Source organism: Dipteris shenzhenensis, chromosome 12, assembly GCF_047967505.1.
Source record: "Dipteris shenzhenensis isolate YYH24624 ecotype China chromosome 12, Dip_SZ_1.0, whole genome shotgun sequence".
NCBI classification, from domain to species: domain Eukaryota; kingdom Viridiplantae; phylum Streptophyta; class Polypodiopsida; order Gleicheniales; family Dipteridaceae; genus Dipteris; species Dipteris shenzhenensis.
In genome coordinates, this window is record NC_141607.1 from 28,049,295 (window position 1) to 28,193,473 (window position 144,179).

General features: G+C 44.8%; 2 protein-coding genes across 3 annotated transcripts; both read left to right on the forward strand.

Annotated features, from left to right (window-relative positions):
- The first annotated feature begins 3,788 nt into the window (after window positions 1–3,788).
- Window positions 3,789–33,382, forward strand: LOC147896058 (uncharacterized). Of its 2 annotated transcripts, none has more exons than XM_087382447.1 (3): window positions 3,789–3,961; window positions 4,228–4,329; window positions 4,427–4,506. In XM_087382447.1, exons 1-3 carry the CDS (start codon window positions 3,814–3,816, stop codon window positions 4,477–4,479), a joined length of 303 nt encoding a protein of 100 aa, XP_087238573.1. In that variant the 5' UTR covers window positions 3,789–3,813; the 3' UTR covers window positions 4,480–4,506. The 2 variants fall into 2 exon arrangements, 1 of the variants encoding a protein (XP_087238573.1); XR_015541879.1 differs by lacking the exons at window positions 3,789–3,961; window positions 4,427–4,506 and adding exons at window positions 4,032–4,116; window positions 33,344–33,382.
- Window positions 33,383–40,015: 6,633 nt separating this feature from the next.
- Window positions 40,016–103,146, forward strand: LOC147896059 (epoxide hydrolase 3-like). The gene is made up of 4 exons (XM_087382446.1): window positions 40,016–40,188; window positions 85,186–85,368; window positions 99,408–99,649; window positions 102,745–103,146. Exons 1-4 carry the CDS (start codon window positions 40,081–40,083, stop codon window positions 102,992–102,994), a joined length of 783 nt encoding a protein of 260 aa, XP_087238572.1. The 5' UTR covers window positions 40,016–40,080; the 3' UTR covers window positions 102,995–103,146.
- The last annotated feature ends 41,033 nt before the right edge of the window (window positions 103,147–144,179 follow it).

The window sequence follows — 144,179 nt, forward strand, 5'->3', positions numbered from 1 at the left end:
ACAACCCCACATCAAATCTTGTCATTGCCCCTGCACAGGCAGAATAAGACAAGAAAGATGAGTATGCATAACATGCTTGGACAACTCAACATGGTCAAGACATCAAAAGAAGCATGGGATTTGTTCTTAGCTATTTATGGTTCCAAGAACACTTCCAAAGTTTTTGATATCAAAAACCTAATTATTATAGTTTTTGTAATAGCAATGAATCTAGCCATACTTATGTACTCAAGGTTAAGGATTACAACAGTCAACTTGCAACAATAGGAGAGACTATGAAGCCCATATAGATGGTTCAATCTCAATGGACTATGTGAGGAATATCAAAACCTAGTCCAAAGTATTGCCTTTAAAGTCAAGCTCCAACACTTAAAGAGATAGAATCAAACTCTGATTGAGCTGGTTTCTGATTGTTAGACTTATGAAATTGTACTTGGACTCACGAAGAGTCAAAAGCATATCCAATGCTTTCATTGATCTCGTGACCGTGTTCAATTGTCCAAGCATGACATCTTGCACATTCTTATTGATCTAATGATGTGCATACTTGTCTCTCTTGTCCCATTCTACTTGTGCTCAAACAATGGCTAGAACTGCTACAGGGCCATTAGAGGTCTAGGTACATAACCATTTACATAGTCTCACTTGTCTTGAAGTACAAGTATGGTCTCTATTCGATACTTCCATATACCGTAATTAGAGTTGTCTAGGTTAACAGATGCCTCTAGATTGAGGTTGCTAGTTATACACATGATGCAAAAAATGTACTCAAAGTTCCTCTAAAAAGACTTGTGTATTGACTACAATATGAAAGTTGGTAAAGATAAAACTGCAATATATCCAATTGTTACGAGTCTTACTATAGGTAAGCAAAACCCGCAAAACTGAATTGAGTGCTATCTGTGCCCATTAGTGTAGAAAGTCATTTGAGCATGATGTAAGTCCACCTCATCGAACTCTAGATGCCCACTACAAGACTAACATTACATGATTTATCCATTGCAAATGCACAGTGAAGAGTCTCCTCCTACAAGCTACACAAATGCAAAATCATAAGTGCTAATTGCAAAGAGAGAGAGAGAGAGAGAGAGAGAGAGAGAGAGACCGACAGTCTATTTCTTTCTTACTCTCTCACTCTATCTCTTACTCCTACTCTCACTCTCTCTTACTCTCTCACACAGTTGGCACCCCAGGGATTTACTCCCTTAATGCTAGCACTGTAGTGCATTTTGCTTACACCGTTTGTTGCAAAATTTTCCCAACCAATTGGAAAGTCACGACCTTGTGGTAGTTCTTGTGCCAAATCATTGGCTTTGAGTTTCATGAGGGCAAGGTCGATGGAATTTTCTGTTAGATTTTCTTGGCATCGCATGTAGATATTCCATGCAGTCTGTGTGCTTTGCACCAAGGAATCCATAATGCGATCATCCATGATGTTGGCTCTCTCGGGTGCCTTGAAAGTCAATGACAACTCCAATATTTACTCTCATTATACTTGCACTATAAATAGCAATAACTATCATTCTCTTTATGTCAAGCTGCACCTTCCCAAGGAAATTTGCCACTACTTGAAACACAACCTCAATATCACTGCTAGTGAGGAACAATAGATGTGCAAATTTTGTAACCTAGTTATTATCTTTCAAATATGTGACATAAAGAATTAGATGTTTCTCCAATTATGATCTGTGCTTTCATTGATCCTAATTGAAAAAAATGGACTAGATGGCATTTTTGTAACCACTTGCTCTCTAGAATAATTCCTAAGTGCCGTCAGAAACTCTCTAGGCATTTACGCGAGAAGCATAATCATTAGCCAAAGGCATGTTTGGCATCCCATGTAACAATGATACACTAAGTATGGATACCTTTCTAGTGGAATATAAATTAAGAACCAAAATAAACACTTCATTAATGTTATGATTTGCTTCTTTGCCTTTTCATGCAATGCATCAACTCCTTATTTGAAGGGACTACTTTCTTGAGCTTGCAAATCTCGATAGTGTCTCTCAATATTCTTATTTTGTTCTAATTTGAAATGTGTTGTTAATATATTTGCATTGCGTCCCTTCCTTAGCAAATACATTTTCTTTTTAAAACATGGTACAATGCTCACATTTAGCTAATATTTCTCTTCTACATCCTCTTTATATGCCTAAGAAAATTGTAAGCGTGATTGACTTCTATACTTGTGGGATACAATTCTCTCTCTCTCTCTCTCTCTCTCTCTCTCTCTCTCTCTCTCTCTCTCTCTCTCTCTCTCTCTCTCTCTCTCTCATCTTCAATGTCACCATCAAATTTTGCTAGCTCATACAGCATTCAAGGGAGTTGGCACTTGCATGATTGTTTTCAAAGCTTGATAACTTGCAAAAACACACATGACCTAAGGCCAGATACACACCAAAATTGGCCAAAGAAGGGTGGCGATGTGGCCTAATCAAAGTTTTTAAAGCCTTGTTGGTTGGCAAAACCTTCTACATATTGCCAAACCTCTTTCCATTTCTTATATTGAGGTGTGCCCAGCTGACTGGTGATGAAGATAACTAATTTCTAGGGGGCCCACAATTGCCTTCCCAAACTTAGGCACCCACTTAACAACCAATCGAATTCAAGTAAGAGTTTTAGTCTACCATTCAAAGTTGTCAACAATGCATTGAATATTGCCTTTTTAAATTGGGCGGTGCATAAACACCTTACCCATCGAAGGCCGCCACATCTTCTCCTTACATTGGGCACATTGGGGGAGATTGGGTGGTGTGTATCCCACCTAAGGCACAAGAGCAAAAAGTGTGCAAATGTAAACTGCCATCGTGACTCGTATTCACAAATGCTACATTCATCACACTACATGCAAACACAACTCTTAACTCCTCGATAAGGACAAACACAATGCTAGGCAAATCCAAGGAAGAAGCACCTTGCAACTTGGTATGAGCTAGCTCTTTACAAATGTGAGTTTTAACACAAGATTGATCGAAATCTAAATGTTGCACATAAATTGTTGTTTGCTAGTAGTGAGTAGGTTCCCTTGCACCGAGTATCCATAATAGATTGGATATTTCGAGCCTATCATCTGGTCCCCATGCAAGAGTTTGGCAAACTGGCCCTACAATTTAGGGGCGATAACTACTACAGAACTCAACTCGTTCGAGGTGGGCAAGGTAGCTAGAGGTTTGGACTAGGTGGGTTGTTTGCCAAAAACTGTTTGCCATTCATTGCAGCGAGGTCTTTGCAATCGCCAATCCAAGCTCGGTTGACCAACTTCCATGGGGACTCTCACATACTAAAATGCACGATGGGAGTCCTCACAAATGTGGACTGACGAAGATTGTAGTTAGTGTGCCTCAATGCCACCATTAAGGGCCTGTTCCGATGCACACGAGGTGCGGTGCTGGTGTGAGCATTCAAGTTGGAGGGGTGGCCTATTGCCCACTCGATATTTGGGCCACACGCACAGAGTGCCGATCCACGTGCAAAGTGCAGAGATGGGTGCTTGAGCATGTTAACATGTGGGTAGAGAAGAGCAGAGCCAAGGGGGCTCAGAGCAGAGCAACATGGACACGTGGCGGGCAGGGTAAGGGCAGAGCAGAGTGGACAAGTGGCTGGCAGAGAAGATGGACACTAAGCGCAAGATAGTTGGGTGAGGCGTACAAGCACATGTGTGCTGACTCCACACTGGGCACCCACGTGTTCAAACCGATCCCTATGGCTCGATCTGGTGCTCACACCGTGGAGCGTGTGAACCGGCAAGGTGGCACAGAGTGCATCGGGATGCACGCGTGGGAATGCTGCCTCGAGACAATCGTTGCCTCGATGCCAACAAGTGGCGTTTGCGAGCATTTTTTAACCATGCACGTTGCTGGCGATCATTTCAAAGGGCCAATCAGCGACAGCATCCCTTACATGGGAAGCAGCTCTACTACGTCGATGCTCTTTGTCTTGTTTGCAACAGAGTATGCACGTTGCTGGCGATCATTTCAAAGGGCCAATCAGCGACAGCATCCCTTACGTGGGAAGCAGCTCTACTACGTCGATGCTCTTTGTCTTGTTTCAACAGAGTAGAAGGCTATCCTCCCTCATTCGCTCATCGTACCCTGGACTGTTTTCGTCTTAGGAGTGAGATTTTTTACTGCTTGAATCTACGTACGCTTCGCTTTCTCGCCACTTCACGTAGATCGCGGTCTTATTACTAATATCTCAAGCAATTATGTTTGGCAATTGCTGCAGGTAGCATTTCCGCACACGAGATGAGCGTAAAAGACGCTGGAATTTGCCATAGATTCATAAAGACAAATGGCATCACCCTGCATATTGCGGAGCAAGGCGAGGGTACTATTCTTCCTGTTTTCCGACTTGTCTTGCTTAATCACTCATTTCTGCAAAAGGATAGTTCATTTGTCTCCTGTCTTGAAGATAGAATTCACAGGCGCAACAATTCACGCTTCAATTGATATGAGCGCATCCAATGTTGAAAGATAAGTTCAACTACGAAACAAAATGTGTTAAGACTTAAAAAATGTAATAGGTATATTTCCAAGTTGTAGCGTTACTTCCCATTTCTCATATCCTGTCTAGCTGACAACATCACTCTGATTCTACGTTGGTTTAATGTTTGTCTAGTCTCTGATGAAACACCATATTAAGTGCATGTGAAGCGCTTGCCGGAGCTTATTAGTGTTTCGGAAGCTATTAACTCAATAATACTTTTATCTACATATATACCTGGTACGCAACGACAGTTCAAACTTTATGGTTTAGAGCAGAGAGACAATCTTTGCTCGGTTTTTCCTGAAGGACCTCACATGAATACAAAGCACGTTCTTGTCATTGGAATACTAACCTAATCTAACCCAGACTTGGTTAGTGCCTCGTCAGGTCAATCTCCAAGGAAGGCGAACATTTCGTTTCAAATGGATGCATGCTCCATGTATTTTAGTTAAAGCATAAAACTTCTACTTGCGTTCATCCTGTAATGTCTTTCACGCTTTCATAATCTAAAAGGTGTTTTCTTTCTTATGGTCTCCTTCTCATGTTCAAACATAAACTTGTCATAGGTGCAAACGTCCCTAAGGAGCAAGGCCTGACCTGCCACCCACACCCACATTGTCCTGTAATGAGGGAACTAATGTTCTATTATCACTTGGTGTGTAGATATCGGTGCATTTCCATGGTATGTGCAAAGTTTGAATTAGACCGAGTGACTACAGGTGTCACAAAACACATCTCCACTTGCTTAGTAAATTCATTTATTGCAAATCTTTATTTTTTGAAAATTCAAGTTCTTATGTTGGCCAAAAGAATGCATATGTTTTCCTATTGTTCATTTAGGTACTAGTTGGCTAGGGGTCTAGCATTTGTGGGTGGACTTCCATTGAAGGGGTCACAAGCAATCCTGTCCCACAAGTTTAGACGTATCTCTTTATGAGAAGCGTAAAGACCATAGCCCACCCGAGTACCCAAATATGGGACCAATCATATGCATAGAAATCAATCTTTGATTCTATATGCTGCTAGCCTAGCAAAATTAAAGGTTGTTGTAGAGTTGCTGGTAGCAAGGAGGTCCTTTAAGATCTCCAAGTAGAGCTGGGAGGCCCTTGGGAGCCTAATACCCGGTTGGAGAGGCTCACATGGCAGCACCCTCGAAACTCACTACTCCTGCATTTGGCTATTGGCGACCCTCTCAATGGGATTTTCCGTTGGGCAATATTGAAGGCAAGGTCAAAGGTTGCCTTATTGTTACTCAAATGTTTTTGGATTGGAAACATATTCTCTCACATCTGGCTTGGCATGGTTGAGATTCCTTCTAGGATAATTCTTTGCGAGCAGAGAACATCCATTGGTCCGAGGTTTTTTCTCAACCGTTGGCTTGACACGAGCCCAAACGCTCGTATTTTCTTAATTCAAAAGGAAATTCCTCTGTGGCAAATGTCATTCATGATGATGGCACTTTTATCTTTCCCTTTGGCTGCTCAAAAATATAGTTTAGGAATGCATTATCATCCTGTATGGCAGATCATTACTCGGATGCTTCAACCATTTCAGCCAGTAGCCCCTTTGGAACTTCAAGAGACAGGCTTCGGGATTAGACTCTTCTTCCTGTACACTCGTCCATTCATCCTTTAAAGATGTCTCATTTAACAATCTGTTGGGGGTTGTTCCATCTGGACAGCTTTTATCATGCAGACATATTGCTCCAGCTATTTGTCATAGGTGTTTAACTCCAAGAGAATCTGTATCTCATATTTTTTGGCACTGCCCCGAGACACGAAGCTTCTTGGGCATCCTTCGACAGAGATAGAGATTGAGATTTTCTCAGACAACTTTTGGCAAGATTTTTTGGTTGTTTGGGATCTATCGTCTACGGCCGGATTTTGAGTTGTTCTTTTCTTGGGTTCACTACTAGGCACTTTGGACTCTCTAGACTCTCTGGAAAGATAGAAATCATAGTCTTTGGTGATCTAGCTCTTTGTACTTTTGTTTTCTTGTTTTCTTCCATCATTCTTTGTAGCAATCGCTCTTCAATTGTCTGCAAACTCACTACATAGATTATGATGTATATTTGTCCTACATGGAGATTTTCTCTTGATGTAATCTTTTGGCTTACCGGTTTTTCTAGGGGGATGAATGCACTGTGGTAGAGAGAATGCTACTTGAGATTCACAATGAAAAGGTGATACCCTTTCATTAATGTCCCTTGAGATCACTCAAGTTCCATCTTCCCATTTACACCTACCCTTAGCCTATGACCCATCTACCATTCAATGCACCTTAATGGACCCTTCCCTTCCTATTGCCCCTAGGACCTAGACACGTGTGTGCACATTTTTATTAATAGAACATGTATCACATGTCCAAATTCGATGCCGTCTGAAGCAGCCTGCTCCAGCTAGTCCTATCTACTCGGATGATCCACCACCATAAAAAATCAGTTGGTGTCCATCATAAATACATATACAGGTTACACCATTGGCGTATAATATATAATAATGTTTTATTGTCTACTAATCACAGATTAGTGATTTCTCTTGTCATGACACTCCCTCCTACTTGAATGGGCAAAAGTCCTCTTTTGGATCCTCTCTTGTCTCTTTCTCTTACGTACGCTTTTCTCTTTACTTCTGCATTTGCATCTCCTCTTCATAATCTGCAAATAATCTTCTCTTGGTAGTACACTCTCTCTTCTGAATCAGAACTTAAATCCCATCTTCAAGTTCTGATTCCTCTTGATGCTGAATATTCAAAATGCAGAAGTACCACTGCAGTGCCTTTTCAGTATCTCTTCATGCTCAGAATCCTCTTCTAAATACTTAGCTGCTGAAATCTCTTTACAATAACCTACTTACAATAAGCACAAACTGGTCAGTATTAAAACGACCCTCTCACCCAAATGTTTCATTGAACTAGGTAGACCTTGGCTATGGATGATTTTGCAATGGAGAGCTACTTAGTCTATAGAAACTATGGACCTTCAATCTCTTTCTCCAACTCTTCTATTTCAGCCCTATTTATCCTATCAAACACTCTACATGGAGGATAAAAATATTTATTCTTTGTCCATACTCTACAATGAATATGCCTACTCTCTATTCAATTCACACATCCATACATCAGTGTTGGCTAAATGGGTAGCATTTACTCTCGGTTCTATGTTCATCGTAGAGTCCTAGAATGAGGAGGTAGAAGCCTCACCCTCCTGCTTGGATGCTTTGCCTTTTCCTTTTACAGAATTTGTTTTGGCAATTTTGGCTAATAGAGTAGGACATTTATGCCATGGATGCCCTGGCTTATGTTTCTTACATCCGAAACATTTACCCTCCTTAATTAGCTTTTTCTTCTCATCGTCAATCATGGAAGGAAATGGTATCCATCCAAGACGTGATTGGCTGTTAACATTTTGTACAATAGCTTTCTCCTTTCCTTTGTTGAAGGGTTTACGAGAATTCAATTTTCTTTCAGCAATCTCAGCCAATTTAGTGAGGTCTTTCAAGGTGATTGGGTTGAACATTTCAACCTCATTCCTCACTTTCGGGGTTAGGCTTGCTAAATACTTCTTCCTTCTATCATCCTCGCTCTTCTCAGGTAACTCTAAAGAGAGTTTTCAGAACCTACCTCTAAATTTAGCGTTACTCTCATTTTCGAATTACCTAAACCTTTCCCAGTGGAAGGTCAATTCTTCTTCATGTCTCGGAGGCACGAAAGTGGCCTTAAGCTACTCTACAAATTTGAACCATTGTAGAATAGGCTCTTTTTCCGTTTGTGATAAAGACCACCACATCAAAGCATCCTTCTGTAGATGTAGTGTGGCAAGAGCAAGCTTCTCGTGGTCGGTCTTATTTTGATGGGCAAAACATAGCTCAAAATGGCAAATCCAATTGAGGATTTTATCTGCCTCTCTTGCTCCATCATACTTTGGGAACTCTATTCTCTCTCAGGGTTGGAATTTAGCTCTCCTTGAGGGGGTACTTAAAACGTCATCCCCAAAATCCAGCACTCTTTTAGTTCCTAATTTTGTCAAATCGACTGTTCAATCATATGGCTAAGCTGAGAAACCAGCTTATCAACAGGAGACTCCTCTCTCCCTCTTGCACTTGGATTATAATCCATGTGTACGGGATTTTGAGTTAAAGGCGTAAACTCAGCGCCTTGCTCTTGGATGAACTCGTTTCTCCCTTCATTTCTAAAGGAAAAACTCCCTATCAAGAGATTCTTAAAGAAGAGATGAAGGTAATTCTATATGTGGGTTATCATACTCAATATGTGTAAAACTCTCATCTACATCATCCTCTTCAGGAGAATGTGTTGGTGTTCTCTCCCTATCTCCTTTTGGTAGTGGAGGAAAATGGACAAGTTCATTATTAAATATGCCTTCCCCTTCCATTCTTTCCTTTTAGTAATACAAGAGAGAAAATGACTTGCTGTAATTTTAAGAAAGGTTTTATTTTATAGCAAAAGTCAACTATTGTAGAGTTGGTGGTACTTATTCGACTCCCGCTTCGTTTGTGTTGAGAAAACACTTGAAATGACCTCTTCTTCCTTCTCTTTTAAGCTTTTCTTCTTGTTTTTCTGCTGTAAACTGGTGCGCTCCATTTGGACTACTTATTTTGAGTGGATTGGAGCTCTAGATACCGTTATAGGGGGTACTTGATGGGTGGATCACCCCCTTAAAATCTTGTTCCAATCCGACTTTCCGTTAGGGAGAAAAGGGGGGGTCTCTTTTCCCCACGATTTAAGGGTTTCAAGGGTCTATTTGCACGGAGGGGGAGTCACCCCATTAGGACACCCCATTCCCCGTTCAAAGACCAAAAAATTCAGAGAAATCCCTTGCCTCGGAGCCTTCGAAATGCATGGTTTGCTCCAAAACTCACGCCTCTCCTTCTAGGCTCGCCCTTTGCAGCCAAGTTCCTTCTAGCCTGTTGCAGCGACTTTCAGTTCGTGCACGCGCCAACCAAGGAATTGTTCACGCAGGAATCTACGGGCCACCGTTCGGTGCCCTGATCCTTTCCTTTCACCTGGCTCTTAGCTCGCACACAGCCTTCCCGCGTAGCACTCCACTCTTCTTGTGCCTTCCTTCTGCGGCTTTCTTCCACGTAGTCTTCTTGTGCCCTCTCGCCTCTGTCCCACGCAGTCTCTTGCTGTCCCGGTGGTGGATCGTCGAAGCTTTGATACCAAATGTGAAGAACCAGCCTTCTCAAGAATGCAAATGTGTGCAATGCATGCAGAATTTGAATGCTGATTGGCCCTCCAATGGGGAAGAGCGCCCTCGTGAGAGTACTTGTTTCTAATTCGACCTACATGCAAGGTGGGAGAGAGATGGCGGATAAATGCAATGTGGTAGAGAGAATGCTACATGAGATTCACAATGAAAAGGTGATACCCTTTCATTAATGTCCCTTGATATCACTCAAGTTCCATCTTTCCATTTACACCTACCCTTAGCCTATGACCCATGCATCTACCATTCAATGCACCTTAATGCACCCTTCCCTTCCTATTTCCCCTAGGACCTAGACACGTGTGTGCACATTTTTATTAATAGAATAAGTATCACATGTCTAAATTCGATGCCATCTGAAGCAGTGGCTCCAGCTCGACTAGTCCTATGTACTCAGACGATCCACCATCGGTCGGTGTCCAATACATATACACGTTACACCATTGGCGTATAATATACAATAATGTTTTAATGTCTACTAATCACAGATTAGTGATTTCTCTTGTCATGACAGCTAACCCGAAAAAGGGCAGCACAATTACATCATGAGAAAATCTCACTATATGATAAGTACATCTCATTAGTCAATATAGTGCGATTGCAAGCAATTAAACAAGGATTGCTGCAAAGAGTTTCGAAAAAAGATAACTTGGAGAAAGCTGGATCACCAAAGACTTTATGTTTATGATCCTTCCATAGAGTCCATAGTGCCCAATAGCAAACCCAAAGAAAACACACACATACACGCACACTCCTCTCTCTCTCTCTCTCTCTCTCTCCCTCTCTCTCTCTCTCTCTCTCTCTCTCTCAGACATTGGGTCCTCTCCTTCTTGTGAAATTTTTTATTTTAAAAACTTGTGAAGGAGATGGATTCTCATAAACATTTGCCTTGAAATGTGAGTGTAGTCGCTGGGAGGAAGTAGCATTTCATAAGGGAGGGTACAAGATTTCACAGGGAGATGTGCAATTGTAGGACTGAGTGGGGAACAAGCTTGTAGGAGAGTTGTTGCAAAAGGTGCTGCTATAAAAGGAGCAGAAAGTTGCAGAGGCTATATGAGAGGTTTGGCTAGGAGGTGATCATTCCAAGAGGCCCCATGATAGGCCGTCTGAAGAGGAAAGATGTCTTAAAAGATGGTACTGCTTAAACATCAATATACATGTTGAGCTGTGAACTAGGTTACTTGATTATTTCAAGCAAGAATGTCTGTTGTCCCATTTCAGCATTGATGGATGGCTCCCTTGGATTTTGGTGGGCTATATGGGGGCTGGAGTTCCTTCAGTGACAAGTGGTGCCATGGTTTATGCATGGCCCTCCACATGTCCCCATAGGCTGCCATGTGCCTTGTGCCACACTCATGGGCTGCCATTTGTCCCATGCCATAGGTCATGGCTGTCACATCAGCATGCCACGCTAGGCTACCACATCAACATGCCACATGTCATAGTGAAATTGTGGGCATTCAAACCACTCTTTATTTTCATGACTAAAAATTCAGCTTGGGTGATCAATATTTCTTTGATTTTACTTCTATTTTAACCCTTAGGTTTTTGTTAGTTAGCTCTACTCAAAGGCTATTCTAGGGTTAGTGGTTGGCCTTCTCACATAACCTATGCGGCCTATCAATTTGTCGTTGTCTTATATCTCTCAACTCTTTCATGTTCATAGGTCCACACCCAAGGCTATTGCAAACATTCTCTTTAATTGTTGCTGTGTTGGTCTGCATTCTATGCGTTTGGTCCCATGTTTGGGTACTTAGGTGGGGTGTGGTCTTTTACGTTTCTCATAAAGAGATATGTCTCACTTGTGGGACACTGACAGGCAACCTTTCAATGAAGGTCCACCCTGAAATGCTAGACCCTCGTCAACAAGTACCCAATTAAACAGTAGGAAAACATATGTATTACTTTGGCAAACATCCTAATTCAAAAGATAGGCAATAAATGAATTACCAAGCAAGTGGATATGTGTCCGTGAAGAGAAGTGACAGAAAGGGTAAAGCTGAAGAGCTGTTCTTTTTTATGATAGTAATGGTATTTCGGACCTGTACTTAGATAAAACACTCAAGTGAGGCAATTGGCCCACCAACTAATTTGTGTGCACCCTCGTGAAATTGTGTTAGGATATGATCTTTCTATCTTCCTTTACAATGAACCCCACTCTAGTTTGATCAGGGTTTAACGTGCATGTGCTGATTCAATGCTTATAAATAGTGTCCGAAGGTTCATTTAGGTTTGTTCTCTTGTAAATTGTCTCAATGTTGCAATAAAGACAATAATTATACCTAATGAAGTAACAGGTGGCATGCCATTGGAATGCTCTATTATTGTATTTGGGGTAGTAGTGAATGGGTGACAAAGTAGGAGATTGGAATGCATCACACATTCACCGTACACTTTAGGCATCAGCCGTGCAAGTCTGCATTGCCCTATTGAGGTTGCCACCACTCGAGGGGAGTTTTGGGTTGACCATAGAGAGTAGGGACTATGGAGGCTAGGATGTAATCTATGGTGGGGATGGTTTGTGTGACTTAACTCGGTGAATGAGTAGCCTACAGCTCAGGTTAGTCTCTCTCAGTAATTACAGTCTTATTAAGATAAGACAAAGGCGGTTAGAGAGTGCTATTCTAGCTTTACACTCCCAAGATTGTCATTGCAGTACTAAAATGAGATTGTGGGCTACTTCTAAATTATCCTTTTTCTCAAGTGCCAACTCTGATAATTACTGAATTTGCCCTCCACATTTGGGTGGATGAAGAGGTATTAGGGCGAATGCCTCCTGGAACAAAATGACAACAAATGCATCTACATCAGGTTAATTTAAAGATTCCCGTTCTTTAAAAGATTAAAAATTTTAAAAATTAAAAGATCCCAGTTCTCTCATAAATAGAACAACAAGGTCATCTTCAGAGAGCTGCAGGGGAGGTGGCTCACGGCATCCATTAAGTGTATTGGCGATCAGAATTCAGAGGCGGGAAGGTAGAAAAATGTTCATGGATTGAAACCCCTTTTTTCTGTCATTGGACTTGGACGGAAATCTGAAATTGACTTCACATGTCTGATTTTTCATCAGATTTCAGCGTACAAGGTCTCTACTAACCTCAATAGAGGTAATCTGTCTGTTTTTGAGTGGCTGTAAGGCCATACACTTGCCTCGCAAGTAGCTCCCATTTGGCTACCCTCTCCTAAAGTGCTAGACTGAGTTTACTCTACTCTTTTGGAGATTCGATAGTTGCATAAATTGATGCTTGTTTGTTTGGATTTCTGGATACGTGTGCATGAGTGATAGCACATGCTTATTAGCATGGTCCGATTGGGCATGGATGATGACGTGGGGATGTCATAGTAGTTTTTGCTATGTATGTTTGATAGCTTTGATGGTTTGTAACTATAAGTCCAACTTACAACGGATGATGAAAATGAAACGAAAATCAAAATGAAGGAGGACTAGAAACACCCGGGCAAGAACTGGAGGGACCTCCAATGGCTCCAATCATGTCCTGTCCTATCCTGTCCTACATCCACCATGAGTAGTCTAAGCTTGGCATGGGCCTGACTAGGGTCCCATCGGGAGCCCTGGAGTCTGTAGAACATATCAGAGATCCATTGCTGATGTCCCCAGCTATACTTGTGGATGGTGTGAGGTAGCATGGCATCAAATTGCTGCAACAATATAGAACGTCAAATGGGGCAGGCTCATAGGGCTTGCATGTAGCATAGTTACACTGAAACGTGTTTTAGGGTCCAGCCTGCCCCAAAATACCGTTTCAGAATCTGAAACGTTGGTTCAGGTCTGAAACTTTTCAGACTTTTGAAACGGTGTCTGAAATTTTTCAGCCTGGTATGAAACGTTTCAGCCTGGTCTGAAACGGACTGTTTCAACAACCGCTGCTTCCTTTTGCTGTTTCTACCTGCCTTTCGGCCTCCACTTCTAGCCTTGCACTCCCTCCACTCCTTCAGCCTCATATTCTTGCGCTCCCCAGCCCTCCTAGCCCCATTCAGTCCTTTGAAGTCATTTCACTCCTCTGCAGGATCTCCATCATCATCCACTACCCTTCTGCCCTCCTTCAAGCTCAGCCTCCACTCCTTCAGCCCTCCTTCAGCCCCCTCTTTCATCCCTCTCTTTCAGGGATCAGCCCTCGCTTCCGTCTTATGTTTATGCATTATGTCTCTTTCAGGTATGTTTATGCATTATGTCTCTTTCAGGTATGTATTATGCACTATATTATAAGTTATAGGTAGGCTGTAGGCTATAGCATTCTAAATGTGTATGTGCTCAGCTCAAAACCCCCTTTTCTAAAACCCCCTTGATGACATGGCATTTCCCCGTTTCATCCCTCTTAAAAATACTCAAACATTTCCGTTTCCGTTTCCACTAACTATGGCATGTAGTCCCCTCTTGGCTTGGTGTACGTGAAATCCTTGTCTCAATCTCGACATCTCCCTATCGCATCTTCTCCTATCACGAAGAGTTATGTAATCTACTGTTGGTGAGGTGCATGATCCATTGTATGTCTCATGAGTCTAGACCTAAATCGGGTGACTTCATGTACAAAGAGCGCAACGTATCTCTAATGCGGTAGTCAATGACTCTGTTTATGTCTGGTGAGAGCCTCTAATCTTATAGTATCTAGGGCACTGTATCAAAACATGCTCCTCTGTCTCTATTTCGTTTGTATCACAAACATTGCAGAGTCACAGATCTATATGATGTTGTGTGACCACAATCTTGGCAATTTGGGATGAGGGCTTCAGTTGTCCCATGGTGATCAATACTGCTTGTGAGAGATGGATCCATAAGTATCCTGGGGAGGAAGTGCTCTCTATAGAAGGCCCTCTGGCTCGCATGTGGATGCAAAAGGGATATCCATGTCCTAGGGAAGTATACTTGCTATCAATCATCTCATATGATCTGATGGATCTTTTGCTGAGTTAGATGTAGACAAGGGGCATGTAGTAAGTATTGGTATGGTGGTAAATGATCAATAGACATACCCTACTATTGAAACCATCTGCATACTTGTGCATACCAGCATTTGCTCATCTCACTCGGCTACAAGGTCCATAGATGATGAGAGTGAAGGTGCATGGTGGAGAGGGAGAGAGAGAGAGGGTAGGCTTAGGAGAGAGATAATGATACTCAAAGAGAGACATAATGAAATGGAAATGAAATAGCATGAGCAATGAACAAAATGAAAGTACTCACATGTAGACCAAAGAGCTTGTAGGCTTGGTACTTGATTGATTTGACACTACACAAGTACAGCCTTATATAGAGCACACACATACATATGAACACCAATTCATATTAGATAACTCCCAATGTGACATGTGGCATCCATAGGACACACTAGACTAGGACACACTAGACTAGAACTCACACTAGAACACACCAAACTGAATCATGTTGACTCCATTTCCTAACACCCCCCCTATGGAGGAAAGGTGAGTGACTACTGGAATGAAACCAAGAACATGACAATGACGGTCATCGAACTGACGGTCTAGAACTAGACATGGCTCCCATGCTAACTCAAGAGGCAAGTGAGCATGGCTTAGAGGCTAGTGAGTATGGTATAGACTCAGAGGCTCAACATGTATGGGTGCATGACCAACTCAGAGGTCTAGGAGACCAATGCACTAGCATCCTAGAACTCACATGCTAGGCCTGATAAATAGACCTATCAAAGCTCCAATACATGGCTCCCATAGTACATCCCTCTCCTAGCTCCAAGGACTAATGAGGGACATGGAGCCACACATGACAAATATAAAATCAACACTGTTGAAGAAGTGAAAGGAAAGCATGAAGCTGAACACGAAATGAGAATGCTTGCTTGCTTATGGAATGAAGAAAGGTGAGGTCCATATGTAGGCACCTCTACCATGAGCCACCAAGGTCCACAATCATCTCCTCAATCAGCTCCTAGAATCTCTCAATCATCCTACGTGGCATCTATAACCACCTAACAGTGCTTATGGGCACCTAACTGTGCCTCTAGCGCACACACATAGAACCCAAGGTGTGCGTGGGGCATACACCTTGAGATATCCCATCAAACCCCCCCTCAAGGGAATGCCTCAGGCTATGTCAAGGATACATCTAGTCTCATAGTTTCTCATGCCATCTCATGGTGGTCAAGGATAAATCTATGGCTAGGATCTCATGCTAGCAAGGGTTCCCAAGGGTGTGAAGTAAACAAAGGGATACATAAGACCTTCCAATGGTTATTTCCCCTGCATGTACATGCACACAATGTCTGCAGGAGGTACCATGGAGCAAAACACATACACATGGCCTACATCATATGGTGACGAGAGGTGTTTACAAAGAACACAATAGTTTATTCCATTCATTTTGGAGGGCTATCCAGGCAGAGTACCTTGACTCAACATAAAAGAGAGATCTGGATCATATATGGAGATGGTTCAAAAAGCATAATCTTCATAGGAGGCCTCATCTTGTGGAGGCACATAAACTGAAAGTAAATTGGCAATTTCTGGCTTTGTAGTTGCTTCCTTTTTGGCCTTACAAAACTTTTCATGGTGATTGTTTTTGCCACAATATTTACAAGGATTGATCTTGAAGCAATCTTTTGAGAGGTGATTAGTCTTCCCACAATGTTTGCAAGGTGAAAACTTGCCCTTTTGAGTTTTTATGGCATAGGCTGTGTCATTGCCTCTCCGGAGTTCCATGTGCCTTTCTTCTTCTTGAAGAGCAGTAATAAGACCTTCAAGAGTAGGATTAGGAAGATTTTTCAATGTGGTAACAACATGATCATAAGTTTCAGGCATGCTTTTGAGCAATATTGCCATTGCATCATCTGTAGTGATCGGAGAGTTGATAGAAGCAAGTTGAGTCATGAGACTCCGCATGTGATTGACATGGGCAGCCAAGGGAGTGCCAGTAGCCATCTTCAATTCAAAGAAAGCAATCTTAAGTGACAATTTTGAGATGTGAGAGCTAGCACCAAAAATAATATCAAGCTTCTGCCAAGCTTCAGAAGGAGACTCCAAATCAGAAATGTGATGAATATAGTCATCTCCTAAGCCAAGAGCAATAATGCCATAGGCTTTCTCGTCTCTAGCAGGATCTCGTGCCGAGCGTGTACGAGCTGAGGATTCTCCAGCATTAGAGTCTGTTGAAGAAGAAGTTGAAGCAGGTTTGACAAGCCCCCAAAGGTTTTCCCGCATCAATGCAAACTTAACTTTCATCTGCCATGTGTGAAAGCCTTTTACCATTGAACTTATCCATATTCAAGAAGGTAGCCATGAGAGGGTCTAACCCAAAATGGGTAGTGTCTACTCTCTTACAAGGCTAGAAAGAGTTGAAAAGCTTCAAAGTGCAAGCATTTAGTATAGCAAAGACTTGTAACCAAACTCCATACTACAAATCATAATGGAAATGATGCTTCAACTTGCATGCTTCATAGAGGTGGCTAAATGAAAGTATTCCAAGCAAATCGAGGTATAGCAACCAAAAGGAAAGTTGTAGCCACAATTGTACTGATGCTATTCAACACTTTAAAACATCAGAAATGCTAAAGTAGCATCTAATGTAGCACCAAACTCACAACGTTGTAAAAACTGTCCAAAACAGAGGCCTGATCTTGGAGGGCTTAGTTCTCCTTCTTCAAAGCAAAGAAAACAGGGCTTTCTGGCTCAAATGAAAGCTCACATATGGGCAAATTTTTGGTGCAGAGGTCAGACGTAATGTTGCGCGGTGTTGCTGGATGGAACATCGTCAAAGTCGACTGGTTTTTGGCTCTGTTCTCCTCGAATATATGGCCATTGCTGCTCAAACTTGAACACAAGAGATTCCAAAGTATGGAGAAGATTTCCCTAAAAGGAATTAGAAAGAGGTGGAGCAGAGAAGGAGAATACGTGACAGAGAGCTTCGACGGAATTCGGGGAATGGCGACCAGCAGCAACAATCATTCTTTAATTCTTTGCAGGTGGAAGTTCGCCCATACAAAGGGTCTCTCCAGCCAGAAGGACTTGGAGAATGGTGAGACGATGAGGGAGAACAAGCTTTCACAAGTTTGGGGAAGAAATGGTGAAGATGAAGAAGAAGATGATGATGACATGGCATAAATGGGCTCAAGGAGGATCATAGTGCTCTGATACCATGTTGAAGAAGTGAAAGGAAAGCATGAAGCTGAACACGAAATGAGAATGCTTGCTTGCTTATGGAATGAAGAAAGGTGAGGTCCATATGTTGGCACCTCTACATGAGCCACCAAGCTCCACAATCATCTCCTCAATCAGCTCCTAGAATCTCTCAATCATCCTATGTGGCATCTACCACCACCTAACAGTGCTTATGGGCACCTAACTATGCCTCTAGCACACACACGTAGAACCCAAGGTGTGCGTGGGGCATACACCTTGAGATATCCCATCAAACACATCATTTTAGGAGGACTATCCAAGGTTGAGAACCTTATTGACTCAACACACACATCATTTATTCCATTCATTTTTGGGAAACAACTCAGGGCAGAGTACCCAAATATTCCTAACCATTATCTATAATTTCAGCAGATAGATCATGCAAAACAATAGATAAAGCTCGTCAGTCAAGTGGAGTAGATGGGGCGTAAAGATTCTCGAACTTGGCTTTGATTTCCGTGGCTGAAGCAGTGGGGTCAAAGTGACGAAGTAATTTGTTATCCCACCTTATACCAATACGAGCCAATGCTTTTTCCCTAGATGATACGACTTCTTCATGAGGACAAGGCTCCATGGTATGAAATCGATCTGAGGTAGTGAAGCGGTGGACTAGTAGCTCCCACAAGTAGATATCCCGCAGGCAGAAGTGACAGATGGAGCAGCAAATCGGGGGCACCAATCGAGGCAGTAGGCAGCTGCAAATAGTACTTCAATCGAGGGCAAAGGGCAGCTGCACATGATGCAGTAGATGGGCAGTCCGTACGGGAATTAGCAGCAAGTTTGGGCACGCATAATGATGCCAATGGTCGATGTAGCAGCAGCTCTCTTTAAGTAGGTCGTTTCTTTAAAAACAGGCTCCAAATGAGGTCGTTATAGGGAGACCAGTAGTAGAAACATCTCCACAACAGTAAGCAAGTATTTCCTTCACAAAAATGCCACGAAAACAGTAAAAAACGACCTGTCTTTTTCCTCTACGAAGATGCCCACTAATGCCCAGAAGAATGGTGACCGAGTTGCTCCTTTTTGGGCAGCAAACCAAGCTCCATAGCTTTCAAAGGTGAGGCTAAGGTAGGAGAAGAGAACAAGATGGGGAGAAAGGAGTGGAAGGGAGCTCAATATGGAGGAGAGGATGGCTTCCATTTGTGGGCTTCCCTCATCCTCTAGATTGAGCATGGAGAAGGGAAAGGTAGGAAAGGAGGCTCTGATACCACATGAAGGTGCATGGTGGAGAGGGAGAGAGAGAGAGAGGGTAGGCTAGGGAGAGAGATAATGATACTCAAAGAGAGACATAATGAAATGGAAATGAAATAGCAAGGGCATTGAACAAAATGAAAGTATTCACATGTAGACCAAAGAGCTTGTAGGCTTGGTACTTGATTGATTTGACACTAGACAAGTACAGCTCTTATATAGAGCACACACACACATATGAACACCAATGCATATGGGATAGCTCCCAATGTGACACGTGGCATCTATAGGACACACTAGACTAAAAGTCACACTAGAACACACCAAAGTGACTCATCTTGACTCCATTTCCTAACAGAGAGGCCCTCTATGGTAGTCTTTGTTAACTTGTGTTGTCCACCCAAACTATTTGATTCAATCAAAAAAAGTAATAATATGAAATGAGGCATTTGTTGTGGAGAGGTCTCATTGGAATTTTTTTAGGAACAATGCCATGAGGGATACATCTTTCCCCCTAAATCATGCGCACTAGAATCATGACTTGTAACCTATGGAATCCGGTCCACTCATCTTCTCGGAGATCCATTGCCCCAAAAGCCCACACATATAGAGCTGTTGGTCGGACTATATAGTCAAAGAGGAGTGACTTTGTGCTAACATGTTGGAAGTATGCCTAGAACATTGTCACTTTAGCCCTTGTTAAAGAAGTGTGCCCTCTGATCAGCCATGCCCGTGCTGCTGGTTTCATGGTTGTGAAAATGCACCTTCAGGTCTTGGATTTCAAAAAAAGCCTACAAAATTGTCAAGTGCATATGTAGCCCCTTAGCGATTTCTGAGATCATCATGACAACACCGACATATAGCAAGATAGTATGAAATCTATCTCCGCCCTCCTCAGAGTGACGGAAGTCCACAAAAAAGTGGTATACTCTCTGCTTCCTTTGTCTAGCCTCCTCTATGTAAGCTTGAGGGTGAAGATGTGATCCAGTGTGGCAATCTCATCTGAGACTTGCATGGTCAATTGCTTGCATGCCCCATGCAAACATCATGTATTCTTCTTTGATATAGGTCATCTCTGTAGCCCATTATAAATAAACAGCTCATGAGTGGTACAAATGTCGAGTAAATATCTCCCATACTACAAGATTGTGGCCCGAACATGTATGTCCTTTGGTCTTTGAACGAACTCTCCTTGTGTGGATGGTAAATTTTTGGCATCCTCTTGAAAGTCTAGGATCTCTGCCTATGTGAGTCCCATCATTGAAGTAACCCGTGAGTAGGACCTCTCATTGTTGCATGTATCTTTGGATGTCTTCATCTAGTGCCAAGCAAAGTGAAAGCTGTCCCCTCCCAGTGCACATCTAGTTTCCCTAACGAAGGTTTTATTTCATGTAGTTCTAGATGTCTCATAGGCCTCTTTAGCCCTTCGTGTTGATCAGTGACCCACATGGATGGAGGGGTGCATCGGTTCGGTGGGCTGGCAGTTCTTCTCCACTCAAGCCTCCAAACACATATCACTATCACCAATATGGATTAGCACGCCATATGTAGATCAAACTCAACAAGATACCATCCATGGATATATAAATCACAGCTTGCCACTTTCCTCCACAACCATTAGACTATGATGTGTGGGGCCAAGAAACATAGTGATGCATTTTTATCGTTCCTCGCTAAGGGACCAAAATAAAGATACATAGAGCTTGCAAACCAACTCGCCCCCCCCCCCCCCCTTCCCTCCCTTCCAGCCAAAACACACACACACACTCACACCCTCTGCCCCTTGTTATCTTACATATTCTCTTGCCACTAGACGGCTCCAAATCTTTATCTTCATAGATGGATAGTTGGTTCCATCCAACATTTCCACTTGACCAAAATTTGGAATTAGGCATGCAGCATGCCATGGTGAAAGGTAGCATGCAGCATGCCATGTGAGAGGTAGATAACTTGAAAAACCTTTCTTACCACTAAGTACATTGCTGTAAAAAGGACAAACGACACATGTGAATGATTTGAAGTCACCTTCCTCTCTTCACGTAAAGGCTTGCTTATGTACTTGCCAGAGTAGATCACTAATGCTGCTCTTATGGGCTTTGGTACCATGTTAGTAATCAAGGCTAGCTGCTTAAGCGCAAACCTCGTAACGGAATGCTCTTGAAATTTCCAACACTCATATCACTCTTTCAGTGATGTGTGCACACATGAAATGAAGGCCAAAAGTTGGCCAAGTTATTGGGGTTAGGACTATTAGTACTGTGGGGTGTTTGCACGATAGAGAGGCCAAAAGAAGATAAGGTACATTTGCATGTATCTTTTGATCTTGCACGCGTTGGGAGCTGCCTTGTGCCCTCCCTAAGTAGATATACTAGATGGCTTCTCGCTATTCCATAGATCTATTTGTCACCTGTGGACATTTCATCCCAAACACTCAACGGTTGATCATATGGTTGCCATAAGGGCTGCAACAAAAGGAGCTAAGCATAAGTGTCTTCTGTTGCTTTGTGGATCTCAAGAAATCTATTGATGCAATTCCACGTAAGAAGCCGTGGGAAATACTGGAAAAGATTCAAGTCCCTCAAGAACTCAAAGAAGCCCCATACTGACTCTATTGGAGAGTTCTAATAGAGTTAGCACATTGCTAGTAGATGGTTTGTGCTCCAAGGGGAAAGCTGTCACAAGCAGTGACACAAGGGTTAAGCAAGGCTTCCCCCTCTCACCAACTCTTTCAAGCCTCTTTATTGATGACTTGGAGGATTGGATGAGAAAACATAGCAAGGAGGATGTTCAGATAGTAGGATATGCTCTGCTAAAGAGCAAAGAGAACTTGCAAGGGCACATGGTTGCACTGAGAGAGTTCTACAAACCCTTAGGAATGCAGTCAATATAGGTAAGGCGATGATTGTGACACGTTATAAATAGGTTGATGTCAACTTTGAAGGCGAGCCTCTGGAAACTGTCAATACATTTAAATATCTAGGACTGGAATTCATGGACAACTACAAAATAGAACGGATGTGTGGAGAGGAGGATTCTCGGAGGATTGAAAGCTTTATATAGCCTCGAAAATAAATGCTAGAAGGCCCATCTGTGGAATTGGGAAATGACAGTTTCTATACACTATGCTTGTGCAAACAACAATCCTTTACAGATCCCCAGCTTGGGCACCTGGGCTCTCTAGGATCTACTGTGAAAGAACGTGAACTTTACATAAGCTTTCCTAATAGGGGAATTAGGGGTTAAGGCAGTCGGCATAGACCCCTACCTAATCCTACTAGCTGAAACATGTATGATACCTCTAGAAGGGGAAGCATTATGTCAATTCATAGCTTACCTAACAAAGGTGAAAAGATAGGATACCATCAGGCAAAGGGCATACCCAAAAAGGGCCGCATCTGTACTTTATGCGACCACTAGGAGATCGAGTCAAAGGAGCACTTCTCTTTCAAATGCCCCATGTAATATGACATTAGAGGTCGCTATCATTGCCTCTACAGAGACAGTTTCAGATCCCTATCCAGCCTCCTCTCCTATCCAGATCAAAGATGCTTATCAGCTTTCATTTATGAGGCCGTCTGACACAAAGAGTCTCTACTCTGGGCACGTAGGCGAGATCAGAGGTACACAACTAGATCCCTCGCAGAGCACACAAAAGAGTTTTACCAACCAGATAGACTAGCAAGACTTATCCAAACAATAGACACGGGGACCTGAGCCAGAGAGATGACAAATTGAGGCACATATCACATTGGGAGACCTCCTCCACATTCAGTAGACCGAAGGCCTAACCCACAAGGGTGACAGTGGCACTTGTCCATCCTAGGGCCATTGCTAGGAGACATAGCGGACCACACATATTGACAGCCGCCAACATCCAATCATAGGTTTTATATCACCACAGTAGCCTCGCCCCCACTCTCAGGACTGATACCTCGCCTCAGAGAGAGATTTTCTACTATGAATTAGTGTCGTCGTGTTCATGATTATGGGTTTTCCGCTCTTTTTTTGTACTCTTCATGGGTGTTGATGCCCGCTTAGCAGCTCCACCCCTCAAATCATTGTATCAAGTTTCTTTTAGTCTCATAGAACCTTTGGTCTGCCGAAGACTTTTAATAAACTTTCTTCCTTCCTTTCTTTCTCTCTCTGTTGTGGAGCCGATGCAATGCATCTTGTTCACCGCACAGAATGTTGCATTGTGTAGTCTCCACAGCCGGAAAGCCCAGGACCATGAGGGGCTGCGGACTGAGTACTTTGCACATGGATAGGAGGTCCTGGCCTCGATCTTAGCACAGATGTTCAATCATGTTGTATGCCACAGCTTTCCCCCCTACTTGGAGTATTACTACCATCATGCCAATACACAAGGTAGGGGATCTTATGGACACGAGGAACTATCACACTATCATGATTGGTCAAACATTGGCTAAGATATGAATCACTATTGGAGAGAGATATCAGCTCCTACATAGAGTCACAAGTAGAATGGGCTTTAGGATAGGCTGGATTTCGGAGGCAACATTCCTCTATTGCTAGTCACTCTATGGGGTGTCATCGAGGAGGCGAGATCAAGATCTCATAAAGTCTATGCTTGCTTTGTAGAATTTCGAAAGGCATTTGTCTTAGTCTCACGATCCCCCATGATTATGCAATTGCAAAAGATGTAGATTCCAGGAGCTATGATCTAGGGGTGATGAGTTTATATGACTCAGTCAGAGGAAGAATACGTGCCCTTGAAGGCCTGCTAGATTGGATTGAGAGCATGATCAGAGTGAAGTAAAGTGGCCCCCTCTCACCGACACTCTTTGGGCTTTACATTGGTGAGATTAGGACCTCTATTGATTGCCCAGGATGCGAGGGATCATTGCTTGCTAATCTTATGATACATATACTGTTGTATGCAAATGACATAGTCCTCATATCCTCTTCAATAGACAAAATGCCTATAGAGATGCCTAGAGGCCCTAGAGATTTTTTGCACAGAGAGAGAGAGAGAGAGAGAGAGAGAGAGAGACTATCAATGTCCACTGGAGATCAAAAGGTCTATGGGACAGCAAGAAACCCTCTAGTACATATGCTTTAGGGAGGACACATGGCAGCTCCCAAGGAGTGCAAAAGCAACCCACATTATTTAAGAGTACCTACATAATAGTCTGAAAGAGTAAACAGCCATACATTAGTTTAAGACTGAGAGTCTTTGGTTTTGATTTGAACTCTCTAATTAGAGCTATGCCTTCACGGTAAACTGCCCATTTTCCAGCCTTTCTGGCAGCCCTGACTTTAGCTAATTCAGTTGCCTTATTCTTGAGCTGAGCTTGTGTAAGCTCCTCTGCTATCCATACGTTGGTACCCTTCAGCTTGTAAGATTGTCGAAGGAGCTTGATCCAAATATCTTTAGACTTCAAAGTAAGGGTTGCAAGACCTTTGTATTGCATAATAAAAGTTGGACTAGAGTCATCATCATCCTGCTCATCATCATCCACCCATTCAATGTTGGGCAAGCTTGCTTTGATCTTTGTCAATATTTCACACACTGTGTCCTCCTCTTTGTATCAATCTTCTGGGAGTCCCCCTATTCTAATCTTCAGCGAATTATCACTTCTAGCTTTGTGCTCTTTAATCTCTACTTGAATATCGAACAAACTTGCTTTGGTGTCCACTTCCATAATAACTTCCTTTTTAGCTGTTTGTACTTCAATGTGAACAAGATCTTTGACTATAGAGACTAGCTGCAGGGTAGGGGGGGAATCCTTACAAGATTTTACAGCCTCGTCAATTACTGCCTGTTTACCAGGCCCTTCCAGAATGTGAAGTTGAGCCTTTACTTCTACTAGTTCCAATTGTAGCTCTCTCACTGCTTGTTGCAAATAAAAAATCTGATCTTGTTGCCCAAGGATGGGTCGTTTTGAGCCTTCTTGTTGGTAATTCTGTGCATAAGGAGAGGGTGTCGTGGTTGCAATTGTGGAGTACCGAGTCCTGATGGAGGTTCAAGGAGTTGAGAGGGATTTGGAGGAGAGGGTAGGCTAGTCCATAATTTGTTGTCTGTCGAACCCCCTAGGTGAATGTAACTCCCAGTTTGGGTTGGGAGTTTAGCCCAACTCGGGGTCAGGGTTAGTGTGTTTGCTGTTGCCTGAGGTAACTGCTATGGTGGCAGAGGCGAAGGGCTGACGAGTGGCGGGACGGGGCGGAGAGAGTAAAAATCTGGAAAGGCCAAGGTTATGATCTTCAACGCTTCATAGGCAGTGCTTCATCGACACAATTTCGCCTACTAAGGGGAGCTAGTGGAGATCGTACAGTCATACACTTACCTAGGAGTAATCTTCATGGGACTAGTTTTCACAATGGTTCATGCAGCCAGGGTGCGGCTTACATGAGGTTAGGGGGGTCTAGCATGGCTAGAGCGATAGGGCTTCTAGGCACACTTCTAGGACTCCTTGACGAAGGGATGGTTGTTTGATACACTAGTGAGGCTGACATCCATTAATGTAGCATCCTTGTAGGATAGTGATCTCTCAACGATTGACCGGAGGACATTTGAGGTTATAGATGATTATGGAATCCCGAAGGATCCTGAGTAAGCCCTTCATTTCTCATCAAGTAGTACAAGCAGAGTTTTTCATGACACCACCCAAAATTGATGCCATCTTTCAGAGAGTAATATACCTTCACAGGGTTTGGGATTTTATTAAAGGTCCACGGAAGGCCATACATGGCCTATGGGACACAAAATCATCCGAAAGGAAAATACATCATCAACGATGCGCCAACTAGGTGGCCTCATTGTAATACAGCTAAGATGCCAAAAATGGCTACAAAAATCCTAGATACAAAATGAAATGAAATAGAGTACCAAAAATGCCTAGATACAAAATGTAAAATATGAAATATGAGGAACATCATCTTCCCTAAGGGGTCTGTGATCCAAAGAAATGATGGAAGTCATGGCCATCGACCATGCCTCCTGCCATGAGAGAGAGAGAGAGAGAAAGAAAGAAAGAAAGAAAGTGTATTATTGTCCACTAAAGGCCAAAATGGGCCCATGGGACATCAAGAACTCTGCGTACAAGATAGCACAAAATCAACGTGCCACAAAGAAGAGGCATCGTCGAATATCATCTAAGTGCTACGCAATACAATGCAAGTGAAAGTACATAATGTCAAATCCGAGCCTAAATACAAAGTAAGCTAGATGCAAGGAAACCGCCCCTGGGTGCAAAATGGGGGGATGAGTACAATATGTCAATGCAAAGATACAAGTCCATGTATCACGGAGTCTGAGAACCAAAATAATACTGGAAATCCTGTCCATCGACTCTGCCTCCTGCTATGAGAGTACAAATCTGAGCAAAAGTGAGGTGAGCGGCTGGTAGGGCGAGATCTCCATGAGTAAGTCTCCTCCGAAAAGCTGCCATCATCCTGGATCGTCTGGAGATGAAGCGGCGAGTACGTCCCCTATGTAACAAGATCCTGCGGCGTCTACAAACCATCTCATATGTACATCCACAGGGTGGAGGCATGTGTCCTGTGTGAGCTCTGACCTCCTCGTGCTCCTCCTGATACCTGTCATTTGGTATAGCGTCTGAGCTCTATCGAGCTGGGCTCTATCACGCTCCGGTCTGTGCTGATGGTCTCTGAGGTAGTGTCGTCGAAGCATAGTGGCCTCCCTGACATAAAGAGCTAGGCAATGCTGATCCTCATAATCCATCACTCGTGAGAGAGGTCCAAAGCCATCCATGAAGAGACAGTGGAATCTCCCTCTGATCTCATAATATAGCGGGCATCTGCAAATGAAGTGCTCCTCTGACTCCACCTCTCCCATGGTGCAACAAGGGCAGATCCTGGTCTCTCGGCCTGGACGCCGTCCATCCTCCATGCGTCGCATCCTACCAGCCTCTATCTCGAGCTGATGCGAAGAGACTCTAAGCTGGCCAAGGGCAATCCTCAGTGAGTGGGACATGTGGATACCTGTGTAGCCTGGTGGAATGACAAATCCATCTTCTGAGATCCGAAGGAAGTGGTCACGATATGTGGCCATCTTCGTCGGAAGCTGCGTGGGATAAATCAAGTGCGGTACGTATGAAGCTGCAGCAAGTCTGCTCTCGTGACCTGACTAAGCTCGTGGCGAGTCAACTCGAGATGAGGGGCATCTATGCTGTATCGGAAGGGAGGCAGTCTATCCATGTCTAGTCCAAGAGATGTGAGCCACCTAGTGAGTCTGAAGTACCAGCAGTATCGGGCCCCAGATCGTGCCAACTCCATAGAAGATGCAAGTGCTAACCATGGCAACCGAGCTCTGCCTGCTGCTGAGTCTCCAAACTCCCTAACCCTGTGCAAATACATGACCGACTGAAACGCTGCATCCAATGCAAGGGGAGTAGCTCCAAACTCTGCTAGCATGATCTCGTGCGGAACTGTAGCCTTGGCCCTAATGAGCCGAGAGAACATGATGATCTGTAACCTCTCTACTCGTCTCCAATCTGCAGCGCCAAGGTCTCCTGCCCAGAAAGGAGCTGCATACATCGCAGCTGGTCTCACCAATGTGTCAAATAGCAGGGATTTCGTATCGGGATGCTGAAAGTGGGACTGAAAACACTGACGCTCAAGATGAGCCAACGAAGCATACCCTTTACTAATCCTATCTCGTGCTGCATATGTCATGGTAAAGATCGGTCCCCTGAAAACTGCCCCCAAATAAGTGTACTCTCTAACAAGCTCAATGGGCTGTCCGTCATAAGTGAAGCAAAACTCATCCGTGCTGTAGATACGATCAGAGGTGTTGAAAACCATAACCTTGGTCTTGCCAAGCTTTACGGTCAATCCCCTGTCCTGGCAAAACCTGTGGAGTGCCTCAATATGTGCCTGGAGGCCCTGAGCAGTAGAGGAAATGAGAACCACATCGTCCGCATACAGGAGGATAGGAATGGAGGATCCTGAGAGAGTAGAGCCCACACCGCCTGTCATCTGTACGAACATCTCTAGCTCATCAATATATAGTCCAAAGAGAGTAGGAGAGAGCGGGCAACCCTGCTTTACCCCAATCGTGATGCATACCTCCTCTGAGAGCCCCTCATGTGTCCGAACCTGACCAGTGACCCTCTCATACAAAGCCATGATAGCCCACTGTGTTTCTCCACTGAAGCCCATCTCGCGAATCCTCTGAAACAATCTGAATCGCGGAACTGTATCAAATGCCTTCCTAAAGTCCACGAAGCAACAATAAAGCCGTTGCCTTCGTGACTTCGCCTCCTCTACTAGTGCCCTGAGTGTGAGAATGTGGTCAAGCGATCCCTGCGAAATCCAGCCTGTCCTCTGGCTCTGAGTCCTGTCGTCTCGGCATGGTCATTTATACGGCTTTCCAAAACTGATGCATAGATCTTGGCCATAACGTGGCCAATCATGATGGTCCTGTAATTCGACGGCTCCATAGGGTCCCCCGACTTGTGGATAGGTACTATGGTATTGCCTAACCAGGACTGTGGTAGGCCTGTACAAACAGACTCATTGAAGAGACGGGAGAGAACAAAAGCTAAGGTATCAATCCCATGGATTACATACTCCGCTTGCAATCCATCATGATCCTTAGCTCTCCCGTTCTTCAATCGGTGGACTGCTGCACGGACACTCTCCGGTGTGAAGAGACTAGATGAAGCTGGCCTAGGGGAGTGGGATAAATCGATATCTGGCTGATCTGGAACATCGTATAGAGCTGAAGTATATGCAGACCAGACACGTGGATCTGTGAGGGGGCTCTGAGACTTCGAGCGGAGGAATTTTCTCCAGAATTCCTTGGAGTCACAGCTGAAAAGCAAGCTTCTCAGCTCCTCCTCATTCCGGGCTAGAAATTGGCGTTTCTTGCGCCTAACCAACCACTTGTAGTCTCTCTTGGTTTCGGCAAGGAGGGGAGACTTCTCCTTGGTCTCAAGGTTAAGTTTCCTGCGGAGTTCCTTACACTCCTCGTCATACCAACCGTTGCAAGGAACAAGACCAACCGGTGGGGGACTAGACGAATGACATGTGGCAGGGAACGACATGTGAGCGGCAGAAACGAGTGAAGTATGTACAAGTTCCCACCGGTCCCGCGTGGATGGTAGAGCATCTAATAGATGAGGACGGAGTAGGCGGCTGAGGTTCTGGCTATATACATCATCGAACTGGTGGTCGAAATGAACCTCGTAGTAGGGTTGGCGGTCGTGATAACGAGGGGGAGGTGGGTCATGGGAGACATGAGTCAAAGTAAAGTGGATGAGTGCATGGTCGGCAGAGGGCATGAAGGGGCTAACAGTAAGGCTATGGATGGAAGGGACTAGAGTCGGGGGACCTATGATGTAGTCGATCACGCTAGTACCACGCCCAGAAGCAGAAGAGAATGTAGGCATGGAAGACTGTGGCCACCTGGACAAGCCGTTATAAATGACCATACTGTGCGAGGTGAGGAGCTCCAGTAGCTGACGTCCCTGATCTGTGGGCTGTACTGTGCAGTCTGATGAAGTCCGACAGAGGCTATCATCGTGAAATGCTGGGAGTATGACCGGATCCTCCATGAAGTCATAAGTGAAGGCCTGTCTGTCTGAGATCCTCGCGTTGAAGTCTCCTAAAAGGATGACTTCTCCGCGACGTGAAAAATCTGCAATGTCCGCTGAGAGATCCTCAAATATGGACTGGCCTGGTCCAGTGGAAGAATAGATCGACTGCGCCGGGGGGAAGTAGCAAACTGCAATAAAAAGATCTCGCTGAGGGGCCCTGCGGCAGATGCGTACCCACAAGAATCGGGCATGTGAATCTGCTCTCTCCACTGTGATGATCCGATCGAGATGCTCTCTGTACAAAATGGCCACTCCTCCAGATCCTCTCACTCCAAATGTCCGGGCGTGCTGCCTGAAGGCAGATCTCCATGTATACCCTGTCACTCGTGGCAAAGGTCTCTCTGGACTCTCGTGTGTCTCCGTGAAAAAGATGATATCTCTCCCAAAGAATGCCCCCCGTAGATTGCCTGGTTGTGCTGTAAAAGAACCATTGCAGTTCCATACAGCGATGCGTAGACTATCTGACGGGTGGTGTGTCCCATGGGCCCTGTCCCGTCAAGCGGACGGGGCAGGAGGTGGAGGTGGAGGTGGGGCTGTATCTGCTGGTCTGCCATCTCTAAGCACTGTGGGAGCACGCCTCAAGGTGCCTGTGATGAGTCTGCCATCCCTAATCACTGCCCACTTGCCCTGAGCTCGGGCTGCATCTCTCTGAGGCATGAGCATCTTGCGCTCCTCAACCTGTATCTGAGTCAGATCCTCGTCCATGGAAATCTGTGGGTGGTCTCTGAGTGTCCCTCTCCTCCTGAGGGCAGCTAGACGTGCCTGGGCATCTCTGAATCTGATAATGAGGGGCTGCTCTCTAGTAGGATCCCTCCCGACTCTATATGCTCCTACTATGCCATGATCCTGTACTCCCAATGTCTGAGAGACAAAGGTCACAGCCTGTGTCATCGTGGACTTTGTCGTCGAGGGCAAGATACCACGAATGCGAATGTTGAGGGCCTTTGTGGCCCTCTGCTGTGACTCGACCAATGTAGCTGATACAGTAGATCTCTGAGGCTGTGATGGCTGACGGCGGACGACATCCACCCACTCTGTGGCTCTCTGGACCTCTGTCTGAAGGGAGGTCAAACGCTCCTCAACCGCTGCTACTGCTGTAGTGGGAGATGTATCCATGTGCTGAACGCGAGTCTCGATCTGCTGCACTCGCTCTGTGTGTCCATGAATCTCTCCAGCAATAGTCCTATGGGTCGCCTGTAAGACCTGAAGATCTGTCCTAATAGATAAGACCTCCCGATCCTGCTGTGTCACTCGATCAGCAAGAGATGCAACCTGAGCTGTAAGTAGAGAAATGGTCTCGTCCTTTCTGTGAAGCATCTGAAGTGCAGCTCGGAGATGGGTCTCAAAGTGCTGAAGCTCTGGCAGGATGTGGCGGCAAGGACAAACAGTGCAAGGCATGGAAGGAGAAAGAGAGGGAGACAGGGGGGAAACCGGTAAGGTGGGTAGCGGGGATGAAGGAGAAGGCTGGAAAGGGGGAGAGAAAACGGGTACCGGGGAAGGAGAGGAGGGGATGGGTAAAGTCTGTAGAGAGGATGAGGAGGAGGTAACCTCTGGCAAAGTAGGTAAAATAGGCAACAAAGGGGAAGAGGTGACAGAGGGCTGTGAGAGGGAGAGAAAAAAGGGTGGAGAAGGGGTAGGAGAAGAAGGAACCTGAGAGGGGAGGGGTGAAAAAAACTGCGGGTACAAAGTAGCTATGGGCGAAAGATGAGATAATGGAGCTGAAACCGGTGAACTTGCGACTGGGAGTGCGGGCACTGCGCTGGGCGGAAGATGGGACAATGGAGCTGAAACCAGTGTACCTGCAACTGGGAGTGCGGCAAGTGCGGGCAGTGCGCTGTCCTTTGTAGAAGATGCGAGTCCTCTTCTACTATAGTGCAGCATCTCGGTCGTGGCGGCCATTGATGTTGCTGCTGTTGCTGCTTCTGTAACATGCTTGACGGTGTCGGCCATTTTTAATTACGGGAAGCCGGCAACATTGAAAAGTGGGAAGAAAAGTTGGGGTTGGGGCTGCCCCCAAAAAAAAAAAAAAAGGTGGGGTTGGGGCTGCCACACACAAAAAAAAAAAAAAAGAAAAGGGGGGGGGGGTCGGGGCTGCAAGTGCGAGGGGGTGAGCGGGGGGGGGGGGGCGGGGGGTGAGCGGAGGGGTGAGCGGGGGGACTGAGCGGAGGGGTGAGCGGGTGGGCTGAGCGGAGGGGTGAGCGAGGGGGGGGGGGCTGAGCGGGGGGGCTGAGCGAGGGGCTGTGAGGGCTGTGGGGGCTGAGCGGGGGGGGTGAGCGGGGGGTGAGCGGGGGGACTGAGCGGAGGGGTGAGCGAGGGGTGAGCGGGGGGGCTGAGCGGAGGGGTGAGCGGGGGGGCTGAGCGGAGGGGTGAGCGGGGGGACTGAGCGGAGGGGTGAGCTGAGGGCAAAGGAGCAGCAAGGAGGGGTGAGCGGGGGGACTGAGCGGAGGGGTGAGCGAGGGGTGAGCGGGGGGGCTGAGCGGAGGGGTGAGCGGAGGGGGTGAGCGAGGGGTGAGCGGGGGGGCTGAGCGGAGGGGTGAGCGGGGGGACTGAGCGGAGGGGTGAGCTGAGGGCAAAGGAGCAGCAAGGAGGGGTGAGCGGGGGGACTGAGCGGAGGGGTGAGCGAGGGCTGAGCGGAGGGCTGAGCGGAGGGGTGAGAGAGAGAGAGAGAGAGAGAGAGAGAGAGAGAGAGAGAGAGAGAGAGAATATGATATGATTTTATTAAAGTTCTCTTGAAACCCTCCAGGATCTATGGGAATGGTGATCACTATTAACAAATAGTGATCTTTTACATCCGGTAAAAGAAAATACTATAGACTTGCTATGTATTTAGTACTTGTTGAGCTAGTTTGTGTGGTAGCCCAAGTAGCTTGTTGCGATGTTCCAAAAATTCTTCCTATCTTTGTAGCTAGCTGCTCTAATAGATTTTTCAGGTTGCCTCTATTGTCATGATATACTTCTCTGATGTGTGTATACACCCGACATCTTAGAAGTACATGCTACTCATTTTGGACCTCCCTCGTGGGGCAGATTTTGCATATTCAGTCTTCTCTTGGAACCCTAGTTCTTGCCCACATTCCCTTCTCCACCTCTAGATCATGTGAGCTGGTTCTCCTTTTGCATATTAAATTCCTTTTAAACGTTGATATGTCTCCCCAAGATATTTTTGCATCCGTTGGATTAATTTCCTGTTTGTATAACTGCAATTTTTCCCTTGAGTCTTGCCATAATTTTTGTAACATCTCCTTTGGTATATCAACAGCTGTTATACCTCATAATTCTATGCATTTCATCCCATCGCAATGCCATCTAGTGGTTTGTGTAGCTTCCAATGCCTTGTGAGGTATCCTGCATCATCTCAACTTTGTTGAGGTAAGCCATTAATTGTCATAATGCATGCTCTTTGAACATGCCAATATATTGCACCTTGAGGTTTTTTGTTTTGTGTACCTATAATCATTTAAGCCTATGCAATGCCTTCATCTTGAACTTAACTTCGTGTGCAAGTTTTGTTTACCTGGTTGGATGTCCGCGAATGCAGAATTTTTTGGATTTATTGAGAATTGGTTGTTTCAACGTTAAGGCAGGACATTTGGATTCCTTGTTGGTAGTGTATACCAATCACAATATGATGCTCTCATTAAGTCAAATCCAATTCAAAATATTTACATTTTTTGGTTCAATGGATGTACAGGCCCTTTAGTATTAATGATCCATGGATTCCCTGAATTTTTTTTTTTTTTGCAAAAAGAGACTTCTATTAAGTATTAAAGAAAAACCGTTAGAGCAAGCTCCATACGGGATACATCATGCAATGCACGAAAAGCTCAAGAGCCAAAAAGAAAGGATTGAGGCTGAAAGTGCCATCTCAATCCGGTAGAAGCCTCCGAGAAAAAGGGAGAACCCCTCCAAACTCGAAGAAAAATAGTCCTTCTAGAAGAGGCTGCCCGTGAAGAACCCTGCATGCTAGCCCATATGGCTATCAAAGTGTGAACCGTGTCAGTCCAAATACCCGTGAACACCTGTAATGGGTGTATCTGGGTGCCATCCAAGGCCTCAGTACATCTGGCTCTCCAAATGTGCCAAGAGGAAATGCTAGCCAAAATCTCCCAAGAGGTGTCCACTGAAACATGAGAAGCTCTGAAAGGAGTAAGTGGTACATCCTGTAGAGAGCAGGGCTCTATCATCTGCCGGCGGACCGAGAGTGCCCAAGAAGAAGGCTCACCCTCATAAAACACCTGGGGCCCGGTAAGAGATAACCATGCGACCGAGCCCCAAGTCATGAAGAAAGGGGATGTGTGAAAGATGCTGAGTATCCGAGCAACCCCTTTCCAAACAGTCCTCGCCTGACTGCAGTCCCAAAGGCAATGTCGCACTGACTCCTCTGCAGAGTGACAACGAGGACAAGTGGGATCAGCCCCAAAACGTGATCTCCACAGGTTCACTGCAATCCCTCCATGAATAGAAAGCCAAAAGAAAAGAGTGATCTTTCTATTTCTGAGGGATTTCCAAAGCCTCCTCCAGAAATTTCTACGCAAGTCTGCGGTGATGAAGAAGCTTTCCCAATGGGGGGCTCTGGAGGGAATCCAACCCCTACTGTTCAGCTGAAACCTCCTGGCATTACCAACCGTGAAACGAAAGAAGGGAATCCCCCTCTCTCGGTGCCCATGATCTATCCATTCCCACTCTCCTGGGTCCCACTGCAAGCACCTGATAGGTGCACCTCCATATAACCACAACCTCCAGGATCCCAAGGCCAAGAGCAGAGGGTCGGGGTCTAAGTACCACTGCAGGCCCGCTCCAACGTCCACAAAACCAGCAATCCTGACAGGCTGAAAGGCAACCTCAAGAAGAATGCCATCCCTGGATGTAGAAAGTAAACCTCCATCCCCAACATCAAATACCAGAGCGTCTTCCCCGAGACCTCGGAGAGCGATCACCTGTAAAGGAACTGATGTCCGCGAAAAAGCTCCCATCCAAGTGGTGGAAGTAATAGGCAGCTCAACTGTCCATTCCACCGGGATGGCTGCATCTATCTGCTGAATCCTGCGTGCTACCCCTCTGAGGTGACTCACGGACTGTAGTCTCTGATCCACAGGTAGCCTGATAAAAGATTTCCAAGTGCCTACTGTGTAGGCGGGGCCTCTCTCCCATTTAGACCACTGCATGTAATGGGAAGTGCCCAATGGTCTGGCATGCTCGTCAAGAATACTATCATTCCAAATGATCGGCTGCCTATCAATCTCTTCGACGGTAGAAGGAGGAATCCTTCGAAGAGTGTTCCTGAAGCTCCCCCAAGCTTTCAGGATGGCAGTCATAAGAGGAGAGGCAGGAGATCTGAGAGGGGCTGATGTGAAAATCCAGCGAGGGCTGTCTACCCAATCATCTCCCAAGGTTGGTGTGCAAGCCTGAATGCGTCCAAAAAAGAAATCCTTCCAAGGTTCCTGCCCAGGCATGAGTCCCCTCACCACCACCTTACAAAGCAATGCCCTGCACTGCAAATCCGGGTCAATGACATTAAGGCCCCCTTCACATGTAGGGAGAATAATGGTCTCCCAGGCCACCCTTGCTGCAACATCTGCTGTGCCATCAAGTCCACTCCATAAAAAATTCCTGACTGGTCTGATGAGCTGAGTGATGCAATCCCTAGACCGGCACCAGCAAGAACACACGAACCAGGAGGTGGCCAAGAGAACCTGATTCACTACCACAACTCTAGATGCAAGGTCGAGTTTGGCAGAGCTCCAGAAAAGGAGCTTTTTCCTTATACTTTCTAGTACTGGGGCAAACTGCTGTGCTGGAGAGATGTCCAATCCTACCTGGCATCCCAAATACCTGATAGGAACACCCCTCTGAATCCAGGAAAAACCAATGTCAACACCCCAGCCTGGAGTGTCCTCATCACTGATCCAAAAGCCAAAGGATTTATGCCAGTTAATGTGTGCCCCTGCAGCTGAGCAAAAAATATCCAAGGCTGTCCGGAAAGAAACAAGTGACTGCAAGGAGGCCTGAATAAAAATAGCAGTGTCATCAGCCAACTCACAGTCAAAAAGCTCCTGCTCCTGTCTCAAGGGCAGTCTCAGCCCAAAAAGCTCAGCCTGAGATCTAAGGAAGATACTCATAGCTTCTGCCACAAAAAGAAAGAGGAAGGGGGCTAAAGGGCATCCCTGACGAACTGATCTGGAAATCTGAAACCTGTCACCCCTTACCCCACCAATCAAAACCTGGCTGTGGGCTGATCTGTAAAGGGAGGCCACACCTCTGATCCAAGCATCTGAAAATCCAAACCGTAGAAGAGTGCCCTCAAGAAAACCCCAATCTACTGTGTCATAGGCTTTCTCGAAGTCCAAGAGTAAAACTGCTAGCCTCTGCCCACTCTGCATAGCCCACTCTGTGGCTTCCCAAAAGGAAAATATATTATCAAAAATGCTCCTGCCATGCACAAAGCCTGTCTGAGTATCATGGATCAGGTCTGGAAGAAGGGGCTGTAGTCGGATGCTGATCGCCTTGGCAAGGATTTTGTAAAGTGTGCCCAAAAGAGTGATGGGTCTCCAATGGGATACAAAATTCCTGTTGCCACCTTTCGGGATAAGGTGAATGAGTCCCTCGGTCAATGAGTCAGGCATCTCACCCGAGTCCCAAATGCCCTGCAGGGCTGAAGTAATATGATCACCTATCATATCCCAAAAGGCTATAAAAAAAGGAGGAGTAAGACCATCAGAACCAGGGCATTTGCCCTTATGAAGGGCAGAAAGAGCAGCCTTGAATTCTGTGTTGGTAAAGCGTGCATCAAGTGAGCATAACATCTCTGGGGTGACCAACACAGGTAAACTCTGCCAAACTTCACCTCTAGCCGCCTCTCTGGCCTGTGAGTTCGGATCTGCGGAAAGAAGGGAGGTATAAAAATCTGTCGCTAAATGCATGACGGTTTCCGGATGGGACTGCAAAACGCCGTCAGAGTCAATAAGCTGCCTGACACTCTCTCTACTATGTCTGGGGCCAAGTGTAGAGAAAAAATGTTTATTGACTCTCCCTCCCATTTGTATCCAAAAGGACTCCCGTGCATGGAAGGCATACTCTGCTCTCTGATCAAGCAAGGTCTGCAAGTGAGCCCTTGCGGCAGCAAGGCGCTCCTGTATCCAAGCATCTGATGGTCGTTTCTGCTCCTCCCTCTGAAGGGCTGCCAACTGCCGGCGGATACCGATCTCTCGCCTGAGTACCTCACCTCGTCGAGCACTAGCAACTGAGTGATAGAAGTCGCTGATACTGTCAAGTGCTGTGGCCACATGTGAAGGACCGGCCACCCCCCCCTGCATATGAGAAACCCAGATCTCCAACACTACCTCTGTGAGAGTCTCATCCATGTATAAGGCGTCTGGGATCCTGATACTGTGAGACCGTCCTCTCAGATGAGGCTCTGAAATGGACAAAATTACCGGAAAATGGTCTGAAGTGGAAACACCGGGTGCAATGCAAACTGTCCCCCCTCTATCAAGAGCCCAGTCATCCACATAGAATCTGTCAATCCGAGCATGGATAGGCATCTGCACCCTATGGTTCGACCATGAAAACAAAAGTGACTGAGACTGAACAAGAAATGCATCATCTGACCAAGCATCTCTGCCACTAAACCTGAACAAGAAGGCATCCCAGGCTGCTCTCTCAAGGGAGTGGATACCACCTTCTCTGCCCCCTTTCTTATCAGAAGGTGCCTCAACCATGTTGAAGTCACCTCCAATAATCCATGAATCCGCAATGTCAGCCCACGAGAGCAACTCTTTCCAAAACAAAACACGGTCCCCTCTGTTGTTTGGAGCATAAAGGTTGAGGAAACCAACCTTACATCCGTCAATCAGAAGTAAAACCCACTGTGCCCTGGAGGGGGTTATGGTACCGTGTCCAATGACCAGAGGGAGAATAGAGTCTGAAACTGAAATGCATGTACCTCCTCTGGTTCCCAAGGCAGGAAGCCAAAAAGTCCGGCCTGAAAGCAGCTTACCTGACTTGGAGCAATCTCTGAAATCCAGTTTGTGTTCCTGAAGAAAAAGAATGTCTAGGGAACCACCTGAAACACCTGGATGGAGCTGATTCCTGATCAGCTGTCTGCGACGGCGATGAGGGATGCCGCCCAATCCCTGTATATTCCAACTGGCTATCCTCATCGGCGGGAGGAAGTGGGTTGGAATATCTTACCCGACCTGGTGGCGGAAACAGAAGCCTCTACCGGAGCAGACCTCCTGCCATATACACGAGGTCCGAGGGGAGGAAAATCCACAGGTGAGAGAGAGAATGATCTCTCAACAGGAATGCCGATAACTGGCTCTCCAAAAGTAGAGGGTACAAAATCATCATCTGGGAGGCTAGAGAGGTCCTCCAAAGCGGAAAAAGAGTTCCGCTGAGCCAATCCTGGGGAGGGGGTACGAAGGATTCCTACCGAAGCAGGAAGAGAATGTAAAACCCCCTTCCCTCTGTCGAAAGAGGGAGGCACCTGTACTGGATCCTGATCAACAAGTGGTGCAGACGAGGTGCCAACTACCTGCGCTGCTGAGGAAGGTACAGCCTGATCCAAGGGTGGAGTCGAACAAGGCTCCTGAACAGTAGTCTCCTCCTGAGGCTCCAAGGGGGTAGCCTCCGAAGAGGTGGAGGAGTGAACTAGAGTAGAGGGCCTAGCCGCGACCGGAACCCACCGTGGGCCAGAGGTGGGGTGGGGTGCTGAAGGGACTCGAGTAGCCCTAGGAGAGGGGGGAGCCCGAGTCTGAGGCCGTATCTGTGGAGCGGTCGGTCCTGCTCCAGCTCTCTGTCGTAAGCGAGTACGAGCTGGTTGCTTTGTGGGCCTCTTTTTCTTCTTTGGGCAATCTTTGGCGAAGTGCCCCGAGGATCTGCAAATCCTGCACTGGTCCTGCCGACCTGCAACCTCAAATCTCTGGCGGAAAAAAGACCCATCAGGTCGCTGTAGCATGATATGATCATCTGAAATACTGGGGTCCTGGACGATGACCCTAACCCTGGGTACCCCGTCCATCCTGACCGCCTCAGCAGCCGAAGAGGGCTCGCCAGGGAGAGGGGGGATCTCTGCCACCACACCAAACCTCTCGCCAATAACTGAAAGAAGCCGGTGATAGACTGAGGGAAGACCAGGGAACCTGATGAAAACAGAAACTCCCTGCTTGTCCTCTTCAACTGGGTCAAATCCCAGTTGAAAAGGAAACAAAAAGATCCTCCTGTAGCCTAGAAGTAGAAACCCGGCCTGTAGCAGGTCTCTCGTGACGTCCGGGGAATCTAGGCACACCTGAAAGAAACCCCGTCCCAACAAACGAACATCCTTGAGGTGGGGGGCGAGGTCCTGAGGAAGCGCTGACAGCATCCAATCTCTAGCTTGTGACCTGGAAGGGTGTGAGCCATGAATGCGTGCGAAGAAAGTCGTGGAACACTCATGTTCGAAATCCTTTTGCAACTGCTGTAGCTCGTCTTTTGAAAAAATTACAGTTCTCGCGGCCGGTGGGAGCGGAGACGGATTGACTGAATGGGAACCCATTCGTCAATCGAGGTGTGTTGGCCGATTCAAACACAAAAATAAAAACTCCGTCCGCTTTCCTGAATCCCAGGAGACCCCTATAAGAAAATAGGGGTAATCCAGAAGAAGGAGAGGAAGAAGGAGAAGGGAGAGAGAAGAAGAAACGAAGCGAGGAGAAGGGAAGGGGAAGGAGAAGGGAGGAGAAGCAGCAGCAGGCTGCAGCCGGGGGGAAGCAGCAGCAAGAGCGGGGGGGGAGCAGCAGCCTGCAGCGGGGGGGGAGCAGCAGCAGGTGCGGGGGGGGAGCAGCAGGCTGCTGCGCAGGGGGAGCAGCAGCAGGCGCGGGGGGGGAGCAGCAGGCTGCTGCGCAGGGGTAGCAGCAGCAGGCGCGGGGGGGGAGGAGCAGCAGGCTGCTGCGCAGGGGGAGCAGCAGCAGGCGCAGGGGGAGGCTGCTGCGCAGGGGGTGCAGCAGCAGGCGCGGGGGGGGGGGGGAGGCTGCAGCGCAGGGGGGGGAGGCTGCAGCGCGGGGGAAGGGGCAGTGTAGGGGAGAGGGCAGGTAGGAAGGGGCAGCGAGGAAGGAGGGGAGGGGGTAGCGAGGAGAAGCAGCAGGGAGCGGGGAGAGAGGCAGCAGGGAGCGGGGAGAGGAGCAGCAGCAGGGAGGAGGAGCAGCAGGAGGGAAGGGAGGGGACAGCGAGGAGGGGAGCAGGAGGAGCAGCAAGGAGCGGGGGAGCAGCAGAGAGCGGGGAGAGCAGCAGCGAGGAGAGCAGCAGTGAGGAGGGGAGCAGGAGGAGCGGGGAGCAGCAGCAGTCACGATTTGGCACTCAGCCGCCCTTTCTGCCACTCTTACGGAATTTTGGTATTCATGGCGTCATCAAATCCCTGCTCTTGCGGAAGCAGGTTATCATGCTGTTGCACCAGATATGCGTGGCTATGGAAAATCTGATGTTCCTAAAGATGTGAAGAAATATACGATATTCCACATAGTGGGAGATTTGATTGGGCTGCTTGATGCTTTGGGAGAGCAGCAGGTAAATATGCTTGTGACGACTTATTCAGGGTTTTTTTTCCCATGTTCTGGCTTCTTTATCTTGCTCAAACAAAATATAATGAACATTGTTCTCCACCTTGTGCCCTTTGTCTTTTTACTTGAAACATACAAAATTAAGTTGATCAAAGGTTGTTTCCCCTTTTTTGTAGATTTTCCTCCCTTTCCGTTAACAGTTTTAAGTCATTGCTTTGTTTGCTTGGCCTAGTTTAACTGTTTGAGGGGAGGGGTTCCTATCCTCCCGGAGGTGTTACCGGAGGCCAAAGGCCACTGGCGTGAGAAGCATGAGTTTTGCAATGCTCTAATGCAATGGATCGCGCAAAGCGCACCGTGCAGTAGTGTGCGAGTGCCGTATGCTATACTACAGTGAACGACGATGTACGAATGCACTATGCTAAATGACAATCACCGGCCAACTCCACAACATAAGCAGAATAATTGGTCAACAATCCCCATATCGGGAAGAGACAAGAGAGATGAGAAAGTGACCAAGTTGGCCAAAGTACCTATCACTGGACTAGTGTCCCCAGGTCACAAGTCGCAAGTCACAAGAATACACAGGTCTATCCCCATAGTAGACAAAGGGTACACACAAGTCTCTAGTAGCTCTAGCCTCTATCTCTCCTCACTCTCCTCTCTTTCGCTCCAGTGCCGAATGCTGAATGAATTTTCCTCTCTGCCCCTTCTCCTTCATCCTCATCCCCCGCCTTGGAGGTTCCCTTCTTCGCTGAGAATCCCCCTCTTTCTTCCCATTGGTCATCCTCTTATCTCCTTAGTTGTTGAGGATAGCCGTTGCGCCGCTGGCTCTCTTGATGGCTACGGCAACTTCGTGACTCCCTGACTCGCTAGCCTGATGGTGTAAATTCTCCATGTGTAGGTGAGCTGGATCACCTGACTTGCCAACGTGATGGTGTAAATTCTCCATGTGCAGGTGAGCTGGATCACCGCACCACTGCACCACTGTATCACTGAACCACTGTGTAAATGTAAATACTCCTGACTGCTCCATGTGCTAAGCTCACTCTCCATGTGCGTAGCTCTTGATGAGATACACTTTGGACATGATACTCCTGGTTGACCTGTGGTTGACATGTGTCGACCTATGGTTGACATGTGTCATTACATGATTGCCTCAGATAGTACTCCTGGATGAACCCGTGTGATCGCGTGGCTAACTTGTGTTGACACATGGTCAACATGTGGTCAATGCCTGTCCACAGGTGGTCGTTGTGTGATAAGGTTACAGTTTCCCCCGCCACGATCATTCACCCATCCCGGTGAATAGAAATGGAGGACGAATCCGTCAAAGAAAAAATAAAAATGAACTTACAAACCATTGATATGGTGATGGAGTAGGAAAAGTAAATGGTATAGACCATGTGGTTGGCGGTGGGAGTAATCCAAGATTTGTATTAAGTTGAAACAAACTACTGCGTGATAAGGGACAGCATGGAAAATTGCAAAACAAAACTGAGTACATCTTGAGGTAAAACACTGATATTTACAGTGAGGGCCAAGCAGCTTGGCAAAATCTAACAGTGCAAAAAAAAGACCCAAACACCCATGTATCAACCCTTGTATGAGATTATTGAGGGTGGTAGTCAGCAGCCTGTTCCTCTGACTTCTCCTCTTCCGCCTTCGTATTTGGCTCTGTGGCCTTTTGCTCATCCCTTTGCTCTGGATCAGTCATATGTATCTTTGGATGGGGTGCTTCCTCCTCACACTCAAGCGTGTCCATCACATTTCTGAGATTTTCATACTTGGCTTTATATCGGTGGTATCACCGGTAATAATGATCCTTTTGCCCTTGCAAGGTGGACTGGGAACTCTGGAGGGTGGCCAACTGCGTCCGAAGATCTGTGAATTCTTCCTCCATGGATGAACGCTTCTTTTCCAATTCAGCCACTCTAGATTCTGAGTTTTCCTTAGCAATCTCGGAGGAAGACAATGACTCTTTTAACTGTGTAATCTCCTGGTGAAATCTGGTCACCTCTGTGACATGCTGGCTTTGCAAAGTTGCCAGAGCTGTTGCATGTTGGCTGCGTAGTGTTTTCATTTCTGCTTCCCATTCCTGCCTGTGATTATGGAAGCGATCCTCAAGGGCAGCCTGCTGAATGTTCCAAGCGATGTCACGCTCATGTATTGCTGAGTCCTCCTCTTTCTGCCACCTTTCCTCCTGTTGTCGAAGTGTCACGTCTGTGGCACGCTACTGGGCTGCCTATGCTCTCTCGAATTCTAACTTCAAATGTTGCTGTTGAGAGAGGAGCTTATGAGCATAACCTGTGGAATTGAAGACCGCTGTCCCAAGCTGCGTGAAGGTGTCATCCATGATACGCTGAGCAAGATGCAGGGACCTTTTCATTCACGCATACCTGTCGCTGTAATTCATCCTATCTTCCAAATTAATCACGTCCCCCAATTCCTCAAACATGTCAGGGAGAGCTCCCTCTTCCTCGGTTGACAGGTTTCCTATAGGTGCCAATTTGTCCAGTGCACAAAACATGTTGGGGCCCTGGAGATCTTTTTGTTCTGTGCGAGGCAGTCCTGCAAGGGAATGGTGAAGATTTGATTGAGATCCTCCTCTTCCCCACATACTGGTGAACGTTTTTTGTGAATGACAGATAGTAGTTGGCTGTAATCTTCATTCTGTTTTTCCACCAGGGAAATATTTGAAAGAGGTGGGCCTGATGAAGCAGCTATGTAAGCTGTGAACATATCATTCTCATGAAGGGGTGGGCAATCCATAGATTGGGGCAAAATCCCTCCCTCAAATACCTCCTCTGATGCTGAAGTGGCCGATGGAGGATCTCCTCGAGAGGGGCTCCCACTCCGGTCTCTGATCCTGTCTCTGCCCTGTGGTGGTCGTGGTGGGGAGGCCGAAATGTGAAGTACTCCCTGGGATGACATCCCCTGAGAAAGCCCATGGGAGTCAGGTCCCATGCTAAGATTCAGGTCCAACACCTGGTCCAACACATGGTCAGAGGTCGGCTGAACTGTGGTGATGACTGCATCGGTGAAAGTGGTCGGGAGTGAAGATGAAACAGCTGCAGTCCTTCGTAACAATACACCTTTCGAGGAAGTCCATGGTACAACAGTCATCGTCACTGGTACAACAGTCGTCGTCACTGGTACAACAGGGGGTGTACCTGGTGCAATCCCTCCCATTGAAAGTGTGGAGATCCCTGGAGAAGCCTAGACAAGTGTGACTGATGGAGAGGCAAGTCTTGGCACAGGCACGGTAGATGGAGATACAAGACATGTCATTGATGGGAAACCTGTGGCACAGGTAACAGAATATACTGAAGAAGCTCCGGTGCAGACTTCATGAGGTGGCACTCGCCGAGGTGTCCTCCTGATCGAAAGAGGAGAGGAGGCAGTTCCGAGGGAAGGAACAGTGGAAGTGACAGTGAAAGAGATGGAAGAGGGGGTGACAGGAGGGGAGAGAGATGATGAAGGGAGGCGACCTGTGACAATGGTAGGAGGGTTGGCCTTCCACTGATGAAGTAAGAAGGTGAGGTGGGGCCCACAAGTACAGGTATATGTGCCCCGACGCTTGTGAACTGTGTTACGGAAGGCAGAGTAGAAGAGTGAGGCGAAATCGTAGGGAGTGACCGAGAGAATGGAGTCTAAGGCAGAATGGATTGCCTTGGTGATGAAGAAGTGACCTGGGGCAGAGTAGAAGTGCGTGAACAAATACCTCGCTAGAAGCGCCTCTCGGCTGTTTCCCTCGAGAACCTTCTTGCACTCATGTCCTCTGCGATGATTTTTACACGTAGACAAGAAGGACAGGAATGTGGGTGAGTCAGTGTGAGGTGGCAAAAAGGAAAGTGTGGGAAGACAGAGATATGTGGATACGAGACTAGGAGTGAATATGTGACGAAAATCCAAGAATCCAAATGTGTCTGTTGCAAAGTTATAAGACTGAATGAACGCAGTACACATTTGGACGTCCACCTGGGGAAGTGTGACATCATCAAACTCCATGAGAGACATGCAGGCTATCTGGGTGGAAGATCACAAGCTGTACTTTGTGGGGCCAAATCACCACTACCGTTACTGTGACCACTGTGCCCACTGGATGCCTTGGATGGTGTTTTGATTGTACCTGTGGGGGGCAGATAGTCAGAGCCTCCATGATCTAAATCAGAGGAACTCGAAAAGGGGGATAGCTCCTCATCTGATATGATAGTGATCCTATTGGAGGGAGGTGAATCTGCAGCTGCTTGAGGTCGTTTGGAAGTGCTCTGTGGTGTAGACCCGGCACCCAGGTCATCAGTGGTGCGTTTGCCAAGTGATGCCATGGAAGATGGTCCTGATCCTGTTTTGTGGCCTGCCCGAGCCCGATGGAAGTCAACGAATAAAGTATTGCGGGGTAATCTGGGTTTGTACTTGTGGCGAGGGGCACGGGTAGGCATGAACGATGGCGTCATATGGAGAGGAAAAGAGTGCGGAGGGGGTGTCGATGTCAAGGTGTGGAGAGGCAAGGAGGGAGGAGGAGGTGTTGATGTCGAGGTTAATAAGAGGAAAAGAGTGTGGAGGGGGTGTTGATGTCAAGGTCTGGAGAGGCAAGGAGGGAGGAGGAGGTGTTGATGTCGAGGTTAATAAGAGAGGAGCCCGGAATCTGCTACGAGAGAATTCCTTAGCAGAGCCACCAATGCAGGCCCATGCTTCGTATGGAGAGGAAAAGAGTGAGGAAGGGGTGTCGGTGGATAGGGAAGGAGGGGTGACGAGGGGGCAGGAGGGGGGCTGGAACAAGGAGGGGAGAGGGGGTGATGCAAAGGGTGTAGGGAGGAGAAGGGGGGAGAGTTGCGCAGGAGAGGGGGACGTAGGCAGGTAGAGGGAGAGGGTAGAGGGGGGGTTGCGCTGGAGAGGGGGGAGGCAGGTAGAGGGAGAGGGGGAAGGGGCTGCGCAGGAGAGAGGGGGAGGGGGAGGGGCAGGGTGGTGGGTCGAGGGAGAGAGGGGAGGGGGCTGTTGCGCAAGAGAGGGGGGAAGGCAGGTAGAGGGAGAGGAGGGAGGGGCTGCGCAGGAGAGAGGGGGAAAGGCAGGGTGGCGGGTAGAGGGAGGGAGGGCGGGGGGGGGGGGGGCTGTTGCGCAAGAGAGGGGGGAGGCAGGTAGAGGGAGAGGGGGGGGAGAGGCTGCACAGGTGAGAGGGGGAGGGGCAAGGTGGCGGGTAGAGGGAGAGAGGGGGGGGCTGTTGCGCAAGAGAGGGGGAGAGGGCCAGGGTGGCGGGTAGAGGGAGAGAGGGGGGGGGCTATTGCGCAGGAGAGGGGGAGAGGGGCAGGGTGGCGGGTAGAGGGAGAGAGGGGGGGGCTGTTGCGCAGGAGAGGAGGGAGGGCAGGTAGAGGGAGAGGGGGGGGATGTTGCGCAGGAGGGAGGGGGAAAGGCAGGGTGGCGGGTAGAGGGAGAGAGGGGGGGGCTGTTGCGCAGGAGAGGGGGGAGGGCAGGTAGAGGGAGAGAGGGGGGGCTGTTGCGCAGGAGGGAGAGGAGGGAGGGGCTGTGCAGGAGAGAGGGGGAGAGGGAGGGTGGCGGGTAGAGGAAGAGAGGGGGGCTGTTGCGCAGGAGGGAGAGGAGGGAGGGGCTGGGTGGCAGGTAGAGGGAGAGAGGGGGGGGCTGTTGTGGAGGAGGGAGGGGGAAAAGGCAGAGTGGCGGGTAGAGGAAGAGAGGGGGGGGCTGTTGCGCAGGAGGGGGGGAGGGCAGGTAGAGGGAGAGGAGGGAGGGGCAGGGTGGCGGGTAGTAGAGGGAGAGAAGGGGAGGAGAGGGAGCTGCGTGGAGAGGGAGAGAGCTGGTTGCCAAGGAGAGGAGAGCTGAGAGGAGGAGCCGGTTGCCAAGGAGGAGGGAGAGAGCTGGTTGCCAAGGAGAGGAGAGTTGGCCGCCAAACTAGCGCGCTCTTTGAGTGTGGTGTGTAAAGGGTGGAGAGAACCGATGGAGGCGAGAGAGAGCCAAAAAGCAAATCCACCAAACTTAACCTTATCCACCAAAAATAGCATATCCACTAAATTTAGCATATTTGTCAAGTTTAGCTTATTTGCCAAATTTAGCATATTCGCCACATTTGGCTAAGTGCCAAAAATAGGTTGGGGACGTGCATCGCCAGGATGATGGAAGATGGAAGAAAAAGAGATGAGTGTGACAAAGGGTGGAGAGAGAAAGTATTGGTAGGAGAGAGGTGGGGGAATGACATAGGGTGGAGAGAGAAGGTGTTTGTAAGAGGGAGGCAGAGGTGGAAAGGGTGGAGAGGGAATGAGTTTGTAAGAGAGAGGTGGGGGTTGGACAAAGGGTGGAAAGAGAAGCGATTTGTAAGAGAGAGGTAGGGGGTTGGACATAGGGTGGAAAGAGAAGGTGTTTGTAAGAGAGAGGTAGGGAGTTGGACAGAGGGTGGAAAGAGAAGGTTTTTGTAAGAGGGAGGTGGAGAGTTGGACATAGGGTGGAAAGAGAAGGTTTTTGTAAGAGGGAGGTGGGGAGTTAGACAAAGGGTGGAAAGAGAAGGGTTTTGTAAGAGAGAGATAGAAGTTGGACAAAGGGTGGAAAGAGAAGGGTTTTATAAGAGAGAGGTAGAACTTGGACAGAGGGTGGAAAGAGAAGGTTTTTGTAAGGGGGAGGTGGGGAGTTGGACAGAGGGTGGAAAGAGAAGGGTTTTGTAAGAGGGAGGTGGAGAGTTGGACATAGGGTGGAAAGAGAAGGGTTTTGTAAGAGAGAGGTAGGGGGTTGGACAGAGGGTGGAAAGAGAAGGTGTTTGTAAGAGAGAGGTAGGGAGTTGGACAGAGGGTGGAAAGAGAAGGTTTTTGTAAGAGGGAGGTGGAGAGTTGGACATAGGGTGGAGAGAGAAGGTTTTTGTAAGAGGGAGGTGGGGAGTTGGACAGAGGGTGGAAAGAGAAGGGTTTTGTAAGAGAGAGATAGAAGTTGGACAGAGGGTGGAAATAGAAGGGTTTTGTAAGAGAGAGGTAGAACTTGGACAGAGGGTGAAAAGAGAAGGGTTTTGTAAGAGGGAGGTGGGGAGTTGGACAGAGGGTGGAAAGAGAAGGGTTTTGTAAGAGCGAGGTGGAGTGTTGGACATAGGGTGGAAAGAGAAGGGTTTTGTAAGAGAGAGGTAGGGGGTTGGACATAGGGTGGAAAGAGAAGGTGTTTGTAAGAGGGAGGTGGGGAGTTGGACAAAGGGTGGAAAGAGAAGGGTTTTGTAAGAGAGAGGTAGAAGTTGGACAGAGGGTGGAAAGAGAAGGGTTTTGTAAGAGAGAGGTAGAACTTGGACAGAGGGTGGAAAGAGAAGGGTTTTGTAAGAGGGAGGTGGAGAGTTGGACATAGGGTGGAAAGAGAAGGGTTTTGTAAGAGAGAGGTAGGGGGCTGGACATAGGGTGGAAAGAGAAGGGTTTTGTAAGAGAGAGGTAGAAGTTGGACAGAGGGTGGAAAGAGAAGGGTTTTGTAAGAGAGAGGTAGAAGTTGGACAGTGGGTGGAAAGAGAAGGGTTTTGTAAGAGAGAGGTAGGGGTTGGACATAGGGTGGAAAGAGAGGTGTTTGTAAGAGAGAGGTAGAACTTGGACAGAAGGTAGAAGGAGAAGGAGTTGTAAAACAGGATGAAAAGAGGAGGCCGTAGTTAGAGAGAGAAAATGACACAGAGTGAGAAAGGGAGGTCGCATTTAAAGGGTGGTCATTTAGAGAGAGAAAGTGGCACGGGATGAAAAAAGGTCACACTTAAAGAGAGAAAGTGGCTCGGGGTGAAAAGTGGAGGGCGCACTTAGAGAGAGAAAGTGACACTCGAGTGGAAAGAGAAGGACCCATGTAGAGAGAGAAAGTAGCATCAAGGGGAGAGAGGAGGGGCCAATGAGAGAGAGAAAGTGGCACCAGGGGTAGAGAGGAGGACCCTTGTAGAAAGAGAAAGTGGCCCTCACTAAGAGGGAGAAGATGTCACCAGGAAGGAGAAGGACTAGGAGGGTGTTTTCTCATTGATCATGGTACCTCTTAATGGGTGACCCATTCACTAGTGCAGGTAGGAGTCTGCCTTCCAAAGTGGCCAAGTAGACTCTGCCACTTGGGATAAGCTTGCTAATGAAAAATGGACCTGTCCAACCACTCACAAACTTAGGTTTGTGTTTTTGACCAATGTCCTCCATGTCGGTGGACGATCCTCAATGTTTACTGCAGTACCATCATTGTCCTCAGTACGATCAGTGGTGTCCGCTGTAGTACCCCTAGTGACCATTCTCTTATACATGTGTGGACTATTGCAAAGTCCAAAGGGCATCCTTTCGTAAACTAGTTCAGCCAGACCCTGTCGTTCTGGGTGGATTTCTGATACTGCAAGTAGGTGTTCTTCTTGATCTTTTTGTTGGCATAGTTCCACCATGTTGACCGCTAAGGAGCCCAGGGCTCCCATCCAATCCAAAATGACAGCTTCCTCGTCTTCTTGATCAGCCTGATCCAACAAGTAGGTCAAACTTTCAAATCCTTCTAGGGTTGTCTCCTCATTGATATCTTGGTCACCACCCCTGGGCCACTCCCCACAGGCCCAATGCTCCTTTGCGGCTCTGGCTTGTTCTTCAAAATCCTCCTCTCCTAGTTCTATTGGTGTGTGCCTTGCCTGCCCTGTGACCATATCTATTTCGAGGGATGTCGATCCCAGGGGCAATCGAACTTCATCAGTTGACCGATCCTGAATGGCTTTTGAAGACCGCAACCATGGCCTACCAAGAAGTAGAGGGTAAGTTTGTTCATTTTCGGTCATATCAAGGACAACAAAATTGCAGAGAAAAGTTACTCTGCCAATCTTCATGTGAACACCTTTGACTGCACCCATTGGTTTTACTCTGCATTGATCAGCCATGCGTACTTGAAAGTGAACATCACTTGTCAACTTCAACCCTAGTTTTTGGAGTGTACCTTTCGGCATAATGTTCACAGCCGCCCCACCATCGAGGAAGACGTCCTTCAGCTCCACTCCATGGATCTCCACGATGAGCTTGGGACTTTGTTCACAAGTGAGGGTAGCGTAGGCAGAGAAGTGGTCTGGTGTAGACCCATGCTGAGCCGGTAATGTCTCTGGTGTTGGCTCACTCGGAGTAGATCCCTTGTGTCGACCTCCTGGGAGGCGATTCAGAAATGTAATAGTCTGATGCTTGATTTGGGGGGACAATAGACAAAGTTGTCGTAGAGTGAGGTTGGGTTTGAAACTCATAAGATCTTCAAACAGAGAGTAGTGGTGGACACTAGCATTAGCCTTCTGCAACCTCATCCTCCTAGCCTCTGGCCCAGGGTCAAAGCTTACACGAGGATGTGGATGTAGGTCTGAACTGTGAGTCATTGTCTCCAGGGGTTTCTCTTCCATTACTCCTTTCCCTTTTTCCTAGGCAGGACTAGGTCTTGTCCCCATAGCCCCTTCTCTGTTGAGTGCTATTGGGGACAAAGTGGGAGGACCTACTCGTGCCTCCTTATCCCAGTGCTGTCCGAGGGTTGTCACTTCTGTTGCAAACCTCACAGTTCTGGACTTGCGGGATGGAAGCTGAGGTGTGCTACCTTCATCTTGAGAACTTGTTTGAAGATCTCTCATGACTCCCTTTACCACCTCCTGATACCTCTAAGGCATAGAGTGATCACCCGAGGATGAGGCACTTCCAGAGTTAGTGGTTGACCTTAATGGCTGTGTGCCCTTTGAGTTTGTTTCTGAGTCACTATCAGAAGCCAGCATGGGTGGTCTATTCCTGGGCGTACTGTGTACCTTGGAGGAGGAGAATGACCTCGGTGGGGGAACACTTGTCGAACTCATTGGTGCTGAGGTCTCCAGTGCTGACTCTGAGTCACCCTTACATTTGTCACCTTTTGTATGTGACCGTGTCACAGCGCCCAACACTGCGCCAATCAAATGGGGACTGTTGCCCTCCCCCGCCACTACTACATCAACCATATTCACTTGGGATGCAGGTTCCACTCTTCTATTGGGACAATCTCTGGTGTAGTGGTCGTTTGGTTGCACTGTGTACAAGAGGGTCCCCCGAATGGCTGTGTATAATCATCTTGGTAGTGGCCGTACCCGCCACATCTGTAACACATGATGGGTCTTCTAAAGTTTGTACCTCTGCCTACACCTCCACGTCCACCTCGGAAACCACCCCTTCGACCGCGTTGATAAGAGGGTCCATAGCCACCTCCTGACATAGGTGGTTGGTACGGGGCATAGTATGGCTGAGGATAGAAATAAGGGGAACCAATTGAATTGGGGGCAGGAGCTTGGAGCAAAGGGGGAGTCGGAAGCAATGGAGGTGGCATGACAGGAGGAGGAGGTGGCTCAGATGCTCGTGCAAGAGGGGGAGCAGGAGATACTTCTGCTTGGCCAGAAGTTATGGGTACCATTCTGTTGACTGCAGCAACTAGAGGTTCCCCTAAGGTATACTCTAGAAGAAGCTTCCTTAATCCTTTGAGGTACCTACACTCAGAGGCATCATGTCCATGGATCTCACAAAATGTACAAAATGAGGTAGAAGTAGGTACCTTTTGCTTGGAGAGGCACTCCCAGTAACCATGGTTAGAACCCTTGCATTCTGTGCACCAAAGGCCACTTCAAATTTGGGCCTCAAAGGACGATTGGCCATCCACCTTTATTCTATCTTTCAAGCCTTCTTTGATTTCTTCTAACTCCTTCTTGAGTTGCTGTGCCATGCGGATGATCCCTCCTCTCTTGGGAGTTGGGTGGTCGTATTCGTTGATGAGGCAAAGCTTAACTGTGACCGTTCCATCTTGACAGCTTCTTTTAGGAAGTCTTGAAGTGAGGCATGTTCAGGGAGTTTATCCACCAACCTTATAGCAATGGAAGGGGGTAATGCTTTCAAAAACCATCCCTTCATGACAGCATCATTAGGTGGCACAGAAATCTTTGCCGCCAAGACCCTCATCCTTGTGTACATCTCAGACTTGCTTTCTCCAGGCTTCATGGTGTCAGTGGATAACTCTTGGACAATCATGTGTTCGAATTTTTCCAACTTGAAAGTACGTAAGAATTCCTCCCTTAGGTCTGTCCACATCTGGAAGTGGTCCGGAAGAAATTGACTATACCATACATCCGCGGCATCCTCCAATGACGAGGGAAAGATGTGAAGGAACGCATGCTCATTCTCCACACCTTTAGCTCTACATGCTGTGAGGAACTTCCTCACATGAGCTTCCGCATCCTCATGCCTAGACCATTGGATGGTCCAGCCCCAGGAGCAACTCTACTCCACCTATTATCATAGCACCAGCAGCGAGATCTCCAGCCACACCAATAGTTTTCGCACTTGTATTAGGAGACCCTGCCATTGCCCAAGCACAGGAAGAATGGGACAAGAAAGATAAGTATGCATATCATCTGATCAAGGCAGAATGTGCAAGATGTCATGCTAGGACAACTCAACACAGTCAAGACATCAAAAGAAGCATGGGATATGTTCGCAACTCTCTACGAGTCCAAGAACACATCCAGGATTCTCACACTCAGAAACCAAAACCCACCTAGGCTGGCTTCTGGACAGCAAGGTGGAAGGGATATAGGCAGAGAGTCTACATATGCTCGAGGTGGAGCACGCGGGCTCAGAGATCTAGAAGTGCCAGGCTTGTAGTTGAAGAACCTTTTGGTATTGTATCCTATCCTAGTTTCTGAACGGACGGAAATATAAAGTGTTGCTTCTATATTTGTCTCTGAGCATTTTCTATTTATTGGCTTGCACATAAGTTAAGATGTTAGTGATTCCACACCCCACATCACACTGTGTGAGCTCTTGGGCATTACTATTAGTCTTTCGCTATGCATACCCTCTGTTGGGTCATCTCTAACATGGTATTAGAGCCCAAGTAGGAGGCTCACAGGTGTGGGAGCCTGAAGGCAGGGACCTTACTGAAGGACGACCCTGATTTAGATCCTCTTGGGAATTGACTTCCATGACTGGAAGATTGTGCCCTTGCGAGAAGGAGGGTGACTCAGGTTCAGTCAGGTGCGTTCAGAGTTCTAGTCTACTAAAACTTGAGTTTGGTTGACTTTGTTGTGTGATATGATGTCGACCTCTACATCCTCTTCAGCCCCTGCTCTCCCTTCGTCCTCCCCCAGTTTTCTCTCATTCACTATCCCTAACTTCGAAGAGTCTAGGAAACTAGACGGGACCAACTACCCGATTTGGAAGGTGAAAACCCGGAGCCATTTAGTGGCTAGGAAGTTGTGGAAGCTGACAATGGGAGTGGAGGCGAAGCCGGAGGACATGGTGGACAGGCAAGGGAAGATAGTCATGGCAGTGGAGATAGAGAGGAGCTCAAGCTTGGGAAGATAGAGATTGCCCATGCCCTGGCATTAATCATAGGGACTACGGCGGACTCTGTTCTTCCACATATCCAGACGGTCGAGACATCAGTAGAGGCGTGGGTCACTCTAAAGGATCTATACAAAACGGACAACACCTCCCGGATATTGCTTCTTCAACATCAACTCACAATCTTGATATGGAAGAAGGAGATAAAGTACATAGCCACTTGACGAAGGTCAAGGTGGTGAGGGATCAACTGGCTGCAGTTGTGGTCAGAAGATAGACTCATGCCATTTGACCTTGATGGTACTGAGGAGACTACCTCGTAGTTTCAAGAGCTTTGTTACGACCGTGACAGCAAGACAGAGGACCAAACCTCTGATATTTGAGAAGTTGGGTACTACTATAGGAGAAAGCTCGGGAGAAGCTCTACAATGACGACAAAGACGACAAGGCAATGCTGGTGAAGGATTACGCTAGCAAGGGAAAGGGCAAGCCTAATGGTGGCAAGTCGAAGAAAGATGACTCTGACGATGAGAAGACTTTGAAGAGTAAGCAGAAGAAGTGCTTCTATTGTGATACGCCAGGACATTTTGCAAAGGACTATAGAAAGAAAAAGGCGGATCAGAAAAACAAAAAGGAGTCCGACTTAGATTCAGAGGGAGACGCCAAAGCAAATGTGGTAATCAAAGAGTTGTTCTTGGTGACATCATCGAGAAATCACAGTGAGGATGTCTGACATAGAGATGTGGGCCGATGAGGAGTCAGATGCCTTTGTGAAGGTGAAGGATAGCATGGAGCGCTTGGTACCTTCCAGGTGCGTGGCTGTTGACACTAACACAAGGGTCCATGGATTCCATGGAGGGCCCTGGGGTCTCATGGTCAGATGGATGCTGTACTTCAGAAGGGGACAATACAAGATTACACAAGCTCTTGGTGGGTGCCTCGATGAGGTACAGAGTTTTCTTTCATAGCAAACACATAGGCAGTACAATAGTCTGGTATGTACTTGATATTTTGCATTTGAGCCTTTATAGCATGCTGTGGGGAGACTCCGCTCTTCATTTTTCTCAGGAGATACGAGATTGGAAGGAATTGGCCATCTTCGAAGGCAGAAGGGGAAGTATTGGTGCTTCTTCAAATCTCAGATGCAGATTGCTAGAAGGTGATCGACAAAGAGTACTGAAGCCAGAAGAGTAACTGCTCTTGAGAACTCAGCAAGAGTTCATAGTCCAGGTTATCTGGAAATATTCATTGGTTGCAGATCTTGCCAAAGGAAGGACGGGTTGAAACAGACCCTCATAGCATGGTGCCTGGAAGACTCTAGGTTGTTCACTCATTATGAGGGGGACAACTGGAAGATCGTGACGGCTGGATTGCTCGAGTTCGAAGGCGGGAACATGACTGAAGGAGGTGGTGCCAGGAGGTGCTACCAAAGATGGACCTGTGTACCAGGATAGTGTACGGAAGCACTGGTGGAGCAAGAGCCACTGGATGCAAAGCCAAGAAAAGATTTTGACATCGAAATGTTCCAGAGGACTATGACCAGGGAGTTACTAGAACATTGTCATCGACGTGTTGGCATTGGGCCTGGATGTGTCAGTGAGAGGGGGTGTTGGAATGGTCACCTCCCCATCTGTAAGCCCCCATATCAGGAGAGCATGGGGGAGGTAGACCTGGAAATATTGGGGCTGCCACATGGGCAGCACATGAGCTGCCATGTGGGCAACTGTCAAGACAAAGGGCAGGCCATGGACCTGCAATTGGAGGCGCAGCATGGCGACCTGTTTGGGAAGGCTTGTGTGCAGGGTTATTACTTGCAGCAGGTCCTAAACAAGGCGCGGCTGAAGTACGTCTGCATGGCGAGGGTCTACGTGCAGGCATAAGGCCTGCAAACAGGCCTGCATTAGGCGCAGGAAGGGGCAAAGGCAGCAGTCGAAAAGGGGCTGCCAAAGGCCCTTTTATAGGGCTGGTTGGACCAGCCAACCAAGTCGGTTTGCGACAGACCAGGTCGGCCAGTCTGGTCGGCCCAAACAGACCTAGGGGTCGGCCCTACCAGGTCAGTCCATTTCAGGGCCCCTTGAGCCTATATAAAGAGGCCATTGGGCCTCATTCATTCATCACTTGGAGCAGCCCTCAGGACAGCAGACAGAAGCAGCAAAGGGGGAGCCTTAGGCCTACATTCAAGAGGACAAGGTGACCTAGGAGAAGCTGCAGACTGAGCTAGGGTGGCTGCCCACCTAGGCTGGTTTCCGGACAGCAAGGTGGAAGGGATCTAGGCAGAGAGTCTACATATGCTTGAGGTGGAGCACGCGGACTCAGAGATCTAGAAGTGCCTGGCTTGTAGTTGAAGAACCTTTTGGTATTGTATCCTGTCCTAGTTTCTGGATGGACGGAAATATAAAGTGTTGCTTATATATTTGTCTCTGAGCATTGTCTATTTATTGGCTTGCACATAAGTTAAGAAGTTTGTGATTCCACACCCCACATTACATTGTGTGAGCTCCTGGGCATTACTATCAGTCTTTCGCTGTGCGTACTCTCTGTTGGGTCATTTCTAACATTAGTGCAGGTCTGAAATAGCTTGAAATCAGCTCCAGGCTTGATGATTTTGGCTAAACTCAGGCGGCAGTGAGAAAAAAAAGTCCACAAGCAGATTTTGCACGATAAAATCGCCAGATTTCACAAGGGATTCAATTCTAGAGGCTAGGAGAGGACTCGGCAGGTATGTGGAAGGTGTGGGCTGATGCTGGGGACACTAGAGCAACCTTCTCTAATACCAAAGTGATGGAGATGGGGCAGAGACACAACGTGGAGAGAGCAAAACATGAGAATCCACAAACTGAAGTTTCAAGAATGAAAGAGTGGAAGAGTACCAAGGTTGTCAACATGACAAAACTCTAGGTCAACCCAAGCTAGGGCTAGAACCCACACAAGCCTTAATTCAACCACTAACAATGGTTAGGGGAAAAAACCTTAGATAATGAAAAAGTGCCCCTAACCCTTCTAACTAATTATAACATTGGCCACTACCTTAAATAGTACAATATTTCCAACAGATTTGGCTCAGCCATGTCATCCAAGGAAGTGGAAGTTGTTTTGTTGTCCTGCATGTGAAATTGTTCGAGCAGATGTGTGTGAAATCTAGAAACATTTCAAAGAAGCTGCTTCTCCTCCCTATACACCCCTTTCTGCCCTCTCTCAGCCCCTCCCTACCTCCCATCCCCACCCCTCCCTCCTCCCTCCCCACCCCTCCCTCCTCCCTCCCCTCAGCCCCCTCCCTGCCTCTCCTCTCCCGCCTCCCTCAGCTCCCTCCCCATCTCCCTACCCCCGCCTCCGTCAGCCCCTAACCCCCGCCTTCCCTCAGCCCCTACCCCCACCCCTCCCCCGTCTTCCTGAGCCCCTACCCCCGCCTCCCTCAGTCCCCCTGTCCGCTTCCCTACCCCCACCTCCCTCAGCCCCCCTCTCCGCTTCCCTACCCCCACCTCCTTCAGCTCCTCCCCCCACCCCTAGCCTCACCCCTCCTCCCTCAGCCCCTCTCCCAGCCTACTCCTACCCCCTTTCCTAGCTTCTCCCCCCCTCCACCTCTCTATTCTTACCCCTAGTCCTAGCCTCTCTCCCCCTCCTTCAGCCTTCTTCATCCCCCCCTCTTCCCTTATCCTTCACCCTCTCCTCCCCTTTCTCTCTTCTAACAGCATTTTTATGGATGGAGCTCAAGATTGTTCGAGTCGGCCTTCTCACCTTGATTGACGATGGCTCAGCCTTCAGCCAATCCTTGCCCACTTCCACTGGCCACGAAAACCATCACATTCTCAAAAGACGAGTTGCAACAGCTTAGAAAAGATACAGAGCAGGAGAGTTCGACATCATCACTCTTTGCTCGCATCCATAGGTCCCACCCCTCCAAGTTACAGGCCAGGGCTGGATGCTCTCGTCTGTACCCGGAGACCTAGCAGGGCACCTCTCATAGATGAGTCTGCTTGGTCGAGGTTTCTTCCAGGTTGTTTTTGACTCCCGGATGCAGCAGTTACAGTGCTTCAGGCTAGTCCCTTATCACTAAGCTCCAAGAGGATTTTCTTGACGCCCTTCTCGTTGGGCTTCGACCTTGTGGAGGAGGATAGCCGGACGATTTTACTCGTCCTTAGATTCCCCGGCATCCCTCAGGTGTACCATCGACTCTTATCTTCCATTAGAGCCGCTTTTGGGATGGTCACCAAAAACGCCCCTCCCTGGGATGCCTTTTTCGACAGCAAAGGTAGTCAGGTCGGACAGGGTACCACATGATAGGGTCATTGTCTCCGACCCTAACATCACGGATGACCACATCATGCTCCAACATCCAGATGGCTTATTCTTCAGGCAAAGAGTCAAGATCGCTGGGAGACAGGATCAATGTAGGATTTGCAGGATCCCTGAGCACTTTGCCCGAGATTGCCCAAGGAAGAGAAAAAAGAAAATGCCTAAAAGGTCCACAGGTGTAGGGCCTCATAGCACCACCTCGGCTGGACCTACTTCATAATCTACTACACATCCTACCACTTCTCGCACTGTTGGACCTTCCACCTCTCGCCCAACACTGTCGGCTACAGCCTCTCTTCCTGGATCTTCTTCTACAGTGCGACTAGGACTGTCAACACGCCTTGTTCCAGTTTTCCCTCGTTGGGTGCTAGTCAACAGAGTTGTTGAGCCAGTTCCACCTCGAGGCTATTGATGGCGCCACGGACCCTTCCTTGCAAGCAGGAGCTATTACTATCCTAGTTCCTAGTGATGATGCGGTTGCTCCTGTCCCCTCAGATAATCATGTGAAGGAGCTTCCATCTATGGAGTAATTTGTTGCTGAAACCTGTATCATACTCCATGCTAATGCTACTTATATGGCTGAGCTTCATCAGTGCCCCGCTTTCTATTCTGCTCCTCTTTCTTCACCTCTTGATAGAGGCAAGGGGATTATTGCTTCTACTCCACCTTCTGCAAGGATCCTCCGCACACCTGCACTAGATGCATCACTCCGGAATTCTTTTGCAATTCTGGTAGACATGGCAGAGTTCAATTGACTTCTCTCCTCTTGATAGGAGGAATTTTTCCCAAGAGAGGGGCGTCTTTGCCACTAAGTCGGGTCATCCGGCCTCTTCCTCTTGCCGATGAGGATTGTTAGTTGGAACATTCAGGGCCTCGGAGGTGTATCTCACCGCCCGCAAGCAGCTGATCCGTAACAAACTTCATCTAGGTGTTACTAGGGGCCCCATTGATATTCTTATGATTCAGGAACACAAATTAGATGCTAGGGATTGTGCCAAGTCGGGTAAGCCTCTCTCAGGCCATACTTTTTGGTCACCCAACTTGGGCAGCAAGGGAGGTACTTGCATTTCTGTTTCTTCTTTGATGCTCCCCTTGGTGATTGGACATTGGATCTTAGTTCCTTCTAGAGCTCAGTGGATCATTCTTTTGATCGGTGGGGATAAGATCATTTTCAAGTCATTTTGTTGGTTTCAGATACTCAAGTGAGGAGCCGCTCTGCTAGTATCATGATTCCAGATGCCTTCTATGCAGAGGAGAGCCTCACAAAGGTAGTTTTGCGGACTTGGGTATCTCACATGCACAATGGGAAGCTTTCCCTGTTAGATGTAGATGCAGCCCTCTCACATATTAGCGACCTTTATCAATCTGTTGATCGTACTAGGAGAGGTGAGGTCCTCAAGGGAGAGAGAGGTATCTACCAGCAGATGGCTGCTCTTTAGAGGGAAGAGAAGAAGAGGCCTACACATGCTTGGGTTCAGGAGCGCCTTGCTGCAACAAGGGCTCAACAGCAGTCATTGTTAGATCAAAGAGTAGAGTATGCCTTTCAAGGTAGGGTCAACAAGCAGTTCTTCTCTACTCTTGGACCCAGACATAGTAAGGAGGGTGTTTCATAGCTTGTTGACTCAGATGGAGTTTTACGGATACATCCAAATGTCTTCTTGCACATAGCCACATATTTCTATGCCTCCCTTCTTACAGCAGATCCTGACACACATGCCAGAGATGATGCTCGAGTTGTTATTTGGCAGCGCTTACCTATGTTGGTGATGACTGGAGATATGATAGTCTCACTTGATGCACCATTCACCAACATAGAGTTCAGGACTGCTCTCTCTATCCTTCACAAGGGCAAGTGCCTTGGTTCATATGGGCTTACCACCTCTTTCTTTATTTCATTTTGGGATCAGATTGGGGATCACATTACCTCAGCCCTGCAGGGCGTTTGAGACTCAAGTGAGATGCCAAACTAACTTATGGAGGGACTCATTCATCTTATCCCAAAAGGGGGTAACATGAATTTAGTGTCTCAATGGAGACTGATCACTCTGTTGGGTACTTTATACAAAATCTTAGCAAAAGCAATCAGCCTACGTCTGCAACCCTTTCTTCCAGATCTTATACATGATACACAGACGGGATTTGTGGATCGCAGGAGCATCTTCGATAACATCTTCTCATTTTGGGAGGCTTCTAACTGGGCCATGCATAATGGCCATAGGCTCGCCATTCTACTCCTGGACTTTGAGAAAGCTTATGATAGAGTAGATTGGGGCTTTCTAGAGGGTACCCTCGCTCGATTTGGATTCACAGATGTCAGCTCTCTATAGATCAGCCCATAGCCAAGTTTTCATTGGTGGAGTCAAGGGAGACAGGTTTCAGACTATTAGATCGGTCAGGGATGCCCTTTAGCACCCTTTCTCTTTTTATTTGTGGCCAAAGCTATGAGATATTACCTTAGAGCGCAAGCTAATACTATAGGGCTGAGTCTTTCAATGAGGCAAGAGGATGAGCTATTGGATAGTGAGTTGGCAGATGATACAGCTGTTTTTTTGGATGCCACACCACAGACACTCGCCTCGTTCAAGATAGCCTTGGATTTGTTTTGCACTACAGCAGGGGCTCATACTAATTGGAACAAATCCAATGGCTTTTGGATTAGTGATGAGGACATTCCAGACTAGGGGATTCAGAGGGGTATTTCCGTCAGGTACCTAGGATGCCAGGTTGGGGTGGGCATCTCTCCAGCACAACAGTTTGCTCCCGTGTTGGAGAACATCAAGAGGAAACTCATCTTTTGGAGTTCTACTAGACTTGACCTCGAATCCAGAGCAGTGGTTATGAACCAAATATTATTGGCTACTGCTTGGTTCATTTGCTCATGTTGGTGCAGATCTAGAGGTTGTATCTCTCAGCTCATGGGACCTATCAGAAACTTCCTTTGGAGTGGGTTAGATGGCACCTGAGATGTTGTCGCCAGGGTGGCTTGGGAGACCCTCATTCTCCCCATAGGGAAAGGAGGTCTCAATATTATTGATCCAAACTTGCAATGTATGCCCTTGCTCTGCAAGTTTGTAGTGAGAGGATTGATGCTTGGACAAGAGCCTTGGAAAGATTTTTTCTTACACAACATTCAGTCTTGTACATCTTCTCACAGAGGAGATTGAATGGACAGCTCGAGATGGTGGCTTTTTACTTTAGTCCATCTTAGATCTCCCTCTTCCCCTCTCACGGCTTTCATTCTGAAAGCTTGGAGCAGCTTCAAAGACACTCGTCGGAGAGCTACACCCTCTTCTCACGAAGAAATAGACAGGCATCTAGTCATGTGGAATGAATCTATAATGAGAGAGCATGGTAGATCACTAGGAGTGTCACATTATATGCAGTGGTCTAGATGGAAGAGGGGACCTGCATCCACTGTAGGTGCCTGGAAGGCTTTTATAAAGCTTCCAGAGGATTAGAGACTCTTATCAATTGGCCACCTCAGAGGGAGTGGAGTCAGGATGCAGTAGATAGAGACAGCCATACCACCAGAGTGGATAGATACAGATGACATGCCATTCACAGAGTCCACTTGGTTGGGATCTTTCACGCAGATGGGTGTTCCTTTACAGGTTATTGCCTTGTAGGATGCACATGAGGCGACCCTTGTCTTTGCTGTTCAGTCAGGAGGAAGACTTCTCAGATCTTTAGATGATATTCTTTTGGAGGTTGCCTTCTAGCCTGTTAGGATTGCAGGTTACATGGAGTGGAGCACAAAATCACAGTGGCATCTTGATCCTGACCCTTTTTTCCTAGCACTTGGGTCTTGGAGACTCTAGTTATATGGTGGTTCCCCCATCAGGTTCTTGTAGTGGGACCCAGGGGAGTGGGAATGGATTGATGAAGGGCACTGAGAGAAGAGCATCTCCTTCTTTCGTTACACAGTCTAAAATGCAAGGAGATTTCAGCTTAGCAATAGAGGATGGTGGCCCTCCAGAGCTCCTCATTGGGTTTTTCAGATTTCTAGAAATCCCTTAGAAATAGAAAGATCACTCTCTTCTTTTGTCTTTCTATTCATGGATGGATTGTATTGCACCTGTGGAGATCCAGGTTCGGGGCTGATTCTACTTGCCAGGCAGTAGTTGAGTAAGTTCAGCATTGTCTCTGGGAGCGTAGACAAGCGAGAACGATCTAGAAGGGTGTTGCAAGGATTCTTTGACACCCTTCTTCATGACTTGGGGATCAGTGGCATGGTTATCTCTTACTTGCCTTCACGTGTTTTTCGAGGGACTTGACTCAAACTCAGCCTTCATTACACAACGACACTCTGTGGAGTCATGCTCTCTCCAAGATGTTCCCTTCACTCCTCCTTTTAGATCTACTCATGCCTCGGTAGACACATCTTGGGAAGGGCTCTATCTGCCTCTATCTGTTTGCCTCTATCTGCAATGTGAAGGGCTCTGCCTAGAACAACTATCTGTAGCGAAATGTACTCATCTAATCCCTTAGGAAAAGTAACACAAAAAAAAAATTATGTTCGTTGCCTGAGGAGCCTCTCCGTCTCTCTGTTCTGTTCGTCACCTCAGCAGCCTCTCCGTCCGTTCGTCTCCTAAGAAGCCTCTCCGTCACAGCATCGTGACCATTCTAGGCTTTTGTATGAACTAGTGTCAGCAAGGATTCTCCATGCCAGGCACCGTTCCAGCTAGAAACTTGCAGCGGACTGCTATAGCAGACTCCGGCAGTGTACACATCGCATGGATTTTTGGTGAAACATAGAGCTTCACGTCGGTGGCTCTTGACGGGAGCGGGGGGTAATCACATGGGAGTTGTCCTTGGATCGCACGACTTGGTGGAGCTTTTGGTGTGGCTCTTGGCGATACACAGAGTAGAGACTCCACGAGGTATCGTAGGACTTTTGGCTTTGCGCAAGTCTTGGCTGACGTAGATAGGTCGGAGTATTCATGTTGCACGGGATTCCTTGGTGGCGTGCCTTGGAGGAGCACTACACCACTCCCTCTCCCTTCATGTTTCGTTGATGATGGATATGTATGCTTGTTCTAGCAAGGTGGAGCAATACGATGGGCTACAGGCCCCCTGAAGTAGTGCAACAGGCTAAAAGCCCCCTTGAAGCAACACGACAGGATGAAAGCCTCTTGGAGCAGCACGACAGGGTGAGAGGTCCCCTGGAGCAGCGTGATGAGGTGAAGGAAGCGAGAGTGGACTGAGAGAAGAAACTCCACTCTGGCCTTCGTTGTTATATCTTCGTTATATCTTCAGAGGTAGAGATCATCGCCGTCTGTCACCTCTCCATTGCTCTGCAAAAGTTGAGGGTGGCTGACTGTGGTTAGGGTAATCCTGGTTAATTTAACTATAGTTAGTTAACCTTGGGTTGGTTGACCTTGGTTAGTTGACATGGGTTAGTTGAACCAGTACCCAGCTAGCCTAACCCTGGTCCAACTAGCTTGACCTAATCAGACCAGTTTCGTTAGTGTGACCAGAATGGTTAGAGCTCAGTTCTAGACTAACCAGACCAGAGCTAGTTAGTCTAGTTAGTGTAACCAGTTGGTTACTCATCTAGTTACTGTCCCACCGACAAAAAAAAAGGAAAGAAGAGAATTGCAGAGTTAGTTTTTGCCTTCAGATTCCACCCATCTATCAGCCTTTTACTGTCAGAAAATCAACAGAAAATCTGAGATTTGCTGAGTATAAAAGTTGCATGCCTTTGCATAGCAAAAGGGCAAGGTAGCTTTTGCTTCACAGCTCTAGCACTACTTGGAGGGCAGTATTTGTTTCTCCGGAGAACTGACCTTGATAGCAACCCCTGGTCTGGCAAGAAGGGCTCACATGGCAGCACCTTCGACCCCCACTATGGTTAAGATTATGCTCTCTCCAGAAGACAAGCAGCAGGTCAAGTGTGAAGTAGAATCTTTGCAAGATAGGACCCTGGTGGGTCGCATTGTTAGGCTCACCCCGTCAAGGAAACAGGTCAGGGATTGGCTGCAGGCGAGCTTAGCCCTAGGGGCTGACCACATCCACGAGGTCACGATCTGTGGGAGCAAAGTCTTCCTCATGCAGCTGAACCCCCCCAACACCACGGCCTCCCTTGTCGAGCAGAGCCCTATCCTACTAGGCCCTCATGTCATCTACCTCCTTCCTTGGCACCATGGCTTCACAGTCGAGGACATGGATTCGGCTTATCACGTGCCACGATTCCCAGTGATGCTTCGCTTCTCGAGGCTTCCAAAGGAGTACAGATCTATTCTTCCTTCCATAGGGAATCGTTTCGGCATAGTTCTAGCATCTCTGCCATAGACAACGGCTTCAGTAGTGGTAGACGACAAGGGCGTCCAGGTTATTACAGAGCATCTAGAGTCCCTCCTAGAGGAGATCCTCATGGAGACCTTAGACGGAGGTGAGTTCAGACAGCGTGTGGAGATCTCTTACTTGCCCAGGCAGTGTCTTCGGTGCAGACATATGGGTCACCTGGCACAAGACTGTTTGGTGAGCAAGGCCCCTCACCAGAGATAGGAGCATAGGGAGGCTCAGCGACGTCCGTGAGCCAGGCCCCAGCAATAGGCGAGGCAAGAGCAGACTCAGACACCTTGGGTCAAGCCCTCCCAAGGGACTTGGACCAAGGTGGAGAAAAAGAAGCTCTCCAAATCAGCTCGAAAAAACAAAAGAAGGAGAGTCAAACTTAAAGAGCCCAAGAAGGCGCAGACTTCTTCCCAGGACACAGGGAAGGGGAAGGGGAAGGTGCCAGTGGAGTCCTTGGACCGGACATAGATGGAGGAGGAGGAGACCTTTTTTAATCTCTCCTCGGACCCGCAGGTGACAGAGCAGAGCAAAGTACCCAGGTTCCCGTTCAGCGGGAGTCTAGAGCCCCAGCAGAGTCAACTCCGAAGGTCCCTCCACCTCCCTTGCCCCCTCCTCCCAAGGTCGCCCTCTTGCTGTCCCCCCCTAATCCCCCCCCCACCCCCCCTCCCCCCAGCTGTTGTTACTCTCACCTCCCCCCCCCCCCCGCCTCTCCTTCTCGCCCCCCCGCCGCCCCCTTACAACAGCCTCCTCCCCCCCGGCCTGCCCCCGCCCTTCATCATCTCGGCCTATGGGCAAGGGGGTGCCTAAGCACTCTTCGACACGACCCAGCCCTGGCTCTGCCTCCTCATAGTCAAGGTCATCGGGGCCCTTTTCTCAGCTTCCAGGTCCTAAGCCCTACCCTGGTCATCCTCTACCCAAAGACTTTTGGAGGCTAGGACCGTGGAACTACCTAGAGATTCCGGACAGATACCCATTTACTCTGCAGGTGTCAATCTTGATTTTACAGCCCCGAAAAGGGGGTTCCATAGGAGTGTACGGCTCTCGCATTTGTCCCTTTTGGGGATTTCACTTCTCAGCTAGTGGGGAGGAGCAGTGGACCCTCACGCTGTTTGATGTGATGATGGGGCAACAGATGTTCAACATGATGGAGGAGTGGCTAGGCCCGCAAGGGAGGGAACTGTGGGTCTCCCATGGGAAGACCGCCACTTTTCAGTTGGGTTTTTCTGTAGATAGACGGGACTTGGGAGCAGCTATTTGTGTGCTTCGCCTAGGTCCTGAGGTTCAGCTTAAGCAAGCATCATAGTGGACGCTACAGCAGTGTGCGGATAGGCTTGGAGTCGAAGCTTCCTTCTTGATGCAGTGGGCCATCAAGGTAGGCATCGAGCTAGTTATGCCACTAGTTCGGCGCCGAGTGGATTTGGACTACCCCCCCTCCAAACCACCGGTGAAGTCACAAAAGTCAGAGGTTGTATTGCAGGCTCCTTCACACAGGAGAGCCTTGTTTTCCACAGGTGTATGACCAGGGGGAGCTCATTACATGTAGAGTAGTCTAGATGGGATAACGGATGGGAGATTCGAGGATTGGGATCCTGAACGTGTATGCCCCAGCTTGTAGATAGCAGCGTTCGGCCTTCTAGAGGCGCTTGACCGATTGTCTCCTGGATGTAGACTCATGGATTGTTGAAGGGGACTTCAACAATCTTGAGTTTGGAGAAGACAAACAAGGGGGTGCTTCTTTCTCCAAGATGCCTGCGGCGGAGAAGACTACTTGGGAGCAATTTATCTTTTCGGTTTGCGACAGGGACCCTTGGAGGGAGGCTGAGTTCTCCAGCACCCTGGCAGTCTGAGTTTCTCCTTCGGCCAGCGCCGGCATAATGGATTGCTTCAGAAGTTGGATAGGCTCTACGTTGGAGATTGGGTCATGCATAGAGGTGATTCCACGGGCATTCTTGCAGGGACTACCCTCTCAGACCACTGTGCTTCATTTGGAGCAGCCCCGTCGAGGGCTCCCATAGAGGGGGGTTCACATTCTAGATGCGTTGATGCAGGAGGAGGTGCAGCAGGTCATATCGGAGATTTGGCACCAGCCAGAGGACACTGTTTTTCCCTTTAGGAGAGAGAGACAGAGCTTTGAGGCGTGACTTAGCCTCCATTGAGCGTCTCAGGGAGCTGGACACGGAGTCCCAATGGCTTGCCGACAGATATGAGTGTGCACGTCTGGAGCTTTAGGACACGGAGTTGAGGAGGGATGAGTATTCTTACCATTCCTTTCGTGCTCATTGGGTACAACAGGGGGATAGGATGAGCCGCCAGTTCTTTCAGGCCACAGGGCCTAGGTCGGCAGGTGCACGTAGACAGGTTTTGTCCAGGAGCGTAGCATCCTCGACAACATCTTCACCGCTGGATTGGGCTAGGGAGGAGGCGCAACCCCTTGCGATCCTGTTGCTAGATTTTGAGAAGGCCTACGATTGGGTAGAGTGGTCCTTCTTGAAGGGCACGATGCAGAGTTAGGTTCTCAGACAGGTGGATCAGAGGAGTCTCCGCCTTGTATGCAGGGAGTTCCAATCAGATGTTGATTGGTGGGTTCACTGGAGAGGCCTTCCCGCTCACTCGCTCCGTGAGACAGGGTTGCCCACTGGCTCCCTTCCTCTTTCTCTTTGTCGTGGAGGTGTTGGGCTATTTCTTGAGGTCGCAGACGGTTGGCCTCAGAGGGATGAGGCTACCGATTAGATTGGAGGAGGAGCTTCTAGACTCAGAGTTCGAACATGATATGGCCTTGTATGTGGAGGGTTCGGAGGAGAGCCTTGATGCGGTCAGGGGGGCTCTTGAGGTTTATTGCACCGCCTCAGGGGCAAGGATCAACTGGGACAAATCAATCGATTTCCTTTCAATGGACTGAGGAGTCCCAGGAGATTCTTCGGTGGGGCGCATTGGTAGGCTCCAGGTGGACTAGTCGGCGAGGTACTTGGGATGCCGTATGGGCATTGACATCTCCGCAAAGTAGCAGATAGCCCGGTCCTTGAGAGTGTAAGGCGCAAGCTTCTTTACTGGAGCTTAGCCAAACTCTCTCTGGCAGGCAGGGCCTTGGTGGCTAACCAGGTCCTGTTGGCCACAACCTGGTACATAGCCTCTTGCTCACTGCATCATGAATAGTGGGATCATTTTGTGCTAGAAGAGGAACCTGCAAATCAGCATGGGGTGCTGGCTGATCATTGCTTGTTGGAGGGCCTACTCATGTTGCTGGTCCAAATTCCCCTCTGAGGGAAGTAGAGGTAACTAAGAGTCAAAGGCATCAAACATGTCAACTTCTAGCTTAGCTTTGCAATCCACAAGAGGAGAAGCCGAATGTTCAGCAAAGATTACATCTCTACTAACAATAATTTTCCGAGTATTTGGTTGGTACACTCGATAACCTGGCTGTAACCAATGAATATGCATTTGATTGCCTTATCATCAAGCTTATGTCTCAGCTGAGATGGTACATGAACATATGCAAGAGACCCAAAAACACTCATGTGTGAAAGTGAAGGCTTCCTACCTTTCCATGCTTCATAAGGTGTAATAGTCCTCAATGCCCTTGTAGGTGATCTATTCAGCACATAAATGGCACACATCACTGCATCAAGCTAAAATTTATTGGGCAAGGACTTGGCCTTAAGCATGCATCTGGCCATCTCCATAGTGGACCTGTTCTTTCTTTCAAGAACAGGATTATGCTGAGGAGTTTAAGGAGTAGTGCATGAGTGAACAATGCCTCGTGAAGCCAAAAATGCATCAAACTCCTTTGACATATACTCTCCCCCCCTATCTGTATTGAGGTTGACAAGCTTGCATCCTGATTCATTCTCAACCATATTCAGCCACCTCTGAAAGCATGGGAACACTTCAAATTTGGCTTTTAAAGCATATACCCAGCCATATCTTGTGAAGTCATCAATTAGAGTCATGAAATATTTGTACCCTCCAATGGCATTTGTCCTCATTGGGCCACAGACATCACTGTGCACTAGCTGCAATTTCCTTTGTGAGAATTTTGGACAATTCTTTTGAAAAGGAAACTGATCCATCTTATCCAAAAGACAACCCTCACACACATGTTTGGAAACTGTGTGAGTTTGAGGTACATCATTTGCCATGCCCTGTGAATGTAACTTGGCACGAGCTCTATAATTGAGATGACCCATTCTCTCATGCCAAAGAGGAGTTTCAGCAAGCTGTGAATCTGAAATAGCAAATGCTTCAATAGAAAGTGCAGCTGAGTGAAGATCAAGGTGATAAAGCCCCTTTTGCAAAGTGCCAGTGAGAACTATGGCATTTTCATCACGAAGATCATATACTAGGCATCTGTTTCCATCAAAAATCACTCTAAAACCTGAAGTAGCAATTGCTGAAATTGAAATCAAGTTGACTTCAATTCTAGGCACAAAAAGAACATTTGTCAAAGTGACAGGATGGCTTGAAATGGATGTGAGCTGCAGATCTCCAATTCTTTTTATAGCATAGGAAGCATTATTAGCACATGTGACAGTCCCCCCTCGAGGTGCATTAGGTAAGGAATGAAACAACTGTCTGCAAGAGGTGACGTGCTTGGAAGCACCACTATCAAAATACCAAGACTGAGCATCATTAGCAGTAAAGAATGCATCAACTTTGGAGGGATCAAAAGAGCAATGGACAGCCCATGTCCAATCATCCTGGAGAGCATGTGCATGTGAGGCATCTGCTGGCTCATGGGATTCAATTGCATGTGAGGCATTGACTGTCAATCGTGCTTTCTTTTTCTCCGAAGCAATGTGCTTCCTGCATTCTGAAATTTCATGCCCTGGCTTGCGACAATAGTTGCATCTTTTCTTCTTTGACTTATTTGCTGTATTTTGAGATGCATTGGAGGAATTGCCACTGTTAGGCGCATATTTAGGCTTGCCCATAGGCTTGGAAGCGTGGCCTTTTCCTGTCTGTTGTGAAGCAAATGCATGATCAGGAATAGTAGCTTGCCTAATAGCACAACTTTGCTCTTCTTGCAAAAGCAAAGTGACTAACTGATCAAAGGAGTAGTGGTCTGGATTACCCATGGCCAGTAGTCGAAGGGTTGTAGCAAACCCTTGATATGTTCTGGCAGCCCATTCAATGTGGTACTGACAAGGTAAGAATTTGGCACCACCTCATCAATATTGGCAAGTTGTTCCATGAGGTCCTTGACCTTTGTCAAGTATGCATCCATAGAGTCATCTTCATTCATGCTAACTTCCTACAATTGCCTTCTTAAATATGCAACACGTGCCTCATTGCGAATCTGATAAAGAGAAGCCAATTTGTCCCAAGCATCCTTTGCTGTCGTGCATGACCGGATGTGTGGAATAATGATTCTCTTGCATGATAAAGCAATACAGGAATGTGCATTTGCATCTCTTGCATCCCATCTTGTTTGATCCCGAGTTGGAGGAGCAGCAACAGGGGTGCTACAGGATAAAGCATCAGAAGGAGTACCCTTTGCAAAGGGACCGCCGGCAGTAGTGGCAGCCACTGTAGCATTGGCTGGCCTCAAATCAACCCCAGAAACAATGTTCCAAAAATGCCTTGCAACAAGAATATGTTTCATGAGATAAGACCACATCGGATAGTTGGTGCCATCCAACTTATCATCTTCACGAAGAATGCCAAATAAATCATGATTGTTGCTAGCCATTGCAAATGGGACAGGTCAAAAAGCACTGACAAAGTGACCCAAAAGATAGCCTCAAGGCTTGCAACTGCAAAAAATAGGACTTTCTGTCCAAATCTGAAAAAGCCCCAAAATAAGCTGTAATATGCAAATGTGATCAAATGGCCTGCAATTTCTTGCCAAATTCACAGCAAATCTGAAAGTATTGTGCAATCTGCCTGCAATAGACCCAAAAGCCCCAATTTGTAGAGCAAAACTGAGCCAAAAATGGGGCAAATTCAGGAAAGACCCAAATTGTATGCAAATCTGCAATCTACCTACAAAATCGTAGCCCCAATGCAAAAGCCCCAAATTTCACCAAAAAATTGCAGATCTACTGCAATGTCTGCTCCGGATGGTACGGAATGGTACGGCGAGTACGAAACTGTACGGACACCAAAGTACGAAAATGTACGAAAATCGAAAAATGTACGGAAATCCATACAACTATACGGACAGTAAGAAAATTCCTACAATTGTACGGACAAATTCTGGCGCGCTGTACGGACGGGCGTACGGAATTGTACGAACATGATTTTTAAAAAAAAAATTGATAGCTAACGCACCATACACTTTAAGGACGTGCCAAAGAAGATAGCTGTACCAAAGAAGGCCGCCCTGGCAGAGGCAATGGAAATGGATTGAGACGCCTCTTCCTCCGCTTCGGAGCAAGGAATGTTCGGACGCACTGTCTCTTCTTGCGTCGTAGAGGTGTTCTCCCTCTTCTTCAAGGACAGGTACTTTGGATGAAAATGTCATTCCCTTACATAGTCCAGATTGCCCACCCACCTTACACAAATGGATAAGGAGGTGGGCTCACTATTAAGTCGAAGCTTGCGGCAATACTTGGCAATGCCACTTGCCAACTTTAGATGTCTTACGTTCATGAAAGCAAATGGAGAAAAACACAACAACCAGCAATCACCATAATTCAATTAGTTCTGTAGATAAGGTCGGGACTACCTATGGGATCAAACTAGCAATATGGGAAATAGAGAAAATGCACAACGCCAGAGCATGTGCTCGGACCACTATGACTTCAGATGATACCCTCAACAAGCCACAAACAAGCACAAAGACACCAAGAAGACTCTCAACCGAGATGGCTCAAGTGACACGATGAACAAGACACAGTCAGATGGGACAATGCACATATGTGGTACCACAAGCGATAGGAATGAGCCACAACTCTTGCAGATCATCCAAGATCCTCTAGACTTCAGTCGAACGGGTCTTCACCCTTCCTTGTCCACATGCATGGGCAGCTTCCCTATTAGCATTGTCTTCACGTACGCAGCAACCTCTCCTCAATGTATGACTAGTCTCATGTGCAATCCTTTGGTATCTACTCCTCAAATTCTCATTCACCTCAAGAACAAGCGACCAATAGCTCTTCAAATTCCAACAATAGAATTCCAACGAAGGGGGGGGGCAAGCTTTGTATGTGCGCCTCAAGCAAGCAAGGCTCTCTCTCACAATCAGCGCAGAAGGCAGCATAGACCACTAGCGACGTGCAATCAACGCACACGTCTTTCTCTTCTCAAAAAACCTAGAGTCATCACCTTCTCTCCTACTTTATGAAAAGCCTCTCTCCCCTTCTCTACAATCTGCTCTCCCCCTCTATAACGCAGCATCAACTCCTTTTGGAAAATCCTTCATGCCATCCAGGTAATGAACCAAGTCCCCACATATTGCAGCATTGGCTCCACATAAAATCGTAGCTTCCTCATGCAAGCCACCTCTCTAAGTAAATTTTCCACGTCATTGCCTCCTTTTACCACTCTTCTACCTTGCCTCAAAAAACATTGCACCAAGACCATTGCTCACACAATTGGGGTCACATTTCACTAGCACACAACCATCCTTTAAAACAAGGTGTTTTGATGCATGCCCACACATTTACCACATTGGATGTAACACAGATATTGACATGACAACATTCCATGCACAGAAGACCATTTACCACACGTAAAAAAACACAAAAGACTTTTACATTTGACATTCAACCACCAACCCCACATGGGTACATTACTCTGGAGTGCATCCATATTGCGTTTCCATCACTTCCCATAGGAAGTTCCTACAAACATTTTATTTCATATTCAAATATTTACATCATATCATCTTTTTTTGGGAAAAGATGTCTTTGGAGCCATTAAAAAACCCATCACTAGCTAACTATGTGCACCTATGTGTCTCCCTATATTATTCATAGTGCTAGTATTTTATTGCTTTTTTTGTCTTATCAATGTCTCTTAGTCGTAGCTCTACGTTCCCTAAGAGAAAGAAAGAAAGAAAGTTTATTAAAGTCTTCGGAAGACCAATGGGTCTATGAGACTATGAAAATCTTGATACAACAAGTTGTGGTAGTGGAGCTACTAAACGAGCATCCATACCAATGCAAAATGCAAAAGTGCAGAATGGCAGTACTAAGTTCTAAGTACAACATAGTCATGTCGATGATCGACTATATATCAATCTCAGCATCATCATCAATATCATCGTCATCCTCGGCAACAGCAAGATATCAGAATGGATGAGGCAATGGAGGCATAAAGTCGGCAATAGAGTATTGTCGGCCACTTAGAGGTGCGGTCCTGGCACATCTCCTAGTCGTAGCTCTACGTCTAACTAGGGCTACCGTGACCCCCATCGATCGCGGGCTCCGACTCTAAATAAGGAGGGGATGTCTCCAGGTGTGATCTATGTGTCGACCCTCTGTCTGAGTTGTCGGGTCACGGGCTCCGGGTCACGGTCATGTCGAGGCCTCGTCTCGTTGGGGTCCATGTGATCTAGCCGAAAGAACTCCATGATAGAGCTGTGAGAGGGATCAACCGAGGAAGAAGTCTGCTCCGTGATCGGAGTATCCTCTCGTGGTGTCTAAGTGCCTCATGAATGAAACCTGCCAAACAATGCTGGTCTGAGTAGGAGAGGAAACAGGCTAAAATCCCATAACTATCCCTGAAGAGGCAGTGGAAACCTCCTCGGATCTCATAGTACACAGGACACCTGAAGATGAAATGCTCCTCTGTCTCAACCTCCTGTATGTCACACAGTGTGCATATGCACCGCTCACTAGGTAGTCGCTCTGCTCTGCCGCTCTTGATGCGAAGGCTGTGTGAAGAGATCCGGAACTGCCCAAGAGAGATCCTCAGCGAGTGGGGTAGGTGAATCTGTGTGTATCCTAGTGGGTCAATGAAACCCTCCACTATGATATGTAAGAAGTGATCTCTGTAGAAGCTAAGCTTCATTGGGAGTTCACTCGGTCCCAACCAGGTCCAAAAAGTGTGTAGCTGTAGTAGATCCTCACGGATAACCTAGTTGACCTCGTGTGATGAGAGGGGAGAAAACGGAGCATCCATGCTATATTGGAAGGGAGGTAGTCTATCATTGTGGGGCCCTAGTCACTCAAACCATCTCTCTATACGTGCATACCAACACCTCTAGCTGTAAAGGGGGTGACCCCAGCCTGAATGATCTGGTGAGGAACGGATGACTTACCACGAATCATTTGTGGTAACATGAGAACCTGTAGCCGCTCCACACAGGCCCACTCTGTATCCGACAGGTCTGGCTCCCAACAAGGGCTATCGTACATCCCCATTGGGTGAGCCAAGGAGTCAAAAAGCAACCCCTTGGTGCGTGGATCCTGAAAGTGCGAGCGGAAGCACTACCTCTCTAGTTTGGCCAATGAGGCATATCCTCTACTCAAGCGTGCCTGCATTGTAGGTCTCATAGTGAAGCTCGGTCCAGAGAAGATAACCCCAAGGTAAGTGTATGATGAAACTATCTCAACAGATGACCCCGCAAATGTGAACTGCTCCTGACGCATGATGGCTCAAGATGTATTGAAGATCATGACCTTGGTTTTACCCAGGTTGACCGATGCATAAATCTTGGACATGACATGTCCAATCATAATGGTCCTGTAGTTCTCCGAGCTTATGGGATCCCCTGCCTTGTGGATGGGTGAGATAGTGTTAATGGTCCAAGTGTGGGATGTCATAAAGTGTGCGTGCATAATCAAACCAGATCTGGGTGTCAGGGGACCGTCCTTCTAGAAATCTCCGCCAGAAGTCCTTAGAGTTGTTACTAAACAAAATGTTCAGTAGCTCCTCCTCATTCCGACGAACGAAGTCTAGTTTCTTCCTCCATACTAGTCTACAGTATTCACATAGTGTATATGGTACACTTGGAAGACTGTTTTTGGTTTCAAATCTGAGTTGACGGCGTAAGGCCTTACACTCATTATCGTACCAACTATTACAGGGTATGGTTCTAGGGGGTGGTGGGCGGGTGGAGCGGGTGGTGTGGGGAAAAGCGTGAATGGCAGTCTCGTGTAGTGAGCGGGTGACAAGGGCAGCACGATCCTCTAAAAGGGGTATGAAGTCAATATAAGCGAGAAGTATGTACAGACGGCCAGAGTAAGAAGGTGAGTGATCCCGATCAAAGCGTATATCGTGGTAGGTGGAGTAAGCACTGAGTGGGGTGGAAGGTGCTGTGCGAAGGGAGGTGGAGATGCGAAGGAAAAGGTATGTATGATCAAGCCCTGGGGGGAGAGGTGCTATAGTGAAGTCAGTAATGCAAGATATGAAGATAGGGAATCCCCCCCCATGTGGAAACCATGTGAAACCACCTGAAACGGGCCATTTGTCAAGACCTTTATAGATAATGAGATCATGTATCCTGCCGAGGTCTAATAGGGCCTGCCCATAAGATGAAAATGGACCTCGCCTGTCAGCCAAAACCCGTAGCATACCTGCCTCCTCAAGGTCAACATCTGGCAGTAGAGTGGAATCATCTCTGAAGTCAAGAAGTGGTACCTGATGGGCCCTTGTCCTCACGTTGAAGTCCCCCACTAGAAGGACTTCTCCGCAGCTAGAAAAGTCAACGATGGACTAGTAAAGGGTAGCAAATGGGGATGTCTCATTATCACCTCGAATATCTCTGGCAAAGTGGGAGGTCTCCTAGGGGAAGTAGCAAACTGCAACAAACAGATCCCGGCTGTCCATGTGTCGTATCCGGATCCAAAGAAATATGAAATGTGTCTCTCTCTGCTCTACTGAAATGATCCCCTGAAGTGTGGATCTGAAAAGGACTGCAACTCCACCTGAACCTTAAACTCCTCCTATACCCCTCGTCTCATCTCTATAGGCAAACTCCCATGTATATCCGCTGACTATTGGAAGAGGGCGCTCTGGACTCTGATGTGTCTCTGTATAGAAGACTATGTCGTGGCCTGTATAGGATTTCGAGAAGTTCCTGGTTCTGACCATAAGGTACCATTACAGTTCCAAATGGTGCAGGATAGGGTCTCGGATATCTGAGTCTCATAGACCCCGCTTCCCTATGTAGGGGAGGGGGCAGGTGCCCTACGGGGGCCGGTAAGAAGTCATCCCTCTTGTACCACTGCCCACTTTCCCTCCTTCCAGGCCTGATCCTGCTACTGCAGCAAAGAGCGCCTCTCCTCAACTTGTAGAGGTGTGAGGTCCTCATCCATAGAGATCGCTGGCTGATCTCAAAGGACTGACCTGCGTCGTAGAGCTGAAAGTCGTGCCTGAGTGTCATGGAACTGTATGATCAGGGGTTGCTCTCGGTTGGGATCTCTCCCCACCCGCCATGCCCTCTCTATCCTGTGCTCAGCCACACCCGGGGTAGCGGCCACGAATGCATTCGCATCTACCATCGGTGTAGCCTCAGTGCGTGGGATCCTACGTACTCTAATGTTGAGAGCCTTACTGGCTCTCTGTTGCTGCTCCATGAGGATAGCGAAAACGGTTACCCTTGTGGGTTCCCGTTTGGCCACGTCAACCCATCTGGAAGTCTCCTCAATAGCAGATTGCATGCTCGCAATCTATGCCTCGACCACCAGGGTACTCCCTGGGATAGTGTGTATGGCTGTGACCTCCTGTCAGAGCTACATGATATCCTATCTGAGAGAGAGAGAGAGAGAGAGAGAGAGAGAGAGAGAGAGAGAGAGAAGAGAGAAATATGTATTAATGCCCACTAGAGGCCTCGTAGGCCTATGGGACAAAGTGCACAAAAAGAAGACTCATACAAGCCTCAATGGGCTAGAGCAAACGGCACGCTAGGGCCCTTGTTGAATACTAATCTATGATGATCTACTAAGCTCAAGAGCTTTAGAAAAATCACAATCAAATACAAACTAAAGAAATCTAAGAGCTGGGACTTGGAAACCAAAGCCTAACACAATGGTGCGCTCTGGTGAGCTGTGAAGATATCTTGGATTTGCATCTATCGAGCTGTCTCACGCTGTGGGGTTGGGGACATGGTCCCCTCAATCTTTGAACCCGCTGGGCTATGTCCAAAGTGACCCCTTGTCTCTGTCAGTCTCCCTTGAGGATAGGTCGGACTCAATAGAATGTACTCTGGGTGCTCTCTATCTCGCGCATGGTCTCTGTGTCCCTCAAGCGGTGGCACCATTGATAAAAGAAAAGGGGGAAAATCGGAGAGAGCCCCTAAGCAATCTAGAATAGCTCAATGACCTTACCCACTCCTCCCAAACCAATGGAAAATATCCCTCTAAGAATACTTTACATATTTTATTCATGAATGAAACATTTAACGGGAAAAAATAAGTGACAGGTTTCCAGATAAAAGACACTTGATTTATTCAAGAGAGGTCCTCTTCATTACAAAATTGAAACAGTCCAAAGAACACTTCATGCACTTTAGGACCTAACTCAAGGGGTAAATATATCGCTCTTGGCATACATTCCTCATTTTTCTCCAAAGGTTTTCTACCACTCTCCTTTGCTTACATAGAATCACCCCATGGCAAATTTAATTGCACATTTGCCCCCCTAGACACACTTTTCACATGCAATTTTGTCGTGTATGCAAACCCACATGAACCAGCTAAAAATCCCCTTGACCTGGGCAATTAAAAACCCCAAAATCCCATCTTAACATGTGCACGGTGACCCGAGAAAAAAATAAAAAACCTCACAATTACACATAATTTTGGACATATGATCCCCCAACACATGACCCTTGGATACCCTTGCTCTGATTGATCGGTGTACCACTTGGAGATTCATCATCTCCCATTGGGGTCCTTGCAAAGTTTTATTCAACTTAAAAAATATATTTACATCACATCATATATATATATATATATATATATATTTGTTTGTTTGTTTGTTTATTTTGAAAATGTCCTTGGAGCAAAAAAGCCCCGTCATCTGCTAGCTAAGTGTACCTATGTGCCTACCCCCATATGTACATTGTGCTAAAAAAAGCTATACATTTTTAATCCTATCAGCGTGTCGGCTCTTTCTACTATAATCGAGGCTGCCCTCATGTCAGCTAGCTCCTCCTCCTCTACTCCGCTGTTTCTAGGAGATGACTCAAATGTATAGAAGTTTGTGACGTGTTGCCATGCCCAATCAGACTCTATATCCTTTGGCTTAGTTGCCTCCTACTGCTCTCTGATCCATTGTAGTACTGTCGGTGCATCTCCATCAGATAGAGCCCAATGCAGACCTGGTCATGGAAGTGGATCGGTCATGAGAGTGGATCAAAGCCGCTCTCCTCCAGGTAGAGACAGTGGTAGCGTCCTTGGATCTCATAGTAGGCTTGGTAGGCACAAAGAAAGTGCTCCTCTATCTCAACCACCCCCAATGTGCATAACATGCAGATCTGCTACTTTCTAGGTATACTTGCGGCTCTCCCCGCCTCAATCCTCAACTGATGGGACGAAACCCCCAATGCGATCCTCCCTGCACGTGAGACTCCTCTATCCTTGGGATACTGGGGCCTGATTATGAATTCGTTCTCCGATACTCTCAGGAAGTGGTCGCGATACAATTGGATCTTGGTGGGGAGCTCCTGGTCCCCCCCCCCCCCCTCAGTCCGAGATGTATGGAGTTGGAGGAGATCTAAACATATGATACAATTGATCTCATCTTATGGGATCGACTCAAGTTGCGTGTTTATGCTATACTACAAGGGGTAAGTCTGTCCATCTAGATACCTTGCCTGGCAGACCATGAGGATATACATGCATACCATGTGTCTACCTCGCTCTCTGCTAGTCGTCTGGATGACTCTAGTGCTAGCTCGATAGTCTCCAGTGAGGAAGTCCCAAACTCTGTGGATGAATGTCACTGTCTAAAAGACGGCATCAACCTGGAGAGGTGTCATCGTGAACATTGCCTGTACTATCCCATGTGCGAGTGAGGACTTACTTTAAATCATCCTAGACTCCAACCAGCCGGTATGTATGGCAGCCCTTGTTGGGGGCTTGACATGTCAGAGATAGAGTGGACACGGGTGCAGCGCCTGCAGATCCTCATGCTCTCACGGATGATCCAGGGGAAACAGTCTGTATCACATCACATCATTCATTCAAGAGAGGTCCTCTTCATTACAAAATTGAAACAGTCCAAAGAACACTTCATGCACTTTAGGACGTAACTCAAGGGGTAAATATAGCGCTCTTGGCATACATTCCTCATTTTTCTCCAAAGGTTTTCTACCACTCTCCTTTGCTTACATAGAATCACCCCATGGCAAATTTAATTGCACATTTGCCCCCCTAGACACACTTTTCACATGCAATTTTGCCGTGTATGCAAACCCACATGAACCAGCTAAAAATCCCCTTGATCTGGGCAATTAAAAACCCCAAAATCCCATCTTAACATGTGCACGGTGACCCGGGAAAAAAATAAAAAACCTCACAATTACACATAATTTTGGACATATGATCCCCCAACACATGACCCTTGGGTGGATACCCTTGCTCTGATTGATCAGTGTACCACTTTGAGATTCATCATCTCCCATTGGGGTCCTTGCAAAGTTTTATTCAACTTAAAAAATATATTTACATCACATCATATATATATATATATTTGTTTGTTTGTTTGTGTATTTTGAAAATGTCCTTGGAGCAAAAAAGCCCCGTCATCTGCTAGCTAAGTGTACCTATGTGCCTACCCCCATATGTACATTGTGCTAAAAAAAGCTATACATTTTTAATCCTATCAGCGTGTCGGCTCTTTCTGCTAATCGAGGCTGCCCTCATGTCAGCTAGCTCCTCCTTCTCTACTCCGCTGTTTCTAGGAGATGACTCAAATGTATAGAAGTTTGTGACGTGTTGCCATGCCCAGTCAGACTCTATATCCTTTGGCTTAGTTGCCTCCTACTGCTCTCTAATCCATTGTAGTACTGTCGGTGCATCTCCATCAGATAGAGCCCAATGCAGACCTGGTCATGGAAGTGGATCGGTCATGAGAGTGGATCAAAGCCGCTCTCCTCCAGGTAGAGACAGTGGTAGCGTCCTTGGATCTCATAGTAGGCTTGGTAGGCACAAAGAAAGTGCTCCTCTATCTCAACCACCCCCAATGTGCATAACATGCAAATCTGCTACTTTCTAGGTATACTTGCGGTTCTCCCCGCCTCAATCCTCAACTGATGGGACGAAACCCCCAATGCGATCCTCCCTGCACGTGAGACTCCTCTATCCTTGGGATACTGGGGCCTGATTATGAATTCGTTCTCCGATACTCTCATACAACTGGATCTTGGTGGGGAGCTCCTGGTCAGTCCCAGATGTATGGAGTTGGAGGATATCTAAACATATGATACAATTGATCTCATCTTATGGGATCGACTCAAGTTGCGTGTTTATGCTATACTACAAGGGGTAAGTCTGTCCATCTAGATACCTTGCCTGGCAGACCATGAGGATATACATGCATACCATGTGTCTACCTCACTCTCTGCTAGTCGTCTGGATGACTCTAGTGCCAACTCGATAGTCTCCAGTGAGGAAGTCCCAAACTCTGTGGATGAATGTCATTGTCTAAAAGACGGCATCAACATGGAGAGGTGTCATCGTGAACATTGCCTGTACTATCCCATGTGTGAGTGAGGACTTACTTTGAATCATCCTAGACTCCAACCAGCCGGTATGTATGGCAGCCCTTGTTGGGGGCCTGACATGTCAGAGATAGAGTGGACATGGGTGCAGCGCCTGCAGATTCTCATGCTCTCACGGATGATCCAGGGGAAACAGTCTGTATCACATCACATCATTCAGGCCGAGTCTGGTGCTTCTCCACTCTAGCTAGATGCAGCCTTTCAGACCATCACATATCTACACCGGGTTAGATCATATGGGGACTGCACATCAGGGAGACAGAGGTTGCCATGGTTGGCTCTCGATTCCTCCATGAGGTTGGTAGCAGAGGGAGACGAGCGATGCTAGTATGCACGGACTCACAGATGGTTTGTGAGACTAGAGTTCCACATCGATAGGATACCTCCTTTTCAGTAGAGTTTAGATGCCCCTTCGGTACTCCCACCCACCATCCCAATCGGGCCACACACCAACCAGGTCATTCGAGAGGATCTCCTGCAGCTACACACCTTTAGGACCTGGTTGGAGCCGAGGGAGCTCCCCCAGTGAAGCTGAGTTTCTACAGAGATTACTGTCTTCGTATTTCAAAGGAGGGATTCATCACACCAACTGAGCTTCATGTTAGGCCTTAAATGCACACCTAGGACCTAGAACTTAAATACATTTTGAACCATAGTTATATTGTGTGATCTGAAAGGGTGCATATGAATGGTTGTACCCGTTTTTGTAAAAGGAAGGCTGTGAGCCTATTTTGTAAGAATCGCTTATGCGTAATGAAGTGGATGAAACAACAATTTCATTACAGATACGTTTCTCTCTGTTTTCCTATCTTCCCGTCTTTTGAGAAAACATCTGTTCTGTAATAAAACAAAGCATCTGTCTTTTGAATAAGATGCGTTGAATATATTGAAGTGTGGCGCTGCGATGAATGAAGATTGGATGTTATAGGAAGTCTGTTTAAAGTTAAAACAGAAGTTGTGAGAGTGATAATCTGTTTCAGGGGATTAAACATGTTAGTGATTGGGGTCTAATTAATGCTCTAACACTTCATATGCCTCCCTCACTATGGATCTCCATCAGACAGTTTCGGGTATCATCACACCGCCTCCGCATAGAGAGCGGCAGAGCAGAGGGGATTCCGCTTATGCATATTGTGCGACTGTCAGGAGGTTGAGTCGGAGGAGCATTTTATTTTTAGGTGCCCAGTGTACTACGAGATCCGAGGTTGCTACCACTACCTTTTTAGAGACGGCTCCGAGCTCCTTTCCAGATTCCTCGCCTACCCAAATCAGAGATGCCTTGTGGCCTTCATTCACGAGGGGGTCCGACACAAGGAGTACTTACTCAGGCGATGAGGCTTGGCCACATCATCAGACACCTCTCAGAGTAGGATCACAGAGTTCTTCCCATCGAGTGACATTGATTGTCCAGTCTCTAGCCGCAGACGTGACAGAGACCGCGACCAAACGATCGCAACACGACACATGAGACATCGAGGGGGGACACAAATCACTCTGGGGGACTTCTCGTCATTGTTTAGACCCGAGATACGTCCCATGGGAGTCATGGTGGCTCTGGTCTTGTGTCGAGCCTCGTCTAGGAGACTGAGACGCACAACACACCTTGACGGGCGCCAGCATCCCATCACTGGCTATGCACCAGCCAAGGCGACATGACATATGGAGGATTCTGCTCCGCTCCTGTCCTTTTCTTTTCTTTTCATTGTTACATCCAGATGTATTTGATCATGTATGATCAAACTTAGGGTTCAGCACGGGTGATGATGCTCGTTTCAGTAGCTCCACCCTTACTGTGATTTGTATCAGGTTTTCTTTCAGTCTCATAGGCCCATCAGTCTTTCGAAGACTCTAATAAATTTTCTTTCTTTCTTTTCTTTCTCTCTCTCTCTCTCTCCTCCATATATTCACCTCTCCATCTATCCCCCCCCTCCACGAAGCATTAAGACTTTAATTTGGGGTGTGATAACCCTATATGAGTCCGCCAGAGGGAGAGTTCGTGCTCCAAGTGGTCTATTGAATCGGGTTGAGAGCACGATAGGAGTGAAATAGGGCTGCCTCCTCTCATCGACTCTTTTTGGACTTTACATTCATGAGATCACTACTAGTTGACCTCATGATACAGATATTGCTATACGTTGATGGCATAGTCCTCATATCATCTTCAGTAAAGGCCCTAGCGGTCTTCTACACAGAGAGAGACCTGATAGCCAACCTTGGGACGACCAAGGCTATAATCTTCAACATCTCACGCGCAGTGATTCACCGACATAGTTTCACTTACCGAGGTGAGCCAGTGGAGATAGTGTAGTCCTACACATACTTAGGAGCAACCTTCATAGGACCCATCTTCACGATGACTCAAGCAGCCATGGCAGGACTCACATGGGGATAGAGTGCTTTGGCCCAACTGAGAGACGGTGTTTTCAGGCACAGTTTTTAAATCCATTGACGAGGGCTGGCTCTTCAACACTTTAGTGCGGCCGACTGCCATGTATACAAGACCCCTCTGGGGGAGTGATCTCTTGAGGATAGAGTTGATGAGAGACTTGAGCGGCTAGAGTCGAAGAGAAGAGCCTTGGTCCGAGGGTCCTCGAAGTGGAAGTGAAAGCATTGTCTCTCTAGCCGACCCAGTGAGACGTATCCCTTGCTCAGTCTGGCCTGCATCGCTGGTCTCATCGTGAAGATCGGGCCGGAGAAGATGACCCCCAAGTAAGTGTATGAGGATACGATCTCAATTGGTGACCCACCGAAAGTAAAAGTAACCTGCTTCCGTTGCATGTTTGCTCGAGAGGTGTTAAAGATCATGACCTTGGTCTTGCCAAGGTTGACCTCCAAATCATGGGATAAACAAAAAGCCTGCAATGCATCCAGGTGTCACTGGAGCCCTCCGGGTGTGGACGACAAGAGTGCCACATCATCTGCGTAAAGAAGAATCCTGATGATGATCCCGGCAAGTGAGCAACCGACCCCTCTGAACGCCCCCATGAAAGTCTCAAGCTCATCGATGTAGAGGCCAAACAAGGTCAGTGACAAGGGACAACCCTGTTTGACCCCTATGGTACTCAGGATCTCATCTGTCCAACCTGCGCATGTCCGAACTCGGCCTGAGACTCTCTCATATCGTGCCATGACTGCCCAGATAATCTCTTGATCAAATCCCAGTGTATGTAGGCATGTGATGAGACGAGCTTGAGGTACTGTGTCAAAGGCTTTGCGGAAATCCACAAAGCAACAATATACCCTCTCCTTCCGTGATCTGGCCTCCTCAATGGCACTCCTGAGTGTGAGTATGTGATCCATAGTCCCATGGTCTCGCCTGAAACCGACTTGACCCTGTGTTGCTCTAAGCCCTCTCATCTTTGCGAATAGGCTAACCGATGCATCCAATACAGCTGCATAGATCTTGGACATCACATGTCCAATCATGATAGTCATGTAGTTACTCAGGTCCATGGGATCCCCTGCCTTGTGGATGGGGGTGATGGTGTTGAGTGTCCAGGTGCAGGGGAAGCTAAGGCAAACAGCGTCATTTAAATAGCTTTGCTAGGATCGGGGCTAACGTGTCGATCCCATATGCGATAAACTCAGTGCATAGCCCCTCGTGATCCTTCACTCGGCTATTGTGCAGTTTCAATGTCGCGTCCTTGACTCCCCCTTTGGTGAACAACGTGCAAGTGGTGGGGCGAGGTGTGTGTATGAGATCTGGAGTGGGCTGGTGTGGGACATCATAAAGATGGTGTGCATATGTGTGCCAGACTCTCGTGTCAGTGAGGGGTGATGGGGACCTACGCTCAAGGAATCTCCGCCAAAAATCCTTAGAGTTGCTACTGTACAAGATGTGCATCAGCTCCTCCTCATTTCGACGAAGAAATGCCTGCTTCTTCCGACGTACGAGATGTCGGTACTTGCGTACCGTGTCTGGTGTGTTCGGGAGGTGACATCTGGTTTTAAATTGGAGCTGTCAGCGATAAGCCTTGCACTCCGCATCGTACCAATTGTTGCAGGGTACAGAACCAAGAGGTGGTGGTCTAGTGGACCGTGTGGTGTGGGGAAAGATTTGGAGGGCAGCCTCGTGGAGTGTGCGACTAATCAGGGCAGCACGGTCCTCTATGAGTGGTATGTGATCGATGTAGGTTAGGAGTCTATTTAGAGAGAGCGAGAGAGAGTGAGAGAGGCTTGGATCTTGATGCTTGGTGGAGAGGGAGAGAGATGGAGATGGAGAGGAAGATAGATGGAGAAGAGGGAGAGTAAGATGGATGGGGAGGACGATAGATGGAGATGGAGAGGAAGATAGAGGGTGAGGGAGAAAGAAAGAAAGAAAGAAAGAAAGTCTATTAAAAGTCTTCAGAAGATAAAAAGGGCTCTATGAGACTAAATGAAGCTGATACAATGAACTAATGGGTGGAGCCACTAAACGGGCATCAACACCTAGGACAAATACAAAATCCATAACCCTACACATAACATTGTTGGTGCATAGAAGGGAAAAAAACTCTAGTGGAAGCCAGAGAGAGTGCCAAGGCGTTTGTGTGTGAGGCTGCAGAAACCCTGTGATAGGACGCCAGTAGCTGTCAGCATGATAGCTTGCTGAAGTCTCCTGGCTGTAGCCCTACGGCAAGCAAGTGCCACAATCACTCCTGTGGGTGTGCATCTTGTCTAATAAGCATGGAAGCAAGGTCCCTTAGGGATCTCTGCCTCAGTGCACCGGCAAGTCTGGCGTGTCTCTAACTCTGGCTCGAGTCCTCGCGACTGCCATCTCCATGAGTTTTGCTGGTCAGTACTGTTTGGCTGGAAAAACTCGGTGATCATGCTCTAGGTGGAGTCTAGATGCGTGTCATGATTCCCCCTACGTGCTCTAAGCAACCACTCCCTGTGTCGTACGGCCTCATAAATGAAGGCTGCCAAGCATCTCTGGTCTAGGTAGGATAGGAAACTAATTAGGGAGCCAAAGCCATCTCTGAAAAGGCAGTGGTATTGACCTCTGCTCTCGTAGTATACCGGGCACTTGAAAGCAAAATGCTTCTCTTGTGAGTGGGTCAAAAGGTAGATCAGTATAGACGAACAGGGCCAAGGGTGGAAGTACAGAAAAAGAGAGGGCAGGACGGAGAGGTGGGGATGTACAATGCATTACAGCCATGTGGTGATCAGACTGTTGTACAATTAGTAAGCGGCTGGGGCAAGTGTGAACAGAGGTAGAGACAGGCTTGATGAATTGTGGCTGGGGAAATTTCAACGTAATGACAGGCAGAGGTGGAAGATCAAAGTGAAGGCGAGCAGCTGGAGGCTGGCTAAGGGAATGGCGAGCAGGAATAAGGGAGAGATAGAGGTGGGTTGAAGGAAGAGTGAGGTAGGGAGTAGGGAGGGCTGGAGGCAGGAGCTTTGTTAGTTCTGAGCATAGATGTTTGTTGAAAATAAAAAATAAGGGAAGTATCTACTAAATCAAGAGACAAAAAAAGGTGCTTGAGTGAAGAATTCACTCGACATGCCATTATGTTTAAAGAGAACCTATGTTAATGAGCTGATCAGATAGGAGATTTGAGGAATCCTAGAGAGAGAGAAAACTTTATTAAACGTCTTCGGAAGTCTGAAGACGAAAGGGTCTATGAGAGAGAGAGAGAAAGAAAGAAAGAAGAAAGAAATTTTATTAAAGGTCCACGGAAGGCCATACATGGCCTATGGGACACAAAATCATCCGAAAGGAAAATACATCATCAACGATGCGCCAACTAGGTGGCCTCATCGTAATACAGCTAAGATGCCAAAAATGGCTACAAAAATCCTAGATACAAAATGAAATGAAATAGAGTACCAAAAATGCCTAGATACAAAATGTAAAATATGAAATATGAGGAACATCGTCTTCCCTAAGGGGTCTGTGATCCAAAGAAATGATGGAAGTCATGGCCATCGACCATGCCTCCTGCCATGAGTGTGAAGATCTGGGCAAGTGTCAAGTGGGCTGCTGGCGGTGCCAAGTCTCCATGGAGCAATCTCATCCGAAAATCTGCCATCATCCTCCGTCGTCTAGAAATAAAGCGACCGGTACGGCCTCTGTGTAAGATCATCCTGCGGTGCTGCCGGATCATGTCATATGTACATCCTCGGGGTGGAACCATCGGTGCTCTCTGGCAAGATGGGCTATCTCGGAGAGAGAGAGAGAGAGAGAAAGAAAGAAAGAAAGAAAGAAATTTTATTAAAGGTCCACGGAAGGCCATACATGGCCTATGGGACACAAAATCATCCGAAAGGAAAATACATCATCAACGATGCGCCAACTAGGTGGCCTCATCGTAATACCGCTAAGATGCCAAAAATGGCTACAAAAATCCTAGATACAAAAATCCTAGAGAGAGAGAGAGAGAGAGAGAGAGAGATTGCTGTTTAACTCCATAGAGCTTAGCTTTCACATTTCGGTCGTGTAGACTTGTTCAATGTATAGCATAATGTTCAACAGGTACTATTATATCAAGTTAATAATCCCTTTGATCAAATAGTCAACAATGCTTCACTTTTTCCTTTTCAGGCTTTTGTGGTGGGCCATGATTGGGGTGCCTATATTGCTTGGAACTTATGCTTAATGCGGCCAGATCGAGTACAGGCCCTGGTGGCAGTGAGTGTACCTTTTGGACCACGTTCACCTATGATAAGTCCTACCGAAAGTCTAAAATCTTCACTTGGTGAAGGATTCTACATGTGCAGATTCCAGGTTATCAATAATTATGCTACTAACACTTCTATTTCTCTCATCTCTCTTCCCTTCCCATCTCCCTAAATGGTGTAATCATGGAAAGACATGCGGTGCAAGTTGTATTGTGCCTTATGTCTAGAACAATGTAAATGCAAGTCTGACATGAGCACATTACTAACCTGCGAAAAGCATTTTCTCCCAAGCTGCTGTGTATGCAGTTGCTTGCTCATGGTTTGAAGAATGTAAATGTGAATCTGACATGAACATATATTTTACGTGTGAAAAATCTTTTCTCCCAAGCTGCTGTGTACTCTGAAATTTTATACTGTCACTTGCTTTATTTGTAAAACAGCCTGTGCTTTTGGAATAGGGTAATGCATTTTCATATGTTGCACAAGATGCAAATGCAATATTGAAGTGCTGTCACATTTGTAAAGGCATGCTTTGTATCAACACAATTATGTCCTTGTCGAGAAAATGATGAACATGGAATATGATATATGTCAGTGATGAGGAGGAAATTATAGTTATATATATTGAAGTGCTGGCACATTTTAAGGGCATGCTTTGAATCAACACAAATATTTCTTTGTCGAACCAATGATGGACATGCGAAAATGATATAAGTCAGTGATGATTCAATGAGGAAATCACAGATCAGCTAAATCTCTGCAATCACACTCTTAGAAATTGAAGACTGACTAGTTCTTCTCATTGATTTTGAGCATCAACTTTGACTTCCAATAAAGCTATACCTTAGCCTTTGAATCGGATGCATTCAAGGTAAAGGTGCCTAGCGTTGATCCCATAAGTTTCTCTCTCCTTGTTATTAAGTGATGAAAGAAGCAAAGTATCTTGAATCAATGAATCTTTCAAAATCTAAAGAAGCGAGTATGCACGAATTCAATGAAGAATGATCTGGTGTGATGAATAGATGCATTGCAAAGAAATTTCAATATTGTGGGTTATGATACCCAGATGGAGCATGATGGTGCTCCTTCGTGATTATAATGTTCAGATGCCACCAGGCAGGTAACACATGGCTCCCATTTTTAAGACTCCATATTACTAAATTCTTATCGAAAGTAATTTAGACAGATCTCCTAACTTTTTTTGGAGTTTCGCTGCTGAGATAGGAGAGTTCGTGACTTCCTAGCCTCATCCTTGTAGTTTGGATGCGATCTGGGGTCTGGATTCTCTGCTTCTTTGTTCTTTATTGGTTCTAGCCTGGGATTGCTCTTTTATTCCAGACGTCTTGAGTTGGACCTCTTTCTTCCAGCCTAGAAGTGAGTTGCCCCCATAGAGGCTGTTATCTTGTTTCACCTTCCTGCATGTCAGGAGAAGGTGAGGCAAGTTATGTTTCCTCCTTTCACTTCAGGTCTCATGTCTAAGAACAGCTTAGTATCTTGGACCATGAATCAAGCAGCACTTCCGTATACCAATTGCTTGAAAATGTTTTCTGTCTACGCTATGATTTGAATCTCCTCCAGAATTCTTGCTTTTCCAATGTAAGATGAAAAGGCAAAGGAGATGCACTGATGCCAAGTTTTGCTTGATAACTGAAGTAAGATAGTCTTGAAATGGTATTGAAGAAGATTTTGGTCAACCTGAGATGGAGTGGAGAGTCTGAAGGAGTACTTGTAAAGGACATAGCATTATTTTGGTCAACCTGAGATGGAGTGGAGAGGCTAAAGGAGTACTTGTAGAGGACATAGCATTATTTTAAGCTTCCTGAAGGTACTCTATCTCTAATTGTTTCTTGCTTCCCAGGTCATTATCAGGCTTTTTGGGTTGCACTTTCAAAGAGCTCTCTGCAATAGATTTTGGTGTGTTGAACGCGCTTTAGATTTTGGAGGATAAGCTAGGAGGACCAGTTCAAGGGTTTTTTAACTTCATATCTAGGAGAGAGGCCCTCAGCATGGGAGAGATTTAATTTTGGCCAAAGCAAAAGTCAGTGTTTCAGATCCAACAACTTCTCCAGTTATGGCTTGTCTCTCCTATACCTGGTCTAGAAGACGATATAGTTCTGAGATACAAGAGGCATTGGATAGTTTTACGTGAGATCATGGGCAGTTCATAGTGGGGACATTCTGGGATTGTTCTCAATTGATTATGCCCTGTTGGCTGTTGAATCAGCCATTTTGCCAAGCACCAGCTGGATACCTGATTTTATTCTCCAAATCATTGACTTTCAGTCATCCAAAAAGTGAATTGGATGCAGTTCACACGCACAGGACCATGGATGGCTTTTGGTGGTGCTCACATGCAGTTTCTAGGGTAAGCATGCCTGCCAGGATGGATTCTTGCTTGGTACAAGGAAGCTTCTTATCAGAGATAAAAGACTTGGAGCTATTTTGGAGCTGTATACCCTCCTATTTGCGCCCTTAGCTACACAAGGGACAATTTGTCAGAGACCAACAGCAAAGGGCCTCAATTTGGATACTCTCAATAGCTTTTTAGTTTAGGATTGAGCACACTCATGATTTTATTCGATTTTGCCATAGATGCAAAGGTTTCAGAGTATTTAATACCCTCACCTTGCTGCCACCAGTGACCAACCTTGGTTTGAGTTCTAGATTCTGCCTTTAGAGTTCTTCTTTATGTTATACATTATTTGGTGCCAACTTGCTCCTCTCTCTCTCTCTCTCTCTCTCTCTCTCACCAAAGGTACATGCCAGTAACTGGAATACTTCTCAATGAGCTTTTGTTACTCCTTGTCACCTCCTGGGTCCTTCACTGATTGTCTCTGAAAGTTCTGTCACATTTGAATCCTTCATGGGATCCGCCTACCAGCTGGTTGCTGTTCGCCCTATTTACAGGGTTGAGTGTCATTTGCCTCATTAAACACATCTTTAGTGATAATGAGTTTTCTCTTCTGCATATCATAGAGCCTATATGCCTTTTGTTCCTCTACACAACCAACAAATATGCAGCTTACAGACTTCTAATCCTTTTGCCTCCTCTGCTCATGTCATATATTGTGTATTCCTTTTGTTCCTCCACAAATATGCATTTGACAAATTTTGAGTCCAGCTGTCTCCTTTATTGATCTTGACATAAAGTGAAGAGTGCTACTTTGTAAGTTGGTCATCAGATGTCTCCTTCCTGGCAATGATCTTGGAATATTTTTTCATGTGCCAGATTCAGGGCTGCACTCCCTGGCTTCAGAGCACAAGATGGATTTTATGGATGCTCACACTAGATTTCCATCTTCTCCCCTCTTGGTAGCGACTATATATCTCTATAAATTTGCTCCCGACAACTGATGCAGAAATCTTTAATGATATAGCAAAGGCCTCCTCCCATTGAACAATATATATGCCGAGGATAAGGTGCAGGTAGAGCAAGTGAATGAGGATGGGCTTGAAAGTGCATGGTGGAGAGGGAGAGAGAGAGGGTAGGCTAGGGAGAGAGATAATAATACTCAAAGAGAGACATAATGAAATGGAAATGAAATAGCAAGAGCAATGAACAAAATGAAAGAACTCACATGTAGATCAAAGAGCTTGTAGGCTTGATACTTGATCGATTTGACACTAGACAAGTACAACTCTTATATAGAGCGCAGACACACATATAAACACCAATGCATATGGGATAACTCCCAATGTGACATGTGGCATCCATAGGACACACTAGACTAGAACACACCAAATTGACTCATCTTGACTCCATTTCCGAACACCCCCCCATGGAGGAAAGGTGAGTGACTACTGGAATGGAGCCAAGAACATGACAATGATGGTCATCGAACTGTGCAATGATGGCAATGATGGTCTAGAACTAGACATGGCTCCCATGCTAACTCAGAGGCAAGTGAGCATGGCTCAGAGGCAGTGAGCATGGTATAGACTTAGAGGCTCACCTAACATGGGTCAGAGGCTCACCTAGCATGGGTCAGAGGCTCATCATGTATTGATGTATGACCAACTCAGAGGTCTAGAAGACCAATGCACCAACATCCTGGAACTCACATGCCAGGCCTGATAAATAGACTTATCAAAGCCAATACATGGCTCCCACAGTACATCCCCCTCTTGGCTTCAAGGACTAATAAGGGACATGGAGCCATACACAAGAAAATAAACAAATGAATACATCATTTTAGGACGACTATCCAAGGCAGAGGACCTTTATTGACTCAACACACATGATTTATTACATTCATTTTTGGGAAACATCCCAGGGCAGAGTACCCAAATAGAACATGCTTAGAAAATATATGGATCATAATCTCCATCTTCCTCTGGAGGGAAAGAGAGATGTCGTATTTCAACAATAAGAGCATGAACTTGTGTCGGAGGGTCGTCATCTTCATTTTCACTCGGGTGGCAGCTGCAACCCAATTGGCATGGTCCTTAGTTTGTTGTTTGGCAAGCTTCTGGTAGCATCAGTCCTCTATATGACCAACCTTGTTTCAAAAGGTGCACTTGAGAGGCTTGAATGGCTTTGTTTTTCCATGTGCTGGTGTAGGCCAAGGTTTCCATCTGCTGGTGGAGGCAAGAGCCTTTGTAGTTCTGAAGAAGAGATTGGAGATTGTTTGTTTCAGCGATCTTTTTCGAGAAGAAGAGTCACCATATCATCAAAGGTAGTTGTGGCAAGCCTAAGTATTTCAAGAGTATGCTCAAAACAAGTGACTCCTTCCATACTCTTCATGAGGACAACCATTTTGTCCTCGTCATCCAGGAAACACTTCAGGTGGGAAAGTTGTTGCACAAGAAATTGCATTTTTGCTAAATGTTCACTCAAGGTATCACTATCATCCATTTTCAATTTATAAAATTGCAACTTCAAGAAAACCTTGGAGGTTGTGATTTTGTTACAAAAAAGATTCTCAAGACGCGCCCATATCGTCTTGGTCGTTGATTTAAAGTCGATATGATAAATCATAGTATTATTGAGGCAAATTTTGATGATAGCAATAGCTTTTGAGTTGTGTTGCTTCCATGTCTGAGTTGTTGAGGATTTGTTGTGGGAGCGTCATCCTCAATAGCATCCCATACATTTTCTTTCATGAGGAGCAACTGTACCTTAGTTTGCCAAGTAGGAAATCCTTCACCCTTGAACTTCTCCATGAGCAATGCGTTTGAAGAGAGGGAACTCATTGTGTACCGTGGGAAATGACAACTTCAGTCTTCAGCACTTTAGGAGCAGGAAAAGAGATGAAACTGAGGGCTAGAACTCAAGGCAGAAGAGGTGGAGGATAGAGATGTCATCATGCGGGAGATGGAGCAGCAATCTGGGGATAGCTCAGCTCATGTGGAGGAGTAGAGACATTAAGCAGAAATAGCATACATAATGACGCCAATGGTCGATGTTGCAGCAGCTCTCTTCAAGTAGGTGGTTTCTTAAAAAACGGGCTCCAAATGAGGTCGTTTTTAGGGCGACCAGTAGTAGAAACATCTCCACAATAGTAAGCAACTATTTCCTTCACAAGAATGCCCCCAAAACAGCAAAAACGAGCTGTTTTTTAGCAAAAAACTAGTTGTCTTTTTCCTCTACGAAGACGCCCACTAATTCCCACAAGAATGGTGATGTGGGCAGCAAACCAAGCTCCATAGCTTCCAAAGGTGAGGCTAAGGTAGGAGAAGAGAACAAGATGGGGAGAAAGGAGTGGAAGGGAGCTCAATCATGGAGGAGAGGACTCCTTTTGTGGGCTTCCCTCATCCTCTAGATTGAGCATGGAGAAGGAAAAGGTAGGAAAGGAGGCTCTGATACCACATGAAGGTGCATGGTGGAGAGGGAGAGAGAGAGGGTAGGTTGTGGAGAGAGATAATAATACTCTAAGAGAGACATAATGAAATGAAAATGAAATAGCAAGAGCAATGAACAAAATGAAAGTACTCACATGTAGACCAAAGAGCTTATAAGCTTGATACTTGATTGATTTGACACTAGACAAGTACAACTCTTATATAGAGCACACACTTTTTTTTTTTTTGGGTGAAACTAAGAACATTATATTATGAAACATCCATTTTACAACAGGGCAGTGCTCGAGAAAAGAGCCAATGCCCTATCCATCAGAAACAGTAAAAGAAAAGCTGAATGCAAGAAACATCCAAATCTTCCTCATGCAAGGCATCAAATAAGGACTGCTGCAATGAGGCCCGGAAGAACTCATAAGGGTGCTGAAGAGATGAATTCAGAAATGCATGATTTCGTTGTAGCCAAAAGGTTCATAAGGCCGAGTATTTGATCCAATGAAAGAAAAGAGAATACTGTGACAAAGAAGCTGATAATCTGCCAAACATCTAGAAAAACCTCGAGAACCTGTGTGCTGGAAATCTGAGAGATAAAAAATAGGAGATCTTGTCCAGAAGGTCTCTGGAATATGAAGAAAACCACAATAAGTGCTGAATACTCTCAGGAGTATGATGACATCTTGGACAAAGAGGAGAGGCAATCTTTCTTTGAGCCAATTTCACTCCCACTGGAAAAATATTAACAACACATCTCCATAAAAAGAGTCTCTGCTTCAATGGCAATTTCAACTTCCATATCAATATCAATTTTCTTTTCCACCAAGTTAAAGACTTATTCAGATGCCATCAGATGCCAAAGAGAATTTGCATGAAGAACAATCCATGGAGGAGGTAATATCAATCGATAAGCCTGTATGGAAGTCAATAGATGCAAAGGCTGAGAGGATAATCCTGGACTTGAAGACTGAAGATGCCAATCTTGTAGCCTGTCTCTTACTTCCAATGTTGGAATCAGTACCAAAGGGAGTAAGAGATCTGCAATAACTTTCCATATGGGTCTATGATGCATCACAAGATAATAGTGTTGGCATGCTGCCGGAAAAGAGAGAATATGCCCCTGAGTATCTACCACATCGTCAATGAACCAGATGCCCAACTTCATGAGATTGTAAGCTCTGATTGGTTGTTGTACAGCAAGAGGAGAGTAAAAAACAGCACTCCAATGAAGGCTTTCCATTCGAAGCGATGAAGCTATAGAAGCAGGATGGGGAGACCATTTGATGCGAAAGAGCACCTACTTCCAAAATCCTGAATCAAGGCAGTAGAAAATGGACAACCAGGTATTTTACCTTGAAACTTGCCAAGTACTACTTCCGATGGATCAACTAGCCAATGCCCCATAAGCATTTGTGTGCATCTGGCCACACAAAAATGCCAACATAATAGACCATGGCTGCTCTTGCTGAAAAAAACCCTTGAGCATAGTGATCTTTCTTGCCAACACATGAAATTTGATGTTTAGAATATTGAAACCACCATGCATTCTTGGTGAGCAAAGCAGGTCCATTTTGAGAAACCTTAAAGCTTTTTTATGAAGCTTAGTTTTCCTAAAAATCTTCATGGCTTGAGACATAAATGAAGAGAGATCTCGAGATGACCAATTTAATAAAGGCTAGTAAAACTGGACATAAGCTCAAACAATGGACTGAACAATTCGAAGCCGAACATGCAAAGGCCAAGTGGAGATCTTCCAATATTCTAATTTGTCCTGAATTTTGTTGAATACCCAAGACATTTGTTGCTTATTTCTGATTTTCTAGCCAATTGGATGACCCAAATGTCTTACTATGTTTTCTGGATGAATAATCTGACCTGGCCAAAGGAGAGCATGCCAGTCACAATGCTTGAGAGGCAAGAGTTTTGATTTCTCAAAATTAATTTTTAGACCAGCTGCCAACCCAAAATCAGAAAGGGTATCCATCAATAAGCGAAGCTCCAGAGGACAATTCTTTGGCATGAAGAAAGAATCATCTGCATAAGCCTGTGCAATGAAAGGCCGTGAGCTAGGAACCTGAAGCCCCACTAACTATCGAGTATCAACCAGATGCTCCATATAAAGAAGAAAAGGATGTGAAGCAATAGCATAGAGCAAAGCATTGAGAAGACATCCCTATCGAACTGATCGTCCCAGAGTCCAAGACTCAGACAAATGATTCCCTATAAAGCATTGAGCAGTGGGATCTGAGTAAAGACAATATATGACATTAACTAGCTTTGGCCCAAAACCAAGTCTAGACATGAGTTGAGAGACATAATCCCACTGTACGGTATCAAATGCCTTTGCCACATCTACCTACATGACCAAAACATCTTGAGCTGAATATTTAGCATATTCCATTGCGATGAGAGTATTGGAGATATTATCATGTATATTCCTTCTTGGAACAAAACCATATTGCCTGGGATGAAGTTCATCATGAAGAATATCCTTTATTTAATGAACCAACATTTTAGCAATAAGTTTATACATAACAAGCATCAAAGTGATGGGCCTCCACTCAGCCATAGTCTCACTTAGGAGTTTTTTGGGCACAAGCTTGACCAGACCATGCTTCCAAGCTGAAGGAAGATGTTGATGCTGCCAGGCTACATTAATGAGCTTCAAGATTGGACCCTTCAATTCAGCCCAGAAGGCTATAAAAAATTCAACCGTCAAACCATCCCAGCCAGGGGATTTATGTTTACCCAAATGTTTGAGAGCTTCATCCAATTCAATATCTGAAAAAGACACTTCCATCAATGAAGCTTTTGGCAAAGAAACAATAGGAGAAATAAGATCAATAAATTTGCTCTGAGCCAATTCAACTTGAGGAGTAGAAGAAAATGGCTGAGAAAAAAGCAGCTGAAAATGATCCAAACATTGTTTTTCTAGCTGAGATAAAGTCTGGGTCCAAATAGCATCTGATTTTCTGACTCTCATGATAGATTGACTTTGTCTATATGCATGTAAATTCCAAAAGGAAGATTTTTAGGGTTTGACACCAGGGAGGATGGGTCTAAGGAGGATGTGAAACCATCAATTGATATCTCTATTATCATGAAAGACCATGTATAGACTGTGATGTCTATACATGCATCTCTATCATCATGAAAGACCATGTATAGACTGTGATGTCTACCTAACTTATAGTTATTTGTATGCATCATCATGCATGCTTTACTGTTTGTGACTAGAGTTACAAGTACTAGTCTTGACACTTGTAATATGTATGGCCATTGGCTCATAGTCATCATTTATGATTTTGTATGGATCGATTCATATCGTGGATGAACAATGATATGATGTAGCATTTATGGAATGATGAATCTGGATGACTGCGTAGTATGATGTTGCATGTTGATATAATGATGTATGACCGTTGATGTATCATACATGCACTATGAATTATGATGTAACATGTATGATGTGACTACTTAGAACTTAGTCTTTAGAATACTAGGAATTACGGAGCTTTCAACTTTCAGTTTCACTAGTCTCTATACAGTTGCCAGTTTGCTGTTTCAAAGTTCAAACTAGTTCGGAGGCTATTTCCCACTCCCCCTAGTCTTTCAAACCCTTAAAAAATCAAATATGATATGCATGTGTGTGTGTGCGTGCACGCGTGAGCGTAATTCCGCTTGACAGATTTTTCTAAGGGAAACTTGAATTGTTTTAGAAATGTTGAAACCATTTCACTGAAACTTTTCATGATGACTATGAACAAAGTACACATTCCATGTCATGGACTCCCTCTCATCTTGAGTCTAAGAGTGAACTCATGTCAATGGAATAGAAAGGTAGCATGAAGGATGAATTTCTTTTTACGGATCAATCCAAAGAGTTAAGTAGTGTTAGTTGAGGATGCAAACATTTAGTTTTTCTTCTAGGGTCCATGTTGGTTCTGTTCAGGATTTTTGGAATACTAACATATTCAAAATTATTGGAATCCCATAATTTGCAAGATGACTAGCTCCAGCAAGGGGTGATCCTCATTCATACCCCACGCGTTGTCAATGTTTCTTTATTCCATTCCTTTTTCTCACTGTCTGATGCCTTTTTTCTTTTTGTTCAGTTATAAATCTGTGTATGGATGAAAATTATTGTTGTTTGTTTATATTTCATTTGGGGATATTTTTAAATTCCAAGTGATATTTAATAAAAATTTGGACAAAAGCTTTTGCTAGAAGCTCAACTCTGACATGCATCGGATTCCCGCTGCTCCCTTGGACAGCCTATCGTAAGGCAGTGTTGAACATTGACCTCCTTGCTGCTGTATAGGCAGTGCAATGGTGAGGCACAAGACTCCTATGATTCCATCCTGTGTCGGCGGTGGCCAATGATGGAGGCCTCTTGCTGTAGTAATGGACCTCCTTGCTGCAGTGGTGGGAGCCCAAGTTGAGGCACCAGACTACTTTCTGGATGGAATAGAGAATGCCCCCTTTGAGGGCCCTTTCATTAGGGATGGAGGCCCTGGCCAATGCCCCAACCAGACCCAACCTGCTCCTGCAGCTTCTGTTGGCTCCGCGTTTTGCTACTGACTGCTGTACAGGACTTTTGTGCTTGCGCCCATGCTTCAGACTCCTTTGTACAGCCCTTTACTGACCCAACCACTCCCTGGGTGCTGCACAGTCTGCTACTGCTTGTTCCAGCCCCAATTGCTGGCCGAAGCCTGCCATCCCTTGCTACTGGTTCTAGTCAGATGGGTTTCCTTTGGATGGGCCCTTCTGCCCATTGGTCAGAGCTTGTCGAACCCCCTACAACTTGGTTATGCTCCATAGCAGCCCACATTGCAGCCTACATGCTGCCTCTGTGGCAGGCCTGCCACTCTCAGTTTGTCCCAATGGCAGCTCTGAGACCTTGGTTTAGGGTGAGAAGAAAGGGGGACAATCCAAGGCAAATTTTTGTTAAATTCCAGGACAACCAATCCTGTCTCAAGTGCTAAACCATTGCTATTTGCTGCTGCTTTTCCATCCTTCAAGTATGCAAAATTTCCTTCTTTCTTTGCATTTCTTATTATTTCTAGCTCTTTAAGCTTTTGGGAATATTGGTTTTTTGTCAAATCTTTGACTCATATCAAATGCCCCTCAAGATGGTGCTTATAGCATTGAAAGATGAAATATTGGAGACAAATATACTTTTAATTTTGGAATCATGGGAATATGAGGGAAATGAGCTCCGAGAAATTAAGGGATTTCGGGAAACTTCAACATGGAACACAAAAACCCACATAGGAGGGAGAGGGTTTGGTGGGACAGCATGTTATATCAGCAAGACATTCGAAAAACAGACAAGGTCATAAAACAAGACCCACATAAGCAATGTACGTGGTTAGAAATAGCAGCAAAAGAGGGAAATGTCAGGCTGGCATCATACTACCTTGCACCCCTACAATCACCTATCTACATGCACAACAATCATCTATCCTGGGAAGACCTTTTATGCATTTGGGAGAGGACATAGCCAGGTTTTCTAAAGAGTATGCCATTATCTTGGCAGGAGAATTTAATGCGAGAACAGGCTCAATGCAGGGTGTCATTACAAAGGAGGGGAGAGACCCCATGATGGAAGAAATAGAACACAATGATGAAGAACGAAAGGGCTAGAAGAGAACATCAAGAGACTAGGGGAAATCACCCAAATGGGGAGGCACCTCCTCACATTGTGCGGGTGCTTTGGATTACAAGTCTGTAATGGCATTCAATATTTCAAAGAAACGGAGAAATCATGCAAAATCCCTCAGGGATCAAGTGTAATTGATTATGTGATCATGAGCCCACACACAAGGCATGTACTTAAATACCACAAGATCAAGAGGGAGTCTCTCAAATCCGACCATAGAGCAATGTCTCTAGGCATCATAGGTACAAGGAATGCTATCCAAAAACAGACAATTGCTGCACAACCAAGGCTGAGAATGGATTACAAAAATTTATGAGAGGGACATTGAGGTAGCATTATCACAAGGTCAAATGCCATCTACTTGCCGTATGATGAACACATACATGACAGATCCCCCCCCCCCTCCTCTCCTAAAAAATACTTATATTAAGTATGAACAAAACCTGTGAGAGATACATAACAGATTTGCTGCTGATAACAGCCCAAAAATGCTTTGGTCAAAGTAAAGGGCCAAGCATTGGAACTCGGTAGGTTCAATTCTTACTGTATCTTTCAGAATGCATTGGATGGATGTTTGGGCCAAGGGTTCAAGGGACCATGCAATCACTGGCATAACCAAGAATGTAAAAACGCAAATAAGTCCTGGAAAACAGCAAAGGAAGCCAAGAAAGAGGGACAATCTCGCACATACAAACAGGTGGCGCCCAAGCCTAGACTGATCAGGGAAGCATTTTCCGCCATGGATACTAGTCGTTGGGCAAACTTGGTTTGGCACTCGCAGTAGCATCAACCAGTTTTGACCTCCATGGAATAAGATTCTATGCAGTAGCATTTCTTTGCTTTTGTGTGTTAGATTTCTTTTGAGCCATTGATGTTCATCCGAATCTTTGTTAGCTTCACCCAGTATAGTCAAATCTCTTCTTCCACCATCTTTGATCTTCTATAGTCAGGGAACATCTTCAGGGCGCAATGAAGACGAGACCAAATTGAATTGTGAAGTACGACAATATGAACATCTACACCCCAATGTTCAAAAGGTCTACTCCTTGTACCCTTCCTAGAAGCAAGTTCAATAAATCGATGCATTGTAGATTATGCATATACCCTAGAAATTAAGACCGTTATGTATACGCCTGTTCTCCTCTAAACTGACCATACACCTTAGTAAACAAGCCCATATATAAGACCAACAAAGATCTCATGAGATGTTTCTGTAGGCTCAACATAGTTTACACTACACAATACAACATATTTGTGGCTACCATTCCCAATAACAGATATCAATAATGTTTAAGCACATTAACAACAAACCTGATATAAGATAGAAGCACATTCATCATAAATTGCAACCCAGTCCTGCTTTGCACCCTCAGACTTTGGATCAAGCTTCTGTTAATTTTCTGCAATCACTTGCACAGGGGTTAAGCCATGCACAACCCAAAAGTCATGTGTACGCATTAATAACACAAGAGGATAAAAGATACATAGACAGTAAGCGTCAAGATGAAATTTACCCTCAAATTCTTTAGATCAATGTTGGCTGCATCTGGTTGGACCTTCTCCCCTTTTTCTTTCTGCCCCTGTGTGCTCTTCTTCGATTGCTGCTCCATGTTGGCAAGCTTAGCATATCCTTGTTCTACTTTAATTAGTTCGGCATACCCCTTTCTCTCTTGCTGTCAATAGAGAGCATTTTCTGCGCCATTTCATGCATGGTATCCTTTAGCTTCTTGACCTCTTGTGCAAGCGTAGTATTTTTGCTCTACATATTTACCATTGCCTCATACATCTGCCATTTAGATGCCTTGGTAAAAGTTGGAGTATGGAGTGACATTTCTTAAGGTCAATTTTGGGGTCCTTTTTGGGGTCATATAAGCAAATGTGCTCTTTCTATTTATGGAGTGAACATATCTACAAAATTTACTTCTCTGTGTTCTTTTGCTAAAACTTTGGCTGAGTAATTTCAACTTTTTTCAGTGATTTCGCAGTCTATTTTCATTGATTGGAGAAGTAGTATATTGTGTTTAAAGTTGAAATTTTTTATAACTCTCGACTGGCTCTTGGTGTTGGCACAGAATTGGCAACTTCATTGAGTTATGTGCGTCAAATTTGTTGTTCCTAGTGCTATTTTCCCACTGTTATCCCCATGCACAAGACGCTTCTGATGCAAATCTCTTTGAAGGCCCAAACTCACCCGGATTGTTCTCTTGTGTCTGGGACAGACTCGATTCATCTACTAGGGGGTGTATATCAGAAGTCGGATGGCCTCATGGATCAAGGACACCAAGCATCTTTGATTTGGGTAGGATGAGAGTAGATAGGGGTCCAAAGCCGTCCCTGAAAAGAAAGTGATAGAAACCTTTGATCTCATAGTATACCGGGCATCTGAAAGCGAAATGCTCCTCTGACTTGACCTCTTGATGGTCACATAAAGTGCAGATGTGGCCCTCACTGGGTATGCTCTGCCCGTCCACTCTCAATATTGAGTCGGTGCGATGAAACACAAAACTTTCCGATTGATAACCTCGAGGAGTTGGGGAGATGGATCCGTGTGTATCCAGGTGGATCGATGAAACCCTGAGAGAGAGAGAGAGAGAGAGAGAGAGAGTTCATGTCATTTTCGAAAAGCATGTAACATGTTATTGCTCTTTAATCACTTGTTAATTATAATTTTTATCCTGCCTAAATCTCTACAGGAACCGGGAAGGGCAGAAGCGGATTTTGCTCGTCAAGGGTGTACAACTATCCTAAGGAAGATTTTTTTGAGCACGAGGGCTGAGCTCATTATTGCACCTCCCAATAAAGAGATTTCAGAAATCATGGATGACCCAAAAGATTTTCCTGCATGGATATCTGCAGAAGATATCCAGCACTATGCAGATCAGTTTGAGAAGATAGGGTTTACTGGTGGTTTCAACTATTATCGGGTTATGGACTTGTAAGCTTTCCATTTTAAGTCATTGTTTTGTCGATTTGAGTTTAAAACATATATGATTTGTTGATTGAAATACAGCCTTTCATGAGGAAGTATAATTTTAACTATCATTTAGTACATGTGTCAAGGTGATATGTGTGGGCAGAAAGAGAGTAGATCTATGGGTGTATATAATACAAAAGGTTGAATATTGTAAAGGAAGAGTTGAGTATTTCTCCAAAACCTCGGTACTTACATGTCTGCAGACTAGCTCTACATAGACAAGGTGATAGATCTATTGGGATCAATGATGATGCTTAGATTGCAAGTAGTTACATGTGGTTACATCAATGATGGTGGCATGAGACCTGCGAGAGGTTGTGAACAGAGATCACGGGCATTTTGCTTCGGCTGAGACGTGAATCTTGTTCCCTCAGTTTTCCATGCCATCAATTCGGTGCAAGAGGATGTCTATTGTGTTTGTTTCATAGCTGCTTTTAAAATATTGAAAAGATTTTATCTCAGCTGAGAATGGCTCTGTGACCTAGGCCTATTCTGTAAAGATGAAAAATACAACATGTTTGAAAAAGAGTTAGGCGTTGGCTTAAAGGAAACACAGCATACCCCTCACGTTTTATGTGTTCTATGGAGCGGAACTGTTGTATCGATCATTCAGAGGATCAAACATACTCATGCAAACTGCTCTTTTAGATTTGAAGATGATTTACCACCTCTGGCAAAGTAGATCATTGTACAGTTGTTAATTGATGTCATATACCTGCCTATTGAATTAAAAAGGTAAAACAGAAGGAAGTTGAGTGACAATATAAAAAGTCAAATTAAGCCTTTTACGTCACCATGGCTTCACTAATTTGCCAGATGAAGAAAACAGAGGAATCTTTGAGGTTTGTCATGACTAGAGCAGTTAGCAACCAACTTTTAATGAGCGTATCCATTGAGCTTATTCATCAGCTTAAGGAGCTTGATACGTTTATAAGGTTAATCATAGATTCAAATAGTGTCAAGTCTGTGTTCAAGAAAAAATGTGCATCAGATAGCACATTGAATTTGTTATGATCTTCATGAGTTCAAATCATGCCTTTTGGTTGACCCACTGCACCAGCCACATTCTTGAGTTTTATAGACACTAACTAGGGTTAGTATTTAGCTGTCTTTCAGAATAATATTGTATGAAATCTACAACAAATCTTACTTGAAAAAGCCTTCAAACTACTAAAGACACATTTAAAAAGAGTCTATGCCAAATAAGGCAGTTTTCAGTTTTTTTACCAAAAATATGAAATGCGTAGGGTGAAGATGGGATCTCAATGGATTCATGATAAGTCAAGCTTGTTTTACATCATTCTTATTCAAGATATCTCCAGAAACAATTTATTTATTTATTTGTTTTTGTTTTTTTTTGGGGGGGGGGACATATCTTAAAAGCATGCATGCATTTCATCGATTTTCCCAGGTTTATAAAGATATTGTGCTGAAATTACGGACTATTTTTAGAGAAAATAGAAGTCATTCTTAGATCAATTGTAGCAACAACAACAAGTGCCAAAGTCGCAGAAAGTTGAATAGGGCATCTATAAACGTTGTTGTTGATTTAGAGGAACGGCAACTTGGTTTTGATAAGAAATTTTAGAATTACTTAGAAATGATATATAGAATATGAATGCATCTCTTTACCATTATCAAGGAGTTTAAGACATGGAGGCACTATGTGTGTAGTGCAAATTGAGAACTAATTAACCATGAACATGAAAAGTGGTTATATAATCAGCCTGGACTTGGAGGACAGAAAGCAAAATATGCTGAACTTACGCAGAAATTTGATTTCTCAGTGAAGATACCAAAAGAATTATTTTAATATGTTAGTTGGTGGCCTCAGTTGGATGCCTATGGTGAAAGAAAGAAAGAAAGAAAGAAAGAAAGTCTATTAACGTCCACTGAAGACCAAAAGGTGTATGGGACAGCAAGAAACCCTCTAGTACATCTGCTTTAGGGAGGGCACATGGCAGCTCCCAAGGAGTGCAAGTTGAAGGTATTTCTTAGAGTCCTCAAAAGGGAGGTGTGAGTATGATAGCCTATACGCTAAACTAGTAAGATAAAGGATTCCCATGGATTGGTATCTAAGGTTTGGAAGAGGCTCCACAGAGATGGTGGTGTTGATTCAACTCAACACATGATGCTGCCACTGGTTTGAGGTTGGTGGGATATCTTAAGTTAGTCAAGGACTCGAAATGGCAGGCATTTAACTACTTATATGGATAGACCTGTCCTGTGAGTTTAAGGAAAAGGGTAATAGCAAGCTTGGGTGATTTGAGATTGTGGAGCTGTATGGGTGTGTGTGGGTGTGGGATGATGATGTATTTCTCATCGTCCTATTCTGGGATGATGATTTTGTAATATAAAGTAGCTTGATTTTTCACCCCCCAAAAAAAAGTGTGTGGGTATGTGGGGATGTCTGTAGCTGGTTGTCCCTTTCTTTGGGACTGTTCTGTGTAATATAATGATAAATGGATTTGACAAAAAAACAGTGTGTGGGTATGTCATGTCGTGTAGTCACCTATAGTTCATGATAAGCATTGTTTTAACATGAAGCTTGAACATATTGTTCTATCTGTTTACAGTACTTAATTTGGAATCTAACTGAGTTTTTCATGGACATATCTTTTTGCTATTCAATTCGGTCTTTTAGATTTTTTCTGGCTTGAGCTTTCAGTGAGCATGTCAATTTGTTGATACATATCTAATATAATAGCTGTTTTACCATGGCAGAGGACCACTTTACATCTGAAAAATAGGCAGAATCTCATTATATACTTTCTGCAGTGACTTGCACCACGTATTTTTTAACCGATGTCTTGATTGATTGATTGAGAGAGAGAGAGAGAGAGAGAGAGAGAGAGAGAGAGAGAGACTTATGTCAAACTGAGGTCAGAGTAAAATGGTGATGTTTCTGCTGCTTGCAACAAGCTGCATGCAGTTGTTAAAGGTACTGCCGTGAGAGCAAAAGCGAAAGCATGCACACGTTCGCACGTGCACGTGCACGAGAGAGAGAGAGAGAGAGAGAGAGAGAGAGAGAGACTAATTCTACAACTTTATTGCAGGAATTGGGAGCTCACGGCACCTTGGACAGGAGCACAAGTGATTACTCCAACCCTGTTCATAGGAGGAAGTAAAGATATTGTGTATATCTTACCTGGAACAAAGGAATATCTAGATTCTCAAATGAAAGCATATGTTCCTAATCTCCAAGGTGTAGTTGTGCTTGAAGATGCTCACCACTTCATGCATCAAGAGAATCCCGAAGTTGTTAATGCTCATATTCTTAGTTTTCTCAATGGATTTCCTAGGTGAGAAGAGAAGAATTCAAGTCAATTTCTTACACTGATCGTGTGAAATGAGATTTCTGAAAGTACTGAATGGATTATCAGTATCTGTATTAGACCTAATTTGGCTGTACTGCCTTGAAACAAGCAAGACAATGTTTGCCTACTAAGCTATTTAATATCGTACCAAGAAATAACATTTACATTTTGGAAGATGGCTTGCAATGCAGTATTACTGACAAGAAATTGAGCAAGTGTATTCACGATATTTGGATTGAAGTATACATTTATTATTAATATATCAACCTTGGTACAATAAGCCAGCTTGACCATTTAGAAGGGCAAGAAATTTCGATTCTTGTAGCCTAGAATTGGCCCCTTTTCTTGCTTGGGCAAGGCCCTCCTCTCCAACAATGCCTAGACTTTTTACATAGACAAGGGTAAGTCTAAAGTTTACACTGAGGACTTATTTCTTGCAATTCTCTGCACACTCCTTTTTTTGTTTGTTTTTCTTTGAGGGGGTTGGGAAAGAAGGGAAGGGGGAAGGTGTAAGAGATTACAAAGATATGGTGTTGTAGGCATAAAGTCAACCCTATGGTTGACCAGTAGTAGTTGGGTACTATATATACCAAGTACTTGTATTATTTCATTTGAACATTTCTATTGGAGCTTTCTTGTGTGTGCACTCTTGCTCACTTGTGTTCACAACCTGTCTCCACTTTGTTCCTACATTTGGTATCAGAGCGCTTCCGTCTCTAGAGCCCTTGCTTCCAGACTCCCGCAAGCTTGGTGCTCCAGTGCGCGTTCCTGGTTCTCACATTCAGCTCCAACAGTCCAGCGGCTGTTTTTTGACCTTTTGAGGTCCGATTTCGATGTTTTTCGAAATTTCTGAGCTGCCCGCATACAAACAAGCCCATCCTGCACCATTTCAGGCCCGGGGGGGGATCTGTTTTTTGTCCATACAGTTGTACGGATGTCCGTATAGTCCGTACGGATCTGTCCGTACAATTGCGCGACAATGCCGCGAGTCCGTACAACTTGTCAAAACTTGATTTCGAGTCCGTACGACTTGTTAGAAGGCGATTCGATCAGTTTTCAACTGTTTTTTTGGCGTTTTTGCTCAGATTTGGACTCTTTTCAGCTCCATCCTCTCTCGGGTGTGTTCCAGCAGCTCCAGGCTCTTCTCTGCACGTGTGTTAAGTTCAAAAGTACTCCCGACAGCTTCATTTAGCTCCAAGCAGCTCACTTCAGCTCCTTTGTTATCTCCGGCTTGCCCACACAGTCAGTGGACTGTTTTGCAGGTGGTTCGGGCCAAGTTGCAATTCTAGTAAGTGTTTGAGCTGTGTATTTCGCTTCGGGACTGTTTTTGCAGCACTTTAGGTACTGCAAGGTACACCTGAGATGTTTCCAGGGTACTTTCAGCCATATCATTGAGGGGGGATTTGTAAGAGATTACAAAGATATGGTGTTGTAGGCATAAAGTCAACCCTATGGTTGACCAGTAGTACTTGGGTACTATATATACCAAGTACTTGTATTGTTTCATTTAAACATTTCTATTGGAGCTTTCTTGTGTGTGCACTCTTGCTCACTTGTGTTCAAAACCTGTCTCCACTTTGTTTCTACAGAAGGCAGGCAGAAATAAAGTTGCTTTTGCTCGCTCACCAGCTTCTTTGGCTAACACAGTAAAGTCCCCAACCTTTGCTTGCATTTGACCTCATCGCAGTGTACTTGCTATTTCATTGATATGTCTGAGGCAATCTTGGCAGTAAAATCCAACACCTTTGAGCTAAGTTGAGCTTCAAAAGAGAGAGCATAGGAATATGCTTATATTCCCCATAAGCTTGGTATGCTGAATGCATCTCTGAAGCTTTATATTTCGAATTAGTAAGAGTTGAAGAACAATGATTATGGGAATGCACTATGATGCTTCCATTCTATCAGAAATGAGAGCAAGAATTCCAATGAAGGACACATAATAGGAGGATTTTGTATGGGCAGCCTACTAGGGGACAATGCGAGGGGGCAAAGCTACCTCCTATGAGTTCCACAATTCTTCCTATGAAGGACACGTAATAGGAGGATTTTGTGTGGGCAGCCTACTAGGGGACAGTGCAAGGGGGGAAAGCTTTTAAACCCCACAAGAGTGCTAGCTTTTGGAAGCTTCCATAGTCTCCTAGCGATGGTAGCATGTGCATGCTACACCCATAGCGGTGCTGATATTGCTTTCATCCTCGGATGAGAGCTCCGATCAGTGCCGTTTTTTTCCGAGCCAATGAAAATAACGACGGCCCTCCAGTTCAAGCGGTCGTTACATCTCAAATGCACGTTAGAGGAACACAATCTTTGCCGGAGCTTGGAGAATCACTCAAACATTTGCAAGTCGAAAAGACTTAGAAAGATATTACAAGTGCTAGAAGCGTTGAAGGAGGTGGCTTGAGGGGTGTTGTGATGGGTTAAAGGTGTAGGAAGGAAACCTATGTCAACAATTGAAACCAGCCTTCAATAAATTAAAGGGCAGTAAAACTAATAAGTAACCAGTCAATACTGTTGCATTAACAATTCAGCAAAAGCATTACCAGTAGATTGGGAGCTATAGTGCCCTTGCACCAAGACAAAGACACAGATTGGTCCCAAACCTTGGCGCCCCTTTTGGTATTTCTTTACCTAAGTGAGAGGCCCATAATTCCAGGCTACATTAAGGATACATTCCTTCTTACAACTGGGGCATTCCACATCCCAGTGGGCATCCACATACCCTACATAGCCTTTATTGTTCACTGCTCTCACCACTCCTGGCAGTAGGTCTCCATCCCTAATCTAGGAATCTTGCACACGGCTCGGAACTGTCACTAGTGACCACACTTGGCCACACAGTTCCCCATAACTGTCACTAGCGCCTAATTAGCCAACTATCTGCTCAAAGCAGAAAGGGAAAGGATATAGGAGCTTTCTGCACTGTCCAGGACTGACCAATAGTCTCTCACCCTATGGGTCGCACATATCCCGATACATCAACTTGGTTCCCATAAGAGAATCGCCATAACAACACAGGAAATACTATGGCGGTCACACCTATTCCATCCCTCTCGGAGTTCCAGGGATACTTCCCATTCCAAGCATGGATTCCCGACCCCTGCCTACTCAGCCACGAGGCTGTACCATGAGGCTGTACCAAAGATGTACTGTCTGCCTTGTCTGCATGTGACCCATCTCCTAGAGAAACAAAAAAAAAACATATTCCCACATGAAACATGTTACTTGCCAAAGCCAACAAATAGGATACACAATGAATTCGAACCCTTACTGCTCTTCCCACTCTCAGTAGGCATCAATAACCCAGGCAATGACCCTGTTGGGTTCTGCACACCCCAATGACAATAAGTATCCATCTCTGACCATACACCAGTGTGTGGCTTGGAATTTGTTCTCTGACAACCCACACCGGAATGAACAAGTTCCCACACTGCCCCTGGTGCCCTGTGGCATACTGGAATACCAAAGCATTGGGTGAAAGCATAAGTGAACTACCCATAACTTCTGAGATCAAATCCTGAATTGCAAGCATCCCATGTAGACTGCCCTGTCAACTAGGCTACTCCAAAACAGTCCTTAGCAAAATAGCAAGCACAATAAAGCATGTGTGATTCTCTTCTCTAGCCTGGAGCTCATCCAAGCTCATTCATGAGCCAATACACACCCTGCATGCATAAACCTTCTCCAGGCAAGGAGCAATGCCAGCGTACGCAATCAATCGATCTCTGACAGCAAGATGGCATCTGCTAAGGCCTATGCACCAGCCCGCAAACCTGCAATTCATGCAGTTGCTAGACCATTGTTTACAGTCCGTACAGTCCTTCAGCAGCAGCCCGTACAAATGACCCAAAGGCACCGTTCAGCCGTACACAATCGTACTTCCCGTTCACAGGCATTAATTGTTTCGTACACTAGCCGCTCAGATCCACACACCTGCGCTGTATACAGCCGTTTGTGTTCTGTACGTGGCCATTAATTTCCCTGTGCATTTACCGTACTGGTCCGTACGCAGCTATCAATTGCATCGTGCAACCACCATACTGATCCGTACACAGACCTTTTATGCCAAGGGCGAACGCCTTCTCTTTCTTTTTCTTTTTCCAGCCCATGTCTCATCTACGTCCACCTAGTTAGGCAGGTAGCATTGTGCCATGAAATGAAATACTTGCTTCTCGTTGAGCCACGTGTCATGGTTTTATCAATAGGAAATATAAATATTAAATGAAAACCTTCACCTCGAACGGCACGAAACTGTCAAAATTGTCTCCTTTTTCCTGTTATTCAAAGTTCCCTCACCACACCGGTCCCATTTCTCTACCTCTCCTTCCATCTATATTCCTTCTTTCCTAGCTCCTCCTGCCCGATGGCTCCCCTCTGCTTCTTTGGCACTCAAATCTTTTGAGATCCCAACGAATCTATAGAGTAGGAATGAGGATCTCATGTGTAGAAGAACCTGCCCCTCTACCTCTTCTCTCCCCACAATACCATCCTTCCCTTGTCTCAACTAATTGCATGCCTGCCATTCAACTAGTTTGCAATTCATCCTTTTCTCTATGAATCCCAACATGGTTTTTCCATTGTATATGCTCTCCATTACCGAGTTCCATCTGCGGATTAGTTGCTGAAGACAAATCAACTGTGTTGCCAGGCAAATTCCGATCACGAGCAGAAAAACGAGGGTTGGTAGTGTCATGGGAACCTCAACACCACTGCTAACGCATGAATAAGTAGGCGAATTTTTGAAGCATTGAGTAGATCATTGAGGTAGCAACATCTACATGTGAGTGCGATGCTTCATTCTCGTCTAATGATCTTCTCTAAGTTTTGCAACAAGCTCACGTCCAGAATATTTTGCTGGAAAATTGTCAACCTTTTTCTTTCCCTACCTTTTGGTTCGTTTAAGAGCCCCAACAAGTTTGTAAAGATCCTCAAGTTTCCTATTCTTTAGCAGCATAGATCATGAGGCTCTTCTCCTTGAATATCATGTATAGAAGCAGCGATGACGATAACTATGGTGATGACGATGATCTTGAAACGCCTTTCAAAACAGTGGTGATGCCGACCATTGAAAATAAAGGCTGTTGCAAAGCCTGACAAAGTTACGATGTTACCTCAAAGGAACAACACCTCCTTGCTTTTCTTGCTGGCTGATAGAGGTTTGAACAATCCGCTACTACTCCATTACCTTGGACAATGAGCTCCTTCCCTTGCACAATCCTCTACTACTCCATTCCCTTGGACAACGAGCTCCTTCCCCTAGACAATCCTCTACTACTCCATTCCCCCAGACAATGAGTTCCTTTGCTTGTTGCTGCACATCTGCCCCTGCTATTAGTCTAGCTGTGTTGGCTTTTAGTTTGATCGGGTTGGGTGGTGACGAGTCCTCACAGGCAAATGGGCTGCTCTAGATCTCTGCAAGAAAGTGCTAAATCTGAAGGATTAACTGGTCCAAGTTTTGGAGCATGTTGAACTCCCTCCTTGTCTCACATAAATTGTAAAAATACTCCATCCGATCTCTAACGCAATTATAATTTGGAGGAGGTCAAGGCTTGCTCTTGCATGGGCTGAGAGTCCCCCTATCCATAATTACTATTCGGGATGAGCATCTTTGCAAAGAAGCAACCAAATGTTTGGTAGACTTTCAAGGTGGAATAAATGATAGGGAAAGGGATTTTACCTCTTGTCTATGGCTGCTAGGCTCCGCCTGTGGACACTACGACCATGCAACAAGCATCCAACTAGGTTTATCCTCATTGTCATATCGGCAAATTCTATTCTCTGTGTGTTCCTCTTCATTGCTTTCTTTGGAGGAAGGAGTAGTTGGCTTCTTCAGAGGAAGAAATTCCTCAAGATCAGCCCTGTCGCTTGTGCTCTGTAACTCAAATGATTGTTTAAGTTGTAACTCACTTGAACTTGAGGCCTCCTCTGGGATGATGGCCACATTCATCCAACTACTATTTGGACAACACCTCAATAGCTGAGATAGAGGAGAAACAAAGATAGAGACAAAGAACTGCTCTTTGGACACCTCAATAGTTGAGATAGAGGAGAGACAGAGACACAAATAGAGACAAAGACAATAGCGGTGTCTCTGTCCCCTCCAAATCCAAAGTTTATGTGAGTAACTTTGATTTCTCCCTCACCAATAGTGACAGTTGCAACTCACTTGAACTTGAGGCTGAACTTGAGGCCTCCTCTAGGATGATGGCCACATTCTGCTCTTTGGACAATACCTGTATAGCTGAGATAGAGGAGAAATGAAGACAGAGACAGAGACATGCTCTTTGGACACCTCAATAGTTGAGATAGGTGAAAGACAGAGCCAGAGACAATGGCGGTGGCTCTGCCCCCTCCAAATCCAGCTTTTATGTGAGTAGCTTCAATTTCTCCCTCACAAATAATGACCTCCATCATATTTTCAATGCTAAATCTAAAGGATTAACTAGTCCAAGTTTTGGAACATGTTGAACTCCCTTCTTGTCCCACAAAAATGGTAAAAATACTCCATCTGATCTCTAACGCAATAATAAATTGGAGGAGGTGAAGGCTTTTGCATGGGCTGAGAGTCCCCCTTGTCAAGAATTTGTATCCGTGATGAGCATCTCTGCAAAGAGTAAGTAGTAGTTGGCTTTTTTAGACGAAGAAATTCCTCAAGATCAGCCCTGTTGCTTGTGCTCTGTAACTCAAATCATTGTTTAAGTTGCAACTCACTTGAACTTGAGGCCTCCTCTGGGATGATGGCCACATTCAGCCAACTGCTCTTTGGACAATACCTCAATAGCTGAGATAGAGGAGAAACAAAGACAGAGACATAGATCTGCTCTTTGGACACCTCAATAGTTGAGATAGAGGAGAGACAGAAATAGAGATAGAGACAAAGACAGTAGCGGAGGCTCCGTCCCCTCCTTATCCAGAGTTTATGAGAGCGAGTACCTTCGATTTCTTCCCCACCAATAGTGGCAGTTGCAACTCACTTGAATGAGGCCTCCTCTGGGACGATGACTACATTCAGCCTGCTGCTCTTTGGACAATACCTCAATTTGAGATAGAGGAGAAACGAAGACAAAGACATAGAACTACTCTTTGGACAACTCAATAGTTGAGATAGAGGAGAGACAGAGATAGAGACAGTGGCGGTGGCTCTGTCCCCTCCAAATCCAGCTTTTATGTGAGTAACTTCGATTTCTCCCTCACCAATAGTGACCTCCATCACATTTTCAGTACCTTTGGCAGAATTTGGGAAAGTTACTATGATGAAGGATAGAAAAACCCTGCAGAGTAAAGGGGTGGCATTTATCCTCTTCACCTCCCAAGAAGCTTTGCATAATGCCATGCACGTAATGAATGTTTTTGAAAGCATGTAATGATGTAGGAGCCTTCAAGTAAGGCAGGCTTATACATCATCGAATATTTAGTAGTTGTCTCAAGTCAGATGTTATCCTTGCAAATAGCATGTATGCCGAATGTGGAAATCTAGATGAAGCACATGAACTCTTTGACCAATTGTTGCCAATTGAGATATGGTTTCATGGGCTGTAATAATTGCAGGGTATGAAAAATATGGGCATGGTTTTAATGCTCTGCAACTTTTTGACAAATGCAGCAGGAGGGCTTAAAGGTAGACAAAATTATGTTTTTTGTGCATATTAAAAGCATGTGGCAGCATTGCAGCCATAAGATATACATGTCCAAATAATTAAAAGTGGGTTTGTCTCAGATATTGCCATCAGCAACATTACAATTCACATGTATGCCAAATTGGGAAACCTGAATGAGGATTGGAATGTGTTTGAGAGACTAACAAATCGAAATGTGGTGTCGTGGGGTGCAATTATATCAGGATATGGTCTTCTGGCCTTAGAGCATTTTGCAAAAATGCAGGAAGAAGGTATCATGCCAGAAAAAGTAGTATTCTTTAGCATCTTGAAAGCATGTGTAAATATACGAGCCATTGGGCATGGCAAGCTAAAACATGAGTAGGTTCTTCAAAGTGGACTTGAACTGGATATGGGGGTTGGAAGCACCATCATTGACATGTATGCTAAATGTTGAAGCTAGAGATGGCAGATAGAGATGTGGTATCATGGGGTGCAATGATATCTGGATATGCACAGCAAGGAGATGCTGCTAGTGCTCTGGAACTTTTTGTGAAAATTGCAGGATGAGGGTATCAAAACCTAGCAAAGCTACTATCCTGAGTGGCTCAAAGGCATGTGGTAGTGTATGAGCCATAGCGATGGGTAGGTTGATGCATCACTAGATTGGCACAACTGGAATTGAAATAGATATGGCCCTAGGAGTAGTCTTATTGACATGTATGCCAAATGTAGACTCTCGACGAAGGACATGAAGTTTGAGATAGTTTATGTAGTGACAAGGCGTGCAATGAATGCAGGATATGCTTAGCATGGGCATGGTCTTCTTGCACTGGATGGCATAGGCCAGATAAAGTGACTTTTTTGTGTGTTCTTAAAGTATGCAGGATTGGAGCTTTAGGGCAGGGCCTTTGGATCCATGAAAAGATCAATAGTGGGGGCAGAAATCAGATCTACTACTTGGCAACAATGTTGTTGACATGCATGTGAAATGTGGAAGCCTTGAATAGGCATGCAATGTGTTTGACAAATTGTCAAGTCCAGATATGGGGTCGTGGTGTGCAATTATTACTAGATATGCACAATTTGTTGATTGCATTCTGACAAGGCAGTCAAGCCCCACCTCCTGCATCCTTCTGGATGATTTGGTGTAACCTGCCCTGACAACCTTATTGCAGACCATCTTTGCAGACTTCCCTTGACAACCTAGAACAAACCAAGAAGCCTACCATTGAAGCCTGTAAATTCCCTTCTATTGGCCCCATTTCGGCTGGGTATTCTGCTAGCTCGTGTGCCGTGCTCTCAACAAGGTCTATTGCTAGACCATGATACTAACAGGGTGGCCCTTGAGGCTGCCCTAAATTCAATTTAATAAGGATATCTATATTCTGCCCATGTGGCATCCATTCAACCATTCACCACATAGCATGCCTGCATTCTGTAAGAAAAATATCTTTGATGATAAGATGATAGATGTGGCATCCAATCAACCATTCACCACATAGCATGCCTGCATTCTGTAAGAAAAATATCTTTGATGATAAGATGATAGATTTAGTCACAATATTCATCAAATGCAATTTGTCCCTGTGGTGTGATGGAAAGAAAATAGCTAGCTAGTTTGTCCAAAGCTCACATGTTGCAGAATGGGTAGGGCAAGGAGGCCCTGCAACTTATTTAAACAAATGCAGACTGAAGTCTTTGAGCTTGCATCTGCATGTTGAATGCGTGTGTCAGTCTTTGATGTTGTTGTTGCTAGCGAGTCAAGATGCAGTTGCATGGAATGCATTAATTACTGAATATGGGTAAACTGGAAAGGCTGTAGTTACTACTGAACTTTTTGACATGATATAGCACTCGGACATAATTCCAAGCAGAGTTATTATTTTATGAGTACATGAGATCCAATCCACAAGAGTAGGCTGGAACATGTCCAGATCATAGCAATGAGATTTGAATCTGATGCTGTAATGGGAAGCTCCCTAGATATGGTCTCTAGAGTACTATCTATGCTAGGATGTAGTTGTGGGTCTGCTCTTGTCAATATGTATTGCAGGTGTCAGAGTCTAGATGATGCAAGGGCAGTGTTTACATAGATGCCAGAGTGGGATGTAGTCTCCTAGAGTGTTGTTATTGTTGCATGTGCTTAGAATGGGCATGGCAAGAAAGCCTTGCAAATGTTTGGTCAAGTGCAAACATAGAGCTCTGATAATAGCATTCCAGGAGATCACATCCTAGGGCATTATTTATGCGTTATGGATGATGGATAGTTTGCCCAATGCCTATCATAGTTTGGTCAGTTGGGACAATGACCAAAATATCCAGTATTCCAGGGCATTATGGATGTGTGTGCTGCCATGGCAGCGCTGGCAGAAGGTCAAGTGATCCATGCCGCTGTTTCTAGCAATGGATGGGAATTGGATGTTGTTGGCACAACCCTTCTCAATATGTATGGCAAGTGTACAAGCCTACATGATGATAGGGCAGTGTTTACGGAAATGCTAGAAAGAAATGCAGTCTCCTAGAATGCCATCATTGCTGTATGTGACCAGTCCTCCTCCAGGTGAGGATATACATTTTGAGTACTTTAGATACTCGTTCTTATGCACATATTACACTAGGATCTTGTGGGCAAAACGTTGGATATTTTTATGCTCTAGGCTATCTTCTCCTGGGGTATGAGCTGGAGTAGTGGAGTGTACGAAGAAGTAGAGGTGTTTGGATATTCATTGGGTAGTACCTAGCTCTAGACGTTTTGGTTAGGGTGCGTTATTAGAGGAATGTTTCAGCAACCAAGATTTTGCCAAGCACAAGATAGGTGGAGCCTTCGATTATTCCATCAAGGGCAAGTATCCTTGCAAAGAATCATAGTTACAGTGTAGTCTCAGTTACTCCAGTGCCAACATTACGACCTACAGGAGTAGTTGGATAGCTTTTACAGTGACCTGGCCATGCATAGTGAATCGTACACAGGGATTGCTGTAGGCACCATCATGTGGAGTCACTTCTCTCTCTCACTTTGCCTAGAGTAGCCATGCAAGTTTACTTGTACTAGCAGGAGGTTTGGAAACTTACGCTCCAACTGTGAACAGCATTGCAATTTGGTCAAATGAGGTTAAAGGATTCAAGCCAAAAAATATGACCACCATCTCTATTCTCATTGCTTTGAGTCATATTGGTCTGATCGCTGATATGAGATGCTACTTTGTCTCCATGAATAGAAACTATGTCATAATGCCATCGGTAGAGCATGTGCTAACGAATATCCATGCTAATGAGGTAGACAATATGATGTAGTGAAAATAAGAAAGACAATCCTCCAACTTAATACATCTTTCTTCCTTGAATTTGTCCATTATTCAATTTGCCCTGTCCCTTTACTTATTGTTGCATTAACCAAGAAAGATTGTGGCCTCAACCTAATGAGGTAGGTCTACTTAAAGGTCTTTGTGAGGGTAAAACTGCTTCCTTTTCTTGTTTGGTCACGTCCAATAGGTAATCTACTTCTTCATAACATTAATCTATGCTATCATGATTAAGTTGTACTTGCATTTTTCTTTTGCAATATGCTAAATTGAATTTTCTAAAAACAAAATATGTGGTTGCAAATTGGTTTTTACAAAATGCAAAGTGTTGTTTAATTATATAAATACAATAATTGGTCATCTCATTTCTAGAATTTAAAGTCAAGATTACATTTTTGTATTAAAATATTTTTGACTTTAGCATATTGATATTTATAAAATGTAAAGTGCTATCTAGTTATATCATACAATAATTGGTTATCTCATTTCTAAAATTTAAAATCAAGGTCATACTTTTTGAATTCTTATCTTTGTAAAATGTCTTCAAATTAATTTTGCAGCTTTATTGAATTCGTAATTTGCAAGTCGTTCATTGGACTTTGATCTGGGACAGCATAAATATAATAGGTACTTCTACATTTACATTTAACTAATTTCACAAACATGAGAACATCATTTAATCCAAAAGAAAAAGTAGTTTTTTATATTAGCATTCAAAAAAGGAAACAACAATTCATAAGGTTTTTTCCCTCATGAGAATTAATCAATAAATTTCTTGAACAATAGAACATTTCTTAATACATTATGAAAATGCTATTTTATGTATTTTATAGTAAAACATAATTTAACATTTCACCTAAATGAAAAGTGCTATATGCCAAATTCAAATTGCTACGTGCTATATGCAAAATGCTATGTGCTAAATGCAAACTGATATGAACCCAAGGAAGGGCACGTTCCTTGGTCCTATAATTTTTGGAGAGGAAGTGTGCCAACTCTCCCCTCCCCCCACAGTATATGTGTGGGTATGTGCTAAATGCAAAGTACTATATACAAAATGCAAAATGCTATGTGGAAAATTCAAATTGTTATGTATTAAAATTGCTTTGTGCTATGTGCAAGTCGAAATAAACCCAATAAAGGCATATTTCTTGGTAATCTCCTCCCACACATATGTGTGATTATGGGCTAATGCAAAGTATTATGTGCGAAATGCAAAGTGCTATGTGCAGAGAGCTGATTGCTATGTGCTATATTCAAATTGCTATATGCTATATTCGAATTGTTATAACCTAAGGTAGAGGTGTTATAAATTCTGTGTGTGAAATGCAAAGTGTTATTTACTAAATTAAAATTGTTATGTTATGGTACTAAATTCAATTTGATTTGTCTTGAATGCGCATTCAAATGAATCCAAGGAAGGGAAGATTCTTTGGTCTTATAAATTTTGGAGAGGAAGCATGCGAACTTTCCCTCCACACACACATGTGGTTATGTGATAAATGAAAAGTTGTATGTGCCAAATGAAAAATGTTATGTGCTAAATTGAAATTCCTATGTACTAAATTCAAATTTATATATCTTTAATGCGATTCGAATGAGCCTTAGAAAGGGAACCTTCCTTTGTCTTATGAGTTTTGAAAAGAAAGTGTACGAATTCTGCCCCTTCTAAAACATGAAAACATATAAGTAGTGTTGAAATATTAAAACATATGCAAGGCATCAATCCCTAGGGGGGGAAACTAGCACACCCACATCCCAAGGCCGTGACCCCTAACTTTCCAAGGTTCTACCCACATCACGCCCTCGTGACAAAAAACAATTATATTACGTGGGTGGTCAGCCCAACAAAAGAGGACCTTACAAAAAGGATTAACCTATGGGTGTGTATGTGTTCGCAAGCCCTAGGGCCAGCTCATGATTCTATCTTGGCCACCTCGCTTGGGGGCGCTATTGAGACTTTCAATTTCAGTATGATGCACCAAAAAAAAAAAAACCCAACCCTTAGATGCACTCCTAACTCTAGTAAACTAACGCGTGCCACCGTATCTTTCCCTTTCATGACCCAACCTAGGTCTCTCACGTTGGCTTTAACCAGTCCAATAACTATGGATTCCCTCCTACCAAAGTTGAACTCGCTTTAAAACACCACCTTGTTTCGAACCTTCTAGATGACCAACATGATTGCGGCCCAAATATATGGCCAACATTTTGCCAGCATGGAGGAAGCCCTTACGAGTCACTTATAAGCACCAGCCTCCATTGCGACGCCAAGAAGAACCTATGCATCCAGGCCAACGCTTCAAATCATGCTTTCCACCCTTCTCCAAGCTTCGTTGGTGATCATACAATTCCACAGTAAGTGACGGACAACCTCAATTGCTTTGCCGCACAGAGGACATATTGGGTTTATCGCGATGTGCTTTGCCAGCCTCGCCCTAATAGGCAACCATGGGGGAGGACATTCCATAAGAAAAATATTTCCTTACCTTTTCCATTTCGTGCAATCTCTTTTTCCACCAATCCACTCCCCTACACATGCTGAGCTCCCTACGACAAGCCAATGGTAAGTAACCTTAGCTGAAATATTCTTAAGGCATAATGGCCAATCGCCCATTGATTCACTCTGCCATCCTACACCGGCACATAGTTGGAAGGCCAACTCTCCAAGATTCTTTCTAGCACTGCCCAAATTAGATCCCCCTCACCAGTATTGAGTCTGAACTCCACTTTTGAATCTCCATAGACTTCCAATCGGCACTTGGATTGTCCTAGACATCTACCCAAGTTTTCACCCCCTTCTTGTAAAGACTTCTAGCGCATGGAAGATTATGCAACAGAAACACTTCACCCTAATTGTACAAGGCTCACATCAACCATGAGCCTATCGAGTGCCCTTGCCAATTTAGCTGATTGACACACACTTTCTTTCATTGGCATGCTCTGCATTGCATTTTTTGACATTTGTACACCAAGATGATTGGAGAAAGTGGATATTTGATAGGATTGGGATGTGGATGTGGATGTGGAGACTTGGTAGCCTATGAAATAAGTGATACTTATGTGGTTTATGTGGATAACATTGTATGATGAGCGACCCCCCCAAGAGACCTACTATGGTGACACCCAGGTGATGATCCCTCGGAAGGAGAAAGAGGGGATGGTTGTTGCATAATTAAAACCATTGATGTCCCTAATTTACCCCTAAGGGGTGCAAGAGAGGGAACAATGGAGGTTCTCTAGGATAGAAGAGAGAATAATCTCACTGCCTTTGAGTCGCTCATGACTGCAATGACAAACTCATCAAGATTCCTAGACGTGAAGCCACAGCTACCACGAATCCTACAATTAGATCAGATCCAATTATGCAAATGGGGAAATCAGAGACTAATTTATCTTACTAGGAGAGGCTAGGTCAATAGCTCACTCCTATACGTCTTGGTCTAGCTACACGTTGACCCCGATGCTTCACAAAATTAAAAACACACATAAGGTATTGTACACTTGACTGATCCTCCCAAGAGAAAGCAACTATGTCATTTGCGAACATCGGTATGTGATGAGCGTGATGGTAGGGCTATACCTATCATCTCTCCATTTCTTTCTTCAAAAATTGCATCAAACAATAATGGGGCCAGGGAGCACCCCTGACGAACGGACCGATTCAAGGTGAACCTTCCCACAACACCTCCATTGAGACAGAGAATTGCGACCCATTTCCAAATAGGCATGCCACCTTCTTAGTAAATTCAAATAGAAATTCCAGGTTGTCAAGAACCTACAGTAGATAATACCTTCTAATCTGATTGTAGGCCTCGTTAAAAATCAAGGCCAAATAGGATGCTTTTTTGTCCCATTTCCATCGCATAGTCAAGAGCGACCGACACATTCAAGACGTTTTCGAATATGTCGCATCCCCTAACAAATCCGATTTGCTCACGATCAACCACGAATGTGCAAACTTCTCTGATCCTCAATGCCAACACTTTGGCTATAATTTTATATGAGGAATTCAGCATGGTTATAGGCCTTTAGTCGCCTACCTTGATGTGATTTTGTCTCTTGGGAACAATTTTGCTAGACCTGTATTGACATCCTTCGACAACGCCCCTCTCCCCTTGAGGACATGGAGGGTTTTGTGGAAGGTTCAAGCAGGATTCTGGCAGAAATCCTGACTGGAAGCCTATCGAATGCTTGAGGGATGCAAAGGGATTGCACTGTCAGGTAAGGTACAACAAGAGGGGATATGCAGGACCAGGTAATCGGATTTCGATCCTCTCATGTGCCCTTATTTCCATCAGGGTCCAGCAACCTTTTGGCCACCTTGTGCCCCTGATTCTGATAAGTCCACCTTTACTGGATTGCAATCGAAATCCTATCATGTCAACTGCTACATTGGCCATTTCGGTGAGATCCGTACCTATTTGTTGCCAGAAGTGCCTAAAAAATTCCACCATGAGACCATTAGGTTCAGGCACCCTATCAAGCATTTAATGCCTCCTCCAACTCTTGCACAGTGAAAGGACATCCAAGGATAGTCCTTTGATACTCAGAAATATTAGGATCCATTCCCTCTGTGAGCGCCTTTATTTTGGCATTCCATTCGGTGTTCTATACTGACTCTTCACCCACACTATGCTCAATTCCTTAAGAAGCACCTCCACAATGTGCCAGAAGTCTGACACCATCCTGACCTGCACATCTGTCACCCTATCAATGCTCTCTTTGTGATTCTTTCTTTTGAGGGATTCAAAAAACACCTTGGATGGGCATACCCCTACATAAAGCCATGATTGCCTAGTCTTTATCTGAGCCATCTCCACTAGTTCTAACTCAGTGGTTTGCATCATTAAAGTAGAGAGCACATCGTCCCTAGGATTCTTGTTTGCCATGGCCTCTCTAAGGGATTTCCTGACATTCATTATATTTTCTGACCGCCTCTTACTTTGACTCTTGAGGACCTTCTCTCTCTCTCCTCACTTATGGCCGTATCCCATTTGATACATGGATCCCACCACTCTAAGGCCATTTCATGCCAGATCCTCTTGATACCAACTCAAAAATCCTTTGAATTTAAACGGAATATCCAGTGACCTCTTGTTTGAACTGGGATACAAAAACTCCATACCACTAGAACATGATCCTAAATACAAGTTGTGGTTAAGTACTCTCCTGCATAGGCCTGCTCATCCACCAACCCATGGAGCCCTACTGGATCAATCCACTAGCTGCTTGGCCATTACCAAATCATCCCAAGCCTACTTCTTGGCATTTGCCATCATATCTATTGGATGCGATCTATCATCACGTTTATGTGTAAAATTCTAGCCGCCCCCTAGTAGCAACTGTTCTCTATGACTTTAGCATTCTACCTCTGCCAACATTTTGTTCTTTTTCTCAAACTATTTGGAGCACAGACACTCGCAAGCTAAGTGCAACGGCAATCGACTAGCCTTCTTCATTAGCAAACAAGACTTTCACCTTAATTGAACTATGTATAAGAACCATTGAGCCACCTTTGCTACATTTTGAATAGTTGATTAAGATTTAAATTCCATTTTCTTACATTATCCTGTAGCACGTGTCTCCTATTCGCTCCTACGCACCTTTGTATTAATTAATTAGTTCTAATCGCTTATATTGGCTTGATTAACTTTATTAACCTAAGCTTCTCTCCCTAATTAAACTAATTAGCCCGATTAACCTACGCCTCTTTCCTCCCCTCGCCTCAGCTGCCCTTCCTCTCCTCTCCTCTCCCTCAGCCTCCCTTCCTCGCTTCAGCTGCCCTTCGTTGCCTCTCCCTTGCCCTCCCTCAGCCTCTCCCTTGCCCTTCCCCAACTGATGCTCAGACTCGCCCTCAGACTCTCCCTCGCCCTTCCTCTCCTCTCCCTCGCCTCTTCCTCGCTTTAGTCGCCCTATGTTGCCTCTCCTCTCCCAGCCTCCCTCGCCTCTCTCCCCCTCAGTCACGTCCCTCTCCTCTCCCTCACTCTCCTTCTCCCTCCCTCTTGAGGCATAGAGAGACTGCTCATAGCAGTCCTCGAGGGCCTTTCACAGGACCCCTTCTCCTTTGTCTTGGTCCCTTCACCTGCCTTGGTATATATACCAGCAATAGAAGCTTCTTGAGAGCAGAAGCTTCTCCAGGAAGCTCCCCTTGATGTGGCCATCTCGCTTTCCCCCCTTCTTGCCCACATAAATTAATTAATAGGGCCCCAAATTCAATTTGGAGGTCCCTAATCCTGCATGCATACCATAGAGAATCTTCTGTACCACACTTAAGTTCTTGAAGGAGGACCACTTGAGCCTTGTTTCTTCTAGTTACATCCACCAAAAAATTTTGCTTTGAATGACCACATGTGCCTTTAAGTTCCAAGAAAGAACCAAAACCTTCATGACCCTTTCTACATTCGCAACCTTGTGTACAAATTTATTGGGTGATGACCTTTAGGCATCCCTAAAAAAATTGAAATGGTTATTCCTTGAGGAACCTAAATGCCTTGCCAACTCCTTGATCCTTTTGGCCAATTCATGTTTTGAGTATGACCTAGCTTGTCTCTTCATCAGTAGGCATCTGGTCCTTCCCTTTTTCTTCGAGCACTCTCTTCTTGTGGTATGCATTGGGCATCTCTTCCTCAGACACCACCAAATTGATCACACAAATGCACAGACCCCTTAGTGTCCCCACTACGTCTTCCTTGGCTGGAAAAAGTTAGTTGCGGTATCCAACGAGGTCCTACCTACACCCATCAATGGATCTCTGATCACATGGGATGAGCCAGTACTGGGGGGAGTCATTGACCAACACTTTCTTCTTCCCCATAGTTTTCCATACCTCTTCATCATCATCATCCTTGTCATGTTGATGTTTCGTTTCCTTGACTTCAGGCAAGGGCGATACCGCCTTACCCTGATGCATAGAGGCATCAGCATGCAAAGTAGTCTTAATGGTGTCTGACGACATGACCACCACATCATCTTTCCCACCCCCAAATCCAACCTGATGTTAACCAGCTTATCCAGATAGTTCAAAATGCCATCAAGTTATAGTGGCAGATCCTGAGGGAGATGGTGCATGTAGCCCAAGATCTCGATTACCTAGCCAACCATTGGTGTCCTCTCCAAGTCTTGGAACATAATTTGTTCCTTCAAGCACGGTATAGGGAGGAGCAGCCTTGGTTTTTTTAGAAGCAAACAATGGGACTAAGACATGCATAGGCAAACCTTATGACCGAGTGCAAAATTCTGCAGGAGCAGCTTAATAACAGCATGGTGGGGTGCATGATGAGTTGGTCCAAAACTATTCCCTGCTAATTTAGAATCACACCAAGCCACAAATGGACTATGGCAACCTCAAGTGTGAGGCACAAATAGATTACAAATAGTCAATGCCATGGTTTATCTTGCAATAGCCAACCTATACCTTCAAGATAGGCTGGCAAAAGTGCAAAAGACAAGAGTCAACTCAAAGGCACTCCAGGCAGCCCGCACACAGTGGAAATAGTGCAGGATATAAGGGTGAAGAATTCTTGGCTACAAGGGAAGTTGGAGAATTACACCCAACTTCAGTCCCTTATCCGTCTCCTCCAAGTACCTAACAAGCACCCGTGCAAGTTTCCTCGAAGACAGCCACCAGACAATGATGACTTGGCAACATGCCAAACTAGTGTGTGCCACTTGTCTCAGGCTACCACTCAGAGATGCCCCTTGGATCAAAACCCTCTTTGGGAAGTGGTGGTACCTTAGGCACCAAGGCAATAGAACAAGCAACGGCCCAAGCACTTCTGTTACTAGATCCAGTGGGCCGAGACATATAGATTTGGCTCTGTATGAGTGTTTATGAAGCCCTAGGACATTAAAAAATTGATGTATCTTGTGATACCATGCACGAGGTGCTTGATTCAGCCCATATAGAGCCTTCTTGAGCTTGCATACCTTGTGCTCTTGGCCCTTCACCTCAAAACCTTGGGGCTAATGTACATAGACCTCCTCTTTAAGATCTCCATTGAGGAAAGTGGTGTTGATATCCATCTAGTACACTGACCAACCATAACACACATGTCTAAGAAAGCTTTTTATGCCTAACCAATTTTACCAAGACAAGATCTCCATGATGCCATGCCAATATCTGAAGTCCTACGCCGAGTACATGATCGAGAAGCCTTACCTATCTGATATCAAGCATGGTGGCAAGGAGATAGAAATTAATCCTACTCCCCCACAATCTCTACATCAAGGCATACTAGGGTCGGTAAAGCTCGTAACATCTATTTATTACTGAGCCATACAAGCCTTCAACCATTTTGTTAAGGAGCGAGCAGTGCATCAGCACAATATTTTCAAGGTTGAGTGGTGTCTAATTGCTGCTGCTTGCATCTGTCAACTCCCTAAGCTCACTATGCATAAGCTTACATCACACTATGCACAAATTTTGGGAGAGTTGGAGAAGCTATTAAGCAGCCATACTACTGAGGTAGCAGTGATGTGCAACAACATTCATGATTTGTGCAAGGACCCCCTCACTAAGTGGTAGGAGCAAGTCACCCCTGTTTGTAGGTATGCGACTCAACTTGAATCAATGGTGGGCATTTCCAATCCAGTCAAAGATCCCATTGTTGAGCTCTAGATGGTGGATTGGCTAACCCACCCAAATATGCTACTGCTTGATATTAGCTCCATGTATCCATGGCCTCACCCATGAGCAACGGTGAGGTTTTGCCTCCGAACCAACAGCTTCAACCTCGTCTCCTTGAGCTCCCTGAAGCCAGATCTTCTGCACCATCAAAACCCTCTAGTACACCGCATCGATACTCCTACTCCAGCCAATGTCGCTCTCTGGATGGGGTCCATGTTGTTTCCTCCAAGTGGATGTGTCTACAAATGAGGACGTATAAGAAAAGGAGGGCACCTCCTCCATCTTGTCTGAGTGTCCCAAATGCACTGGCTAGTACCACTCTCCTAATTCCAATGGATGTCCCTAAGAGGCCTGCCCTCCCATAGCTAGAGCTAACAAATTTCTCCCTTTGGGCTGATTGGGACCATGGTCAGATCAATATGCCATACTTAGCCCAAGCGTTCAACCACCCTAATCCTCTACCACTCTATGTCATCCAAGGCTTCTAGTTTTGCTGCCTCTCTCTCAGACTCACTCTACAGAAGGCCACTTGGTCCAACCTTATAAAACCTACAATGAATGAAGCCCAAAAGAAACAAACCCTAAGAGGTACTCCCATCCGTGAAAGCTGACCATTCCAGTAGTGAGGGGTCTAGGGGTTGCAAAACACCTCCCACCATGACTCCAAGATCACTAAGTGACGAGTTAATCTTGGCCATGCATATGCCTTATTTAGTACTAATTTACTACTATTTAGGTACTACTATCATTTTCTATGAGATGGTAACTACTACTATCATATGCTATTTAGTACTATTTAGGTACTACTATCATATGCTATTTACTACTATTTAGGTACTACTGTCGTATTCTCTAAGATGCTAAGTATTTCTATCACAGACGATGCTGAGTTCCACTTTCATATGCTACTTAGTACTATTTCATACTATTTAGGTACTATTGTCATACTCTAAGATTCTATGTACCATTGTCATATGCTACTCAATACTAATTAGTACTATCTAGGTACTCTCATACTCTCAGATGCTATGGTATCCTATGCTACTCAATACTATTTAGTACTATTTAGATACTTTTGTCATACTCTTAACCACTATCATATGCTATTTAGTACCATTTACTACTATCACATTCTCTAAGATGCTAAGTATTATTGTCATATGCTATATAGTGCTGTTTAGGTTCTACTATCATATTCTTTCAGATGTTGAGTACCACTACCATATGCCACTAAGTACTATTTAGTACGATTTAGATACCAGTCATACTCTCAGTTGGCTAAATGCCATTGCTTTATGCTACTTAGTACTATTTAGTACTATTTCGATACTACTATCATACTCTCAGATAAAAAATACCATTATCATATTCTACTTTGTATTATTTAGTGCTATTTAGTACCACTATCATATTTAGTACTATTTAGGTAGTACTATCACACTCTTAGTACTATGTAGTACCATTTAGGTACTATTATTTTACTCTTTGCACTACTTTTTAGGTACTACTTACTACTATTTAGGTACCACTATCATATTTAGTACTATTTAGCTAAGTACCACTTTCATAAATAACGCATTTGCTTATGGTGCACATTGGCCTTTAATGAAATTATAAATATTTCCCAATATAAGAAAACAACATCCATTGTAACAAGATCACAATCAAAAGAGAAACTTCAAAGAAATTTTCTGTCTCCAAACTATAATGGGTGATATCTACTATTTTTTGAAAGTCCAATGCAATCCAAGCAATTTTGCTACTAAATAGTTGTAGAGTGTCACTTCTAAATATGTACATCTATAGTTTTTTTACAAGTACTATATAGTACTATAAATAGTACTATTTATCATTCATAAATACTTGTTCTCTTCACTGCACAATCCTTTCTTGATGATAGAATGTTTGATGATTGAATACACATGCAGAATTCTTCATGAATTTTAAAGAGATTAATCTAGAGGTAGACATTGGCTTCCTTGCTTTTTAGAATCTTTGATTGTACTATGTTTAAAAACTAAAGGAAGTGTATACTTGCTGCTTTATTTATCATACAAGGATAGATTTGTTGCAAGTAGCAATGAATGCCTTGAGACAAGATACGACAACTTTGCATGGGCCTATGTGGGATTGCTTATGCAAGGTTTGTAGGCCACCAGAAGGAGAAACATGTATTGCCTACACTAGCACCTACTCTTTTATATCTAAAATATGGAGGTCAGTAGTATGTATGAAGAAAGAGGATGAATGGCATAATCTTTACTACTTACATTGCATTTAATATGAATAATGCCCCCTTTCTTTTGCTTACACGAGCTAAATGGTGCAAAAGGTGCATTGATAAGGTGGAAGACATATGTGTATGTCACCAAGAATCAAAGGAAAAGAATTAAACCTGTATACAAGGAAAGATAAATATCCACCATCATCCAACAATTCTAGCACCACTTAAAATTCTTTATCATCCACTTCTATAGTTATTGGTAGAACTTTTGATTTAAAGAGTGTATCAAAAATTTTATAGAGGATGTGGTGGTGTTAGTAGTCGATTTTGCTGAGAACTATACTTTTAAAGTGCAGAATGAAATCCAATTAATGCATTTGCATAATGAATAATGTACCATTATGGTTTAGACTTGCTATTATTGGGAGATTATAAAACAAACCATCTTTTACATTTTAGATGACAAATAGCATGAAACACAATGTGTGCAACATTGGTTTGTGCTCCACTACCAATGGCTACTGTCCAAAGGCCTAAAGTTGAAAAGACTTTGGGTTTGGTCAGATGGGGTAGCATCTCAATCAAGGCTGCACGCCCATTTTACTTTGTTGCAAGGTAAGGCATTTACAATAGGTCCTTGTTTTTTCCTACATCACTCTGAAGATACTGCACATTTTGAAGTGCTATATAACAAACTTCTTTCTCTTTTGGCTATGCTAGGTACTGCTCTTTGACTAGTATTCAGATGATATGGAGCTTTTTTGGTAGTGGGCATGGCAAGGGAGAACATGATAGTGCTAGTGTAGTGATAAAGCATGTAGTAACTACTAGTAGATAATGGGATGCAAATGGTGTGAAGCTACAGAATGCTCATGAGGTTGTGGACTAGTTGACTTGAAAGATGGGAGATGATGTGAAGAAAAGACTCTTTGGTAGAAGTAAAGGGGTGATGTTGACACTCCGGGGGATCAATAGCATATTTGTAAAACCCCTTATCTTTAAACTTATTTGAATAAAACACACCCTTTTTCTATTTAATATGCGAATACCCCCTTTAGATGCTAATCTTCTGTATGTGAAAAGTGTGTAAAAAAGGGATGTAAAAAACTCCTTCTATTGAACTCACGTGCTATGCTTACATATTTGTGATAACCCCCCCCCCCCGAGTGTTGATAGGACTAGAGCATGGGATTTCCAAACCATCAAAGGAAGCTGGTCAAGTTCACTAATTTATCTCATGAAGGTACGTGGACTTTGCAGAGGTAGTCGATAGAGCGAGCGAGCCCAAAAAAGCGAGCGAGTTTTCCACGATCCCCTTGTAGAGATAGTGAACATAGCTTTGTGGAATCTAGTATATGGGAAGAATATCCAAAATGAAACTTAAATTACTATGTCAATATATGGGCACAATAACTTAAAAAGAAACTTAACTAACTATGTCAATATGTGGACACAATGCTCATGTAATAACTATATCAACATTGAAATTTATACTCTAGCTTAACTTTCAATTGAAGACATACTCACATTTTGCAACGCTAATATGTGGGATTAGCAATTGAAAGAAACAAAAGTGCCACTTCAAAACATGGGATTGCATCGCCTATACATCGATTCTTTCACATTCAAAATGGGTCTTATTATCATAAGTGCTACTACAATCGAAAAAATTGCATTGCTTGAACATTTATACTTAGTAACATTAATATCAATTCACCCATACTAGTAGCCTAACTTCATCCTTACTTTCTTTAGTGACTTTACATGAAGCATATCGATTACACAAGTCTCTCTCCCTTACCAAGACTTGTCTTTTGGGGAAGTCTATCCACCAAGGATAGTTTGCTAGCTCCCATTGAGAGAGATTGTACATGTTGTGAGGATAGATGCATGTAGCATGTCCAATCTCCATGTAGCATGCTAGATGGATACATGCATGTAGCATGTCCAATCTCAACCCGAATCTTGCACAAATTTAGAATATATGAGATCTTTCTCTCTCTTGCCAAATGTGCAAGATACCTATGAGTCAACAAAAATGAATTATTTGGAAGTCCTATACCAAAAAAAGGCTCATGAAATAAATGGAACAACTAGCAATGATTGTCAAGTCTATGCAATAAAAACCTAAACAAAAGAAATGAAAAATTGCACATTATTAAAAGTATAAAAAACCAAACTTGCAAAGAAATCTATGAGCAATCATGTCCAACTAAGAGAGAATATCCTTTTTGTCCACCCTTACCCTCAATCTTCGTCTCTTTTTATCTTAGTGCCATAAATATATGTTTTCTCCCTCCATATACTATTTGTATTATGTAATCCTTTGAGGTCTCTCATGATTGTTGCAACACTCATGTCATCATAAGAACTTTTATTTTCTGCATTCTGCTTTCTCAAGAAACGTCTATCTATTATTCCATCTACATAACAAATTATTCTCACAACCAAGAATAGTGGCACTTCTAGAATACGAACAAACACAAAAAAAGAAGTTTACTTATTATGAAAGCTCTTAACTCACCCTCTATACTCCACATCTCTCACATGCATGAAATACATAACCCTCATTGGTTTTATGGCCTCCAACAATGAAAGAAAAATCACTCAGGAGTCCACACCATCAGATCGCAAGGCAAATAACTTCTTCAACAAGACCTTACCTAGGCATGTATCTATGCAATTCAAAATCTATCCAAGCATTGTATTCAGTTACATATAATATGAAAATAAATGTAATAAAGTAGAATTATTCAACTCTCACCTTTCCTATCCTATTAGCAATTCTATTTTGGATCAAAACACGTTGCTTTCCTTCAACTTCTCTCCTTTGATCTATACATAATTTTGCAGATATCTTATCGATTTCTTGTTCAAGACCTGTATTGTACTCAACCTACACAAACATAATCTTATTTTGGTAGAGAGCCAAAGGAATGGAAGATAAACAAGAACCAATAAAAGTGTGTGTGTACATAACACATGGAATGATCACCTTAAATAACTTTGACTTATTCTCAAACATTGTCACCCTATAGGATCTACATCAACCCTCTCAAATGCCAATTTAGGGTCAAACATGAGGTTTTATTAGGACATGTTGTATCCAAGAATAAGCTTCCATTCCTCTACTAATTTCACTTCAATAAGTGAGAATGATCTCATATATATGATAGGATCACATTGGAATGCACTTTTGAATGAGGACTCATCATCATGTAGTCCTCATACCCTTGCATAGGGGATTAGCCTACATAATGGAATATGAGGACAATGGTCTAAATAAAGGACCCTATATTTGTCAATCACATCACCTCCACCTTCCACTTGCACTTTTTCTTCCTCCAACTCAACCTACTCCACTCGTGCCTCTTCATCTCTCAGAGCAGAGGATGTATCAAGCTCAGAACCTATTGCACTCCTTGGCTTGTCAATCCCACCTACCGAAGATCGAGTAGGGGGATCCACTTTCTTTCCTCTTGTTGCCTTTGAAGGCTAAGTTTCTTGATATTTTCTACCTTTCTTCCTATCATCCTAAAATGCCATTCAAAAGAAATACACATTTTCTTACAATAGTCACATATGAAATAGGATTTGAAATTTAAACCAATAGCAAAGACAACATAGCAAATTATAGAATTGTTCATTCTGTTCTACTCTAAACATTAGAATGGAGTATGTGAAGAACAATATCCCACCATGAGCACAACTACAATATTATTATACAAGACCAGAAACATTTCTAAAATTCTATCTATGTATAAAAATATGTATATAAATTTATAAATCTATGTAAGTACATATACACATATGTGCATTATGTATATGCATGCATCATGTGTGTGCATACATAGATATGATTATAATTGATTCAATGTAGTAAAGTTGGGAATCTAATGTAAATGTGGTCCATTGATGTCAAGTTGCATGGAATATGGATGTCCTTTTTATTTGAATTTGAGTGATGCAAGGAGGTGAGATTTTGTAAGGGTTTTAAGAGCAAAATGGTAGCATATTCATGCACTACTACCATTTTGCTCCCAAAACCCCTCCAAGTTCCTGTTAATTGTAGTTCCAAGTTTAAAGATCAGAGGTAGTGGCTACTAGACAAAAGGAATAGCAAGAGGTAGTGGCTGCTAAGTTTGAAGAGCAGAGGTATTGGCTGCTAGGAAAGAGGAATAGCAGAAATTGGCATTCTATATATCATGAGCATATTCAAGCATACTATGTGTGTGTGTGTGTGTGCATGCATGCATGTGTGTGTGTGTGTGTGTGTGTGTGTGTGTGTGTACTTTATGGACAGACAACAATTGTAAAGTCTTTAGTGATCCCAATTTTTCTTTGTTTGCTTTCTTTAGGCGTTCTTTGTAGCAATCTTTCTTTGATTGCTTACAGACTTGCCAGATAGATGAGGATGTATATTTTACTTATACTGAGATCTTCAGTCAATGTATTTTCTAGCGCCTCTTTTCTGAGGTGACTATTCTTGTAATATAATCAATCAAAGATTTCACTAAAAAAATGTGTGTGTGTGTGTGCATGTGCGTATGTGCATGCATGCTCCACACCCATGCAAAAATAATTTACATAATATAGCATTTGAAAAATCATATAATTGTTTGTTAAGTAATTAAAGAGGATAAGAAGCATGTTTCCTCTAATTAAAGCTACACTCTAGATTTGGGTGGAAAATGGAAGGCACAGTTTATGAAGTAAGTTAGACCAATATAAAAAAATGCTTTAGAAAGGGAAACAAACTAGAATATGCCAAGTAGTTTGAACAATATACATTCTGACTATGAAGTAAAAGGTAATAAGTGATAGTGAATTTGACCAAACCTACTAGATGGGTTGTCCTTAAATTTTTACTCAAGTAAAGTAAAATTTTATTTATAAGTTATAAAGATGAAAACCTACAAGGATATAGGAGAGTAGATAAAAGAATTTAAATAACACAATTATAGGGAACCAAAAAATTATTGTTTATTTTTTTAAAAATAAAATAAAAATAGAAAGCACACCAACTTATGTAGCTACAAATAGCTCAGTAAGGAATGAAAGTGAGATGGAAAAAGGGTGAGATATATATATGTGTGTGTGTGTGTGTGTGTGTGTGTGTGTGTGTTGTTATGGATAAATTTGACCAAGCTAAAAGGCATAAATATATGTGTGGCAAAAGTATAATAAAATATGGTGTGCATAGGGCCTAGGGTTGAGGTGGCAGGGCATGACCATGTGCCACCCTTCCACATAAGAGGACCCATAAGGTGTGTTGTACATAATCCATGGTAGTTATATTATAAAATGTTAAGGTGGTATGGTTCCTCCATGTGCCACTCCTCCACCTAGGCAGTCCCATGCCTACATTTAGTGAGACATGGACCAAGGACCATGGGAGAAGTAATATAAAATAGGTGGAGATCGATATTATATTGGATTATTCCCTCCATGTAGGATAGGCCCATGTGGGGGGGTGTAGATAGTCCAAGAATGCAAGTTAAATAATGGGAAAAGTAGGATGAAGTGGCAAGATTCCTTGTGCCACAACCCTCCACTTATCCTCCTAGATGATTGAATGTATTATAAAATTGGGAAGAGACAAGGGGAGTATCTTAGACTTCGGATATGGAGGTTGATATATGTGGAAAAATGAGGCCAAGGGTTGTCGCATAGAATTGAGAGTTCGTAACCGCCTAGCCCACATGGGAGACTTTTCCACACACACCATGCATGTGGGAGGATGCATTTATTAGGAGAGACCCCCTCTCTTGGCTATAAAAGAAGGGGGCTATTCCTTGATGGAACATGCTCATTCTTGTAAAGCCACCTAGCTAGTACTTTGATTTCTTCCCCCCATCTTTCCTTTCAAATAAAGCATGACCCACCTCCCTTAATGTCTCCATCTCTACATTCCTCATCCCATCATGTACATGCTACTCTTCCCCCTCTCCCTTCCCCCTTGTGGCATAGTCCCTCTCTTCATTCCCACCCCTCTTAATCCTTTTCCCCCACCTATGTTAATGCTTCTTCCCTCATGTCCCCTTTTCCTCTATGGCCCTTGAGCGTCGCCATGCCTTGCATCTAGCATCATGCCTCGAATTCTTTTCTAGTTAATAGAACTAGTATGGATGCTAGGATCGAAATCTCCATGGCTACTGGCATAAAAGTTGTTACTCCTATGGCTGGGTGTAGTTCTGTAGCACCTTCCATGTGCAGTTCTCTGCTTTTGCGCCTCCAATCTGCATGCCTTCTGCTTATAGTTCTCCTTCTCTGTGACCGTAGAACTTCTCAGTTTCTGCACCTTTCACCTGTAGTTCCTGCGTATCTTTTGGGTTCTTGCACGTCTTCTGTGCAACACCACGTGTATTGTGGTTGACCGCGATTGCAAAATCGCTTGTGCGCATCTTCTATGCGATGCCATGCAAAACTGCTCGTGCGCATCTATAACAAACCTCGCGCCCCCCCTTCTATCTTCTTCTTCTTCTCTTTCTCTTCTCTTCTCCTCTCCTCGCCTCTCTTTTTATTAAATAGTGGGAATTGAATCCAAGACCTCCCCATTCACAAAAGGAAGACTTACCAATGGGCCAGCAAATAGGAAGTGATGAAAGTGTAATGATATTGCTTATATGGTGAAATATCATGAACTCTAACTCTCTAACCATAGGGAGTTTTGTCTTGTTGTAAAAAGAAAAAGTACTTCATTTCATGTGCTCTATTCATATCTGATACTAGATCATAGATTCTAAACTTTTTCAAGTTCACTCCTTGGACGCACGCCACACGAGGAGGGTGGATATTTATGTTGAGAGTTCATGCTCAACATCATGTGATCATGTGTGCATAGCACCATCACGTGACCATATGTGCATAGTACTAACCCTATAGAGTGCTATAAAGGAAAGGGTTAGATCCCCTAACCCTAACCCTAACCCTAAAAGGGTTTGTATATGTTCTATTTTTTCAACTAAATCTAGTGTACAGTTAGTCATTTGTGGTGTGCTCTCTAGCTGTGCCCTCTCTCCTCATCTCCACTCTTCTCCTCTCCCTTCTTCATATTTTGTCATGGTATCAGAGCTCCCTTGCCTTCCATTGAGGCATTGCGATTCTTGAGAGTGTGAGAGAGTGATTGAGAGATTGACAGTTTGTGTTCATTCTTTCACTTCCGTTGAGTGATAGAATTTCCGTCCATTTGAGAGAATTCCGTCCATGAGAGATTGAGAGATTTTCGTTAATCTTCTTCCATTCACTTCATTATTTCTTTGTGCGCTTGAGAGATGTTTTTGTGAGGGAGAGTTCTTGATATTTCCTTCATTTGATCTTATTTATGAGAGAGAGAGACTTACATCCCCAAGATTCTACTCTTGAGACAGAGAGAAGGGTAGATAGGAAGAGTTTTCCTCAAGTCTACTTGAGAGAGCTTTCACTGAAGAACTATTTCTAGCTGTTTTGGCTTGTGAGGAGTACCAAAGGCATTGAAGGACTCTGCAACTGCTGCCTCCTTTCTTATGTACAACTCCTTCTTCAAAAGGCACAGGGAGCTGTAGCAAAGGCTCACAACCTCAACACTACGTTTAACAAGCTCTTCAACAAGCAACCCCACTCCTAGGAAGGATGTGCAAAGCTCTAATAGAACAGTCGCATCAACCGGCTTCTGCAATTCTCAGCCTCTCCAGCAACTCTAAGGCTCTCTACACAAGACAGCTCTTGAGGCGCAGCCCATGCTGCACAATGACTACTTCAACAAAAAGGCTTGGCCTTCCTTAGCCCACTGCTCACTCGATGGCATGTATCTCCATTCGAATTGCAGTTCTAAGCCAACGACGGATTGCTGTTCCAAAGCACAAGCTTTGATTCTCTTGTGTAGTGGCAAACCAAGAGCCATAGCCTCCAACACAACTGTGACTCCTGACGGACCTCTAACACGGGCAATAGCCATCTCCATGTAAGCTCCAAATGTAAGCTCCAAATGCACAAAAGCTCTCCTGCCAACGGCTCCTATGCAGCACTCCAGCAAATAGCACGGAAAGGCTCCATCATGCAGCCATTGCCAACACTTTCAGCATCCAATGTTGCAAGCAAAACCATCGCTCCCTCTAGTGCATCGCCTCCTCCAAATGGCTTCGAGCAGCTCCCAAGCTTCGGAGAGCTTCTACAGCACAGGATCTAGGCTGTGTGTTCTGCCCTGCTGAAGCCCCTTGCCATTTCATCAATAGTGAGGCTCTCTCCATACTCGGCTACTTCGGACTGCAACGATAGACGACAAATGCCTACGCCATCTCCGATGATCAGCTATGATAGCCTCTCCAACCACGTACACAGACGGACAAACCTCAACTACACTAATGGGACCTCTCCACAACAATCACCTCAACCGTGCCACCGAACAAGATTTTCATCTACCACAGCCTCGGTGAGCAACGAGCTCTGTAGAGCATTTGTAGCCTCGGGCTTCTATAGCAGCTCGCCATCGCCATCGTCATCTGTGAACCTCCATCAGTAGAATCAATGGAATCTTCGAAAGATTTCGCTCGCTGTCATAGTGCCACATGGCAGTGAGGGAGGATATCTTATCCTCAACCTCACCACACATTGAGGTGTGGTCAACCAAGTGACACATGGCCTGTGTGCCACATCATCAGCTATTCCATCTTGCCACATCAGTAGACTCCAGTAATTGCCATGTCATCATCGACAACCACATCACTTGTGCCACATCAACAATCCACGTCATCAATGACACATCATCAAGCCATGTCATCAGTGCCACATCATCAAGCCACATCATCACTACCACATCACCTCTACCACCTTAGCAGTGCCACCTCAGCACTACCATCTCAGCTGTCTAGTCAGCATTGAGCTCTGCAGGCACAGTCCCTTGTCAAGCACACTGTGCACACACTGCATGTGCACACAGTTGCCACCTCAACACAGAGCTTCACTGGCACACCTCTTGCTAAGCATAGTGCCACATCATCACTACATGTGACTCACAGTGACACATCATCATTGAGCACCATTTGCACTCCTTTTGCCCCTCCACCTAGATCAAGTCATATCTCTTGATCCAGGAAGAATTTGAGGGTGCTCCAAAAAGGAAAGTCACTCGTTTTTTGGTGCTCTACGTGCTTGTCACATCATGTGCACATTTTGGTGCAAGTTACACTCACATTTGAGCCTCACTGACAAAACCACTTCCTTCATGCACATTTGCCTCTACATCGACGCATCTGACCCAGCACTTAAAAAGAACAAAAGAAAAGGAATTATTTGTTGTTCTTTCATCGATCGACAGTAGTTGGTTTAGATCTAGATCAGAGTAGACTAGATCGCCATAGAGGGGATGCTTTCAATTCCCCAAGTTGCCAATCTAAGCCATGCCTGAAATTCTCGATTAATACCTACTCGGAGTCAGTCCATACGCTCACATCCGTTTTCACATCATTACATTACTTGAAACCTTACGTTCATCAGTTCAGTGAGCAGACTTCAAAGTAAGAGGCATTGTAGATTGATTCATTGGGTAGATAGCATTTGATTTCACACACACATGCCACCATGGTAGAGCCTATTCGGCTATCTCACGGCATCGTGCACATCATTTTAGCCTTGTAAAGCCTCTTGGCTATTTTCGGCATCATTGCCACAAGCCTTGTAATTCAGATCAGATTTTATATACTATAGTTCTATCTTCACCGACGGTACAGAGATTTTACTTGGCATATTCAGTGTATTTGCAATTGATTTATATAGAGATCTTCACGACACTTTTGAGTACATTTCTTGCACCATGTCGGCTAGCAACCTCAATCTGGAGGCATATGCTAAGTTAGACAACTCTAATTACGGTACATGGAAATACCGAATGGAGACCATTCTTGTGCTTCAAGACAAATGGGAGTATGTCGATGGGTCTACACCTAGACCATTGGCCGATCTAGCCACCAGTAGCTCTACTCCATCTGTTATCATAGCACCAGCAACGGAATCTACATCAGGATCTACATCTACACAAACAGTCCCGCACCAGTAGCAGATCCTGCCATTGCCCGTCTGCCATTGCTCGAGCTCAAGCAGAATGGGATAAGAAAGACAAGTATGCATATCACCTGATCAAGCAAAATGTGCAAGATGTCATGCTGGATAACTCAACACAGTCAAGACATCAAAAGAAGCATGGGATATGTTCGCCGCTCTCTATGAGTCCAAGAACACATCCATGATTCTCACCCTGAGAAACTAGATCAACTAGAGTTTCCGCAATAGCAGTGAAACCAGTTATGCTTATGTACTCCGCATTAAAGACTACAACAATTAACTTGCAGCAACAAGAGAGACTATGGACCCCGCAGAAATGGTTTAAGTCATTCTGACTGGACTAAGAGAGGGATATGAGAATCTAGTCTAGAGTATTGCCATCCAATGGCAAATTCCAACACTGGAAGAACTTCAGTCAGTTCTACTTGGTAAAGGACTCAGGACTCAGGCAATTCAAGCACATAAAGGTCATTCTAATGATCAGGCATTCATAGCTTCAGATAGAAGCAGAGGCAAAGGTAGAAGCAGAGGTAGATCATACCAGAAAAGTGGTCATCAGTAACAAAATCAAAGTTAGAATCAGCATCAGCATCATCCTCAACAACATTAGAATCAGCAAAGAGGAAATCATCCCAATCGAGGAAGATTCCAAGGATGAGGGAATGCATCCACCAATGTGTCAAACATTCAATGAAACTACTGTCACAAGTTTGGACACTATGAAAGAGATTGCTGCAAGAAGCAGTATGACCAAGGTGGTCAATCCATCAGTAATCGAGGGAATTCCCGAGGAAGAGGAAATCATCATGGTGGACATTCTAGTCACAGTCATTTTTCAAATGAACATGGAAATATGTTTCTTACAAGTGAGGAATTGCATCAGACTGATACAATGCACCTAGACACTGATTTCAATCTCAAAGGGGATTACAGTTATCAAGTCGACCAAGTGGAACAGGATCCTTGGTACATCGACAACGGTGCATCATCTCATTTGACAAATCATGAGGAATGGTTCACAGAGATGAAACCATTGCAAGGACAAAAAAATGTCATCTACACAATAGATAATACACCAAATCTAGTTCAAGGGACAGGTGTTATCCCTATGAGCAATTTCATTAGTATAAAAGGATTAGTCAAAGATGTGCTCTATGTTCCGAAGCTCAGTAAGAACTTTTGTCAGTAGGTCAAATAACGGAACACAATTACAAAGTCATCTTTGACGGTGATGAATGCACTATCAGAGATAAATCTAAAAGATGTCAGCTAGTAGCAAAAGGTGTCAAGGAAGGACGCTTATATAGAATGCTAGCTACAGTACCAGATAAGCATGCCATGTCAGCTCAAATGCAACAGATGCCACTATCTGCAAAATGGCACAAGAGATATGGTCATGTCAACTTCAAGTACTTGTTAGATCTCAGGAATCAGAATATGGCAATTGGGATTCCAAAGCTACAGTTTCTTGGAAAGGTTTGCAAAGCATGCTGCTTCGGCAAACAAAAGTGAACCAACTTTGTCAGAAGTACCTCTCGTGCATGAGATATTCTTGATTTGATTCATATAGATGTATGGGGTTATGCCCAAACCCGTAGCATCAATGGTTCACTTTATTACTTGACCTTCATCGATGACTATAGAAGATATTGTTGGGTCTACTTTCTGAAAGAGAAATCTGACGTGTTTTCCAGATTTCAAGAACTCAAAGCCATGGTAGAAAACCAAACAGGCAGAAAGATCAAGGTCATGAGATCAGATAGAGGAAGTGAATACATGTCTTCAGCATTCATTAACTTTTGCAAAAATCACGGCATATGAAGATAATTCACGTGCAGATACTCCTCAACAGAATGCAATAGTTGAAAGGAAGAATGGGACTTTAGTAGATAGTGCTAGAGCAATGTTTAGTGAAAAGCATATTCCGAATCAGTATTGGACAGAAGCAATAGCTACAGCAAACTACTTGCTTAATCAGCTTCCTACCGAACCGATACAGGGTATGACTCCTTATGAAGCATTCAGTGGACACAAGCCATGCATTGGGCATCTCTGCATATTTGGTTGCATAGCATATGCCCACATACATGATGATCATCGCAGGAAATTGGGTGCGAAGTCACGAAAATGCATCATGGTTGGCTACAGTGAAGAAAGTAAAGCATACAAATTGTATGATCCCATCAACCACAAAGTCATTATCTCTAGAGATGTAATCTTTGATGAGGAATCAAAATGGAAAACCTCATCTACACAAGAGATAGAAGCATCGACTTCATAGTCATCTACAGAACATGTTGATGAAGAAGAGCACGAATTGCCAGCAACACCCCAAGTAGAGCCACAGTAGCTCAGACGGTCTACTAGAGAAAGCAGACCACCAGCCAGATTGACATATGCTTAGAAAGGCAAACCAATTCAGATGGAAACCACCAATTATGCTCTTATGACTACCATCATGGCTACAGAAGAGCTAGTGTACTTCAAAGATGCAGTAGACAAGCTAGAATGGCAAACTTCTATGAATGAAGAAATGGATGCTTTGTATAAGAATAATACTTGGGAATTATGCAACCTTTCACTAGGAAAGAAGGCCATAGCCAACAAATGGGTATACAAAGTGAAGTACAATCCAGATGGCAGTATTCAAAGATATAAAGCTAGACTAGTTGCAAAAGGATTTGCACAACAATATGGTCAAGATTATGATGAGACTTATGCTCCAGTAGCAAAGATGGATTCCATACAGTTCTTGGTATCACTAGTGACACTCAGCAAATGGAATGTGTATCAGCTCGATGTCAAAAATTCATTTCTCAATGGTTATCTAGAAGAGGAAGTCTACCTACAACAACCCGCAGGTTATGTTGAACCAAGAAAGGAGAAAAAGGTTTGCCATCTCAAGAAAAGTCTCTACGGCTTAAAGCAAGCACCCAGAACTTGGTACAACAGAATTGACAAGTATTTTGCTAATCTGGGATACATGAAGTCCAATGCAGATCATACTCTCTACTACAAAGTTCAAGGGGAAGACATCACTATTGCACTTTTGTACGTAGATGATCTGATTGTGACAGAAGCAAGGATAGCTTCATTAGAAAACTAAAACAAGACTTATCTATAGAGTTCGACATGAAAGATCTTGGACTTATGCACTATTGTCTTGGAATTGAGTTCTGGAGAGATTCAGATAGCACATTCATGAGTCAGCTCAAGTATGTTGACAGTCTCCTGAAGAAGTTTCATATGGCAGATTGCAAGATTGCAGCCACTCCCATGGAACAGTTTGAAACTTACTAAAGATTCAAAAAAGCCTGCAGTCAATGACAAATACTACAGGCAACTCATCGGATCTCTTATATATTTGACAATCACACGGCCAAATATTAGTTATGTAGTAAGATCACTAGCATAGTTTATGGCAAATCCAAAACAATCTCACTGGAATGCAGGCCAAAGAGTCTTAAGATACATCAGAGGAACAAGACAGTTTGGGATAGAATACAGAGAAAGTCATCCACGATTGCATGGATACTATGACAGTGACTGTGCCGAAGACCATGAGACCAGGAGATCGACATAGGGATATGCATTTTTCCTTGGTCAAGGTGCTATATCATGGTTGTCAAACAAACAGCCAACTGTTTCTTTATCTTTGATGGAAGTAGAATATAGGGCACTCACTACAGGTGCATGTGAGGCTATATGGCTTAGAAGACTATTGTCAGAAATAGATTACTTTGATGAGTCAAAGTCAACAATAATATACTATGATAATCAATCGGCTCAAGCATTGGCCAAAAGTCTAGTATATCACTCCAGGACAAAGCACATTGATGTCAGAGAGCACTTCATCAGAGAAAGAGTGTTACTTGGTGACATCACATTGCAGCATTGTGATAGTAAAGAAAATGTTACAGACATTTTACCAAACCACTCGACATCATGTGATCATGTGTGCATAGCACCATCACGTGATCATATGTGCATAGCACTAACCCTATAGAGTGCTATAAAGGAAAGGGTTAGATCCCCTAACCCTAACCCTAAAAGGGTTTGTATATATTCTATTTTTCCAACTAAATCTATTGTATAGTTAGTCATTTGTGGTGTGCTCTCTAGCTGTGCCCTCTCTCCCCCTTCTTCCCCACCCCCCTTCACGGCGCCCGGGCTGGCGGCCGCCAGCCCCCCCCTCTCGCACCCCTCTTCCACTCTTCTCCTCTTCCTTCTTCATATTTTGTCAATTTATGTCACTTCTTGACGAGTTCAAGGATTTGGTGCTTGGTCCTTTGCTCATCACGGCAACCAATTGGCGAGATCTCTTTCTTGATCTTCATGTAGATCTTCAACAACTGATTATACAATGCATGGTTCAAGGAGACGACGGGTGGGATAATACACAATGGATGATTCAAGGTGAAGAACTAGTGATACACTAGGACTTTGATTTCAATTCTACTCATTGTGCAGTGATCGAGCTACTTGCTACATCAGAGGTAATTAAAAGGGTGACATTCTTTGAAGGGTGGGATGCTCCCCAAGCTTGGGGGGAGATTTGGTGCATCTGATTATTAATTCTTGTGGATAAGCTCGTCTTGAATGATTTCTTCTCGATCTCACTACAAAGGTTTCTAGGGCTCAGCTATGGTTGGTAATGTTTCGACCAAGGAATCCCTTTGTACCTAATCAACCTTTTGTGCCTCATTTTGAGCTTCAAGTTGTAATTCTTTTTGGTCTAAAGATAAACTATCAACAAAGGATTGCAAGTTTATTTGGTGCTGAATGTCTTGCTCAAGTATTAAATTCTCCTGACCCTCTCCTTCTACCTATCTTGGACTACTGAGAAACTTGGGATGTTCATATTTTAGTCTTAGTGTGATGACATCTTGGCTCCTCCAATTTGACAGCACATACAAACCTTTGACTAAGGCTACTGGAGTGGGTGTGAAGCTCACTTCACCAGGAGGTGAGGTGTATTGTTATAGCAAGTCTGCACTAGCAAGTACTTGCAACCAAGCTAAGTAATCGGCACTCATTTTTGGGCTACAAAAGGCACAAGAATGCATCAAGCAACTTGAGGTGCAAGGAGATTCTCAACTCGGGTGTGAACAACTTAGTGGAAGGTGGAAGGTGCGGAGCGAAGGCTTGGTTCCATGACATCAACAAGCATTAGAACTTTGCCAAGAATTTGAAGAGGTACATATCCATCGAGCTCAAAATATAGTTGTTGATTTCTTGGCATGCAAAGCTTGTACTTCAATCATGCATGAAGCGAGTGGAAGCACCGCCCCAACAAAGCCACAAGCCATGAATGAATGTGATCATCTGTAAGGAATGCAAAGGTTGTGGTCATCACAAAACTAAGTGTTGGGTATATTTGATACGAGTTTACCGACTTCGGAAGATCATCAGAAAGGTCCTTAAGGACATTGCACAAAAGAAGGATGCCAAACCGCACACCCCTTAAAGAAATAGCATGGCAACTACAAGAACTAGAAGAAGCTGAAGGTGATGTGCAAGCTCTCCAACTATTGACATTTGTCATGGCATTCTTGTTTGCCTTGATGAACAACCTCATGCAGTGTCGCATCTCTAACCCTCGCTTATAAAGATGGATGCAATATCATGAGGGTTGGTCCTTTCAAGATTGTCTATGAGCTATTCTATGCTGAAGATTCTTCTCATATAATATTTTACAATACACAAATCACACCCTACCCTGCCTATGTGTGCTTTGTGGATGTATCTTCACCTGATTTTTAGTTCAAGCTACCTCTTTCCATTGTTTGCCAATAGATAAGCCTCATTTCGTCTCTCTCTTTTCCATTTTCCAGGCATGGCTAACATTCCCGTGTTCTATGCATGGGTTGAAGAAAATCCAAATGAGTATCTTGTGGCCTTCAAGTGCCGTTGTGTTTCTCTCAACTTTCTTACTGAAGATAGATGGCTGTTGATTCTTCCCACATTTCTAGAGGGCTTGGCTCAAGTGTGGTATGAGAAGTAGGATGAAGATGTTCACCAAAGCTGGCCAAGGTTGTGAAGATAGTGGGAGAGAGGGAAGGAATCTCACTTGTGGCTTTCTCACATACACAATGGGGGAATACACACAAAGGTGGAGTAAGTGGTCACCCTTGAATTTTCCCATTGGCTTGAGGCAAGAGGACTATTCAGTTGTTTAAGACCTTGCTCATTGGTCTTTGAGCATCACGCTCCCTCAACTAATAGCATTAAGCCCTAAGGTGAGAGGTGAGCTACAGCAAGGGCTCTCAACAAGGAGGAGCAAGAAAAAGGGAAAGGTATGAGAGGTCTCTTCTATTTCTAAAGAAATTGATCGGCACCCACAGACAATAGATGTCATCATAGATAATTGCTATGTCAAAAGTGTGTGTGTCAATGGGGGAGCTACATGTAATATCATGGTGTCCCGTATCATGAAGAAATTGAATTTGAAATGCACAAGGCATTCCTCCACTCGAATCAAGGTAGCAGATGGTCGACAACTCACCACCCTAGGAGTCATTGAGGATTTGCCCATCATTGTCAATGGGTTAACCACCACCATCAATTTCTATGTAGTGGACATCGAAGATACAGGCAGGAGTTACCCAACGATACTCGGGAGACCATGGTTGAGAAAGAATGATGCAATCAGCTATTGGAATATAGGACACATGTCTTTTGTTACTTCTAAGGAAAAGATCCTGGTGCAACCAGGTGCCACTGAGCAAGAAGAAGAAGAGGAGCAAGACAGTGATACTCTCTCATCCTCGGTGTCTAAATCAATGGAAGAATCAGACGGGGGAAGGAGTTCTTAGAGGAGGAAGTTTACAGCTAGTTCTTAATAGCTTGAATCTATGCTTTCCCTAGACCTCCTGCCAAGTGAGAAAGATGAGTTCCTAGAAATGTTCAAATATTTCCCTGACCTCTTCACAACTAGCTACTGCCACCTTTGCATGTGACTGCCATAGAGCACAAGATAGAGCTGAAGCCCTGATGTGAAGCCTATGGCTCAGAAGTATCAGAGATTAGGGCCCTTCAGACTGATGCTTTGCACTCAGAGTTGTAGAAACTTGTAGAAGCTAGGTTTATTGTTTCGGTTCACAATACTGAATGGGTTTCACCAGTGGTAGTCACCCCAAAGAAAACCAACAAGTGGTGGGTCTAAATCGACTATAAGAAACTCAATGCGGCCACCAAGAGGGACCATCATCCTCTTCCCTTTCAAGACCTCATTCTTGAGAAGGTAAGTGGTCATGAGATGTATACTTTATGTGATGGTTACTCCAAGTTTTATCAAATCAGAATTGCTGAGGATGTGCTTAAAACCACATTTGCCATACCTTGGGGGATGTTTGCATTCAAAGTAATGCTATTCAGCCTCACCAATGCTCCTACTGCCTTTCAAAGATTTATGCAGATGGTTTTTGCTCCAATTTTGGGGGTTTTCTTGGAGGTGTTTTTAGATAATTTCTGTATATTCTCGGCACATAAGGAGCACATCATTAAGGTTAGGTTGGCCTTCCAAAGGGTCAACGATGCAAATGGTAGCCTCAACCCTGATAAATGCACCATTGGAGCCACTCAAGGGAGGTTATTGGGACATATTGTCTCATCCGAGGGCATCAAGCCTTTTGACCCCGAGAAGGTATAAGCTATCCTCAAGCTCTCCCCACCAACAACCAAATGTCAAGGATGCTCATTTGTCAATCTAGCAGGATACTATCATCGCTTCATTGATCAATATGCTGCTTTGATGCAACCCATGACTATGCTATCAAAAGATGGAGATGATTTCTCTTAGGATGAGGATTGTGATCATGGGTTTGTACAAATCAAGAGTGCTCTGGCTTCAGAACCCATTCTATGCAATCCTGATTAGTCAAAGACTTTCTATATCAATTCTGGGTTTGGTGAGCATACTCTGGTAGGTATTCTTCTCCACCAAGGGGAGGATCGGTTCATGTATCCCGTTCGATTTGCTTCTCGATAATTGCTCAAAACTGAATGATGCTACTGTGAGGCTGACAAGCATGCTTTGTCTTTGGTATTCTGCATTGAGAAATTTAAGCATTATGTGGCTGGAAAGTCCTTCATCATAATCTGCAGCAATGGTCTTGCAAAGCAAGTTCTTCAATCACCAAATCCCATGTATTGGTTGGCAGTTTTACAAGAATATGATTTTTCTTTCAAAATTATAAAAGAGGGTTGTTCCAACTTGAAGAATGCTTTGATTGATTTGGATGAGTGCCTCGATGTAACCCTTGTAGCAGCCATAGAAGTTGGGGATCCATAGTATGGTGGTATCTATAGATTTCTGACCGCTTTCCCCTTTCCTCCAGAAAGTACTAGCTATGGGAGAAAGAAAATCGGCAGAGATAGTAGGCGCTACACTCTCTTTGATGGGGTGTTATACCGTCAAGGGTACTAAGATAGGCCATTGATGTAGATGAAGTACCTAAGGTATTGAAGCATTATCATGATGGATTTTGTGGAGGCCATTATGCCGGTGACTATATAGCTAAGAAGATTTTACATGATGGGTACTACTGGCCGACCTTGTTCAAGGATGTCACTATGTATTGCAAAACTTGTGAACCATGCCAATTCTTTGGTAGGAAGGATTTGCATCCTGGGCAACATCACCTAGTGATGTCCATCCATCCATTTCAGAAGTGGGGAATAGATTTTGTTGGGCCCCTGCCCATGACTGCCTGCAAAAAGAAGTATCTTCTGGTAGCCACTTAGTATGTCACTAAGTGGGCTGAAGCTATCACCCTCCCCACTGCAAATGGTAAGGTAGTTTCAAATTTCATATTTGAACGGATCTGCACAAGGTTTGGGACACCCATGGAAATAGTATTTGACCATGGGAGTCCATTCTTAAATGAAGTAGTGGAGTTGCTCATGGGTTGCATGGGTATTGATCACCGCAGTTCTAGCATCTATCATCCAATGTCCATGGGACAAATGGAGCGGACCAACGGCCTCCTTTGTAAAACCATGGGGAAAATGGCCACAGGGAACAGGAGCCAATGGGATCAGAAGGTCACCGAAGCCATGTGGGCTTACAACATCACCCATAAAACATCTACAGGTCACACTCCTTTTGAGTTGGTGTACGATACTGAGGCAGTTTTACCACTAGAGATAGAGATTCCGGCCTTGAGATTGGCATGATAATAGAGGATGATAGAAGATGAACATGTAGAGGCCAGGTTGGTACAACTTGAGAAGCTAGATGAAACCCGATGCCTTGCACTCCATCAAACAGAGATCCAAAAGAACCAACAAAAGGCCCGCATGGATGATAAGATTCGCAAGGGATGGGAAAGACACTTTGCTGAGGGGGATGTTGTGCTATGCTTTGATAATAGATTGGACCACCA

Excerpts from the sequence above, each read along its gene's own strand:
- LOC147896058 (XM_087382447.1), top strand. The coding sequence starts at position 3,814 with ATGCCAACAAGTGGCGTTTGCGAGCATTTTTTAACCATGCACGTTGCT. Across the intron at positions 3,962-4,227 it reads GTTTGCAACAGAGTATGCAC|GTAGCATTTCCGCACACGAG; the intron begins GTTGCTGGCGAT and ends CAATTGCTGCAG. Across the intron at positions 4,330-4,426 it reads TATTGCGGAGCAAGGCGAGG|GCGCAACAATTCACGCTTCA; the intron begins GTACTATTCTTC and ends TAGAATTCACAG.
- LOC147896059 (XM_087382446.1), top strand. The coding sequence starts at position 40,081 with ATGCGTGGCTATGGAAAATCTGATGTTCCTAAAGATGTGAAGAAATAT. Across the intron at positions 85,369-99,407 it reads TCTACATGTGCAGATTCCAG|GAACCGGGAAGGGCAGAAGC; the intron begins GTTATCAATAAT and ends AAATCTCTACAG. Across the intron at positions 99,650-102,744 it reads TATTATCGGGTTATGGACTT|GAATTGGGAGCTCACGGCAC; the intron begins GTAAGCTTTCCA and ends ACTTTATTGCAG.